The sequence below is a fragment of the Solanum lycopersicum genome, chromosome 4 (assembly GCF_036512215.1).
Source record: "Solanum lycopersicum chromosome 4, SLM_r2.1".
NCBI classification, from domain to species: domain Eukaryota; kingdom Viridiplantae; phylum Streptophyta; class Magnoliopsida; order Solanales; family Solanaceae; genus Solanum; species Solanum lycopersicum.
The window spans coordinates 7639697-7760624 of NC_090803.1; the positions used below are offsets into that span (position 1 = coordinate 7639697).

The 120928-nt window shown below is 33.4% G+C and overlaps 8 protein-coding genes, 1 long non-coding RNA gene and 1 pseudogene across 12 annotated transcripts; 5 read left to right on the top strand and 5 right to left on the bottom strand.

Annotated features, from left to right (window-relative positions):
- Positions 1–23627: 23627 nt before the first annotated feature.
- LOC101262709 (zeatin O-xylosyltransferase) lies at positions 23628–25705 on the bottom strand. Its single transcript, XM_004236544.5, has 2 exons — positions 24879–25705; positions 23628–24535 (listed from the first exon to the last, which is right to left on the bottom strand). Exons 1-2 carry the CDS (start codon positions 25660–25662, stop codon positions 23793–23795), a joined length of 1527 nt encoding a protein of 508 aa, XP_004236592.2. The 5' UTR covers positions 25663–25705; the 3' UTR covers positions 23628–23792.
- A 4988-nt stretch (positions 25706–30693) lies between these two features.
- Positions 30694–31292, bottom strand: LOC138348263 (uncharacterized). The gene is made up of 2 exons (XR_011220574.1): positions 31131–31292; positions 30694–30979 (listed from the first exon to the last, which is right to left on the bottom strand). It is a non-coding gene; the product is annotated as an uncharacterized lncRNA (long non-coding RNA).
- A 1042-nt stretch (positions 31293–32334) lies between these two features.
- On the top strand, positions 32335–33004 carry LOC138347862 (protein MNN4-like). Its single transcript, XM_069296442.1, has 2 exons — positions 32335–32369; positions 32482–33004. Exons 1-2 carry the CDS (start codon positions 32335–32337, stop codon positions 33002–33004), a joined length of 558 nt encoding a protein of 185 aa, XP_069152543.1.
- An 11292-nt stretch (positions 33005–44296) lies between these two features.
- On the bottom strand, positions 44297–54296 carry LOC101262406 (nuclear pore complex protein NUP93A). The gene is made up of 15 exons (XM_004236543.5): positions 54077–54296; positions 53890–53981; positions 52873–52939; positions 52138–52197; positions 50478–50567; positions 49940–50209; positions 49026–49121; positions 48794–48928; positions 48386–48439; positions 48152–48235; positions 47141–47227; positions 46162–47061; positions 45624–45805; positions 45205–45496; positions 44297–44793 (listed from the first exon to the last, which is right to left on the bottom strand). The coding sequence occupies exons 1-15, from the start codon at positions 54176–54178 to the stop codon at positions 44716–44718; spliced, it is 2589 nt and encodes an 862-aa protein (XP_004236591.1). The 5' UTR covers positions 54179–54296; the 3' UTR covers positions 44297–44715.
- A 1988-nt stretch (positions 54297–56284) lies between these two features.
- LOC101247905 (uncharacterized) lies at positions 56285–60979 on the top strand. The gene is made up of 3 exons (XM_010320868.4): positions 56285–56627; positions 58858–59186; positions 60558–60979. The coding sequence occupies exons 1-3, from the start codon at positions 56376–56378 to the stop codon at positions 60664–60666; spliced, it is 690 nt and encodes a 229-aa protein (XP_010319170.1). The 5' UTR covers positions 56285–56375; the 3' UTR covers positions 60667–60979.
- A 5307-nt stretch (positions 60980–66286) lies between these two features.
- Positions 66287–78184, top strand: LOC101262099 (putative calcium-transporting ATPase 11, plasma membrane-type). Its single transcript, XM_010320867.4, has 7 exons — positions 66287–68884; positions 73742–73796; positions 73916–75882; positions 75969–76127; positions 76568–76739; positions 76895–77193; positions 77357–78184. The coding sequence occupies exons 1-7, from the start codon at positions 68708–68710 to the stop codon at positions 77657–77659; spliced, it is 3132 nt and encodes a 1043-aa protein (XP_010319169.1). The 5' UTR covers positions 66287–68707; the 3' UTR covers positions 77660–78184.
- An 874-nt stretch (positions 78185–79058) lies between these two features.
- Positions 79059–82799, bottom strand: LOC101261802 (UDP-URONIC ACID TRANSPORTER 1-like). The gene is made up of 4 exons (XM_004236541.5): positions 82168–82799; positions 81037–81140; positions 80322–80550; positions 79059–79550 (listed from the first exon to the last, which is right to left on the bottom strand). Exons 1-4 carry the CDS (start codon positions 82618–82620, stop codon positions 79404–79406), a joined length of 933 nt encoding a protein of 310 aa, XP_004236589.1. The 5' UTR covers positions 82621–82799; the 3' UTR covers positions 79059–79403.
- A 2164-nt stretch (positions 82800–84963) lies between these two features.
- On the top strand, positions 84964–90032 carry LOC101261506 (uncharacterized). 2 transcript variants are annotated; one of them, XM_010320866.4, is made up of 8 exons: positions 84964–85070; positions 86230–86295; positions 86452–86511; positions 86645–86976; positions 87466–87648; positions 87989–88135; positions 88238–88411; positions 88724–90032. In XM_010320866.4, exons 2-8 carry the CDS (start codon positions 86259–86261, stop codon positions 89609–89611), a joined length of 1821 nt encoding a protein of 606 aa, XP_010319168.1. In that variant the 5' UTR covers positions 84964–85070; positions 86230–86258; the 3' UTR covers positions 89612–90032. The 2 variants fall into 2 exon arrangements, with proteins under 2 accessions (XP_010319168.1, XP_004236588.2); XM_004236540.5 differs by lacking the exon at positions 87989–88135 and having other exon boundaries at positions 84968–85070.
- LOC101261217 (uncharacterized) lies at positions 89669–96719 on the bottom strand. Of its 3 annotated transcripts, XM_010320865.4 has the most exons (6): positions 96470–96719; positions 94239–94281; positions 93975–94066; positions 93771–93882; positions 93125–93165; positions 92750–93033 (listed from the first exon to the last, which is right to left on the bottom strand). In XM_010320865.4, exons 1-4 carry the CDS (start codon positions 96533–96535, stop codon positions 93772–93774), a joined length of 312 nt encoding a protein of 103 aa, XP_010319167.1. In that variant the 5' UTR covers positions 96536–96719; the 3' UTR covers positions 92750–93033; positions 93125–93165; position 93771. The 3 variants fall into 3 exon arrangements, with proteins under 3 accessions (XP_025886416.1, XP_010319167.1, XP_004236587.1); XM_026030631.2 differs by lacking the exons at positions 92750–93033; positions 93125–93165 and adding an exon at positions 89669–90477 and having other exon boundaries at positions 96470–96699; XM_004236539.5 differs by lacking the exon at positions 93125–93165 and having other exon boundaries at positions 96470–96713.
- A 3206-nt stretch (positions 96720–99925) lies between these two features.
- On the top strand, positions 99926–105882 carry LOC101247606 (uncharacterized; annotated as a pseudogene).
- Positions 105883–120928: the final 15046 nt, after the last annotated feature.

The following is a 120928-nucleotide window of genomic DNA, read 5'->3' on the forward strand; positions in this document are numbered from 1 at the left end:
AGAAGCAGGCGACAGGATGGCGCCATGGCAGGCGCAAGACACCACTCTTTTTCCGACTTTTTCAACTTGTAAGCATTAAATAGGATTTCTTATTTGTGTAGGAGTTGATCCCAACTTCCCTTACTATTATAAATAGATCATTAGGCCTCCATTATTAGGGTTTGACTTTTGAATTGGTTTGTAAGAGTAAGAATTCAAGTTTGTAATAGGTTTTGATCTTGTAACTCTTCTTTTTTCCGAAAATCGCATGAACAATTGTCTTTTGTGGTTTTTTCTAATAGCATGAGTAGCTAAACACCCTAGTTTTGGGGTTATAGCTATGAATTGAATGTTGAATACTATTAGTTTATGAATTGATTTTTGGTTGTCAACGCAAGTTACTTCTATATTCTTGTGTTACTATTTTATGCTTGCGCCCATAAGATAAATCTAGTGTCTAATCTTAAAATCGACCCAAGGAGAGGTTAGATCGCTTGATCGACCCATTAAATTGAGGTGATTTGTGTTCAGGAGTGACACCTGGACGAATAACTTGCTTGGTTATGAAATAGGATGAAATATAAGTGTTCGCCAATTAGCTTACTTATCCCCGTTCTACGATGTAGTTAGGTATCTAATTTGGGTAAGCGACGAGAGATGTGTATCTAAACTCATATAATTAACCCTATAAACCAGTAGATTCATGAGATTCAAGATATGATGCAGCCCTGGAATTGTCTTATTCTTGCTTGAAGCATCATCTTAAAGTCGTTCACATTTATTTAGTTTATAATTAGTCGTAGTTAGTCATAAATCATCAACTCTTGAAATAGTTACTTTTATTTTTAGTTACGTTGTAGAATTAAGTATTAAATATAAATTGATCATAAGTCCCTTGGGAATGACAACTCGTTTCTTAAAGAATCTATATTACTTGCGCGACCACATACTCTTGCGTGTATACTAAGGACCAACCAGGTTTTGGTGCCACTGGTAAGGACTTAGAAATTTATTTATCTTCAATCTTCTTAAGTCTACAATTAGAATATTAAGGTATTAATTACTTGATCTTAGCTGGTTTAATGCAGGCATTCAATTTTTAGGTCTAGCTCGGAAAGGAGATCTTGTCGAACCTTACAACGAACCTGAAAGAGTCCTACGCGAGTGCAAGAAAATGGCGAACTAGGCACGACATGGAGAATTAGGGTTAGGTCCTCTGGGAAACCATCATAATGATAATCCGGACAACCCAGATAACCTGAAAAATGAGAATGACCCAAGGAACCCAAATAACGGAGAGAACTTGAATAACCAAGGAGTACCCCCTGATGTACGTATCATCCCAGCGAGACCAATGCGAGATGTTGAAGTCCCACTCTCTGCCAATTGGGCATCAAGTATTAAGAAACCTCCACCAGGGGGTAGATTTCAACTAAAACAGAGTATGGTATAGATCCTCCATTCTAATGGGCAATTCACTGGTCTCCCTCATGAGGAACCTCAAGTCCATCTTAGGAACTTCATGAATATCAATAATACTTACATCCCACTTGATGTCTCACCGGACTATGTGAGACTAACCTTGTTCCCATACTCATTATTAGGAGCTGCAAGTAGTTGGTTAGATTGCGAACCACCAAATTCTATCACCACTTGGGATGACCTGGCAAGGAAATTTCTAGCGATCCAAGAAAACCGCCATGCTGAGGGGTGAGATAATAAATTTTGTTGAAAAGCAAGGCAAGGACATGTACTAAGCAGGGGTGTGCTTCAAACAAATGTTGAATGCTTGCCCATACCACATGCAATCAAATGAGGTACTCGTTCACGCTTTCTTCGATGGTTTAGAATATAATGCCAAAGCTCTTCTTAATAGTGCAGCAGGTAGACAAGCTTTATCTATAACAAGTGAAATATTTTTTGACTTATTTTATGAACTTTATGAAGGGAACCAAGGCTACGAGGGGAAATGTCTAGAGCCAAAACCCAAAAAGTTGCAGGGATGTTAGATGTAGACCAAGTTACTGCCATAAATGCCAAGATAGATGCAATGCGACATAACTTGACCTTACAGTTTAAACAGTTTGCTCTAAATCAGGCACAAGTAACATAGTACAACAGATAGTTAATTCGTGCAAGGTATGTAGTAGTGGATCCCATAAAACTAACCAATGTGAGGCAAACCCGGATTCCCTGAACTATGTGGCAATGCGCAAAGGAGTGGAGATCAACAAAATTATGGCAATAGTTACAACCCTACTTGGAGAAACCATCCCAACTTCTCATGGGGTGGTAATCAAAACCAAAACCAGGCAGAAGGGGGGAACCAATATCGTACTCAAGGGGCTGGCAACAATACCAAAATCCAAACAAAATGTAACTCCTAGCACACCAAAAGGAGGGATGAACATATAAGAGTTATTCCAAAAGCTCATGACTGAAACGGGGACCAAGTTAAGTGCTAGAATAAACATGATGAGAACATCAGAAACATCCAAATGTCCCAATTGAGTTTAGAGAAACAAGTTGCCAAGTGGTTAATTCTTTGAACTTATGTCCCCAAGGTGGGCTGTTCGGTGACACTGAACCTAACCCAAAGCAACTACATGCGGTAAGTAATAGAAGTGGGTTACAATTAGAGGAATTAACTTCAAAGAAGAGAGATGTTGAGATAAGCACCAAAGAAAATAAAGTGTAAGAGTTAGTAAATAGCTTCAATTTGAGGTACTTGCTCCTCAAAAAAAGTTACTACCTCCGTTTCCACAAGGCTCAAAAAGCAGAATGAAAATGAATGCTTCGTAAGTTTCTCTCTCCTTAAAAGAGTTCATATTAATCTAGCTTTGGTTGACATTTTGCAGGGTATCCTGAAGTATGCTAAATACGCGATGGACATTGTGGCTAGTAAGAGGAGGCTAACAGAGTATAAAACCGTAGCACATATGGAGAAGTGCAGCTCAGGGATCCAAAATAGACTGCCCAAAAAGTTAAAAAAAACTAGGTAGTTATACTGTGCAGATTACAATTGGGCAGAGTATTCATGGCCGGGGGTTGTGTGATTTGGGGGCGACTATAAATTTTATACCCTTATTCTTTGTATCTAAATCTTGGGTTGGGTGGTCCAAAAAGAACCATTGTTATTCTCTAAATCACAGATAGATCCATAGCTAGGTTAGTAGGGGTGGTAGAAGATGTGTTACTGCAAGTAGGTTCATTAATTTTTCTGATAGATTTCGTGGTCTTAGACTTTGAACCCAATCCTAAATTTTTATTCATTTTGGGATGTCCTTTTTGGTCATAGGTAGGGCATTGATTGATGTAGCAGTTGGTCAATTAACCATGAGAGAACATGATAAGGTGGAGGCATTTTATATTTACCGCACTCTAAAATTTCCCATTTATATATAAAGAATTGTTTGCTATTACAATTGTTGATCGTATAGTTGAGTCACAGTTAGTGCGGCCCAAAGACCCCTTAGAAAAAGTGATAGTTTGTCATAATAAATATGAAGATACAGAGGCCCAAGAAATATAAACGTGTCTAAATATGGCACTTATGGAGACTCACAAGCAAAGATTAGAGTCGTTAGAGCGTGAGTTAGGGCCACCACCAAAACCCTCAATTGAGGAAGCCCCAAAGATGAAACTGAAAATACTGCCGGCTTATCTCAGGTGTGCATTTTTGGGTACTAATAAAACATTTCTTGTTATACTTTCTGCAGAGTTATCGGAAATACTAGTTGAAGCAGCGTCAAGGATCCTAAAGCGGAGAAAGAAGGCGATTGGATGGCAGATAACGGACATTCGTTGTAACACCCCTTATCCAAAATAGACCAAAATCAGCTTTTCAGAAATCTGCATGTAAAATAGACGGTTACCATTAACGTATTGTAGCCTAACACACAACACGTGATGAACATCCATAGATTGTGACTGAAACTCCCCCAAGACGCAGCCCAGAAAATTTTACTAAGTATCGAACGAAGGACGGACCTACAGTCTGTAGGTCAGACTACGGTCCATAATCTGTATCCGTCGATCAAGACCCCATATACCCACTCTCTGACAAGAACCACGATTGACCAGCATGGTCTGCATATGGACCTATGGACCATAGGTATGATCGTAGGTGGAAATTAGCATATAGTTAGAGGGAAAATGCAGTTGGGTCAACTTCAAATGATCATAACTCTTAGTACAAAACGAATTAGGTGTCCCATGACATATTAAATTATAGATAATTTAATTATCTTTCCATAGCCATCGAGTTTGCTAAAATCATACCTCCAAGTAAAAGGTTATGCCCATTTTAGTAAAGACCTGTCGATCAGACCCAACCTACGGACCCAAACGACGGACCGTCAATTTAACAACGGCCCGTCAATCCAGGTCGTTGTTTGGTCCGACAACAATTAACTCAGGATTCTTTTGTCTTTTTCCACTTCGTTTAAACCTTAAGATACGTCGTTTTGAGCCTAAATCATCATATATTATTCAGTTTAAGCCTAGAAAAATAACTAAAAGGCATAATACATAAATGTGTCCTTTTACTTGACTTCAAATTATATTTATGCCCTTCAACTTTGGATATGCACAAATAGACATTTAAACTTGTATAAAGTTGAACAAATACACACATTTCCCACATATAATCCTACATGTCATTTTTTGTTCTACGTGTATTGTTCCATGTAGGATTCATGTGTTTATTTTTTAAAAGTTGGATAGTTAAAGTGACTGTTTGTGCATTATGAAAGTTGAAGGTCAAAGTTAAAATTTGAAGCCAAATTTAGGGTCCAATATATGTATTATCCCTAACTAAAACTTATCTAGTTCAAATCATAAATCAAAACTTAGAAAGTTAGAAGCAAGACAATAGAGAAAGGTCAAGAATCCTAGTTCAAGAACGCAGCAAAGTTCCAGCAATTCCAGCCATGAAATCTAAATATTTCTCCGTGAATTTCATCACCAGGTATGTGAGATTTCACTAGTAGGTTTCTTTCACCCATTGGCTCCCTAGTTTTCAGTCAGATTCTTGATTCCCATATCATAATTAGACCTAGGGTTTCTAGAACTTCAACATAGATTCATGAATTAATTAGTTTTATGTTCCAAATCAAATTTTCATATTATTATTGAGTTTATCGCATGAATTTCAGAACCCCAACTATTTATTTCTTTAGCTCATGAACTACACATGCTAGGTCAGATATTTCAGTTACTTCATATATGCATGCCTCAGTTATGAAAACATCATTATCAGATTAATTGTTGCATTCTCGGTTTTTATGTTCAGTTTTGAGCTATACAGTATTTACAGAAATACAGTCATAATGTATTAATCACTTTAATCATAGGGAGTAACATAATACCGAGTTGGACAAGGGTTCAACGTACCCAATTAGTCCCAAACTACTAGCCAAGTAGGTTGTAAGTCCCCTCTATGGGCATCAATTTAGTGATCATGCCAGCATGCCTTTATACCTCTGGCAGGGTATATTGCGTCCTCTCGATGGGCGTATACATCGGACTCCACATTTAGCTCATATGATTTTATTGTCGGTCATTAGTAGCTCCCACGGATCAGTCAAACTCTAATGCATTGACCATATTTACAGTTCAGTTATTACTCAGTTTCAACATGTCATAAATTGGTCATTGTATCCAGTTAGCTCAGAATTCAGTATATCATATTCAGATTATATACTTGCTTTTGTGCTTGTTTATTTATGTATTATTTCAGCTTTAGTCTATCCTACTTGCTCAGTACCTTCAACTACTGACGCATACGTTCGCTACATCTTCTCATGATGTAGGTTCAGGTTCTCAGCATCCAGACCGCGCTTAGATCGATTTTTGATCTCCAGTTCAGCAAATTTAGTAGTGAGTCCTCATTCTTCGAGAACAATAGTCATGAGTTCATTTCAGTCTCTTAATCATTTAGATTCAGTTTTTGCTAGACTTATTATGGCTTGTCCCAACATTTCTAGTCAGTTAGAAGCTTATTTAAGATATAGTTAGTTTCAGCTTAATATTGAGTTAATATTTCCTTTGTATTAAACTCATTTAATTCAAATATCTCAGTTATAGAATATGGGTATTCCCCGTCTTTTCAGTTTAAATTTTCATTTAGCTTCCACATTCAGTTTATTATTTTTAGTATGCTCGTGATCTTGCTAGCAGGGTTAGCTTGGGATTACTTGTGCTTCTAGGTTTCGTGTTCGCTTCTCAGGGGTAGCTCGGGGCGTGACATTCGTGGGATTGTTTCTGTTATGTATGCACAGAATCTATATAGAGGAAAGTCACAAACCAAGTGCACAACATCAACCTGACTAAATCCTATGAATAAAGAAGTAGTGCACATGGAGGTTATAAAGTGGTTAGATGTTGGAATTGTGTATCTAATCTCTGATAGTAAGTGGATAAGTCTGGTACAATGTGTTTTCAAGAAGGATGTATGACAATGTTAAGGAACGGAAAGAATGAGTTTATTCCTACTAGAACATTAATCGGGTGGAAATTTGTATGGATTACCGAAAACTAAATTATGCTACCCGGAAGGATCATTACTCGTTCCCTTTATTGATCAGATGCTTGACCGACTAACTGGACAGGAGTAAAAAAAATTTAAATGGATATTTTGGTTACAACCATATATTGATTGCACCTGAGGATCAGAAAAGGACCACATTCACTTGTCCTTATGACGTATATACTCGCAAACGCATGCCATTCAGGCTTTGTAATGCGCTGCTGAATTTTCAAAAGTATATGATGGCCATTTTCATGATATGGTGGAAGAATTGTTAGTGGTATTCATGGATGATTTCTCAGTCTTTTGAGGTATGTCTCTGAAATCTTGATAAAGTACTAGATAGACGTGAAGACACTAACCTAGTTTTATACTAGGAGAACTGTCATTCTTTTTTGTAAGAGACGCGACAGTGTTGGGACACAAGGTGTCTAATTCTGGATTGGAGGTTGATAAGGCTAAGGTAGAAGTTTTTGATAAATTGTCACCTCCCATTTTTGTAAAAGGTGTGCGTAATTTTAATTTCTTGGTCATCCAGGTTTCTATTGACGATTCATCAAGGATTTTTCCAAGATAAAAAGACCTATGTGCAATATTTTGGAGTAGGAGGTGAAGTTTGACTATGATAAGATGTGTTTGATAGTTTTTAAGATGTTGAAAGGGAATTTAATTGATGCTCCCATATTAATTGCTCCTGATTGAGGATTACCATTTGAACTCATGTGTGATGCAAGCGACGTAGCAATGGGTGCAGTGTTGGGACAAAGAAAGAATAAAGTGTTTCACACAATCTATTATGCAAGTAAGACCCTTCATTCTACACAAGCTAATTACACAGTGATTGACAAGGAGATTTTGGCTCTAGTATTCTTCTTCGACAAGTTCAAATCGTTTTTGGTAGGTATGAAAGTGATTGTTTTTTCTGACCATGCAGATTTTAGGTACCTATTCTATAAGAAGGATTCTAAACCAAGGCTTATTCGATGTATATTGTTTTACCAAGAATTTGACCTTGAGATCAAAGATAGGAAAGGTACTGAGAATCAAATAGTCGATCACTTATCTTAGTTGGAGGATTTTTCACATGTGAATGAGGGTGAGCGAATCCGGGAAGAGTTTTCGGATGAAAAATTAATGGTATTAGATATCTCTCAAGTGTCATGGTATGCATGCATTGTGAACTTGATAGTAAGTGATGATTATCCTTCGGGTTCAACCACTCAACAAAAGAAAAAGCTCAATCATTATGCCAAGTTTTATATATGGGGTGAAACATTCTTGTTCAATCAAGGTGCCGACCAAGTAGTGAGAAAGTGCATTCCGAAGGTTGAGGTTCACAAAGTGCTTGAAAGTTGTCATGCTAGACCATATGGAGGTCACCATGGAGGAGAGAGCACCGCTCATAAGGTACTACAATTTGGTTTCTTTTGGGCCCATTGTTTGAAAATTCTATTGCTTTTGTGAAAGGTTGTGATAGATGTCAAAGATTGGGTATTATCTCAAGAAGACATGAGATGAAATTGAGGTGATTTGTGTTCAGAAGTGACGCCCGGACGAACAACATGCTTGGTTACAAAACAAGATGAAATATAAATACTCGCCAATCATCTTACTTATCCCCTCTCAACGATGTAGTTAGGTATCTTATTGGGGTAGACGACGAGAGGTGTGTGTTGAAGAAGAAGGAAGCTCACGTTTGAAACATGTCAAAGGAACAGGTCCAGCACAGCTGACTGACATGTCTGCAACAAGTGTTGATGAAGAAAGAAGCTGAGGATTGGAACATGTCCAACGAAGAATTAGAGTCGCACTAGGATTAGATTACCTATGTTAATTAGGATTGTATTTCAACTAGAATTAAATTATGATAAGAATTTTATTACGACTAGGATTACTATTATAATAATAGTACAATTAATATTTAGATTATTTATAATTGTATTATTATTATTATATTAGTAACAAGCATTGTAGTAGGAGTCTAAGTATAGTTAACTTAGGACTCTACCATTCTCTCCCTATATAAGGAGTATTTACTTAACATTATTATTGATCAACATATCAATATTGATCAATACTATCAATACGTCAATACAATCCTTAATTTCTCTACATGAGATTTCTACATGGATTTCTGTTGAAGAAGAAGGAAGTTGACGATTGAAACATGTCAAAAGTAACAGATCTAATACAGATAATTGGCGTGCTTGCAACAAGTTTATATGAAGAAGGAAGTTGAGGATTGGAACAGGTCCAACGAAGTTGACGAACGAGTTTACAACACTTCTGTAGAATTAGCGTCGCACCAGGATTAGACTACCTATGTTAATTAGGATTATATTTCGTCTATAATTATACTATGATTAGAATTATATTACGACTAGGATTACTATTAGAATTATAGTACAACTAGGACTAAGATACGTTAGTCAGCTGCGTTGGACCAGTTTCTTTGACATTTTTCAATAGTTATCTTCCTTCTTCTTCAACAGTTTGTAGCCCAACTCATATAATTAACCTTTAAACTAGTAACTTAAAAAACGAAATTAGTTCTAACAAACAGTTGCACCAAATGCCAACTACAATTACTAAATATATGCACATAATGAAGAAATAATAGCTCTATATTTTATAGAATTTATCATATTCAGTCAGAAAAGTTTAGGTAATACTTTCAAAGTGACTCTTGACGGGAGAATTCAGGCTATTCAGGAATAATTGCAACAATTCCCCAATCATAATATAGTAGTTCCTCCGGAATCCATAACATCAATAAAAGTCGTGATGTATGAATAGCAACTCCATTACATCCTTAGTTAAAGGAATATATTAAAAAAATTAATATTAGTTGTTGATATCATTTCTTCAGCATCAACAATGACAACACAATTATACACAAAAAAAAAAAACAAATGATTTCGTCAAAGCAAGTTCTAATGAGGCAGTCATTCACTTGGAACCCGTGAATTCACTTTGAAATTCCCTAAACGCATGTTCGAGTCTAGGACATCCAATTATAATAAGCCTATCACCACAACCTCTAAAAGTCAAACCTCAACCATTCATTGACGCTACTCTTTCAAACAATCTTTCTATGGTAGCCTGTGGTTTATATTGCTTGTCGTACTTTCTCACCTCTATGTTAGCATAATCAGCAGCATACAAATCATTATTTACAAATACTAGCAAATGAGGAATTCTTAATATATAGATGACATATCACCCCCTATCTCTAGCTCAACTAGATACATCGAAATTTCAATATAATTTCCTGTTTTCAGATCATATTCGTCTCTATTCATCCAAAACCATCAATAACATACAACTTTATATTCGTCATGGCACTGCTTCCCAATGAATGACGATTATCTCCTATCTTTTGTCTTCCTTGATTAAATGTATTCTATGATGCAACAACGATATTGGAACACTTATCACATCCCTCATCAAGGTGGAAAGTACTGGATATTGTTTTTGGTTGTTCTCCGGACAATTTCGTGTGCTAATATGACTTTGATCGTTCTTTAGGTCTGTCTCAAATATTAAGTAAGTTCGTCAAGATTTATGCTACTTTAAGATGTAGGTTGTATTTTGTTCCAAACATATAGTAACACATTGGACATACATACTGTAAGGGGCCTGGCCCATTTACTGGCATGGTATAGTAGCAGCAAAGGGTTGGCATAACTGACTTTGTCAAGAGCCTAGGTGCGTGTTGAGTCAATCATGTATATTGTGGGCGGAGTGTTATCATAGCTTAGTGGTGCCAAACAATCTTGGTAAGACAGTGTCAAGACATGACATGGGTGTTGCCAAAGCAATAAGCCATGGTATGGCATGGGCGCTGGCCGACATCGGTTGTGGGCAAGGTTAGCATGTGGAAAACACACAGTCTGGTCAAGTACGAAAAAAATGAGATTAGCTTAATTAAAGCATAGATAAATATAAATGAAACGTAACAAGAAAATAGTGAATGATAGAAGTGGATTAAAAGTTAGCACGACCAAGGAAAACGCACGCTAGGCAGGGTAAAGCGTTGGCAAGTGTGCAGGCATAAAAAATGGGCAGATGGATTTGGGTTGACTTTGATCAGGCAATGTCTATACATAGCATTGGATCTAAAATTATGGAGGGAAATGACAGCAAAAGTGGAAAATCCAGTTAGCCTAAATCACATGCCAAGCACATGCGGCGGTTACCTAATTTATGACCATCTTTGTCCAGATTCATTGTAACTCTCATATATCTTTTGAATTCAAAATTTGAGTGTTTCTTATCAGTTGGGGATGTCAACTGAAGTTATTTTATTGGCCTATTAACTTGAAAAATGTATGACATGTGTCACAAAACTATACAATGTAAAACATAAGATTGTCACATGGTCTATAAATGGAAAGCCTTGGTGTTGAACGAATTAGAGAGTGAAAGAGGAAGGATTAAGTCTGGAATTTCACTAAGACGCTTAGAAAAAATTGAGGATTTTAAAAGAGTGTCAAAGGAAGCAATTGACTTGTGATTGTGCCTTAAGTCAAAGTCAAAGTTGGAATAGAATTGTTATCCTAAGAGTGAGTTCCTTCGTATTGTTTTAATTATTAATATAAAGATTGAGTTTGCCCGCATTTCATGTCTTATCATCATCGAAAAAATAATCTAAGGCAAAACAGAAAACGTTATTGAACTTTAGGCAGAATAGGTTGAGTTAAGTGTGGGACTTGACTGGCGCACAATGAGCTAACTTCTTGCATTGAGTTTGGGTGAAGTAATCTACTCGCATGACAATTGTTATTAGAGCATTGCTCAGATTAACATGAGTTTTTAATTACGGCATAGGATAACATTATTGGAAGCACTAATTGACGAGACAAACGATGGGGAGGACTTGATTGATCTGGTCACTCGAATCAAAAAGGTAAATGCAGAATTAACTTTGACAAAAAATATCCTGAACAAAAAAGTTGAAGTGCTAGGACAGAATATGATGCCAAATATGAAATAGCCCAAACATATATGGAAGTCATCTGCAAAGAGAAGGAAGATTTACGTGGTGAAGTTCTTCTTCTTCGTCGAGTGTTGAAAGGGACTATTAACCCCATAAGGATGAAAGTACCTGTATGAAAGATATTCTCACAATCCCATTGAATAAGGTATGCATCTTTATCCATTTTTAAAGAAATTGTTAGAGGTAGAATATGCTACCAAACACGAAATAGCCCAAACATAAATGGAAGGTACATTATAAATATATTCTCAGAGTCCTACTAATTAAGGTATGCATCTTTATTCGTTTTTTAAGATTTGTTTTGTGATTTTATATTTATTTAAATTGTTTAAAATTGTTTTTGGTAGTTGGAATCATGTTTAGGGTTGATAAATTGTAAACCACTCTTCAATGGCATAATCTAAGAGAATACTAGAGGCATCCAACTTAATCAATAATTTTCTAGTGATTTCTATCATTTAATCTACGTATTACTCAAGAAATAGCGGACAATGTAAGATATGTTACTAAAATGAGGGAAGAGAGACGATCGAAATATTTACATGATCCAATCAGTGTACAAAACCTTCTTAAATTCAGAACATAGTTGTAGAATCTTCGAATACTAGTGGGGAGCTTGTAAAGGATGATGAAAAACAAGTGGTTGACAGAGAGATACTTAATTATTTTGCATGTTTATTTGAATTTAAAATCATAAAATCGTGATTTTTCATAATTTTATGTGATACTGGAGCTTGATCTAATTTTATTTGTATTCAAAATACATTAAGAATGTGTATTAAAATTGAATAGGCTTGCAATTGTATATGGATATTGTGCGTTTGTTTGTGTGTTTATTGTGTTCCCAATTTTATTTTATTTTGTAAATATATGGATATTTTGTCCGTTTTGATAAAATACCACATATTTGAAATTATCCGTTTCCATGTATGTACATTGTATTCAATAAATTAGGGATATTTTTATACTTATGATAGTGATGCTATTTCGAATTAAAATTAGTGAATTCTTATTGGATGATTTTGTATTCATTATGGTATATTTGTTGTATTTCTGTTGTGTGATTTTACAAGTTATAGTTTTTTGTATTCATTACGTTCAGTATATGATTTTCTAGTTATGGACATTTTAAGAGTGTTGTTTGTATCCAATTAAGTAAAGATATATATTAACTTATACATTTGTATTCCTTTAAAACAAATAGTTATGATATTTGAGATTGTATTCACTCATTATTATTTAATTGTTTTGTATTCATTATGGGATATTTGTTATAGTTGTGTTATGAGTTTTACAAGTTACTGTTTCACATGTGTTTGTATTCATTATACTCTGTATATCATTTTCTAGTTATGAACATTGCAAGAGTATTCTTTGTATTCAGTCAAGAAAAAATACATATTAACTTTATATGTTTGTATTCGTTTAAATAAACTATGATGATTTTTCATATTATTTTGAATTTAGTATTCTCATTTATTTATTTATTTAAATTTTTATTTTCTTTTTTTTGTACGTAGGAATTGTGATATTTATATGTTTGCTTATGTCGAGTGTTGTCTTATGTACAATGAAATCTTCTAAGCTTGAGTTTTACTTGAAAACAAGCAATAATTTAAGTTGGGGTGTTGATGAGTCCTATATTTTGCTTCATTTAAAGCTTTTTTTATAATGATTTAGTGTCTCAAATGTTTGTTTTGGGCCAAAACTAATGTAAAATCCTTGATCTAGGTATATGGATTGAGGAACAATGTAAGGACACTAATTTACAAAAAGGAATGAAATAAGGTAAAAGAGTGAAGAAAAGGAAGTTTGGTGATCGTCAAGTCCACTTGACGAGTCATTGATGGGTTCCTTGACCGCCTAAAGTTCCAATGTGTCAAGCATGAACGAGAAAATTGAGTCGGTAAGAGAAAGAGCAGTCAGCAGATCGTTGTGTGGTTCCACGATGCAGTGTTAGATCTCCCAGTGTTACATACCTTGAGGATGTTGAAGTCCAAGACAGAAAGACGATGAAATTGACCAAAGCGCGGATCGCCGAGTGGATTGGCGAGCCCAACTTACTATGCCAAGTGGTCCTTCACAGCACATTCTTGGAGACTATAAATATATTTTTGAACATTTAGTTTAATATCGAATTTAATAATTTTTACTATGTAAGACCAAAATTTGACAGCTTTTGAAATGTGAGACAAGTTTTCCTTAGCTTTGAGGAATTACAATTTTTCACTTTTGAGAAATTGACAGTGGGTCTTTGAGATTCTTCAATTTGGACCTTTGTAAAGACGAAATTAAACTTACCCAGTTGATGAAAACTCACTTTGGTAACAATTTTATCCTTTTCTGATGTCTAGGAAAAAATTCAATTCTTAGAGTGTGCTTATGTGATTATGGGCTGATTTAGCTTATGAGTATTGCTAAAAGTGATTTCAATCATTAATTGTAATTGCAAATACAGTTTTACCTTTGTGTTTTTGGATTGGTCGAGAGAAAGGTTCTAAAACCAAGATTCTTGAATGATGGTTCGTGGTTATTGGGCTATCATGGGTTCAGCTCAAGAGAGTGAATTCTAAACCCTTTTCTACACATTCAGCTCGAGAGAGTGAATGGACTAAAGGTGTAGGTCGTTCTTATTTTGCATGCTTGTCGATGTTCGAGAGAAATCGACCTGATTCCGAAAAATTATTCGTGAGAAATTTTACCTTCTCTATGTCTAGCTTATTTACGAATTTACAGCTATTTCCTAACAATTGCAATTACACATTTATCTATATTAGTCTATAGTCAAATCACATCCAAACAACCCGTCTCATTATTGTTATTTCATATTGTTTGTTGATGCTGTAGATGATAATTAAAATCAAAACCCCTTTATTTGACATTCCTGTCACCTTTGATTTAAATTATGTTTGTTTTCGATAATATTTATTCCTATGGTTGATTTGAACATATTTACACTTTGCTCTTGGATCTTACATGTGTACCAATCCCTATAGGATTCAACCCCAACTCATTTATTTGGGTTACATATTGACAAGTGTCTTTGACAACATTATTCAATCATACCGCCTTTGGTAAAGTCAACCAACTGAACACCCAATCGGGCCAATTTATGAACCTCTCTAACAAATTCTTGCATACCTCCTTCAATATGAGCAACACTATCCATTGATAATCGGCTAAGAGCATCCACCACCACATTTTCCTTGTCGGGATGATAGAAAACACTCATGTCGTAATCTTTTAGTAACTCGAGCCACCTCTTTGGCGAGGATTTAGATATTTCTGTTTAAATACATATTGTAAAGTTTAATGGTTGGAAAAGATATCAACATGAACATTGTACATGTAATGCCTCCAAATCCTTAGAGTAAACTAAACACAACCGCCGCTAGTTCTAAGTCATGGATTGGATAGTTCTTTTCATGAATCTTAAATTACCTTAAAGCATAGGCGTTGACTTTTCCATTTTGCATAAGAACCCAACCCAACCCAATTCTTGAAGCATCACAATGAACTACAAATCCATCGGATCCTTCCGATAAAGTCAACACTGAACGAAGGAAAGTCTATCTTTTAATTCTTGGAAACTATTTTCACACACTTCAAACCATACGAACTTAACCTTATTTTGGGTCAATGCTTGGTATCATTTTCCGCTACTTTGCCAGTCGAATTTTGCATCCGAAAAGGGGAGGAAAATTCTAGAGTTGTAATGCTTATGGAGAACTCTAGAACCTCCTAGATATTTTCAAGTTGGCTTTAGAATTTTCTAGAGTATGTAGATAATTCTTGAATGAGACCAAAGTGTAAATATTGTAGGGACTTGCCAAGTAATATTTGCACTTTAGCCCCTAGGATGTAGTATAGATAGATGGGACATTCATTTGTAAGACATCAACCAAGTTGTAAAGTATTCTCCAAGAAATACGAAGCCTTCTTCCAAAACTTCCAAGTCTTTCTAAGTTTCTTTATGTTTCTCTTAACAATGTTAATTTCAAAGGCTTGCTTGAGCATACAAAATCTTGAAAGATTAGTGAGTAAGTTGTCAAGTGTCGCACAGATGTTTAGTGAGACTCAAAGTCCGTGAAACTAGGGATACCTATTCGCTTCCACAATGTCGTACCGCATGACAAATTTGTATACCAGTTGAGTGGGACATTTCTTTTCCTTTTAATTTTTCTCAAGGCATTTGGAAATTTGTGAAGCACGCAATCGATTAAGTGTTGTTTGGATAATGTTTTATAGCATCTAGGACAGTTATTGCACCAGTAGTGACACATGCCCAGCAACAACCTTCAATACGTACAACGAGAAACAATCAAATCAAAGTATCGTAATACATGATATTAATAAAGACATAATTAAATATCATGATTATAAATGCGTAGGAGGACCTCTTTTCCCACCCATGTAAACTCAAACCACAATGGATTATTGTTACTTAAAGAGTTATGTGGCCCATAATTTATCGGTATTTGAATATTCTTTTCAACGCCATCAATTTCGCAACAATCTAAGGTTTGAGTAAAAGGCGATGACCATTTTAGTAACATGATATAGTGTTGTACGGAATAAGATTACAAGGAAATCTAAACGAATTCTTTGACTAATGAAAGATCCAAAACAGTCGAATTTTCATTTCTTAATCCATCATTCTCTTCTCTCTCAAACCCAAGACAAAACTCTAATATTTTGAACAAACAACATCAAGACTCGATTTGTATTTATTTTCCATTAACACTTTTTTTTAAAAATAGTCAATTAACAATATCAATTATTCTAATATATATTTAATTTCGCGCGAAGTCCAATGAATATACTAGTTAATTTTAGTTATAAGAGCAGTACTCCCATGGGTGAAAATTGAGCATCTTAAGTCGAAGGGGAAAAAACTGGTAAAGCACGGATAATTTAACTTAATTTGTATGGAATATGCCATCAAACATACTTCACGTAATTAAAAAAATCATGGATATTTAAAGCTCTAATTCTCGAAATACCAAATATACTTCAATGTATTAAGAGCTTAAAAAATCCGTAATTATCATCATACTTTAAATAAAGAAGGAAAAACTAATTAATTAGTGGTATACCATATTTTAGTAATTCTAAATGTGTCTAAGTAATGCACCCGCCAATCTTACGTTAATTTTGAGATTATCTTTAATGTTTGTCAAAAGCTTTAATTTGCTCCAAATATTCTAAAAGATGACCTCAAGGCTATATTTAAAGGGTACTTAATATATATTTTTCCTTTTATGACAAAAAAAAAATAAAGGAAATTTTTGGACTTTGCACAACAAAATAGGGATAACTAAATCAAATGAATGGCCTAAAAATAGGGGAAATTGTGTAAAATGTAAATCAACCACATAACAAAATGAATCAAAGAATAAAATAACAATTTATATATATATATATATATATATATATATATATACTAGATACAAGTAGCCCGTGCAAGCAGGGGTCCAATATATATTACTTTATTTGTTTTCAGTTTCATATTTTTAATTGTTAATTATTATGATGATATAGTATTTTTTTAATGTAAATATCAAATAATATATGTTCCTTTTTGTTTCAATTTTTATGTGAGCACGTATAAAATTTAGAGAGTTAAAATATTTTAACTTGTTAATTATTGTGATTTATAATACTATTTTTTAGAATTTTCAAATACATAGAATACTTGAAAAGAAAGTAAAACAAATAAATTAAAACAGAGTAGGTATTAAATATGAACAGAAAAAATTGAAGTAGAAGGACAAACCGGAGAACTGTCATCCTAAGTAATCTGATATGTGTTACTCTGTTTGTTTTAATTTATGTGACTATCTTCTCGTTTTAAAATAGTCCAAGTTTTTAGTTATTGTGGTTTATTATATTTTTTATGCATTTAAAATAACGTGTTATTTCATCTGTCTCAATTTATGTGGCACATGTAAAAATTTTAATATGCTTTTAAAATATACTAATTTGTTATTTATTGTAATTTATAAATTATTTTATTTCATAATTTATAAATTAATTTATTTCATAATTTATAAATTAATTTATTTCATAATTTATATATATGACATATTAAAATGAAAACAAGAAAAAAAAAAGACCTACTAAACGTAAATAATGGAAATAATTGAATAGCAACAATACATGGGAAAATGTTTGAGCAACCTGTTTGACCCGAGCTCCTCAAATTGCATAAAAATATCATAAATTATAATAACAAAAAATTAATAAGAAACGAAAAAAGTAATAAAACAGTGCACCAAAATGGATAAATATCCAGTTAAATTTATTGAATTTAGCAAAGTGTGAATGAGAAAAGAAAAGAAAAAATATATTCTTTAGATAAAGCGGAAGCTAGCTCCTGGCCTCTTTGGCAGTAGCTAATCTGAATTCGTAACCCGCCGCACGAATCGTCAGATCTTGGAAAAGTGAGGGACCAATTTGGAGGAAAAATGAAAAGTTATTTGCAGAGTGCAAATGAAAAGTCATTTCTCTCATATCGGCAAAAGAAAAGGAAATTGTTGTCCTTAAATAAGGAAACACTTCCTTTACTTCTTAAAGATCTAAGAAGAAGGTGCCCCCTCGCGCCAACGTCGTCGCTCGCTTGGCCTCGACCTCGGCTTCGGCTTCGGCTTCGGATTTGACACTGGCTAAGAAACCTGCAAAATTTTCTGAAGTCGAATTCGAGATAGCAGCAGAAGATGTTCTTCAATCTCACTACATTGAGTCTCCAGAGGTTCATTAATGAGAATGTTCCTGTTATGTCGGATGATACTCCGCTTGAAGAACAATTTTTGGTAACAGAAGCACGACCACACTCAGATTTTTTGTGTAATAATTATATTCTGAGTGGCCTGCAAGATGATCTGTATAATGTGTACAGCAATGTCAAAACCTCAAAAGAACTCTAGGATGTTTTAGAAAAAAAGTACAAAACAGAGGATGCCGGAATGAAGAAGTTCATTACGGCAAAGTTTCTCAACTATAAGATGATAGACAGTAAGACCGTCGTCACCCAAGTTCAAGAATTGTAGGTCATAATCCATGATCTCCTTGTTGAAGGTATAAATTTATTTAATGCCTATGTTAGAAATATTAAGTTTTTCCTTATTACTCACATAATCTTTAATGTAGGATTGATTGTGAATGATGAATTTCAAGTGATTGTTATTATTGAGAAGTTCCCTCCGTTGTGGAAGGACTTCAAAAACTACTTGAAACATATAAACACTAGGAGATGACTGTTGAAGATCTCATAGTAAGGTCGAGAATCGAAGAGGATAATAATGCTACAAAAAAGAGGTCACGTGGTAACTCAGCAATATATGGAGTAAATATTGTTGAAGAAGATCCCACAAAAAAATTTTAAAAAAAGCATTTGGTCCAAAAAATAATTCTCCTAAGAAGAAATTCAATGGAAGATGCTTCAATTGTGGTAAACGTGGTCATAGGGCTACTGAATGTCGGGGTCCTAAGAAGGACAAGAAAAAGAAGGATCAAGCAAACTTGGCTTAATCCAAAGGAGAAATGACGATCTCTGTGCAAAGCTTTCAGAATGTAATTTGGTTGGAAATCCAAGAGAATGGTGGATAGATTCTGGTGTCTCATGTCATGTTTATGCCAACAAAGAATTATCTCCATCATATACTCCAGCACCTACAGATGAGAAGTTGTTTATGTCAAACTCCGTTGTTGCAAAGGTGGAAGGAACTGGCAAGTTCCTATTAAAGATGACATCAGGAAAGGTGGTGACTTTGAACAAAGTCTCATATGTCCAGAGTTGAGAAAATTTTTTGTTTCAATTCCGATTCTGACTAAGAATGGATTCAAATGTGTATTTGATTCTGATAAAGTAGTAGTAAAAAAGAATGATATGTATGTAGAAAAAGGCTACCTCAGTGATGGCCTTTTCAAACTCAATGTAATTGCTATTGATATGAATAATGATTCTGCTTCTTCTTACTTGCTTGAGTCTAAATATTTATGGCTTGAACGTTTGGGACACGTTAATAATAAAACCATGCGAAAGCTGATTAACTTAAAGGTTTTGCCATATTTGAGTGCAATAAATTAAAATGTCAAATTTGCGTTGAATCTAAGTATGTTAAACATCCTTATAAATTTGTTGCAAGGAATTCAAATCCTTTAGAACTGATTCACACTGATATTTGTGACATGAAGTCAACACCATCACGTGTTGGGAAAAAATATTTCATAACTTTTATTGATGATTGCACTAGATATTGTTATGTCTATTTGCTAAATGGTAAGGATGAAGCAATAGATGCATCGAGGCAATATAAAATTGAAGTTGAGAATCAGTTGGATAAAAATATCAAAATGATCAGAAGTGATAGAGGCGGAGAATATGAATCTCCATTTGCAGAAATATGTTTAGAAAATGGAATAATCCATCAAACTACTACTCCGTACACTCCTTAATCTAATGGGATTGCAAAAAGAAAAAAATTGAACTTTATAAGAAATGATGAATGAATTACTTATAAGTTTAGGTTTACCACAGAACTTGTGGGGAGAAGTTATCCTTACAGCAAATCGAATACTCAATAGAGTGCCTAACTCAAAGACATATGTTATTCCATATGAGAAATGAAAAGTAGAAAACCCAACTTGAAATATTTCAAAGTCTGGGGGTGTCTAGCCAAAGTTCAAGTTCTTATACCTAAAAGAGTAAAAATAGGACCTAAGATTATGGATTGTGTATTCATTGAATATGATACAAACAGTAAGGCATGTCAATTTTTGATTTATAAGTCCGAACATCCGGATATTCATGACAATACGGTAATAGAATCAGATAGTGCTGAATTTTTTGAACATATCTATTCGTATAAAACTAGACTTGAGTCATCTAGTGGGGGGTCTAAAAAACCTCGAGAAGAACCAAAAGAGAATGAAATCAATGAAGAGAGTCCAAGGCGTAGTAAACGTCAAAGGATAACTACTTCATTTGGATCTAATTTTGTAACATTCCTTCTTAAAAGTGAGCCTCATACATTCAAGAAAGCAATGTTGTCTAGTGACTCAACTTATTGGAAGGAGGCTGTCAATAATGAAATTGAATCAATCCTAAACAATCATACATGGGAGTTGGTTGATCTTCCTCCAAGAAACAAACCCTTGGGTTCAAACTGGATCTTTAAAAGGAAGATGAAAGAGGATGAAACTATTGACAAATATAAAGCAAGACTTGTTGTCAAAGGCTTTAGACATAAAGAAGGTTTTGATAATTTTTTGGACACATACTCGCCAGTGACTAGAATTACATCAATTCGGATGTTAATCGCCCTAGCTGCAGTATACGGTCTTTAAATCCATCAAATGGATGTTAAAACTGTCTTCTTATATGGAGAGCTAGAAGAAAAAATTTACATGGAACAGCATGAGGGTTTTGTAGTTTCTAGTAAAGAAAAGAAAGTTTGCAAACTTATTAAGTCACTTTATGGACTAAAACAAGCATAGAAGCAATGGAATACAAAGTTTGATTAAACCATGTTGTCAAATGGATTTAAGATCAATGAATGCGATAAATGTGTTTACATTAAAGATACTCCAAATCAGGAAGTCATTGTATGTCTATATGTGGATGACATGCTGATAATGAGCAAGGACATTGCTAATATAAAAGCTACTAAGTGTATGCTCGTTAGTAAGTTTGATATGAAAGATCTAGGAGTTGCTGATGTGATATTCGGAATTAAAATTCTCAAAACTCCTAACGGTCTAGCATTGTCTCAGACTCATTATATTCAAAAGGTACTTGAAAAATTCAAATATTTGAATTTCAAAAGTGCAAAGACTCCAACTGATGTGAACTTTCATCTTGCAAAGAATAAAGGTGAAAGTCAGTCTCAATTGGACTATGTCAGCGTGTTGGAAAGTTGATTTATGTCATGAATTGTACACGACCAGACATAGCTTGCGCTATCAGTAAAATGAGTCGATACATAAGTAATCCCAATCAAAATCATTGGTTGGCACTGAAGAGAGTTTTGAGATACTTAGATGACACTCAAATCTATGTTTTGCATTACAACAAATATCCAGCAGTTCTTGAAGCATATAGTGATGCAAATTGGATTATTGGGCCAACTGAAGCAAAATCCACAAGTGAAAACGTTCTTACTATTGGTGGAGGAGCAATATCTTGGAAATCATCCAAACAAATATGTATAGCTCGCTCTACAATGGAGACTGAATTCATCGCCTTAGACAAGGTAGGTAAAGAAGTTGAATGGCTTCGAAATTTCTTAGAAGATATTTCGTTTTGGCCCAAACCAATAAACCTTATATGCATACACTGTGATAGACAAGCTGCAATAGAAAGGATTGAAAGCGTTATGTATAACGGCAAGTCACGTCACATAAGAGAAGACATAACTCTGTGAGACAACTACTCTCTAGTGGAATTATCACAATTGACTATGTGATGTCAAAGGACAATGTGTCGGATCCACTTACAAAAGGCCTAAATGGAGAGGGAGTTGAGAAATCATCGACGGAAATGAAACTATGGCCGAGAACAAGTCATCGTGGCGGTAACTCTACCTTGAAGACTGGAGATCCCAGGATCTAGGTTCAAGAAGATAAAACAAAGTCATTGATAACGGTTCAACATTGTCAAAAAATTATTTTATGGTTCATTTTCATGATGAGACAATGTTCAGTAACCAGGATAAGGCATAAGGATTTTTTAATGGTTTCTAAGTTTGATACAGGGTATATAAAATAGTGTATTTACAGGATAACACATTTAGAAATCATCTATGTGAGTGTGAAGTATAAGTCGCTTCAAAGAGAATCTGGTAAGGCCAGTTCTCTAAGCACTTACTATCCGAGATGTGTTCTTGGCTGAAACGAACAAAACAATGAGAACTAAGAATAGTTCAAGGGTTGATTGTGTGACTTATGTTGTCTAGGTATACACCAAAGCTCGATGATTCAAAGATAGCAAATCTATCAATTGACCGAGTATATCCGATATATGTTCACTATGAAATATTTAAAGGGAAACATACTTATCCAGATGTGATTAACCCTTACTAACAAGACACAAGTTTTCCATGCATATGTTTTAATAACAGTCATTCCCCATTCATGTGGGGGATTATTGGGTTTAGCAAAGTGTAAATGGGAAAAGAAAAGAGAGAATATGGAAAAATGAGGGAACCAATTTGGAGGAAAAATGAAAAGTCATTTGCAAAGTGCAAATGAAAAATCATTTCTCCCATATCGGCAAAAGAAAGGGAAATTGTTGTCCTTATATAAGTAAACACTTCGTTTACTTCTTAAAGAGCTAAGAAGAAGGTGCCCCCTCACGCCGTCGTCGCTCGGCCTCGGCTTCAGCTACGGCTTCGAATTCGGTAAATGATGTGATTGATAAATTTTTTGGACAAAATTTGTTTAATCAATTTTTGTTAAACAAATAAATCTTGTTAATCTTATCTATTATAAATTAATTCAGGACATTAGTTAATTAGTTAATTGTCATAATTAATTCACGTATAACGATAACGTTCCGAAAAGCCGTTACTTTCCCAATAAACACATTTTTCAAAAAATTGTTATTTTTCTCAAAAGACGCAATTTTCTATATAAAACGAGTTTGAACATATTTTTCTGAACAGACACGTTTCTTGCTGAAAATGGCTATAAAAGGAAGTCATTTTTTCATTTTTCAAACATTGGAAATTTTTTCCTTCTCTGCATATATTTTCTCTCAAAATCAAAGTGTCTATCGACTGAATCTGTGTGACATTTTACTGTTCTTAAGTTCTCTGAAGTTAAAGAAGTCTGAGATACCGCTATTTCTTTAACAGAATTAATCCGTCTTATCTCGGGAGAAATTGATCCATAACCTCGAATACAGTGAAAAGATTAAATTAATTTCTGTGAACTCAGATTATTTTATTTTCTATCTACTTTATTTTATTTCTATTTCTGTTTTTTACTAACCTTATAAGTAGAGGTTAATAACAAAATTTACGTTAACCACAGGTAAATTAACTGGAAACATTTTTGAAGGTAACTATTTAGGATGGCTAAATAGTCACACGTGGCAGTTAATGAATGAAACAAAAGATATTAACCTGAACTTTAAAAGTTAAATCAGTTGTCTCACATGGAATTTTTTACATCAAGAACCACATATGATGAATTAAGGTTACTCAACAAAACGAACAATGAAATGTTTTCGATTATTCGAGCATTGCAAAACAGATAATTTTTTTTTACTAGTGAAAAGCAAGTCTATCTAGTAATATGAGCAATGAAAGAATCCAACTCCACTTGAGAAGCACCTCCTTTCTCTATGGACTCCCTTACTGCTGCTCCCAATTCTTCTGCTCTTTTCCTTATCTCGTCGCCTTCTTCTGATGCCATTAACTTCCTCACGACATTCTCAATGGCGGATGCAGTGACAATCTCCTCGTGTTTCTTCCAATCCCTAACGACGAGGCCTGTTTTCAAGATTTCTGTCACAAAGAAAGCATTAAGTGGTTGTTCAGAATGCATAGCCCAAGCAGCCATTGGTACCCCCATAGTAACACACTCTATGCAAGAATTCCATCCGCAATGACTCATGAACCCTCCCGTGGAAGAATGACCCAAGATCTCAAGTTGTGGCGCCCATTCTCTCACCACTAAACCAACACCTTCTACTCTTTCTTCAAACCCGTCTGGCAACTCAAATCTTCTAGCTTCCTCACTAAAGATATTACCTCTATCACCATCTCTCAACACCCATACAAACTTCTGTTTGCTTCGCTCTAGTCCCATCGCCAGCTCCATCACTTCTTTATCAGAAAATGTAGTTGATGATCCAAATGATACATAAAGAACTGATCTTGGAGCTTGCTTATCAAGCCAATCTAAACATTTGTTTCTCTTATCTGATACATGATCTACTTTAGCAGCCAGAAATATCGGTCCAATTGCCCATTGCTTCTTGTTTTGTTTACTTGCAAATCTTTCCATCAGATCAATACAAGTACCTATTGGGATTGAAATAATCTTACATCACGCGAAAGCTAATAATTGCAAAATATAACAAAGAAAGTTATTCTCTCCTTAAGCAAAACTTTCACAACTATACATTGTGGATGCTATCGTATTCTTGTGGTAAAGAAAGGATCTTCCATTTACAGAAGTTCAAAACTTCACTACAAGAAACAACATACTCCGCGTAGTCCCATCAATGGGGTCTGGAGAGGGTAGAGAGTACTTATTATCTCTACCTCAAAGAGACTGTTTCTGATAAGACCCTTGGAAAACACAATCCAAGAAAGAAGTAACGCAAGTACAAGAAACAACAGATAGTAACAGAAATCAAAGTACCTTCAAGTATTTTGTTTGAATTGTACAAATCACCAGCCCTGATATCTGTATACTTCAGTTGAAACTCTACCAACTTGTTGATCTCTTCTGGTGCATCAGGTTCAAGTATAGGTAACTTTTGAAGTAAATGTTCATCAAGTGGAATAGGCATTCCATTAGGTAGACATATAAAGCTAGAATACATACAGAAAACAGAAACACAGTTAAATATATAAGACTCAGCATTATGCAGAGAAGCAACATCCTGCACAGTATATGACATTAAAACATCATGAACAACGACAACTCGTCTTGATTTAGACGATATGTCATGAAGTAACGTAGATATAGGTTGTCGAAGAAGGGTACAAGCATTGTAAGATGGCACAAGTTGTGATGGGAATTTGTTGAATGCATTAGGATCAGGTGCAGGGGAGGCAAAATCAGGTGTTGGGATATCATGAAAGTGGATTTTGTCTATGTCTGATTGTTTTAATCCGTTGGCTCGAACACGAGCTTGATGATTATGAGCAGCTGAGCTGATAAAGTGGACAGGAAGATGATATGATGAGGAAAATATGCAGGCTAATTGAAGCTGTTGATTGAGATGGCTTTGTGCTGGAAATGGAACCATGATTATAGATACTTCATTTTCTTGTTTCTTTTTCAACATTTCAAGATTCATGTTATCCATGGAAAAGAAGAAAAAAAAACAAGTTTTTGAGAATTGATGATAAGTTTGTTGTGTTGAAAGGTTTATATAAACATAAAAAATATTTTTATGCAGTTTTTTGTTGTTTGTCATTATGCAAAGATGCACATGGACAATAATTATTGGCAAAATTATTCAGTTGGGAATAGAAATCATATTTGACTCATTTGTTTGTCGTGCACTCCAAGATCATTATTGGTCAAAAACGGTTGATTAAATATTATCTGTCTTTAATTAGTTTGTCCATTTTTTCGTTTTTAATTACTTATCCATTTTAATAAATTAAGAAAGGATATTTTTGAGGTTACATACATAAACAGATATCTAAACTTGTTGATTTTTTCCCCTCGGTACCTTAACTATGTAATTTTCCTATTGAATATTAAACACTCACAATTTGTTTCTTTTAAACACCGCTGGTTGATGTGGAACCAGATTTAATAGAGGATACATATGTTGTTTCAGAACTCAATGATTCAACTGATAATGAAAATATTCGAAAATAATTGTGTTTTACTTGAAATCATTTGAACCCATTAAAAAACAAATGAGACTAACACATAGTTTATCTTCGTTCCTTCAGTCAAATTCATTACAATATAAATACAATTGAAAGTAATTACAATAGAAAAAGTCTATTAAAATCAGTCAACAATGTTTGAAATAAACAAATTATAGGTGGTTCAATGATTTAGAATGTGTTTGGTATGAAGGAAAACATTTTCTGGAAAATATTTTTCAATTTTCTCATGTTTGGTTGGGGCAAAAGTTTTGGAAAATATTTTCCAAATTAACTCATTTTCCTCAAAATTAAGAAAAATGACTTCCCTTCAAAAATTAAGGAAAACATTTTTCAAAGCTCTCCTCCAATTTCAAATTATTATTTTTTTGGAAAAAAACATCAAATTTTAAAAATATATATTTTCAATTTCATAAATTATTTTCTACTCTAGTAAAAATAAAAGATGTTCCTCAAAAACATTTTTCATTCATAAATTAAACACTAAAAATCATTTTCAAAAAATATTTTCTACTCACCAACCAAACATGAGAAAATAAGTTCAAAATCTACTTGTTTTCTAGGAAAACATTTTCCTTCATACCAAACACATCCTTAATGGAAAAATAACGTAATAAAGATATCTGAGAAGGAAAACCCAACAATTTTAGAGATCTATTTATGAGTTTGACTTTTTTTAAATTTATTATATTCTCAATTAATTACTTTAAAAATTCTTAAATTTTTAATTCACCTACTTCATAGCTAATAGAGATAAAATAATAAATTTAATATGTTAATTATTATTTTTAATAAATAGATAAATTTAAAAATGGATAACTAATTAAAAATAGAGGAGTATTTGTTCCCCATTGTTGATAATAGACGTAGGTAGGTCAACTCAGGATTAATGTCTCTTTTTTTATATATATATATATAAATAAAAAAGTAATAATTGAGGTTGCAAAAAAAAAATGATAATTTGAATTTGTTCTACAGAAATTTTTATTTATTGAAATCCACCTAACATTCACACTTTTCGAAATGCTCATCAGCCACTCATTAAAAAAATGAAGAGGCGGCCACTGAGGGCATCTCCGATTCCGTATTCTATTTCGCTCTTTAAATGAAGAATTTTCTTATTTTTTTGGACAACCAACTATAATCAATTCTTTAATTTATTTTTAAAAAAATATTTTTTTAATATTATATTATTGTTTTTTATATTTTGTTTTTATTTTTTGCGAAATAATTATTTTTATATAATTTTTATGTAATATAAATTTTTATTTTTATGATTCTTTTTTAATATAAAATTAAATTTTATTATAAATTTCTAAATAACATACCTTAAAATCAAATATTATATAATATAAACAATTCAAATCATTAACGAAATATGATTATACGAGCATTACATAAATACCCAACTTTTATTAATGAATTATGGTTATACAATCATTAATAAATGCTCTATTAACATACTATAGAGTTCAAAATGAGCATTTTTTTTCATATTTTTTTCGGTCTAGCTAAAAATTGTTCAAATCAAAAATTTTCATCTACCACCATTTTTGTCGTTGCAATTGGAGCCTCTACGACATCATGAATTGGTGCATTAAGGTTACGTTCATCGCCAATTATCATGTTGTGCAATATAATACATGTTGTCATTATATCATGATTTAGGTAACACTTCTTTTTTTCCAAAAACATGGTTATCCTACAATAATTGCAAAACGTAATTGTAAATCTCCGAATGTATTTTCGACATCTTTTCGGCTCGATTATTGTTTCATCGTGTAATATTTTTTCTTTTGAGAACGTGAATTACGAATATTTTAAACAATTGTAGACCATTTAAAATTGTACATTCTTTATAGTGAAAATTAATAACAAAATCAAACTATATTTAATTGACAAATAAATTTAAAAAATGAAATATTATTAATTCGAAACATATGTTGTATATATTAAATAATATATATATTTTAAAATATATATCATATTACATGTAAAAAGAATTACAAATATTAGAAATTTAATTCATAGTCTAATATGAAAAATAATATTTTAATTACAAAATAAAAGAAATAATAATAAAATAATGAAAAAGTGAAATGGAGAGTGATTGAAGAGCCTATTCACTTCTCTATTGTAAAATTAACATTCGGCACACATTTAAGATGATAAATATCAAGGTATAATCATACTCTTTAAAAATCAACTACTTATAGCATATTATTATCAAGTTATAGCATATCAATTAATTATATATTAATGAAAAAAATTAATTCATACTCTTTAAAAATAAACTACTTATAACATATTAATATCAAGTTATAGCATATCAGTTAATAATATATTAATTAAAAAAATTAATTCATACTCTTTAAAAATAAATTACTTATAGCATATTATTATCAAGTTATTACCATATCAATTAATAATAATTTAAGTTTAAAAAATTAATTTATTATTTAAATAATAATTAATATGTTTAAATAATTACTTCTATTTATTCGCTACCTTTTATAAACAAAACTCTTTAAATTTTTACTGATTAATCAATTATCTTTTTAAGCTTTTAATATAAATAATAAACTATTATTAATTAAATATTAATTAAACTTCACATTATATAGTTACCTTTTTTAAAAAAATATCTAAATAATAGGGATTTGATTTTAATTAATTCCCTATTATACGGTTACCCAATAACTATCCACCCTCATCTCAACCAATACACAATCATCTTTCCCCAATACACTCCATCTTTCCCCATCACGCGCGATCAGTTTCCAATACGCAATTATTTTTTGATCTTACCCAAATTCGACCTCAATCATATTTCCCATTATCCCTCTCTCTCTCTCTCTCAGATCAGCTCATCCCAAAACACAAACATCCCTCTCAGATCAGTTCTCCATTAAGTTCATATAGAATGTTTAAGAAAGGTATATATAATGCTATATACATAATTCATCTTTGTGTATGTAGGGACGTCTTTGATCGATTTTTACTCGAAGGGTGGAGATGTAGGGTCAGTGAGGCGAGTTTTTGATGATTTGTTGGTGAAGAGTACGGCTACTTGGACTGCGATTATTGCAGCGTGTGTTAATGTGGGGAAGAGTGAAATTTCATTGCAGCTATTAAGGAATATGTTGGAGACTGATGTTGTACCTGATAATTATGTGGTTTCGAGTATCTTGGGTGCTTGTTCGTCGTTGAGTATATTAAAGGAGGAAAGAAAATTCATTGTTATGTGCTTAGACGGGGAGCAGAGATGGATGTTATGGTGAGTAATGTTCTTATTGATTTCTATATTGTCGCGCCCCATTTTCGCGGAAAACGGGTTTTGTGCACGACCTAACAACTCTTTTAGGATTTTTGAATTTTGGAGTCGCCACCTAACGAATTAAGGCGCGTTAGGGCACCTATCTAACCTAACTATGTCTAACTAATGTCAACGAGCCAGAGAATTAGGGTAAGGGTTCAAATTACCTCGAGGGGAAGGTGTTAGGCATCCCTCGAGGTCCACAAGTGTGGGTCCCGGCCGTATCTCATGCAATCTATGTGGGGGTACAAATAGCAATCAAGGTCGTTTATTAATTTATTTAATCTTACTAAGTGATAACAAATACGAAACAATTAAGACTATTATTCTTATTTATTTAGATATGTAAAGCTAGGTGATGGCAATAAATAAACAATTAAGCTCATTTTACTTATTTGACATACGACACTATGTTATAAACAAAATTGGCAAATATTAAGCAATTAATATGTGCGGAAAAAAAGTTTGAAAATTGATAAGTTTTGAATAGGAATTTTTATTTAAAAAAATGTTTGTTTCTTTATAGGGATGATGTCACGATATTATTGATCGCGCTCCTCCACCATAGAAACAATTTTGATTTGAGGTCGGTCTAAAAATAGTTATGTTTTGAAAAATGATTTAAAAGATTTAGTTCACACGTAGGCACATAAACATTTACATATAAATGCACATAATTCTTTTTGAAATTCATGGGAAGTGGTACTTCCGGGGACGCATCGGGTTTAAAAAATTGGAACTAAACCTCGTAGTTCCTTTGACTTTCCCACTAACGATAGGTTAGGAGATAGTACTTTATAATTTATTTCAAAATAAGCAGAGTCATAATCAATCCAAAATTTAAAGAAAGATTGAATTATGTTGCAAGGTTTTGATATGAAATATTTTTAAACTAAGTAAATTGCTAGATGCATAAAATGATTCTAATAAAAAAAAAAGTTGCATAATGAATGCGGAAATCTTCAAGAGGACAAATAGGATTTCTAATGATATTAACTAATTTTAAGGGGAGGGCACAAATATGCACAAACAAATTTTGTTAAAAAAAAAATTTACAAACCTATAGACATGATTTCTAGGTGTTAAAAAAAACAATGTAACATATATATGCATGATTTTGTAAAATGATATGAACAAATTAAACCTTAGACATGGTTTCTATATGACAAGATGATGCTAAAATTATAACATTATTAAAACACCTAATCGGCCTATTAAGTTACTATGATTTGCTTTTAACATTAACGGAATCTAGTTTATTATTTTTTAGACTTCATTAACAAAAGTGTCAAGCAAATTGAAAATTGATTAGATTATAACACCTATAAACATTAAATCTAGGTGGGTAAAGACAAACCTATAGGCATGATTTCTAAAAAATATAACGAAAAAATAAGCATATAAATCCCCCTCCCCTAGACGACCCCCAAATAAATTTATTATATGATCTTTAGGGTTACAATTGTTACATCAAAAATAGCGAAAAATAAAAATATATAGATATATATATACATTCAAACAAATAAATAAATCCTTCTTCAGTTAATCTTCAACTTGAACTTCAAATATGAAACCTGTCAAAGTAATTAAATAACTACACAAGTAATCACACTTGTTAGTTAAGGTGAGACAATATGCAATCGTTTAATGACGAATTCTACATACAAAACAATAGCTTACACAAATTGTGAATGTAAAGATAGTGTGAATGTTAAGGATACTAACCCGTTAAGCAAAACGAATTGATTCAACCTTTACTCGAACAAAGTAATAAGATAGCAAAGAAGAACCCTTGAATAATTACTGGAATATTAGTGTTTTGTTAAGTAGCAAGAGAACAAATGAGAGAAGGGGAATGATGAGAGAGTTTTGTGATTGAGAGTGAATGAATCCCCATAAATGAATAAAAGGAGCTCTTTATATAGTAGAGGAGGGGGAAACAAATAAGGGAAATAAATATTTAAAGAAATCAATTATAATACAATTTTCCTTATTTTAAAGGATATCCAAATCAGAAAATATGTTATTACCAAATATAAACAAGTAAGAATAAAAATTTAAAATAAAAAATATTTTTCTTTAAATAAAAAAAAAGTTTAAATCAGATTTAATTTATTTTACCAAAATATGAGCAACTAAATATGACAAGGAAATAATAAGGTTGTCATAAACAAACAAGTAAGAATTAATCAATCCAAATATCAATGGGAGGAGGGATTAATTTTCTTTATATAAAAATATTACAAAACAAAATACCTTAATATAAATCATCCATAATTTTACCAAAAATAAGCTAGTACGAATCTATTTTGATTTATTTAAGATAAGCAAGTAAACAATTAAAGAAAGCCAATTTATGCAATGTAAAATGATATAAGGAAAGGCATATTTTCATGCAGATTAGAGATTTATACTTACCATAATGGAAATATGTAATAGTCTCAAGAAAATCAAAATTAGAGCTAATGAACGACATGCATATTAATATAACAAAAATTTGTAGAACCTTAGCATAATTAATTAATTCTGAAATCAAGCAATCAATTATCAAATCAAAATAAACTACGATTGAGATAAATGTACCATTCATTCTAAAATTGATGAGCAACATAATCATTTACCAAGATATACACAAGAATTGATGAGTACTGCTTGATATCCAAGATATTCAACAACTTTAATCGTTCTAAAATTAGTGAAATAAGCAAATTCCGAATTTATTTAAACTGATATGAACATGTATGAGTTATCCAATCATATTAGAAATTAATTCATAATGATTCTCAAGTCAAACATATGAACAAAAATTTATAGAAAAAGGATCATAAAAAGTTGAACGAATTGAAAGTAAGCAAAGAATAATGAATGGAATGTATTACCTTTACTGATCTGCTTTGCATATAATAAAATAGGTTGCTACACGTTACCAATGACTGGTGGCCGGAGTTTCGCTGGCGGAGAAACGTTCGCTTGAGATCCCTTAGAGCTTGCTGCTGTTGTTGGTTGAAATTGCTGCCTGCACTGCCGGTTGCTCGTTGCTGTTGTCCGCCTGCGACTGCTTGGTTGCTGATGGGAGGCGCTGGTCACTTCTGTTTCTTGAGCTGCTGCTGTTTCTCGCGGGCTGGCAGTCCTGCAAAAAGGATAGGAAAAAGGACGATGGAGAAGAGGAGAGAAAGAGGGGGGAGAAGAGAAGAGGGAGCGACGGGAGAGGGGAGAAAGACGAAGAGGAGAGAAAGAGGGAGAAGAGGGACGACGGGAGAGGGGAGAAGGACGAAGAGGAGAGAAAGAGGGAGAAGAGGGACGACGGGATAGGGGAGAAGAAGGGGAGAGGAAGAGAATGGAGAGGGAGAAGAGAGAGGGAGTGGCTGGCGGCTGTTTCGCCGGAAAAAAAAAAGAAACGAGGGGAGAAAGAGATTAAGGGGGAGGTGGCGGCTGCCAGGGAGAGGGAGGGAGAAGAGTGGAAGGCTGGCGACTGCTGGGGGAGAGGAGAGGAGGACGGCTGGTCGAAAAAAGGGAGAGAGAGAGAAAAAGAGTGGGGGGCGGCTGGAGAGAGGAAAAAAAAGGAAGAATGGGAACAAATTTTAGGTTTTGTTATTTGATAGATTAAAAGGAGGATTTGATCTCAACCGTTGATCTAATTTGAAATGAAGGGCGAAGATTAGGTCTAGGAATTATTTGAGATTGATGGATGAGATTAAAGGTTGAAAAATTAAAATCAAATTAATTGGAGGATTGAAATGGCTAAAATTGCAATTAAAATTGGCTAGAATTGAAAGGAAGAGGTGGCTATGATTGTAATAAAATTTAATTGGAGTGGCTAGAATTGAAAGAAATTGGAATAGAATAGGCTAAAATTTAAATAATTCTAAGGAAAGTGTAAAAATTATTTAACTTTGAAACATTTGAAATTCATCAATAATTTTAAAATATTTTAATAATATCTACGATAATTTTATAAAGTAGAACATACTAAAATATATAATTTTCAAGCAAAGACGACTAAAAATTCTAAAATTTAAAATACGAATTTAATCGAATAGTATTCCTAAAAATGGTCAAAGGTCGGTCAAAATTGGGTGTCAACATATATGAAGTGTGGTAAGGTTAAGACTGCAAGGTTAGTTTTTTATCGAATGAAAGTTAAAAATGCTATTTCTTGGACAACAATGATTTCCGGATACATGTTGAATTCTTCTGACTGGGAAGCCATAAGCATGTTTAGAGACTTGAACGGTTTAGGTTGGTGTAACGACCTGTTTAGTCGTTTTGAACAGCGGATTTTATTTTTGGAAAAACAGGTTGAGGCAACAGACCCCACGACGGACCGTCATGGGCACGACGGACCGTCGCAGGGTCTCGTTTCAAAACACTTAGAAAATCTGAAATTGGGTACTGAAAATCGACTCTCTGAACTTCGTGACGGAATGGCAGGACGAACCGTCACAGGTGTGACGGACCGTCACAGACTCTTCAGAGAAATTGAGTCTCTGAACTCTGTGACGGGCAGCAGGACGGACCGTCGCAGGCGCGACGGGCCGTCACAGACTGCGAAATCCCAGTGTGGGTCGGATTTCTTTATACGTTTTAAGGGACGTTTTTGACTATTCCTGCTTTAATTATAAAGTTAGTGGGTTAATGTTAATAAGTCTAATTTCTTGGGGGTTAAAAGAGGTAACCTTAAGTTAATTAGTGGGTTATTATTGCCATCTTTTATTCTTAATTATATACTAATTAGGGTAAAAGAAAGAGGGTTTGAATAAAGAAAATAGAAAGAACAAAGAGGGAGAGAGGATTGATCGAGAGAGGAGAAACGAAGAGGAAAAACACAAGGCTTTGGGAAATTCTTGCTTGATCACTAGTCTTCGGTGGAGGTAGGTTATGGTTTTCATGCTTTCATAGTAAACTCTTAATAGCGAATGATATGTATTGATAGTATTGTAAACCCTACTATATGCTTAATTGTATGCATGCATGAACGTGATTATATAATTGTGATTATATTAAGCATGATGAAGTTATTGAATCCCAAATCTTGATAAAAATCTAATCTCTTTTTAATGATGATGCCTTGGTAAGGGAGAAGAATTGATGAACTAAAGTAATGAGATTGATGATGCCTTGATAAGGGAGAAGGCTTGATGAGTTGATAGCATGAGATTAGGGGATCGGGTGTCACGAACCGACACGTAGAATTAGGGGATCGGGTGTCACGAACCGACACGTAGATTTAGGGGATCGGGTGTCACGAACCGATACGTAGATTTAGGGGATCGAGTGTCACGAACCGACACGTAGATTTAGGGGATCGGTTGTCACGAACCGACACGTAGATTTAGGGGATCGGGTGTCACGAACCGACACGTAGATTTAGGGGATCGGGTGTCACGAACCGACACGTAAAATTAGGGGATCGGGTGTCACGAACCGACACGTAGATTTAGGGGATCGAAGTGTCACGTACCGACACAAGAGGATTAATGAATATGAGGGAGCGGAGTGTCACGTACCGACACAAAGAGAAATAAAGATAATGAATCTTGAAAGATGTTAATATACTCAATCTAATGAACATAATTCCCAAATGAGTACGGTATTGAGGCTTGAGTCCTCATGTGTGAACTTGACGGTAATTGTTAATGATATAGTACTTGCTGTTGCTGCATGTTGAGTATCATAGTTGATTTTATGATATTACTTGGTATATATTGATTTCTATTTTGAGTTGGCCGGTGATATCTACTCAGTACCCGTGTTTTGTACTGACCCCTACTTTTATTGTTTTCTTCTTGTTTATTTGTAGAGTGCAGCAAACGTGCCGTCATCTTCGACTCAACAGTAACTCTAGCCAGTCTTCATTACTCCGGATATCAGGGTGAGCTAATGCTTCTAGCTTGGACTGGATCTTCCTCTTCATGTCTTGATGCCTTGAAGTTCCGGCATGGACTAGCTTTTACTTGTTTTAGCTTTTAGAATACTCTTAGTTTAGAAATTTGATCATAGATGTTCTTGTGGTGATGACTTTCAGATTTTGGGAAATAATAGTTATTGAATTGGTTTTTACAAATGAGTTTAAGTCTTCCGCATTACTTTATGTTGATGTTACAACGAAATGTTAAGGTTTAGATTGGTTGGTTCGCTCACATAGGAGGGTAAGTGTGGGTGCAAGTCACGGCTCGGATTTGGGTCGTGACAAACTTGGTATCATAGCATTAGGTTCGTTGATCTCATCACACAAGAACGAGTCTAGTAGAGTCTTAAGGAACGGTAGGGGGACGCCTTTACTTTTCTTTGAGAGGCTATCAGACTTTAGGAAAATTCAATTCTTTCTTTCCTTCTTTCGTGCTATTACTTGGGTCCAATTGGTATCTAGGTGATACAAATTGGTATCTGACCGTCTTCACTCTATTTCGCGGATGGTTAGAACTAGAGCAACGACTGCGCCAACATCAACATCGGCAAGACAAGAAGCGTCTGAGCCAGCCACTGGGGCTGTAGCACGAGGAAGAGTAGCGGCAAGAGGCTGTGGTAGAGGTCGTGGGAGGACGTCCTCTAGGGGAAGAGGACGAGCACCTAGTCCATCTGATACTAGGGCAGTGACTCCTCCACCGACTGAGGAGGTAATAAGAGAAGGGGAGGATGGGGAAAATGAACAAGTGCAGAATGAGGGATTGCCACCCCATCCTACCCCAGAGATGATAAATCAAGTGCTCGCTTATCTTAGTGGGTTGTCCGATCAGGGTCAGGCACCTCCAGTGTTTTCTGCACCAACACCTCTGGCTTCAGAAGTACAACATGCAGCCACTATGGCTCCTCGTATGGATGCCTCATTGGACATAGGCACGTTTCCACGTCTGACTACTGGGCCTATAATGACAAATGATCAGCATGAACTTTTCAGTAAGTTCTTGAAATTGAAACCTCCAGTCTTCAAGGGTGCTGAATCTGAGGATGCTTACAATTTTCTGGTTGACTGTCATGAGCTACTACACAAGATGGGTATAGTAGAACGGTTTGGTGTTGAGTTCGTGAGTTATCAGTTTCAAGGGAACGCAAAAATGTGGTGGTGGTCACATGTTGAGTGTCAACCAACGGAGGCACCACCTATGACTTGGGCCTCATTCTCTAGCTTGTTTATGGAGAAGTATATCCCCCGGACTTTGAGGGATATGAAAAGGGATGAGTTCTTGAGCCTAGAGCAAGGTAGGATGTCGGTCAATGCATATGAGGCTAAGTTTCGTGCACTATCCAGATATGCCACTCAACTTTGTTTCAGTCCACAAGAGCGGATTCGTCGTTTTGTGAAAGGGTTGAGGTCAGAGTTGCGGATTTCAACCTTAAAGGTAGCGGCTACGGCAAAATCCTTTCAAGAAATGGTTGACTTCGATGTAATTCTAGGTATGACTTGGCTTGCTCCAAATTTTGCAATCTTGGATTGTAATGCTAAAACTGTGACGTTAGCCAAGCCTGGGACAGATCTGTTAGTGTGGGAGGGTGACTACACTTCCAATCCGGTGCGTATCATCTCCTTTCTTCGTGCTAAGAAAATGGTTAGTAAAGGGTGTTTAGCTTTCTTGGCACATCTCAAGGATGACACTACCCAAGTACCCTCGATTGAGTCGGTTTCGGTGGTCCGTGAGTTTCTAGATGTGTTTCCTGCAGACCTTCCTGGCATGCCACCGGATAGAGATATTGACTTCTACATTGATCTTGAACCGGGTACTCGCCCCATTTCTATACCCCCTTATAGAATGGCTCCCGCGGAGTTAAGAGAGTTAAAAGCACAACTTCAAGAGTTGTTGAGCAAAGGCTTCATTAGACCAAGTGCATCTCCTTGGGGTGCTCCGGTTTTGTTTGTAAAGAAGAAGGATGGGAGTTTTCGGATGTGCATAGACTACCGGCAGTTGAACAAGGTAACCATAAAGAACAAGTATCCTCTTCCTCGCATTGATGACTTGTTCGATCAGTTACAAGGTACTTGTGTCTTCTCTAAGATTGACTTTAGATCCGGTTATCATCAATTGAAAATACGGGCAACGGATGTGCCAAAGACTGCTTTTCGAACGAGGTATGGGCATTACGAATTTGTAGTGATGTCTTTTGGTCTTACGAATGCCCCTGCTGCGTTCATGAGCTTGATGAACGGGATTTTTAAGCCATATTTGGATCTCTTTGTGATCGTATTTATTGATGACATACTGATATACTCTAAAAGTAAGGAGGAACATGAGTAGCATTTGAGGATGGTATTGGAAATGTTGAGGGAGAAAAAGCTTTATGCCAAGTTCTCTAAGTGTGAGTTTTGGCTAGATGCAGTGTCCTTCTTGGGGCACGTGGTTTCTAAGGATGGAGTGATGGTGGATCCTTCTAAGATTGAGACAGTGAAGAATTGGGTAAGACCTACTAATGTGTCAGAAATAAGTAGCTTTGTTGGGTTAGCTAGCTACTACCGCCGATTTGTCAAGGGATTCTCTTCTATTGCTTCCCAACTGACGAACTTGACTAAGCAAAATGTTCCATTTGTATGGTCGGATGAGTGTGAGGAAAGCTTTCAGAAGCTCAAGACTTTGTTGACTACCGCACCCATTCTCACCTTGCCAGTGGAAGGTAAGAATTTCATTGTCTATTGTGATGCATCTTATTCGGGTTTGGGTGCAGTGCTAATGCAAGAGAAGAATGTGATTGCTTATGCTTCAAGACAATTAAAAGTGCATGAACGTAACTATCCAACTCATGATTTGGAATTGGCCGCGGTAGTGTTTGCATTAAAGCAATGGAGACACTATTTATATGGGGTTAAGTGTGAGGTCTATACAGATCATCATAGCCTACAGTATGTCTTTACTCAGAAAGATTTGAACTTGAGACAAAGGAGATGGATGGAACTACTGAAGGACTACGACATCACTATTTTGTATCATCCGGGGAAGGCGAATGTTGTAGCGGATGCTTTAAGTAGAAAGGCGGGAAGCATGGGAAGTCTAGCTCACTTGCAAGCCTCTAGACGTCCATTGGCTAGAGAGGTTCAGACTCTGGCTAACGACTTGATGAGGTTAGAAGTAAATGAGAAGGGAGGATTGTTGGCTTGTGTGGAGGCAAGATCCTCTTTTCTTGACAAGATTAAGGGAAAACAGTTTGATGATGAGAAACTAAGCAGAATCCAAGATAAGGTGTTGCGAGGAGAGGCTAAGGAAGCAACAATCGATGAGGAAGGTGTTTTGAGAATCAAGGGAAGGGTATGTGTACCCCGAGTTGACGATTTGATCAACACTATTCTGACAGAGGCTCATAGTTCAAGGTATTCTATACATCCGGGTGCAACCAAGATGTACCGTGACCTAAAGCAACACTTTTGGTGGAGTAGAATGAAGCGTGATATTGTAGATTTTTTTGCCAAATGTCCAAACTGTCAACAAGTAAAGTATGAACATCAAAGGCCCGGAGGAACACTTCAGAGAATGCTCATTCCGGAATGGAAATGGGAGAGAATCACAATGGACTTCGTGGTTGGTCTTCCAAAGACAATGGGTAGGTATGACTCTATTAGGGTGATTGTTGATAGGTTAACTAAGTCTGCTCATTTTATCCCGGTTAAGGTGACTTACAATGCCGAGAAGTTAGCCAAGATCTATATCTCAGAAATCGTTCGATTACATGGGGTTCCACTATCCATCATATCAGATAAAGGTACGCAGTTTACTTCTAAGTTTTGGAAAACATTGCATGCGGAATTGGGTACTAGGTTGGACCTTAGTACTGCGTTCCATCTTCAGACCGATGGTCAGTCTGAGAGAACGATCCAAGTGTTGGAGGATATGTTTCGCGCATGTGTGATAGAGTTTGGTGGCCATTGGGATAGCTTCTTACCCTTAGCAGAGTTTTCATACAATAATAGCTATCACTCAAGCATTGATATGGCTCCATTTGAAGCATTGTATGGTAGGAGATGTAGGTCCCCCATTGGTTGGTTTGATGCATTCGAGGTGAGACCTTGGGGTATTGATCTTTTGAGGGATTCGATAGAGAAAGTGAAATCTATTCAAGAAAAGCTTCTAGCGGCGCAAAGTAGGCAAAAAGAATATGCAGATCGAAAGGTTAGAGACTTAGAGTTCATGGAGGGTGAACAAGTCTTGTTGAAAGTTTCGCCAATGAAAGGGGTGATGCGGTTTGGTAAAAGAGGCAAGCTAAGCCCAAGGTACATTGGTCCCTTTGAAGTACTTAAGCGAGTAGGGGAGGTGGCTTATGAGTTACCCTTGCCTCCAGGGCTGTCCGGAGTACATCCGGTATTCCATGTGTCGATGTTGAAAAGATACCATGGGGATGGAAACTATATTATTCGTTGGGATTCAGTCTTGCTTGATGAAAATTTGACTTATGAGGAGGAGCTTGTTGTCATTCTAGATAGAGAAATTCGCAAGTTGAGATCAAGGGAGATTGCATCCATCAAAGTTCAATGGAAGAATCGACCCGTTGAAGAAGCCACTTGGGAGAAGGAGGCAGACATGAGAGAAAGATACGGACATCTGTTTACAGATTCAGGTACTCCTTTTCGCCCTTGTTTTCCTTCTTGTGATCGTTCGGGGATGAACGATGGGTAAATTGGTATCTATTGTAACAACCTGTTTACACGTTTTGAACAGCGGATTTTATTTTTGGAAAAACAGGCTGAGGCGACGGACCCCACGACGGACCGTCATGGGCACGACGGACCGTCGCAGGGTCTCGTTTCAAAACACTTAGAAAATCTGAAATTGGGTACTGAAAATCGACTCTCTAAACTTCGTGATGGAATGGCAGGACGAACCGTCACAGGTGTGACGGACCGTCACAGACTCTTCAGAGAAATTGAGTCTCTGAACTCTGTGACGGGCAGCAGGACGGACCGTCGCAGGCACGACGGGCCGTCACAGACTGCGAAATCCCAGTGTGGGTCGGATTTCTTTATACGTTTTAAGGGACGTTTTTGACTATTCCTGCTTTAATTATAAAGTTAGTGGGTTAATGTTAATAAGTCTAATTTCTTGGGGGTTAAAAGAGGTAACCTTAAGTTAATTAGTGGGTTATTATTGCCATCTTTTATTCTTAATTATATACTAATTAGGGTAAAAGAAAGAGGGTTTGAATAAAGAAAATAGAAAGAACAAAGAGGGAGAGAGGATTGATCGAGAGAGGAGAAACGAAGAGGAAAAACACAAGGCTTTGGGAAATTCTTGCTTCATCACTAGTCTTCGGTGGAGGTAGGTTATGGTTTTCATGCTTTCATAGTAAACTCTTAATAGCGAATGATATGTATTGATAGTATTGTAAACCCTACTATATGCTTAATTGTATGCATGCATGAACGTGATTATATAATTGTGATTATATTAAGCATGATGAAGTTATTGAATCCCAAATCTTGATAAAAACCTAATCTCTTTTTAATGATGATGCCTTGGTAAGGGAGAAGGCTTGATGAACTAAAGTAATGAGATTGATGATACCTTGATAAGGGAGAAGGCTTGATGAGTTGATAGCATGAGATTAGGGGATCGGGTGTCACGAACCGACACGTATAATTAGGGAATCGGGTGTCACGAACCGACAAGTAGATTTAGAGGATCGGGTGTCACGAACCGACATGTAGATTTAGGGGATCGAGTGTCACGAACCGATACGTAGATTTAGGAGATCGGGTGTCACGAACCGACACGTAGATTTAGGGGATCGGGTGTCACAAACCGACACGTAGATTTAGGAGATCGGGTGTCACGAACCGACACGTAAAATTAGGGGATCGGGTGTCACGAATCGACAAGTAGATTTAGGGGATCGAAGTGTCACGTACCGACACAAGAGGATTAATGAATATGAGGGAGCGGAGTGTCACGTACCGACACAAAGAGAAATAAAGATAATGAATCTTGAAAGATGTTAATATACTCAATCTAATGAACATAATTCCCAAATGAGTACGGTATTGAGGCTTGAGTCCTCATGTGTGAACTTGACGGTAATTGTTAATGATATAGTACTTGCTGTTGCTGCATGTTGAGTATCATAGTTGATTTTATGATATTACTTGGTATATATTGATTTCTATTTTGAGTTGGCCGGTGATATCTACTCAGTACCCGTGTTTTGTACTGACCCCTACTTTTATTGTTTTCTTCTTGTTTATTTGTGGAGTGCAGCAAACGTGCCGTCATCTTCGACTCAACAGTAACTCTAGCCAGTCTTCATTACTCCGGATATCAGGGTGAGCTAATGCTTCTAGCTTGGACTGGATCTTCCTCTTCATGTCTTGATGCCTTGAAGTTCCGGCATGGACTAGCTTTTACTTGTTTTAGCTTTTAGAATACTCTTAGTTTAGAAATTTGATCATAGATGTTCTTGTGGTGATGACTTTCAGATTTTGGGAAATAATAGTTATTGAATTGGTTTTTACAAATGAGTTTAAGTCTTCCGCATTACTTTATGTTGATGTTACATTGAAATGTTAAGGTTTAGATTGGTTGGTTCGCTCACATAGGAGGGTAAGTGTGGGTGCCAGTCACGGCTCGGATTTGGGTCGTGACAGTTGGTGAAACTGCAAAGTAAAGGTTCCTTTTTTTTAGGATTAGTCAATCCTTTCTGGTGAAGCTGCAGATTCCTCCTCAACTCCTACAAATTCATCGTCACTATTGTACACAAACTTGGTGCGTTTGCTAGCAAATTTTTGTCCTACATTAACACTCATACAGCTTATTGCTTCACATAGTTCATAAATTTCTTCTTCTTCTTCGTCTTCTTGGTGTGTGAAACCAACAGATGACTCTGACTTGTCACAAAAATTCAGCAGTAGAGATCTTATAACAATCATGTCTGCATGTTGTATAAATATATTTAACTATATATGTCATAATATATTAAATGTTGCATTTAATGGTTATATGCTTAAATGAATATTTGCACTTTATTAAATGTGTATGATTTTTGTATAAATTTCAATTGCAATATGCAAAAATAAATGAATATTGTATGAAAAATGTATAAATATTGTATAAATTATGAATGTCATATTAAACTTTGATATATGTAACAGAAACAAATGGTATATCTATGAACATTGTATGAATACTATATAAACATTTTATATATGACAATAAAGTTCAATGTAGATATATAATGTTTTAACATTGTATGAATTATGAATCCCATATTGAACTTGGATATATGTAACAGAAACAAATAATACATATATGAACATTGTATGAATACTATCGGAACATTTTATGAATGGCAGTATAGTTCAATGTATATTTATAATGTATAAACATTGTATTAATTATGAATGTCATATTGAACTTTGACTTATGTAACAAAAACAAATGATATATATATGATAATTTTTTACGAAATCAAACTTTATAAATGTCAATGATAACAACTGCACTCAATAAAAAAAACGTGTTTCTAACATTCAAAACAATACAATAACAAATGTAACATTACGAAATCATTGTTTTTGCACAGGATAATTTGAACATGTCTTTCTATTGTGTCCAACTTGACGTCATCTACTGCAAGTCATTTTTGTCCTTTTGAATTTCACGTCAGCAAATCCCTTCCATCTTTCAAGTTTTGATCTACCCGCTGTACAAAATTAATACAAAACATATATTCTAATTTCATTAAAAACATATACAGTAATTTTTAAAAAAAATGGACTTTCATACACAAATGATACACGGTTCGTATAATCTTCATACATTATTTTTAAAAAATTCAGACTTCAACGTTACACAGATTTATAATCCGTTCATACACTTCATACACAGTTAACATATCATTCACTGTCCTATACAATACTGCAATTAAACAACACAATACATTTTCAATACAAAAGCATATATTATAATTTAAATAGAAACATAAATTGTATGCCAAAATTTATCAGGTTATCAAAAAAGTTGAAGTGAAATATGCAGTTATGAAAATGTTGTTGAATTTTTAGAAAAAAATAACTTATACGTTGAAAGCAATCTGAAAATAATAGTGAAACTTTGAAATGAATAATAATTGTAACGTTGATCCAAATTTGATTGAAAATGCAAATCTGAAAATATTATGTGTTATTATCTGGTTGACAACATTTTTTAAGGAATTAATTCAAAAAAAAATTATTTTAACTAACTAGAGATATTTAAGGCAATGATAATAATTTGAAAATGTTTGATATCTCTAAAAACGTGATAATCATATATTTAACTTTAATTAAATTCCCTAAAAGTGCAACTATTCATGTTCACAAACGTGTCTACATGCATTAAATGTAGCAATTATTAAAGAAACAAAAGTTTCATGATTTGTGTTGTCGGTGTGTTAATTATTAACATTAATTATTCATTATTATCTTTGTTCCCTTAATTTTTAATTAATTATTTTTTTTAATAAATTATAATTAACAATATAATTATTAATAAAATGCTATAAAGTGAGATACTAAATGCTACACAATGAAATTAAAAATTTAATGTCATAACTTGATAATATTACTATATAAAATGTTATATACAAAATTTACACTTTTCTATTTTACTCTCTAAATATAGACAATAGAAAGTAAAATAGAGTTGGATTAGAAATAGTCTAAAAGAGAGGTTAATAGGATGATTCTCTCAATTTTAGATATTTTATAGTATATAGCTAAAATTAAATTTTTTAAACAATCCAAATTATCTTTACTACGGTTCGGTTAATTTTTTACTTAAAAAATATCTAGTCAAAATATATTATTATTAAAATATTTCTTTCATAAATATATTTTTCCTGCGTAGGAACTAAATTATTTTAATATTTGATAAATGTAATAAAATATTTTTAAATATTAAATTTAACATATAAAATATATTTACACGCACAAGATTATTCGGTTCAGTTCATGAACTTTTTGAATTTTTTTTCATAAATCAAAAAAGATCATCCCAATAGTTCAGGACGATTATACACGATTTTACTAAAATAATGACATAAATCGATTCGATTGGGACGATTTTACACACGCTAGTTAATATCTGCCCCACAGGCCACAACTCTGATCTAGTAGTACGAGTGAAACACATAATACGGAGACACTTCACATTAAGTACTCGAAAATAATGCACTGGCAATACTTTTGCATCTCTACTGTCTACAAGATTACCATTGTGGACATCAACAAGTAAAACCTCTCAAGGATTTGTTTACCGGATGTAACGACGTGGATGCCCGGACTTAGCCTGTTCAATGATCTTTGTACAATGTTGAACATCTAAAATAAACAACAGCAGAGACCGACACTGATTCTTCAACTTCATAAACTGCGAGCAACCTTGTCATACAGATCGCGAGGCCAATTCTGATTCAAATTGCTTGCCAGGAAGTTTGCAATCTGCAGAACCATATTCACATCGGTTATCACAAGATGTAATTGTTAACTAAAACAAGTTTTGACTTAATATATGATGAGAATCATTGTCCAATATATGTTCAGAAATAAATGTTGTACCAGGCTGCTGTTTTTATCTGATTTAGAAGCAAAAGCAGATCTGTGAACACTTGGTTCATCATAGGTGCCATATGTAATTGAAAAACCAATAGTAAAGTTATTATTCAAAGAGTTGTTTTCTCCTTTGTCCGATTGGGTCTTTCATCATAGCGAAAAACTGAACTTAGCAATACATTTTGTGAAGGACAAGCACACATCATAACTGGAAAGTGGGCATAACACCAAAGGGAAATAGGAGCAAAGCCACAAACAATGAAAGAGAATGAACATGAATATGTATGCTGTAAAATTTACCTTGGCTCTTAAAGCACGAAGTGACCCATCAGTATCTTTAACGTTGTCCAGACAATGAAGAGCAACTTTTAGGAGGTCAGGTACACAAGCTTGGACATGATGAGACAAATTTTGAAAGATATCCGTTGTGAAATCAGGCGTCCTTGGATCCAAAGGAAGGAATGGGAGCTTCGCTACTTCTTTTATAGCATCCAAGTGATTTCCAAGTCTTGCAAGCTTATGAATGGATAGCACAGCCTCCAGCTGTCTTAGAACAATTTGCTGTGCCAACACATTTTCTCTCTCTTGGGGACTGCAAAATTGGATAAGATTAGGCTTCCATTCCAGAACAGCACATAGGCATTCAAAAACATCATTATAAGAAACTATTTATAGCGACAACAGAAAATGTTTGACTACTGGATAAATCTGCAAATTACCTGATCTCAGGGTAATATTTGAACATCTCCAGGATCTCATTTCCTGAAAGAATAAGCCCAGAAGTCTGGCTTTCCCCATCCAACCTTCCACGTGCCAAGGCACATATTGCATCAGAAAGGCACTTGTTTATCGTATCCAATGCAGCTGAAAATGCCCCCACTCTCTTCTGAATCTCGATGGACTGAAATTATAAGGCGCACAAAATTCATAAATTGATAACATGTACATTAATGAAATTTATTACTTGACCAACAAAAAGAAAGATTCACTGCTACAACTTATTCAAGAATCCTTAAAGGAGAATTTTCTTTGTCAACTGATGGACCAACTCAAAAGTACATGACAAGACATTATTCGCTAAGCACAACAATTGCCCAAAAAAATGACTTCAAATCTAACCCAAAATAGATCTCATGCTACAGAGATAATTTACTGTCATTGAATGAGAAATGATTATTATGTCTTATGTTGAACTACACAAGTTAGAACAATAAGTTCACTCATGTCACTATGTAAAAGGAAGAAAGAAAAGATTACCTTGTCATAGAGCCCCGCATCCTGATACTGCCGAGCAGCTTCAAGCAGAAATTGTTGTCTTGTCTTTTCATCAGTCAAAAACCTTCCAAGTTGACCTTCTTCCCCAGTACCCCTGGGACCAAGTAAAATATCAATACCACCATCCCGCGACAATAGCTCTGTAAGAAGTTGTTTCAACATTGAAGTCCTTTGCCTTTGCTGATCAATATTACCACGTCCACTCCACGACAACTGCCCACCACCCACTGCTGCTGCAGCTTGCACATAGTACTCCAGTGACATTAACAGATCACCATGACGCAGGTAAAATGATCCATACTGCCTAATTATACTAGAGGCTTCAGCAAAAGCATCCATGACCCCAAATTTTTGACCTACCCATGTACCTTCAGAGAGGACCCCATAGTCCGCTAAGACAATAGCCATATGAACAGCATCTACATTATACCCCTCGTCTCCCATGTCCTTGGACAAATATAGGACGGCTGGAAGAAGTTGAATGCTTAAAAGTAAAACATACGGATAAACCAAAGGATCCTTTCCATTCTTAGTATAGTGTGATGACTCAAACTTGTTTAGGTAAGCTTGCAAATCATCCAAAGTGTAAGGTGCCAACCCCTCACTAAGGACAGCAGAAGACCTGGCAGGGGACTCACGTACAGCAGATAATTGGAACCACAAGAAATCCTCTATAGTAGAGAAAAGCGTAGGGAATTCTCGAAGAAATCTGTCAATTTGCCTGCGAGAACCAGAAATTATGGTGTAGAGTAGCAACTTTTTCTTATCATACGTGGGTCGACCTCCTCGATCACCCAACCTAAACATCTTCTCACACTCTTCTGAAGCAACCGCTGCCATCTCTGCTGATACCATGCCTCCAGTGGAAATCCACTCTGTAAGCTGCCAAAAAAAAAAGGAATGTTGAAATGAAAAGAGAGTGGACAACGTACAGAAAATATCCAATCCACAGAACACATACCAGAGGTGCAAACTGGTGGGACATGCGAGATTGTTGGGAAATCTCTCTTGCTTCATTGAAGTAGCCAGTTCTCATGCAAAAGTATATCTATTTTAAGATATAATAATCAAAATCAGTTTGAGCTACACATTTTCTTGGCAAAGTTACAGGTGCAGTAAGAAGCTCAAGTAGTTGCAGAAACAGGATAAACACAGGAAGTATGCACATTTACAAATTAGAATAATTCACGACCAAAAGCAATAACTTCTACTCGTATTTCTTTTATTCTACTACTAGTTGCTGATAGAGGCCCTCTATCAGGTACCCCGAGGAATTAGTCGAGGTGCGAGGAAGCTGACCCGGACACCACAGTTATTTAAAAAAACTACTACTTAGTTGTTAGATTGATAGTATATGATGGAAATCTAAGCAAAAATAGCACAACATTACTGCATAGAGAGACTGTAATCTGTAAAATTTGGGTGCTAGTCAAAGCAAGAAGTATAAACAAATAATGAATTTAAGAGAGGCATAAGCATAAACCAGCAAAAATGGTTGTTAAAAACAATAGTAAGAGAAAAGTAAAGAACCCTTGTTAATTCAAGAAATTGTTTAAGAGAAATCCAAATCTCAAACTACACTAGAATCTTGAAGGATCACAAGACCACCAACTGACCACAACAAAACAAGAAAGTGAAACTTCTTATCGCACAAAATATAGCCCAATATATGCTTGTAAAAAGAACAGATCTGGTCAATTTCTTTCCAAAACACAAGGAGGTGATCTAGTGTGATATACTTTGCTGGATATATTCACTACCTTACGGTTTTACACGAGGAATGGCAATTCCTAAAATACAAGACTAACAAGACTGGAGTCATAACTTGCTCATCTGATTGAATGGATTGATCTAAAACCATGACTGAAACATTACCTATCAAAACTAAACGGAAACATCAAATAGTAGTTCATACCAAAATGCAAAAACCTGCATATTAATTGTTTGTGTAATCAGAGTAAAGCATTCAAACCTGCTGCCAGGTGGTATCAACGGGAGGCTGTCTACGGGCATCAGCCGCATCAAAATCAAGAACCCCGTAGTCCCTTAGACGGATCTGAGATAAGGAACAACAATCAGGAAAATCCAGTCATGGAAACTGAGAGTAAAAAGCAAAAATGCTATAATCATGGAAAATGGTACATGCTGCATCCTAAAATGAAGATTGCAGATTAATAATGACATTTAATAAAGATGCCAAACTAACCCTGAGAAAGGCACGGATTCTCTGCAAATTACCAACAGCACCACCAAGTGCAGCCTATAATAGTCAGCAAGACCATCAGTTATCAGTAATGTCAATTTAAATCAAATTGGTGACGAGGCGAAGAACCCCCCCCCCCCCACTCCTGCATTCACCCTCACTGCAGCCCAAGAAAAAAGAAGGCGGAATTTTTCCTTTTCTTTACTGACAAATAAGAAAAAGACAGAATATGAAAAGGGCCAAAAAAAACTTCATAAATGTTGAAACCAAGAAGAAATCCTTAACTCAATTTAAAGACCCAAATTAACAGTACACTGAACAGATCAAGAGTTTGAACTGAAAAATAGAACGTGTGCCGAAGTAAATCATAGAAATGATTATCAACTGACAACATCAACACTAATTCATTACCTGAGCAGGATGGGCTTGAATTGTCTCCATGATGTACTTCTCATGACCCCATTCTAGGTGACGTCTAGCTCCAATTACTAAAGACATTTTCTTTGAAACATTACGTTGAACAGCTGAATCTTCACCCATCAGAGACTGTTACAAATTTGTTAAATTGATAACTAGTTACAGATTAGAAAATGTTAACACCACAAGATTCAAAGATATACAAAGGTCAAGTTTGACACCATACCGACAATAGATGCCAGATCTTCTGAATGCCAACTGACTTCCCACCAGATGCATTAAGACCCAAACTCTCAAGAGCACACTTAAAAGCTGTAGCAGGCTGACAATAATCACAGCCAATTGATCAAAATTCTAACATAGTATGAAAAATTTTCAACGTAATTAACAAGACCATCCAATCGATAAAATCAGCATAGTGAAACAACCAATGGACATCAAAGAGGAAGCTACCAAATAAGAGGTTAAAGTGATAATATGCATAAATTCTTAATTTCACCCATCAAGTAGTACACTTTCACTAGTTAGGGATTGATTGGTTGTCCAACAGCAATACAGAAGTTACTCCCTCTGTCAAAAAAAGGAATGACGGGGTTTTATGCACGACGGTTGAAACATCAAATTGCCTATGCAAGTTCAAACATCAATTTCTTATTTTTTTTAAAAATAAGATATAACATATAAATACCACAAAACAATATCTTGTATATTTGAAATACTTTGAGATGTTTGAAAAAAAGGTTTGACTCTTCAAATAATAATAGCATCATATGAAGCAGGACAGGTAATAGTATCACATTACAGTCCTCACATCACAGTATTTCACTTTTTTTACTAATACATATTGTTTGTCCAAGAAAACACAACATAAGTGATTCATGTATATTTTCCCCTCTGGCCTTTGATTAGATGACTAGATAGAATTCCTAGAATCTATGTACTTTGAAAGCATTCCCTTTTGAGTCCCCCCACGTCACAAGATTCATGTTCTTTTATAGGTGTAAAAACTGGCATTTTAGTCCTCATAACTTTGTTGAAGCAATAACCGATATAATCACCAAAACTAAACAGAGAATCTCACTGGCTTCAAAGGAAGGAGGAATCAAATCAAGTCGTGAAGAACCAACATGCAGAACTTACTTTAAAGGGTAAACCACGCTCTCTTGCACTAGTGAGATTCTTGACAACTTCTCCATATGCAGCAGCTTTTTTCTCAACGATGGGCCTATTAGTTAATGCTAAAGGCTCCATGCTAGAAGGACCAGATGAAATCTGAGGGCTATATGTCAAAGATGCTATTTGTCCCTGACGACCACGTAGAGGGCTTGATTCACTGATATTTGTCCTAGGTAAGGTTGAAATTCGGCTTAGGCTCTGGAGGAAGTCTCTCTTTTCTTTCTTCCAGTCGTTCTGTAACAAAAAGAGTTCCACAGTGCAACAACACTTGAAATAAGCATGGTAAAGAGCACAAAATCATATAGGATAACTTGTCAAAATCAAGATAAAAAGAAATATAATATAAGTAATTGACGGCCAATAGGTATAACAAAGGTATCACAGTGCTTGAATTTTTCAAGCCAAACTTAGACAGCCGATGACCTATTTTGATAAAGCATCGAATGATATTAGCAACTTAACCACAAAGCTCATCATACGAAAAGCAGCTGGGCAAACTAACCTCTAAAACTTTCATCATGTAATCATTGAAATTTTTTAGGTTATCCTTCTGAGCTTCTTGAACCGCAGAGACCATTGCCATTTCATGGATCTGGTTTCCAGCATTCCAACATTAAAAAGAACAATAATTATTAATATTTACACTATGAAGTAAGATACAGTAATGCATGAAATATATGATACAGTTGGATATTACAGAAGAGTCAAAATTGGGCAATCAAATTGACAATAAAAAAAGAAGATCAAACTGCAGAAAAGGAAGTGAAGAATCCAGAGACAATGATGCATTTCAAGCAAAACAGAACATATCACACAGAATATGCTGAAAATTTTTCCTTCACTCATTGCTGGCAGAGGAACGAAAAAGCAGTAGGTAGAGGATATCCACATTTGAAAGAATTTAAATTGGAGGAAGAAAACAACTGCTACAGTATGCATTCAAACATCTAAAAGATCTTGTAAAACACACACAAGTAATATGTGATTTTTACAAGTGCCTTATAATTCATAAAATCCACAATTAAGAAAAGCATAACCATGTGAAGAATCTCCTTTGATTGCCGGACCTCCTGATTGTGAGACGAGTGTTGTAATTTTTTTTGATAAATCAAATTTTTACATATTCCAAGGTAGTGCTGGAAAAAGTGTCATATGAATAAGTTACTCAACCATCAACTTCCAACAAGTTGCCCCAAACATCTACCCAAACTGGTCTGTTCTCCTTACACCAAAAGAAACTATGAAATAGAAATGATGTCATCCTCAAACAACAATGGCATCTCTATTGAACATTAACTCTTCGTTCACCTTAATGTACGCATGTCGAACTAGCATGAAATGGGTAAAGGCACTTTGTGCAGCTTCATCGAAATACTCTTTTAATTAGCATAATATAGCATGAACTCACATCAGAGACTTAAACACACCAATATCACAATATGCCCTTGAAAGAGAATAAGTAAAATGCATTGAAACAAGGAAAGACAAAACAGAACATCTGTCAAACATTCATCCTTTGAGTATCCTAGATCCTTCAATTTGGCTATAACTCTTCACCATTTAAAGTTGTGTTGGGTAAAAGAAAGAGATTGAAAAAAAACACATGGCTTGGGATATGCAGGTGCTTTGAAGAGTTGGAGAAAGAGAGTGCATTGAAGAGTGACAACGCTGACTACCAACAAGAGCATATTGGTTCGCTTAACAACCCAATTGCTTTTTTCTGCTTGTTGTGTTGGTGGCAAATGATCCTCATATCCTAAGAAAATAGTCTTCCCTTCGGGAGACACCCGATAAAATTCAAAAACGAAATTGAAAGCATAAAGTGGTCCAATGACCGATAAAACCTAGATCCTACTGCAGCTGATGCTTCTTCGTATCGAACACCACTTACTTATTCATTATGCTTTAAAATTGTCACTACACATTACCTTGCAGGTCAAGTCACCCTACATGAATCTGCTCATCTTAGTTCTTACTATTTTATTAATATTACAATAACCAATCTCCAAGAAGAGGGACAAATTGAGTTGACGCATCATTAATTTCATCTACATTAAGTGAATGAGCTCAACCCAAACGACGTAACATGATAACAATTAATGCATGACGATAGTAGTACTAACAAAAGGAATGTCATCTGCACATTAAAAGATTAAAAATACCTGTTGCAAATACTCTTCAACAGTTGTTGCCTCCGCAGGAAAAACGTCTTCAAATGTCGTCTGGTGAGGAAGGAATATAGGAATGTGAAGAAAATTAACAAAAGGTAGAATCAGATAAAAACTGTCGGGAAGATTTTTCCAGCCCAATTCCTCACCAAACAAATTTAGAACATCGATAGAATAAAAAATGATCCTTTAGATTCTTATTCAAGATAAAGGAGAAACACTTTTTTCTAATTCTTTACATTTAGAACTGCTAATAATAATTCCAGTTTGTTTTCCATTACTATGAGTTGACTCATTTAATGATGGACACATGCAGCAAAAGGTTTGTAGTCATGCAGAATATTAGCCTCCTTCTCATGGCTTTTTTTTAAAAGCAAAAACCTAAGCTGCAGGGACTCTTCAACTTTGATGCCACACACGTGTCGGATTCGCCAAAAGTAGCCATTGACATTTTTGAAGAGTCCTGAGCAACATAGGCAAAAACAGCATCTGACAAATATTGGGCACAACTTAAAGTAACAATATATGTAAGACCAAATACTCGCTTTGATGTTGTTGGATTAACATCCACATTAACAAAACATCTACCAAACCTTTGACTTTTCATCCATTACCTGAAAACCATTCATATGTAATCATTCATTCTATGTGTACAAATTCTAAACGTGGAGCACTATCGAAAATAAATAATTGACTTGGCAAAGCTCTAAATGGGAAGGAAAACTGTACCTTTAACTCAAAAGACTTGAGATCACGAGCAAGCTGCTCTGCATTGATACCCTCACGAGCTAGTAGCCTTTCAAAGCAAAGGAAACAAACAATCAGACTCTACAGAACTACATTTCTGTTACTTCTTAGTCTCCATATTGCAACCACTAACCCCTGATCTATGGAAGATGCATGTAAATGGATTACAAATAAATATAAAACTTCAAAAGTGTTTTGAAAGCACAGGTGAGAGTATGAAACAAACCTATGTCTGAAAATTGAAAGAAGGGAAATTGGGAGATAAAGAGGAAGAGAAAGAATGTTTTAATCAATATCTGAAACTAATAACCTATTTGACCAAGCTTCGGGGATGTCAAAAGTACTTAATTTTTGAAAGAAAAAAAAAGTGTTTATGTTAGATAGTTGAGGTGTTTGGACCTTGGTCCAAGATTATAGGAAAAATAAGTGCCTTCTGAAAGTGGCAAGAGCTGTTTCTTAGAAGTTAAAAAGTAACTTCTACCCAGAAACACTTACTGAAGCACTAGCCAAGCACAGAGCCACAAATGAATGCTCTAATATTAGCAATAGTGCTTTTCAAATTGATTAGTCAAACACAAGCTTTTACTTACTTATCCAAAAAGCACCTAGGACGAAAGCATTTTTCAGAATAAGTAGGTTTTAGATGATAGGCCAAACATGAATTGACTTTTTCGCAAGAAGTTACAACAACAACATACGCTATGTAATCGCACAAGTGAGGTCTAAGGAGGTTAGACTAGTAGAGTGTATGCACACCTTACTACTATCTATGAGATAGAGAAGTTATTTCTGATAGACCCTCGGCTTAAATAAAGCATGCCGAACAGTTTTTAAAAGGGGGATTTTGCAAGAAGTTGATATACAAAAGTAGCACAACTTGAAACTTCACTGTACCAAAACCCCAAATGAATATAGCTAAAATTCATAATCAAATATCACTTAAAGCAAAATAACATAGTGTTTTAAAAACTACTAGTACTGAATACAAAGAAAATGTACCTAGTTGCTGCAATAGATTGAGTCGGAGCTTCAGTTCTTAAAGTTTTAGCCTTCAATTTCTTTGTTAATGCTTCCAATTGATCCAAATTCCTCTAAAATTTCCAAATCAAACATAAGCATTCCAAACTAGAGTAAATTGACGACAATCGAACATACATTACCAAAAAAAAATGATTTTTAACGGAACCTGAAGCGGAGGAAACTGAGCTGAAGGAGCAGCCTGTTCTAGAAGCTTCGAAGAAGAATGAAGAAGCTCACTCCATCCACTCATGTCTACGTCGTTCGCCATTGTTGCACTGAACTTTGAGGACTTTGTGCTTTGCTGAATAAGAAAAGAAAAGAAAAGCCCTAATTTGAGCGGTAAAGTTTCTATAATTTATTCTCTAGAAGCGGGTACACTGCAAGGTACTATAGGGGATGATTTACAAGAATGGTCATTATATGGGATGGTCTTGAGTGTACCTTTCAATTTTGAGATTTTTAAATTTGATTGTAAATTCTATATATTATCTTTTTAACTGTTTTTCATTATCAATTATTGTGAAATATATTATTTTTTGTGTAATTTATAAATAAATAAATAAATTTCAAAAAAGTTAAAAATTTCAATGTACAAATTTCCAGTTAAATGTAAACTATTTGGCTCTCAAAATATCACATAAATTGAGATTAAGGATAGTGTGATGTAGGGATGTTCATGTCTTCATGGTAATGGTTAAAAAATCAAATTGAACCGTAATCTAAATCAAATTAATTAAAAAATCGATATTTGATTTAGTTAAGTTAGGCTTGGTTTTTAAATTTTGAAACAAATACTATTTGTTTGTTTGGTTTTGATTTTACTGTAAAATAACCAAACCAATAAATTGGAAATATAAATTTTATAATTATTTATAAAGTATTTATAAATAATATAATATAATATTTTAATAAATTTCAAGTAATTAAGTCTTTAACTTTACAATTTTCTCAAACCTAACACCTAAAATTTAGCCCAATTACAATTCTAAGTTCAAATCCATCACAATTTATTACCTAACATACCTTTCATAAAATAGTCACACGCTTTCTCTTAATTTAATAATTTTGTTCGTATAATGATAACTCTATATTGCTTAATTGAACCAACAATAGTTTTTTTTTGTGGATTGCTCATGTACTAGATGTTTTTTTTAATCAAGATATGTATTTTCTCAAAAATTTATTACTTTCAAATCAAAAAAATCAGAAAACCGAACCAAACCGTCAATAACAAAACCGATTGTTATTTTTTTTCATTTGGTTTGGTTTGATTTTAGAAATTTACAAAAATCGACTAGATTGGTTTGATTTTAACCAATAACTGATCCAAATCGAACCACAAACAACCCTAGTGTGAAGTATAAACGTTTTCTTTTTAATGGAAAAGTTATGTCAAGAGACTCTTCGGTCAACTTAACTATTACCAAAAAAATGGCCACTTTATTCTTTGACCTTCGGCGGTGGCGGCGGCGGCGGCGGCTTCTACTTTTTCTTCGTTGTTGTCGTCCTTTTTCTTCTCCTTTTTTAAAAAGTTGTTCGGTTGCAAACGTGAATTATTCCAAGTAAATTATATATAAAAATGATTTGAAATATCGAGTGTATTTCAACACTTGAATTTTGAAGCATGCTTCATTTCAGTATTCGCTATCATTGTTGTCCATAGTGAAGAGACTGTTTAGATTTGATTTTGAATTGATCGAAATCAAATAGTCATGTACTTCATGTATAGTTAAATTTTATCCAGTTTTTTGAGTATATAATAATATATAGTCAGTTTATAGCTCATATATCTCTAAGTTATATTGTATTATTAGTGTATATTTTTTATGACTTTTGATTAATTTTTATATAAATAAAGCATGAGTACATTTATTGTAAATTAATTACGTTGTTGTATATATTTGAAATTTTTTAATTTTAATATGGCTTTAGCTTGGCAATTTTGGATGTACGTAGGTACAAGGTAGACTCTTAAACTTGTATAAAGTTGAACAAACAAATTTACCGTATACACATTGTATATGTATGTGTATACTTGTTCGACTTAATACATACTCAAGTATCTGTTTCTGTACACCCAAAGCCAAATGACATAAATGTCGATTGAAAATCTTTAAAACATTATAGATACATCTTATTCTTCCCAACCCAAATAAAAAAAAGAATTGTCGAAACGTCAATTGAAAATAACCTCTACTTCATTAAGATTTATCTCTAAAATTCACTTATGAAATTTATGTTATTGTTATATTATTATTGATTGTAATCAGTATCAGTTAGTGTTTTTTTTCGATCTATTAAAAAATCAAATATAATCTGACTCTATCAAAAATTTTCTAGTTCACCCCAATATTCCCCAATTGTCCGATAGAATACAAAATTGTATGTGCAAGCTCGCATACATTGTTGGTCTCAACCTATATTCTTGTTGAGGTTTTACTTATTTCTAAATCATCTAGCTTTCGATGAGTCAAACTTTAAAAGTAGCTAAATTTGCAAAAAGTGCCTATACCTTAAATCGATTCCTCAAACTGGTTATTTTTGCAATTTTCAGTTTCTTCAAATCCCTTGAACTTTGGAGCTCTTCTACATTCCTGTGGGCGATCAGGAAAGTTCCAGCAGTGTTACAGCAAGCTCGTAAAGCTATTGCAAATTTGGATTTGCTCAAAGTTTTGCAATCTGAAATTAACCATGAAGCTTCAGTTAAGCAGTTTCAGGTAAAATTCTTTTTTGCTCAAAAATCCCATTTTTTTTCTTTGTATTTTGGCTCCATTTGATGGAGATTATCTTTACATTGTTTCTTTGAAACCTAATTTTATGTTTTTGTGAAGCTTATGCAAAAAGGGTTAGTAGGTATTTTTTATTTGATCTTGTCTTCTTTGAATTTTAGTACATTTTCTATGTCAGGCGTTTGAGTGGAGATTCCAATTTTTTTTTTGCTTTTTTTGGAATCTATGGAGTTGGAGTTGAAAATGAAATTGTATTTGGTTATACTTTCTGCAGTAAATAAGAAAATATTTGAAATAATGTTCATGTGAAGTACAAAAACAGTTATTCACTGTTCATATGTGTATGTTATTGTAAATAATACTACTTCTTTATTAACTGTTCTTTGCTAATCATATGAAATTTCAGCTAGCTCTTTTTGTTTTCCTTTATCTTTTTTCATTTTCAGTTAATTTCCATGTCCAGATTTGACCAAAATGTACGTGTTTTGTGGTTTGTTCTGCTTTAGAGTAGTCTTGTGAAGAACTAAGCATGTTTACTAGCCGAATACATGATTTCTACAGTTGTTTTTGAATTCCAGGAAAAAAAAAGACTAGATGGAGAGTTCTCGTATGTGATATGCCCATGCTTTAGATCTCTCAACTTAGTTCCATCTTAAATTGTTTACCTGAATTCTGATTGTTTTGACCCCAGCCAGTTTGAAATTGAGGTAGTTGTTGATGTTGTTGAATTCAACTGTTTAGACAATGTGAACCTTCCTGGCACTAGCTACAGATTATTATGTTGTATCATAGTGTAATAGCTTCAGTCTTTGTTAATCAAGAATAACTGCCAAAATTGTTGGGTAAGAGAAGAGGACCACTCCCTATGGTCCCCGAAGGAAAAATGTATCAGCATCTCATTGACAAGTATCTAGAACCCGTCTTCAACTATCACATGTCCAGAAAGTTGACCGTTCCTTTTCCCGGGTTGTTTAGTTTGATTTGTCTCCTAATGAAGGCTTTTTTAAATTCGTAAGTTGGCCAGAAAGCACCTAGTGATTTAGTCTCTGTTGGGACTTGAACCTGAGACATTCTCAACCCACTTCATTGCCACACCCTTGGGTGCCATCAAGATATTCTAATTATGATGAATCCTCTGAGATTGTATTATTTAACGAAATAAAGGGTTCATATATTCAATAGTTGATCGGTTGAAACTGATATTTTTATGTGATCAGTTTACCCAAATGGTAATGTTTTATCTTATCCTTTTTCATACTCTTAGGGGTTTAGAGTTATTAAAACAATAATGTATGCATTAGCCTTGTGGATTACTAGTACCTTGTTTGATATACACTCTACTATGCATTGATGTGTGTATTGCTAATACCATGGATTTCTAGGTATTAGCAATGCAATGCTTTTAATACATGAATTAAACTCAATTAAAGACTCAATTGCCCCTTAATACCTTTTTATATTTTTTCCACCATAATAGTGAAGGGAATCTTTTTAAATAATTTTATAATGCAATGCATTCTATTTTTAATGCACCAAACGAAACAATGTATAAAAATAATCTATGTATAATAATGCAAGTATAACTAATACATGCATTTCTAATACACTCTATTTTGCATTATATTAATACACTCTACCAAACGACCCCTAGCGTTAGTTTGATGCAGCAGTTTAACATACTCTTTATCATAATTAATGAAGTAACTCATTCAAATATCCCTTTGTTAGACGGGTAAAAACAACTTGTTAGTAATAAGTAGGCATCAAGATGCTATCAAGTTAAAGCAAGTGTAACGGAGAGAAAAACAATAGCTATCTGAAGGGCAGTAAACCACTAGAAAGCCGAAGCCAATATCATAGAGATGGCTCACTTAAGTATTCCTCAAAGTCATCTGGAGTATGACAGAGGTGTTCCTTTCATCAAATATAAAAAGTTTATAAAAGAAAAAAAAAAACAGGTATGAATTCAATTTGGGGCAGAAATGTTTGTGTTCATGATGGTTGCACTCCACCAGACGTCTCATACAAAATTTGATTAATTTGTTTCTATGTTGTCTTTTTTCACTTTCAAAGACAAATTAGTTCTGTCTATTGAAGTCGAAATCTTGAAATCATTTAATTGTAATCTCATCCACCTTGATGTGAGTAACTAACTGCAATTAATAGTTTGAAATCTGAGCACTTCTTAAGTTTTGTTTTCTTTTTCTGATTTTAACAGAATGATGAAAGTAGTAGCTTTGGCAATTTTGTTGTAGACTGGTATTCACCACAATTTCAAGACGTAGTTCTACGCAGGAGATGCGAGTCAGAGGAGGAAGTTGTTGTTTCTGCTTTTTTGGGTGCCGAGGGCTTTAATGAAAATGCCAAATTTCCCAGGGACGCTTTCATGAAAGTAGGTGTGAAGAAGCCTGGCTTGAGATTCTTGCTACAGTTTGATTGTGTGGTAACTGCTCAAGTTGGTGATGGTTGTGATGTTGAAATTCAAAACATGAACTACATTCCATCACTATACCTTGATTCTTCAGCCCAAAAAGGTCCCTGTATCAGGTACTTTCACCTTCGGTAGAAGCACTTTAGAACAACTTTCGCTTTTGGGGAGTGAGAGCTCAGCATTTGGACTCATAGGCGAAGGAGTTTCAGTCTCAATGCATTGATTAGTTGTCTGGTTTTGGTACATGGAAAAATAATTCCGCATAATGATATTATTTTATGTGAGATAACGACAAAAATAACAACATGCCCTAGTGTAATCCCACAAATGGGGACTTGGGAGGGTGGTGTGTATGCAGACGTACCCCTACCTTTAAATAAGAATACATAAATCACCAATGTAAGAGTGTCTAGAAATAAGACTACCATTAAAATAGTCTATTTCTACATAACAATTCATGTGTTATTCTTTAAATGAACTGGGTGTTGTTTGTAGGAAACCATATTGTTTTATAGGTTCTTTACTTCTTTGAATACTTCTTGTATACAAGCATTTTTGTGTACAACCTCTTTAATAAAATTGTTACTTACTTTATATATATATAAAAGAAGTATTATTCCTTACCATGTAACAAACATTGTTTTATCGTTCCCAATATAACAATTATATATTATTATTCTCCGCACAGCTATCACCACATTATAATCCTTGCATATCTCGTAAGGACTTAAGGTCGTTCGATACTTCTAAATTTTAAGAACTTCTAGATTTGTCACTATCAACTTTGGATACAGGATCGCTGAAATAGCAAGTTTTTCTATCAAATGCTTTGCCAACCTGTTTTATTCTAAGCTCACATAAGTATGTAAAAAATCGCTAGAGCATTCTTGCATTTGTCAACTTTCTCATATATGGTATTCAATCGTCTAATCCTGTCAGCTAGGGAAACAGGATATTCATTTCTTAGTTTATTTATATATACTGTTGCTGCCTTCTATTCCAGCTTCGAGTTGGATTATGAATTTGTGCCTTTAGTTTGAGCTGTTTGCATCCTTTTATTGGTCCACCTTCAGTATCCCAAGTCATGAAAGGTCAGCCCTCTGAGTTCTTTATAAAAAGCTTAAAATCGCATTCTCAGGAGGTGGAAAAAAAGCTGCTAAACTTCACGGCTATAAGCTTTGTATAGTATCAACTTGCTCGAGTCGAAGAAGCTAGTTTAATCCCCCTATTTTTACATTCTTGCAAACACAGTGCTTTCCTTTTGCTCTTATTGCCTTATTTTTAGCAATTTTTTCATCTGTTTCTCCGGATGGTTTTGATGTTTGTGCGTACATATTGTTTCTTAAATTAAACGATTCTTCTTGGTTTATTTTATTACAATCTCAAGGGTCGCCAGTCGCATTTTCTTCAAGAAAGACCATTTCGGTTTCTTGCATCAGATCTCTCTTCAAATATGTATGAATTATGAGTTTCTTTTGTTTTTTCAGTTCATCAGATGAGAGACTTCGAGATGAGCTCCACAAATATCTAGAAGCAAGAGGAGTCAGGAGCAAGGTCAATACGTCGAGTGGTTGCACAAATTGCAAGGTCTTGTAATACCAAGTGAATGACACGGACAACGCCCTATGCAGGATAGTAGTTGACTTGATTCGAGTTCATGACATTAAGACACTGATTGCTGGAGGGGGAGAAACATCTGTTGGTTTACTTGCAATATTTGTTGGTTTCTGTATGTTCTATTTATACGTAAACCCCTTCTCGTTTTACTGAAATAGAGATCTGATTTAAACAGTCAGGTGCAACTTGCATTATAGAATTATATCAAAAAAATGGTTCAAGAATTGTAAGTCGAGTGAACACTGATTATTTTGTTCAAAGAGTAATTAGGGGAGCACTTGATATTTTGAAATTACTTCTTTTACAAATTTTATCATCTAGTGATGTTACTTAATAGTACGCCTCAATCCTAAATAAGTTGGGTAGGCTACGTGGATTCTTAGCTTCTCATTTTAAGTTTTTATATATCATTATAACACTAAATGTGGATTCTTAGCTTCTCATTTTAAGTTTATATATATCATTATAACACTAAATAAAAATAAAGTTGTTAATTTCATTTTACATGTGTGTTTTGCAATTACTTAGATATTTTCTAGTTAGAATTGCTCATTTTGGAAATTAATTTTTAGCTGATAATTATAGTCAAATTTCTCTATGATAGTCACATGCTATAACAAACATAATTTATAACTGAACTTTTATGTTATATTATTACTATATGATTTTTATAACAACGCTTTGCTATAGCCATCAGAAAATATCAGAACAAACAACTTTGATGAAATAAAATTTGATTGTAGTTTCAAAACAATTCGTATCAAGTGTAGTTACTCGTACATTGTTTATAGACATAATACATAAACACGACTTTTTACTTGGCGTCAGTTGATAATTATGATCTTTAATTTTAGATGTGCACAACTATGCACTTAAACTTGTATAAAATGAACAAATTGATATACTCGTCCTACATGGCACCCGAAATAGAAAATTTTTGTCCTTCGTGGCGTCGTACGTGTATCATGCCAAGTAGGACACGCGTGTCTACTTGTTCAATTTTATACACATTTAAGTGTTTACTTGTACACATCCATAGTTAAGAGTCATAAATTGTCAACTAACGTCAAGTTAAAGGTCATATTTATGTATTATGCCTTATTTGTATATTGTGTATGAGAAGCTATAATTATGATAGAAATGCATTCAGTCATCAAAAAAGAGGATTTGATTGAGTATCGAGGAGTCAAGGAATTTAGGCCAAAATACCAAATGAAAGTAAATCGATTTTTTTTCATTCCTGAAGAGGTGCATCTAGGTGTGTTATGCGTGAGGAACACTTTTCTTTATTTTTTTTTTCCATAGCATGACCACATTCACATTTCACAATTCCATGTGTATCGTAAGTATTAAAGTTTTATATTTCTAAAAGTCTCAATTTTAAGTCTTTGAATATGGAAAAATGTACCTAAATAGATTAAAGTCATGTTTACATAAGGTGTCCATTACAAAATTTAAGTCTTGTTGACCTGATTTTTCTTTCTTCCTCCTCTTTTTTTCTTTTTTTTTAAATAAAAAATGTTATTGGTCAATTATAAAAGACACTATTGATGTGTCTTTTTCTTATGGACATAATCATGTTGGTTAATTCCATAAAATTTCCATGAAAGAATAAGGAAAAAAATGTTTTTTTTGGTCAAAAGTCAATGACGTAAGAGCATGAGATTACAAAACATATTTCTGATTCACCAATAGTCGAGAAGAAACTGATGAGGACATTAAACTGGTTTTTTTTTTTTTTTAGCTATCGCTTATGGAAAAAGAGATAGAGTGATAATTAAAGTTGTCTTAAATTTTTAAAAGATACGTCTTAATTATGCAAGCGTCTTATTATCACATAAATAATTCTGAAGTGATATTATTACATAATTTTTTTGTTTATATGGCATAGAGAATGTATATACTCAAAAAAGCAGATATACTAAAATAACGAATATAATTTTATTTTTACAAAAATTTTACTAAGAAATATATTTTCTTGTTTTTCTTATTATTCTAACTTTTTTTTACTTATTATTTTATCTTTTTCTTTCTTCCTTCGTCTGCTTCAAAAATACATTGTCATCTCTATTGAAACTTCTCACTTTCAATGTCACTTTTTACCACAACTTCACATCCCTTTTTTACTACTATTAGAATGATTTTTCAATTTAAAAATTATATTTTAAATATTTTATTAACATTTCTAATAATTTGATAAATCCATTAGACTTTAAGATGATTAGTAGGTATCATGTATTTTGTCTTGATCTAAATTTCAATCAAGCTTTTACAATTTTCGCAGAATTCATTGTTTATTTCAAAATCATCATTTCTAATTTTGAAGTTATATGAAAATGAGATAAAGTAATTGATAATAGCTTCAAATTTTTGATTTTTCTTAGAAAAAAATAATTAGTTGTGTTATCAATAAGTCAATAAAGTCTAGAAAATAACATGATTTTTTTAAAAAATCTCTAAAAGAAATGAATTTGACGGAAGAAGAAGAAGAAGAAAAAAAAAAGAAGAAAATAAATAAAACAAAGGAGGAACTTAACTTGACGTGGGGTTAGGGCGAGGTGAGAGTGAGAGGTGAAGAATAATAAAGAAATTGAGGAAGGGGTAACTTGAAAGTAGGGTGGAAGATGAAATAAAATTTAAAATGAAATTAAAATTAATGTAATAAAATTAAAATAAGTCAATATTAAGAGAGAAAGAAATAAAGAAAAACTTAAAATTATTACAAATCTACTGTATTGTGTGGATTGCCATTAGATTATCCAAGAATTATTTAAATTATGTATTAGTGCTTCCAATGTGACAAGAACATTTAGGAATAACTATGTATCTACTAATTTTTGATAACCTTGCAATCATATATCAACACTATAAATAGAGATATCACCCACAATTTGAAAGACATACTTGAATAAAAAGAAACGTTCGCTCCTTCATCTACTCATCATGTCTTCTTCTCTTTATGATATATTGTTATGACCTTGAATTTATTACAAAAATAAAAAATATATTATATTTTAAATTAAATAAGTATATGTCACGTAATGATTGATGTTGATAACACCTGTCTTTTAAAATATGAAATTGATTAAAAAAAATGATGCAATAATATAAATCAAAATTATTTAAGCGGATAATAAAACGAATGTATAATTAATATGTCATTTTAAAAATTTGAACTAACTTCATTCCTATCTTTTATGGATAATCTACTGATCTTATTAATTTATATTCATGTTAAATAAGTTTACTAATAGAAAAACAACATAATTTTTTTTAAAAAAATATTATCAACATTCAAAGAAGTAAACAAATGAGTAAATCACTATAAAGATTAAAGACAAGTGGCGTTCTTTTTATTTATTTATTTTATATTCATAACATAGTATTTTAATTTCCCTTTATTATTTATAACAAACATATCTAGTAAAAGGTTTCAATAAATCAGTGTCCCATTGACAAGATGTATTCGATCGTGGTTTGGGATTAACACGCTTTTTATGAATAAATTTTTCATTTTCAAGTTTTATAGAGAGGCTTTATTTTTTTAGTTAACATACATAAATTTAATCATTATAATATACTCAGTGTAATTCTACAAATAAGATCTGGATAATTAAAATATACAAAGACATTATGAAATAAGAATGTAAATAATGTAAATTTTTTATGAAAAGTATATAATCTCTATAAAGTTTAAATAATAAAAGTTGACCTCAAAACATAAAAGTTTATTCAGTAAGTTAATAGTGTTGCGTTGAATTTAGTAAGTTGATATAATGATACTAAATTAGTGTTGATTAGTTTTAATGCATGAAATTTGAAGAAGAAGCTAAATTTTTATCCTTTTATAAACACACAACAATAGATTTTGCATATTACCGAAAGTTTGAGTGTTTGAGAGACTTTAGAATATTTAACAATGAGAGAATAAATTAATAAAAATGAGAATTAAAAATGTAAATATAAAAATATTTATTCATAATAATCTTCATATTATAATCGAGACAACAAAATAGACAATTACATTATAAAAAAAGAAAAAATACTACAATTAATTAAACATTATTCCATATTTCTCAATTATTAGTTTATTACAATGATCTATATATTGAATGAGATTAAAAACTATTATATTTTCTACCCAAAAAATACATAAAATCTCTTTAATAATGTATATACATCTTTACGAGGAGATGGAGGGCCAAAAAAGTTAAAAGAGTCGCAAACAATTGTTTTAGGGAAATTTACAAAAATATACTATAAAATAAAAATATTTATTAATTATATTAATAATATTTTTTTCACTTGATCACTTTTAATACATTTATAGTATACTTTTAATTTATATTATAAAGCACAATTTATTATTTACATATAATACAAGTTTTATTGATGGATAATATATTTTGTCAAGTATTTTAATACACTTATAATAAAACGTATCAACTTCTTATCAAACAAGCATAAAATATTTTTTAAAACAATTATATTACATATTGCATACTTAATTCATTTTTAATATATATTACAAATTTAACATGATATTCTTATAAATGATAATAAATAAAAACTATAATTAAAATTATTAATTATTTATTAAAAGACACCTGTCTAGATAATTTTTTTCATTATTTTAGTAATTTTATGATCAGACGACTATGCTCAATATTCCAATTAATTCAAATTCATATCAAATATATCTTTAAAAGGGGATAACTCTCGTTGTCAAGAAGTTTCTCATTACCAAACTTCACTGTATCGTATTGGTCTAATAAATTTAGTTATTATCACCGAATATGTCCACTAAATGGAAAAATACGCCATCACCAAACTATTTTTTTTTTTAATAATTATTCAGTCTCGATCATCTCAATATACTATCGAATAATTAGATATTTTAAATTTTTGAGTTTACCGAAATTATCAAACAGGACATAAGCTTCATATACTAATATACAAGTCTGTTTTACTAATTATATTTTTTGGTAGAACAGAAGGTTTGCCAAACCACCATTTAAATAAATTGAGTTTATTCTTTTTTCTTTTTCTTATATATAATAGGAATAATAAATAGATGATCAACATATATTTAAATTTATTCTTGCATTTGCTTCAAATTTATTCTTAAAAAAAAATAATATTTTTATAAGTCACTGTCTATTTAAAACATCTTTCTCTATGCCACAAAGATAGAATAAGATTTACGTATATTTAATGTTTAAATTAAAAAAATTATTGAAAGAGGTTCACACACAAAATTCGTTTTAAGTGATCGTACATCTACTACATATATATAAAAATATATTTTTAACTTTCAAAAATATATAATGTAATTTTATAACAAAAGGTTTAATATCCTAATTCGCTCTTATAATATCTTAATTATCCCAAAATTCCACATATAATATTATACTTTACTCGTTGTTATTCTGGTTGTTGTAAAATTAAATATAGTGAAAAACAAGTAATTTATCAATCAATTGACCTATGTTGAGCCACCAAATTTGTTGTTTGTTATATGTACATTCCAACATTGAAGTTGACTATTAGGTTGTATTTGGTCATCATGTTGAATTCTTTTTAGGGGGGGGGGGGGGGGGGTTAACATAAAAATAAAGGATATATTTGGTAAGAAAGGAGAATATTTTTTTTAATTTCTTAGATTGGTCGTAGATTTCGAGAAATATGTTTTTTCTTTTTTTTTAAAAAATGACTTTAATAATGAAAGGAAAATAAATTTACAGTAATTCCTACCATGCACCCTTAAAATCTAGTGGAGTCAAAATTTTAACTTTAAAATTATAAAATTCGTAATAAGGTATTAGCAGTTGAATTTTGAATTTAATCTTTGTTTATATTAAAAAAAGTAATCTAATACATATACATAATTTAAATAAAAATTATTAGGCTTGTAGTACTCATATAAGATTGAATAAAAATTATTGGGGTCGTCGTATAATTACTTTTAAATTTGAATTTGGCCACTACATGATTCATTTTTATAGACGACACCCTTAATAAAATTATTTTTTAAAATTTTAAAATTATAAATTTTATACCTCTAATTAAAAAATAAAAAGATCTACATTATCTATTTATTTTTCATCTTATAAAGTCAATAAACACTAAAGTAATGCGCATTAACCAATTAAATATTCTCCAAACAAAGGGAAAAAAAAAGATAATATGAGAACTTTTCAAAAAAGTATCATAAGATCTCTTACCTTTTTAATAAACATCCAAAAGTATCAGATTCTTAAATCTCAATTTATTTATTTTACTATTTTCTATTTTAATTTTAATATAAATATAAATAAATTTGACATAGTCTAAGAGATTCTTCATGCTCCTTCTACTCCTACTTTCCGATAAAGTTGGGTTGGGCATAAATATCGGAAAATTAAAATATCAAATTAAATCAAATTTTTTTAATATTTTGATTTCGGTTTGTCGGTATTCGATATATATTTTTATATTTTTTAGTATTTCGGTTTGATTTTCGATATGCAATTTTGTGTTATTCGGTATTTTGATTTATCGAAGTATATTATATTACAATAATATATATTTATATTATATTAATTATTAATGTTAAATAATAAATACTATAATTTAAAATAAAAAATTAAAAAGTAAAAGACACTTTTTGATGTAACTATTTTTAGCCCATTAAGCTGAAAAATCAAATAAATTTTTTTATGAATTTTTAAATTTTAAAAAACCCAACTAAGCAGACCCATAAAAAAAACCAAAATAACAGAATCGAATCGAAATTATATAAACCGAATCGAAATAATAAAAACCAAATCAAATCAAATTATTTCAGTTCGATGTTCGGTACATGTTGTACAAGAACCGAAAATTGAAAAAAAAATAAAATCAAACCAAATTACCGAATGCACACCCCTACAATAAAGAAAAACAGTTATAAGGTATATATACATGGTCAATATTAATATTTATTTTATATTAATAATTTATTTTTTAGTTGTTATAGACTTATATATAGTAGATAATTTGCCATATTTTATATATAAAAAAAAATTAAAATATTCTTTCGTTGATATAATAATGTAATAAAGAGTTAACGAAAACAAAAAAAAATTAATTTTTTTTTATATCATCTGAAGTTTATAAATACTTGATGTTGAAATCACTATTTAAATTTATAGTATATAAAACCTTACAAGTCTATCTACTTCGATGTTACTTGAGAAGTGAATTTATATATAATGCTCGTTAATTATTTTTTCAATCATATATTTAATTAGAAATAGTCATTAATATCAATTTTTTACCCTCACAAGTCAAACTACAAAATAAAATATCATAGAATTCCCCATTTAATTCCTAAACTATCCCATAATGAATAATTCCTAAATTTTCCTCTTATAAAATTGTTACTAATTACAATACACATGTTAAAAATATAAATGATAAAATTATTATTATTTATAAATAAATAAAGGCGCCATTTTTGAGCGTAGTCTTAACTTTTCCCCTTTTATAGAAAAAGTCAAAAAATAGAGAGGTCAAACTAACAATTTAAACGCACAAAGGACCAATAGCACAAGTACTAAATTAACGCGTCTTCTAAAAAATATTTTTCGTAAACACAATAAAATATATTAAATATTTTTTTATTTTAAAGTTTGATTACCTTAAATTTATATAAAAAAAATTATATTTTAAAAATTAAAATACTATTTGAGATTTAAAAGTAAATTGATAATTATTTCGTTGATAAAACTCTATTTTATTATTATATTTTTATTTTGAAGTTAAACTAATTTAAATTTAAAAAATACTCCAACTCGCTAGCCCATATTTTTTATCAATCACATTACTTATCACTCCGCTACAAATCTTTAGTTATATAAATAACCAAAAATAAAGAATTTAGTTTAATAATAAAACCCAAAAAAATATTTTCCTGTATTTCATAATTTCTCTCTCTGTTTACTGTGTATATATTTATATATCTATTTGATCTACAAATCTGCAGCGTAAAGGTTGATTAATGGCGAATATATTGGAGCCAGATGAATTCGATTTGCCAGGTAAAAACCCATCTGTAGAAGCTCAGAGAAGGTGGAGAGATGCGGTTTCGTTCGTTAGGAATCGACGGCGACGGTTCCGGTATGGTTCGAATCTGGAGAAACGGAAAGAGGCAAAAGAGCTCATGGAAAAAACTAGAGTATGTTATTGATTTTATATGCTAATGTTTCTTCTTGTTCGTTGTTTTTGTTTCCATAAAAATACTCCGGAAAATTAAAATGAATCGGAAAATCTATGTGTTTTCGTGAAAATATTGCTATAAATTTCGATTTTGAAATCTGGGGAAACAATGTTTAAGACCTCTGATATTTTTTCTATCAGAAAAAAAACTAAGCCGGGAAATGAGTTCCGATCATCGATAACCGGAGAAATCAGTTTCTATTTACGCTTTAACTTCTGGTACATTATGTTGATATAGTGGTACGGAAATAATATTAGGTCATGCTTTATCAGTTTGGTACAATATGCTACAGTACTTGTACATTTCATCGGAAAATATGGAGATATATTTTTTTCCCGATAAATTAGCCGAAAATGATTTCATTTTCATTTTCTGTGTCTTGAAACTTTCTTAGCTTGGGAAGTTAATCCTACGTATACTCTCGTAAAGCAAAACTTGACAAGTAAAATTAAATATTTTAGCAAAAGAAATTATTTTGTCCATTCAATAATTTTATGAAATAAATAATTATGCCCTTAGTTCTTAATATAGTTACACCCCTATTACATTTTTCAATACATAATATTTATTATATTTAAAAAGTAATATAATAAAATTATTATTTTATTTTATGAAGTGTGTAAAATTAATAATGAATAACTTTTATTTGTCAAAAAGTTGGCTTTTTTCTAAAATATGAATAAGTTTGAGTGGGAATATATATGGGAAAGAACTAAAGATCATATGATATCCACCATTAGTTTGTGCTTTACCACTTTCCTATTTGATATTCTTATTATATTACTTATTTCTTTTTCCTCCAATGACATTTTCTTGTTTGACTTTTTAGATGTGATAAAAGATATAAAATAAAATTCTTGGCTCTCTTTCTTTGTTGATTCTTTGCTGGACCATTTCCCACTTGCACATTTGCTGTTAATATGGAGGACCATGTTTTGTTTTGTTTTCATATAAATATAGACAAATATTAGATCTTTCATGTGGTTAAATTTATGCTTAGCATATGGATATAAATTTATAGAAAACATTATTTAATTCCTTATCTGTCTTTTACCAGATCTCCACCGTCCACATGGTGTCTTATATTTTTTTTAGTTCGTTTAAAAATAATAACTTTTTAGATGACGTGTATAAGATTTTAAAATTTATTTTTTCATTTTTTAACATTAGATGTCCTATTGAAAAGAGCCAAATAGTACTCTGTTCTCGTTTTTCGAAAGTCAAATAATTTAAATTTGATAAAAAATTTACGAGTAGAATCTTCAAATTTTTTGAAATTTATTTATTTATTTATAAATTACGTAAAAAAAGTAATTATTATAGCTGGCAACAATTGACAAATTATATGAAAAATTTATGATGAAAAATAAATTTATTTAAATCTTAAAATTTAAAAAATACTACATAAATTAATATGGGAGGAGTTTTATTTATGACATCCTGAAAATTACATTTATTAGGAAGTTACAAACAGTTGCCATAGAACGTTAAAAACCATAATGCACTAGTTTATTATAGTTACTTTCTAAGTTATTCTGCTTTTCAAAAATATATTGTATTTGAATTAAATCCTCCAAAAATACGTTAGCTTTAAAGAATTCAAATATGTAGGCATTTTTTAATAGTTCTGTAGATATATAAATGATGATACAACCATTAAAAACCACTAGGTCGGCAAGTCAAACATAATATTTATTTTCTATTGACAAACTATTAACTGCTTTATTTATTATTAGGAACGTTATAAACATTTTCCTGTTTAACATCTTTTGCATTGAGTATTTAGAGGAGACTGAGGCCCTATCTAGTAGACTAGAGCCAAAATATGCGATCCAAAATTTATGATATTATAATATTTATGCCTACCTGTGTTGGCCACTGTTGAGGATAGCTTGTTGGCAGTTTATGGGGACCATTTAGAAAATCTAAAGAATCACATTAGTTCAGTGATAAGATAAGTAAAGTTATTTTTTTTTTTTTAATATTTCTTTGCTGGCTCCTTTTTGGTTTTGTTTTAAGTATATGTCAGTTGCCACTTGCTAGAAGAATATGTTTTTGTGGAGAAGACTTTGTTTCATATTTACCTTGACTTTTTGCCTTCAGGGGTTCATGTTCTCTTTTTCCATTAAAGTGTGTGCTTTGATATTCCTTTAAAGTTGTTAAATTAGCTTGACAAATGCTCATTTCAGTTAGAACAGCATTTAGCAACCAGAAGCGTCTGGCTTGAGCAAATCTTGTTGGGTATAATTTTAGTTGGGGCTCTAATGCGCGCTGACACCGGGTGGGAAAACAAAAAGAAAGGAATTTAGCAAGCTTCCAAAGTGGTTAGCATTTAGGGAGTGCCACCTCCGAATGAGCTCTGCAGCACATGATCTGAATTTAGTTGGCGATCCAATGTACGCTCTATATCCGGGAAACCAAAAAAAAAAGAATTTAGCAAGCATCCAAAGTGGTCAGCATTTAAATCTCCATTCTGCATGTAGGAATGGTCCTAGGCTAATGTTAATTTGTGTTTCTAATACATTACAAAATTGAGATCTTTTAGGTGCCTTCATGATCATAGCACCAGTACAAAGTGGTCAGCAAATGAGTACAAAAGATATCTGTTTTTATGTGCACAAGCACATGCTTACTAATCACCTATGATGCTTAGACTCTTCAAAAATGCAAATAGGTGTGTGTTGGATTCACCAAAAGTAGTGTATGTTTGGAGAATCCGAGATGATGCAACATCAAAAGTGAAGAGTCTGCGCAACTAAGCTAATTTCTATACTACAACTATATTCCATAGGATTTAAAGAGCCTTTGGGTGAGGGATGGGTCAGTATAATGTATTTTATGTTGTGCCAAAAGAGGCAAAAGTCTAGCTACTGAATACTCATCAAGGAAATTTCCTTGATACTTCCATTTGACATTGACATTTCTTCTAAGATCATAGGAAGCACTGTGTGGCAATGCAAAATGCCCTTTCCATATTACCAAACATCAATTTGCATGGAGAAAAAAAAAGCAGTCCATGTCTCATCTCTGGTAGACCTTTGTTTTTATGTGCATAGACACATACTTAAACTATATTATAATAAGCTTTCTCAAGGACTTAAAGAATCTTTGAATGAGGGTTGGGTTATCAATAGTGAGATTTAAGAATTCAAAAAACAGTACGGGGTACCTGGTTGTTGATGTAATTCCAAACTCCATAATGGTGAAAGTATAATAAACACGTCGTCAGCAGGAAATTTCCATGAAACTTCCTTGTGACTGACATCTCTTCTAGCACACTTGGATAGTACTGAAGTACAGAAATAGACAGGTGATAACAACAAATAAATATCTTTTTGGTATTTGTCATCAAATACTAATCTGGCCTGGCCCCATATGCAGTTTTTTGTCTGTCCCACCTAGAACTATGTTGTTTGTGTTGCCTTATCTTTGGTTTCCACATGGAACATCAGTTCCCATTCCACTTCTCTTATTTATCTTATAAAAATTCTATCTTCTTGTATAAATAAATAATCTTGTTGCCTGTGACTTTAATTTGTACTCTTTGAAGTGTGCAATATTCCTTTGTCTGGACTATTTTACTTCACCATCTAATCACTTGATACCAAGGGAAGTCTTTGGCTTTATCTTCATTAATCGGTCAATGTAACAAAGCTTTTCAAGAACGTAAAGTAAGAGGAAAGTGAAAACCTTTTACAGGAAAAACCTTAAAAGAATGCTATAATCATGAAAACAAAATCTTTTGTTAGAGTTAAATCTAAAATATAAGCAGCCAATCCTGGTGTGGACGTCGTCGAAACTAGAAGTAGGTTATCATATCATGGACGGTCATGTTTAAAAAATACACAGTAGCTAACATGTAAACGTCTTAAGCTTTAAGGAAAATGCTCAATGAAGTACATGTTATATCTGTAAACTTTTATGCTTTTTTGTAAAAATATACAAAATCTTTGCATACAAAGCTACTACACTTTCTGCAACGAGATGAATCGAAAAACAGGGCATGCATCTTTACAAACAAGGGAAATCAAATAATTATGCTCTTCATGGTAATGTTTAATCAACATAACACAGCTAAAAAAATATCTTTACTTTGAAAGAATTGAAAGAGAGAAGGAAAAAGATTTGTTCAAACTAGGTGGTGTTTCCCTGTACTGCTGACTTTTTCCCATATGAGTTGCTCATTTTTTTAAAAAAAAATATAAGTTGCTGTTCAACTACTTCCGTAGCTGATCAGATATTGTGTAGTTAAAAACCGATGTCCTATGTATCAACTGCTTCCAACATAAGCAGCAATTTGAAACTAAGATAATATTTCTCTTTCTCAAGTTTTCATGTGTAAAAATAGTGGCTTCTAGCAGCCATGTAAAGCATGAAACATTGAGGTATGTTAACTTTCCAAATTTGTCTCCAAGGCCAGTTAGAGGTCTGTGGTCATGTTCCTTAATTATTTTTTTGTTACCGGTATGCAGTGTTTTAGCTCAATCTCAAATATCTTGAATTTAAAAAGGGAGTTAGTTGAACGATCATTTGATTAATTCTAGAAAGTTAGAACCCGAATCATTTGCTTCTCAAATACTGTATTTGAGTCCCCTAACCAGAGTCGTCTTGTGACACTAAGATTATTTAGTCTTCTGCTTCTTTATTTGCTTTTGGTTATGTTGTCTCATCATGGAACTAGTATATAACCAGAAAACATCGGTTTGATTATGAATTTTGTTAACCATAGTATGGAGGACTGTGTTGCCGACTATTATAACTTCTATAATCTTGTTTACTGATTCAAGCTACACTTTTACCACATGCAATTTCCAGGAAAAAATTCGAGTTGGTTTCATGGCTTATATGGCAGCACTCAAGTTTATTGATGGTATAATTTGCTCAGACCTTGAGTTTTCCGTTTAACTTATTACAACATACTCGTCTGCCAACTTCTTTCTTCTTTTTCTCATTTAAATATATATATATATATATTTTATTTTTTTACAGCTGGTGATCACGGTAGGTCATCCGACCAGGTTAATAATGTTATAGGAGCTGAACTAGCAAAAGACTTGCCAGAAGAAGCTCGAGAAGCTGGTTTTGGAATCAACCCAGATAAACTTGCATCTATAGTTGGTTCGTATGATATAAAAACCTTAAAGAAACTTGGAGGTGTTGAAGGGCTTGCAGGTAAGTTGAGAGTCTCATCAAATGAAGGAGTCAAATCGAGTGATGTATCTGTCAGACAAAATATATATGGATCAAACAAATTTACTGAGAAACCGTTTAAAAGTTTTTGGACATTTGTGTGGGAGGCTCTGCATGATTTAACTCTCATCATATTGATAGTTTGTGCTGTTGTTTCTATTGGTGTGGGACTTGCTACTGAAGGGTGGCCGAAAGGAACATATGATGGTTTAGGAATTCTACTTAGTATAGTATTGGTAGTCATGGTTACTGCAATTAGTGACTATAGACAGTCGTTGCAGTTCAGAGATTTGGACAAAGAGAAGAAAAAAATATCTATCCATGTCACGAGAGATGGATCAAGGCAGAAGGTTTCCATTTATGACTTGGTAGTCGGTGATGTAGTTCACTTATCTATTGGAGATCTGGTTCCAGGTGATGGAATATTCATATCAGGATACAGCTTGCTAATTGATCAATCGAGCTTGTCTGGTGAGAGTGTACCAGTAAGCATATCTGAGAAAAGACCTTTTCTTCTATCGGGAACCAAAGTACAAGACGGTTCAGCTAAGATGCTAGTGACCACTGTTGGTATGAGAACTGAATGGGGTAAGCTGATGGAAACTCTTAGCGAGGGAGGAGAAGATGAAACTCCTCTGCAAGTCAAACTGAATGGTGTTGCCACTATTATTGGAAAGATAGGACTCGGATTTGCTGTGGTGACATTTCTTGTATTAATAGTAAGATTTCTGGTGAATAAAGCTACCCACCATGAAATCACAGAATGGTACTCCAGTGATGCATTAACTCTTCTAAATTACTTTGCCACTGCTGTTACTATAATCGTTGTTGCAGTTCCAGAAGGATTACCTCTGGCTGTCACATTAAGCCTTGCATTTGCGATGAAAAAGTTGATGGATAATAAAGCATTGGTGAGACATCTTTCTGCTTGTGAGACAATGGGTTCAGCTACTTGCATCTGCACCGATAAGACAGGAACACTAACAACAAACCATATGGTAGTAGATAAAATATGGATTTGCGAAAAGGCTAAAAAGGTAGAAATTGGCGGATCCGCAGATGCAATAACAGATTTATCAGAAAGTGCTCAGGACTTACTATTGCAGGCAATATTTCATAATACAGCAGCTGAGGTGGTTAAAGACAAGTATGGAAAGAAATCTGTTCTGGGTTCACCTACAGAATCTGCAATATTAGATTATGGATTACTTCTTGGTGATATTGATGATAAAAAAAAGGATTGTAAATTGCTGAAGGTTGAACCTTTCAATTCAGCAAAGAAAAGAATGTCAGTGCTTGTTTCTCTTCCTGATAGCAACACCCGTGCATTCTGCAAGGGTGCATCTGAGATAGTCTTAAAAATGTGTGACAGGTTTATTGATTGTAATGGTGAAATTGCTGATATGTCGGAAGAACAGGCTACAAATATCACGAATGTCATCAATGAGTTTGCTAGTGAAGCCTTGCGTACACTTTGCTTGGCTTTCAAGGACGTTGGAGATGGTTATAATATTCCTGATAGTGGCTATACATTGGTTGCAGTAGTTGGAATCAAAGATCCAGTTCGTCCTGGTGTTAAAGAGGCAGTTAAATCTTGTTTAGCTGCGGGAATTACTGTAAGGATGGTCACAGGGGACAATATCCACACGGCCAAAGCCATTGCTAAGGAATGTGGTATACTAACTGATGATGGTTTGGCCATTGAAGGCCCAGAATTCCGCAACAAAAGTCCTGATGAAATGAGGCAAATAATTCCTAGAATTCAGGTATGCATTTGATTGTTTTGTATCATCCATCTAGAGCCTTGTGACTCCAATACATTTTGCTGAAAATGTTTATATATTGAATGCAGGTTATGGCTCGATCATCCCCTACTGACAAGCACGTGCTGGTAAAGAATTTGAGAGGCATGTTTAAAGAAGTTGTTGCAGTTACTGGTGATGGCACAAATGATGCTCCTGCCTTGCATGAGTCAGATATTGGACTTGCTATGGGTATAGCAGGAACAGAGGTTTGTAAATTTGCTCCTGCTGTGAGTTGATATGACCTCATATACCATTTTATTCTTGCAAGCTCCAATCGGCAGTTTTTTTCTTCAGTTCTGATATATGGTCAAAAATTTCTTACTAATTGCAGTCTTCGTTATAGCTTATATCAAATATTTGTGATGCATCATCGATGCCTGAAGTTGCCCGCGTGAACATTTCTTTTCATCTTTCTTTTCAATTACTCAAACATTTAATATATCATTCAGAAGACATTGACTTCCAACACATAAGTAAACCTCATTTTCCTGTTTTGATGAGTTTAATAGCATTTGCTAACTGTGTCCCTACATATTTTTGCATCTTCGTTTCTCTTTAAAAAGTTTTACATGTTTGTAGCAATAATATCCATTCAGCTCCAGCATGAGCTAATCTTCACTTTTTTTTTGTCAAAACGACATTGCAGGTTGCGAAAGAAAGTGCTGATATTGTAGTGCTAGATGACAACTTTAGCACAATTGTGAATGTGGCTAAATGGGGCCGTTCTGTATATATAAACATTCAAAAATTCGTGCAATTCCAGTTGACTGTCAATGTTGTGGCTTTGATGATCAATTTTATTTCTGCATGCGCCTCAGGTGTTTATTGCTTTGATTGAGTTCATTCATTTTCTGCTACTGATCTCTTTAATCAACGAATCAACACTCACAGAAAGTGAGAGAGAGTTCATTAGTCGTGATAGCAATAGGAGTATTAGACTCTGACGATACTTATCTTCTGTAACAACTTTCAGGATCTGCTCCTCTTACTGCCGTTCAGCTTCTTTGGGTCAACCTTATCATGGATACTTTAGGTGCACTCGCACTGGCCACTGAACCACCTCATGACGGACTAATGAGTAGGCCTCCTGTTGGAAGGGATGTAAGTTTCATTACAAAGACAATGTGGAGAAATATAATTGGGCACAGTATCTACCAGTTGGCTGTACTGTTAGCCTTCAACTTCGCGGGGAAGCAGATTTTGGGACTTGAAGGTTCAGATTCTACAATGGTTCTGAATACTTTCATTTTCAACACGTTTGTGTTTTGTCAGGTATGCCTTTTAAATTCAGTTTATTATCTTGGCAGCTTTTGTTTTGTGCATCACACTATGTACTTATCGACTCTCACAGAGTCGAAGTCCTTTTTGATTCATTCTTTGTACTCTGTACTATCACTAACCAGTTGGTGCTTTTGTCGGTGGTGGTTCCATGCAGGTTTTCAATGAAATAAACAGCCGTGACATGGAGAAGATAAACATTTTCCGTGGCATTTTTGGCAGCTGGATTTTCATAGGTGTCATGGTTGCTACAGTTGTTTTCCAAGTTATCATCGTTGAGTTCTTAGGCACTTTTGCCAGTACTACACCACTTAGCTGGCAACTATGGCTGCTCAGTGTCTCAATTGGCGCTGTAAGCTTGATCGTTGCTGTCATTTTGAAGTTGATCCCAGTCGAAAAGGAAACTCCTAAGCACCATGATGGTTATGATCTGCTCCCAGGTGGTCCAGAACTTGCGTAAGAGTGAGGTAATCAAATGCAATAGAGAATGTCTTGCTTGGAAAAAAGTTCATTTTCGATTACTACGAAGACTTTTTGAGGTAAGAAGGAATTAAAACAAATGGAGAGAAAATACAAAATGCAGACTAAAAAACAGCTAATTTCACCATCTAACCACCAAGTTGCACTTGAAATTTCTTTGTCGATTCTCGTCTCTCTTTCTGAACAGGTGTTTGATGGAAAAGCTCTTCTTTCTTTTTGGTTTGTGAAGAGAATATTCCTGATAAGACCAGATTTTGAAACTTTAGCTTTCGTTACTGAATGCTCTGCAAGTGTTTACAAGATGGAACAACTGATATCTGAGGAATGTCCAAACCTCATAATAACCTTTGGCTTACTGAGAGACTCGTGTTGGTTGATCTTTCGATGTCATAGATTTACTGTTATATTTTTACAAACTTCTACTCTATTTGAACTTTTGTTTGCCTTGTTCATTGTTCATCTCCAAACTTTCTCTAATACATTATTACTTTGTCATTCCACTTAATCTTCTTTTTCTTTCTTTTGGTTCAACTATCTGATTTTTTCCGTTCTTGAGGCTTGAATAACTTGAGATTCAATATGGTTGGAATGCATTTCCCTTCGTTTACCTATAGATGTTCGTTTTTGTTGAACTTCATATTGCATGAAACTTAGTTTTTCAATATTTGGTACTATTGAAAAAAATTAATGTGGAATCATGCTGAATAGGCTCTTCTACAAAGGGTGTTTTACACTCCTTGTTGAAATGTTATTCATTATAATAACTCGAATCCGAAATCTCTGGATGACTGAGATATCTCAATTGTCATCAAGTCCTTGTAGAGTTCAAGACATGTTTATATATGTTGAAATTGCGTGTTATCTTCACATCTCACGTATTTGTTTTCCCACCAAAAACCATTCCCAATTCCCAATTCTTTTTTTTTTGTTTTTACCACCTAGTGTTTGGAGCTTGCATATTGGAGCCTCAACTTGATTGGGATTGCGCTCTGCAGGCCCATTCGGAGGTGGCGCTCTCAACACGATTTTCTCCGTAGTCAGGACTTGAAAATGAGACCTCTGGTTAAGAATAGAGCAGTTCCACCAATGCATTACAATCGTAGATAACAAAATTGTTCTGATAACACCTTCATAGGTTCGTGCTATACCACATGCAAAATCTTGATATTTGAGTGGAGAAAGATAGAGATAGGGGCCCATTCTCCGCCGAGTTTCAGACTGTGTTTCGAGATTTTCTCAAAAAAACTTAGTTTTAGTTCACATGTCAAGACATCATCATCAAAGTTTACTTCAAAGCACAAATGCAAGCCTAGAAATCTCGTCATAGATAGAATTTTTTTGAGTAAATGGAAATATAACATAGCACAAACGCAACAGGATGGCGAATAAGACATTAAATTACTTTTAATATATCAACATCAGAGTCAGATACAGATGCATACATCCTATCGTCTTGATGTAAAGAATACAAGTAATGAACAGGAACATTTCCCGGGCTGAACAGCTAGAACTGAATAATTTTTCTATATATTCATCGTCTAAAACAACGATTTTTAGCAGCTGCCCCTTTTTTTCTATTTCCTCTCTGTATGTCTATGCGCTACAACCTACAATGTAGCAGTGAAATCCGTTTTATCTTCGGTCTACAGTATATGTCTCTTAACTTAAAGAAAACAAAAGTATGGGGCTTCGTTGGAGAAGAAACAAAGGCCGAATCTCACAGCTCATTTGTGTCTTCTTTTGGCTTCTCCGTAAGCAACAACCCCCATCACAGTCAATGTATAGCCCGCAATTCCAGTAAAAGTTACAGGGTTTCGGAAAAGAAGTATCGATATAACAACAGCCACAGCACCTTTAGCGTTTCCTAGGACCTACAGAAGTAGACAGAGTATGAAGATGTTTAGAATGAGTCAAAAACAATAGATATCGCGATATAATGTGAAATTGCATGAGTAATTTCTGAGAAACAACTAGCTTCTTGTGTTAGAACTATTTCAAAAAATATTAAAACTCCTGTTTTATTATATACGTAACAATATAAAAAAAATATCATCCCTTATATATGAATGTTAGTAATAAAGTTCATCAATTAATTGTTGTCAGTCATACACATTTGTCATCTATGTTGGCTCGGACTCTTCAAAATTACGGACAGGCGTGTGCTGGATCCTCCAAAAGTAGTGTATTTTTGGAAGATCTGACACGGGCGCGACAATATTTTTGCAGATTCTGAGCAACATAGGTTTGTCATATACATTTATCATGCTACCATGTTCTCTTTCAAATTTTAAGCACAAAATAAACTTCAGTATGTGTCTGTTTAGCATTGAAAAACATTGTATCATTTTTATATTTTATTTTCCATAACCGTGGTATATTGGCCAACTTGCATGCACCTCGATAAAATCCATGGGATACATGTCACATTCCATTAGCAGGAGGTACTAGGTAACTCTATCCATCAAGGCTAGGACATATACAAAGATATCACCTAGTGCTTTTTTTGTTTCCATTGGGATTGGAACCGAGAATTCATGGTTCTCAATTCACCTCATTGACCACTAAGCCACACCCTAAAGTGCGAAAAATACATCGTATCATTTATGGGACGAACGAGGAGGAGAAGAAGTAGAGAGAAAAACCTGGAGTGTCAATGCACTGGTATGCTTTGTCACCAAAAAGTTCAACAAATTGGCTCCATATGCCATTGCAGAATTGACCAAAATAAGTAGGCCAAGGTATCTATGTTCCGTTGCAAGTGTTGCAGTGACAGCCATCACATTGGGCTCCATTATGATTGCCGCGGGCATTAAAACTAGAACAGCAATTGGTGACATGTAAAGCAGCAGGTTCATGGAGTTCAATTTTTCCCTGATAAGAGAAGGCAGGTTAGAAAGAGCTGTTAAAAAGTATCAGTAAAACAAATGAATGAGAAATAACTTTTGAAATCCCGAGGGCCAGTAGTGCATCGTTTGAAATTGGTGGATAATAAGTTCGGTCTTCTACCCTATTCCACTTAAATGTCAGGCTTATTTCTAAGACAGGGCTCTAACCTGTGACGTGCGCCTTACTTAATGAACATATACACACTACACACTACACACTGCACTCTAACCACAAGACCTATGTCCTAGAGGCTCTTCAATACCATGTCACAATTGAAAAAGCAAACCAACCCCAATCGGATTATTCAAATGCTGGATTATATTATCAACCAACCCAAGTCGGAAACACAAAAGAACAGGCAGTGCTGAAACAAGCAAATGACATATACGAAAAGAAAAAATAACGCTACTCCTGTCATTCTATTCCAAAGAGAAGAATTGAAATATATGTTCAAAAAACCAAAATACTTACCCTTCAGAGGAAAGAAGAACACCTTGAAGAACAGACTTAAACGCACGTGCAGCAGTTGCACCTATACACATAATGAATCCATAAAGGTGGAAATTAGGTTCCCCCTGCCATCAATCGACTACTCGTCAGTACATCATAAATAAAATCTGAACATGTACTTAAGTTGCTTATAAGGAGGTATATTAAGTACTTTCCAGATTTTAAACTCATAAAAGCAGTTGAAATTTTTTCCTTTTTCCACCATAGGTAAACTTAAAAGATCAAATTTTGTGCAACCGTTACAGTGATACGATATTTTACTTCTCCTCTAGTGGGCATATATTTGGACCACTAGCTGTTAAAACTATATTGCAGCTTCAGGAAGCTAACCTTTTTTTTTTTCAACTAAAGTTCCAGCGAAATGAATACATGACACATCTTTAGCTTATTAATGGCATGACTCTTAGATAGAAAGGTTTGGAGGTCGAGGATAAGGGTAGCCGACTAGCAGGTAGCTGTCTGTTGTAGTACTTTCCCGAGGGAGAGGCAGGGAGCTAACTTCCTTTTCTTAACTTCTAATTATTCCAAATGTTAAACAACTGTAGATATCTCAAGATACTAAAAATCACAGAAAATAAGATATAGATTTCTTTCTTCAGAAAAATTAAATCACAAGTCACAATTAGATCAAACAAAAGAAAGCACGTCCATGTCGGGTCCTTCAAAAGTAATGCATTTTTGGAGGATCCAACACAAGCGCAACAACATTTTTGGGAGAGTCCGAGCAACATAGCCCGACAAAACAAACAAAAAAATTGAGAATTGATCCAAAACTAAAGATTGATTCTTTTTGAAGTAAAAGATTGGAATTTTCTATCATCTATAATTAAAGGTTTTATGAGAAAAAAAAGTCATGTTAAATACACAACACAAATCCGAATTAGTCAGAGCTCCCAAAAGCTAAACCACAACAACAATAGCATGCCTAATAAAATCACACATGTGGGGTCTGGGGAGGGTAGAGTGTGCCCACACCTCCTGGCACAGGTAACACATATAAAAGGAGAAAAACACACACAAAAGTAATGAATTACATCACAAATTAACCCAAACACAAAGATTAACAATTGAATGAAAAGTAGTAAAACATACCCCGCTTGCAATGACAACACCAGCAACAACAGGAACAAGACAACCATAGGTAAGCCAAGCTTCCCTCTTCATGGTGATGATATAAGCAAACAATGCAGTGAAAAAGGGGGTGGTAGCACCCACAGCTTGATTGAATGAAACAGGTAAATACCTTAAAGAAATATTACCACCAACAACAGACCCACAAAACACAAGGCTAAGTGTAGAAATTCTCAAAAATTGAGATCTTGATTTAATCCTCTGAAAAGGTACAATCTTTAAGAAAACAATTGAAACATAGCTAAGAACAGCACAAGCAGACATATGACACATAGTAAGGAAGATTGGGAAAGAGAAACCATAATTTGAAAGTAATAATTTGTTGAGAAGAAGGACACCAATGTTTGAAGAATACCAGAAAATGATGAGTGAGGTAATAAAAAGAGCTTGTTTTTCTGATTGTGGTGTGGACATGGTGGAAATGGGTTGTTTTTAGATTTTGGATTAAGGAAGAGAGAAAGGGCTCATTCATGCATTCATGGAAACTTTGTTTCTTGATTCAACTGTGTGTAAAAGGGATGGCTTTGGTTTGATTTGTGTTTTTTTTTGTGTGTTTGGGAACTTTTGTAGGGAGGTGTGTAGTTTTAGTGTTCTTTCTCTCCCATTAGATCAATAAGGTTCCTTTTTGGTACGAATGATAAAAAATAATAATTTTGAAATTCGTTTTAAAATCAATTTATTTTATGTTTGATTGAAATGAAATTAAAATATAATTTATTTTGTTATTTTTATTTTATAATAAAAATGTGATTAAAAAAAATTGAGATAATTTTATTTCCTAGCTAAACGAATTCTTCAGACGTGTTGGTTATAATAATAAACATTTTGCGAGTTAGTAATGAGCATTTGGAATTTTGAATATTTATTTTGTTTTTGAACATGATCAGTCTCTTATTTAATTTAATCTTGATTGTACGTTAAACATTCTTTATAAATATTTTTATAAAACTATATTAAATATATCGTTATTATGATATCAAATCAATAAATATACTTTATAGTTCCTTTGTTATCCTTTTATATATGTGTAGTATGATTTTTCAGACGCTTTTCTAATTCTATTTTGGTTGAGAATAGTATTTGGCTAACTTGTATATATTTCGACATAGGAGAAGAGTCTAATATAAATTTAAATTATAAATTCGATAAAATTTAATATTTTTTAGCACGATTTTTGTATGTGTTAAAACTCATTTGTGCACATTATGCAAAAAAAAAAAAAAGGTTGTAATCAAAATTAATAACTCATAAGCTAAAATATGTAGCATCATCTCTATTTCGATTATTCTATCGAGCTATTATTTTTTCCATCAATACAAATATAGTATTATATGGTATATTTTACATATAAATTATCACATTTAAATCTTGTTTTATGAAAAACATGTCACCATAGTTTAATTTGTTACTTATTTTATATTTACATAGCTAACGTTTGACCATAGATTATAAATTAAATTTAAATTATTTCAAATATTTATTTTGATAAAAAAATTCAATTAGATTTTAAGAACTTAATCTTCAAATATTCTTAGCTTTCCAAATTTGATATATTCACTCACAAAATTATAAACAAAAAAAAAGTTTTAATTAAAATTTCAAAACTTCAAATTTCAATCTTTTAACTCTAAAATTCATAATCTAAGTAAAAGCTCATAAAGTGAGACACCACATTTTGACATATAACATGTGCATGGGAAAGCTTACTATTGCTTTGCATGGAAGTGTTTCCGAAGAATATTAAAAGAATATTAAGAAGGTATTTGGATTGATTTAAAGATTGGTTAAATCTATTTTTGAAATTGGTTTTTGTCTTATGAAGTGTTTGATAAATATAAAAATAATTTAAGATAAGTTAAAAATGATTAAAATTAAGTTAAGAAGTGTTTGACAAGATTTAAAATAAATTTTAAATGATTTAAAATAAGCTAAAAAATCAAGTAGATCTCCTCTTACTTTTTATTGTTTTTTACTTAAAAGCTATCTTTTAAAAAGTCAATTCAAATAAGTCCTTACTCTTATCGATGAAATTGTGTTTAGTTATATATTTTTAAAAATATATGGAACAATCTTCAGGTTTGAATGCACTTATACTTAAATACAACTTCAAAAACGAGTTAATGGAACAAGTTACAATATATTTTTTCAAATTTCAAATATATTTCAAGTTGAATTAGCCAAACGGGTCCTTCAAAAATAATCTTGTTAGCTACTAGAGAAATAGGTCTTACGTCTTACAATGCTTAATTCTTAGGTTTACTCGAACTCTAATACAAATCTATAATTTAAAAAATTTGAAGTACGAGTCGTCTTCTTTCATTCCACCTCGAAGAGTAACTAAAATCAATTTAATCACGCTTTCATATTCCAATTGAACACTAACCATTTTGATTATTTTCAACTGATAAGATTATTCTCTGTATCAAACACAAATAAAAATGATCTTATTAGCTACTCAAGAAATAGGTCTTACAATGCCTAATTCGTGAGTCTACTCAAACTCTGATACTGATATCGAACACGATATTATTTTTTTTAACTATAAAGAGCAAGATTAATAGGTCAGCATATGTGGGGTCCACAATCTATTTAAGGAATCAAGATAGTAGGCCCCACAATTCCCTTAAATCTTCCACGTCACATATAGGCAATAATTTCTCATTATAATTTACCCTTCAATTGCCATTTAATTACAACCATACCCTTCCCTTGCTCACTCTACACTACATATATATATACTAAGCTTAGTTCTCATCTCTGCAAAAAAAAAAAAAAAATCCATTCTTAGCTCACTTTTTCTACAATTTTTTAGGGTTTCAAAACCCCTTTTTGCTCTTTTCATTGTTGGGTTCAGAAATTTTCAGGTATTTCACTTTGTTAGCATTAATTTTCAAGATATTTTTGTTACATTGTCGTGCATATTTGAGTTGGAAGTGTCAAGTTTATGTGTTTTTTTGTTGTTTCTAGAGTTTTTCTGTTAATGAAATGGTGGAATATACTTGGGTTTTGATTTTAGTGCTGTATATTTTTTTTGAAAAATGAGTGAATGTTGAAGAGCGAGAAGAGTAGTTTTTTCTTGTTGTTCTTTTTGTATGTAGTGGACTAAACTGCATTTTTACTAGTGTGTTTCATGATATAAGGATGGGGTTTTCATAAACATTTTGGGTGGTGAGTTAGTGATGGGTCGAGGGTCTTTCTGCCGCATTTTCTTTTTTCTTTTTGGGTAAGATTTGCTGCACTTGAGTTTGAGTTGATGTCTTTCGGAAACAATCTCTCTACTTCAATGAGATATGAATAAGGTCTCCGGAACTCCACTTATGGCTCACTAGTGGGATATTACAATGGGTATGTCGTTGCTGGTGGTGAGTTGGGGTGGGGAAAGCCGGAAAGGAGGGTACTAGTAGAGTGGGTTCGGGGATGATACATTGGCAAAACTGTCTTTTCTGCTGTATATGCTTTTTGATAACTACTTCGACTTGTTGCACTTGAGTTTGGGTTGAGGGTCTTTTAGAAACAACTCTCTACCTCGATGAAGTAGGTGTTAGGTCTACGTAGAATCTACCCGCCCCCGACACCACTTATAGGTCACTTGTGGGATTACACGGGACTTATAGGTCACTTGTGGGATTACACGGGGTATTTTGTTGTTGGTGAGTTCGGGTGTGGGGGTGGAGATGGGGAAAGGAGGGTGCTAGAAGACTGGGATAAGGGGTGAAGAAGACGTAGAACCACCAGGATTTCTACTCATTTTCTTCCAATAAAGTGAACCTATTAATCAAATCTTTCCAAGACCATGAAGCACTATATGTATAAGTTAGTGGGGCTTCAAGCTGCAATACCATTTTCCAGTTTTTAAAGGGCATTCTTGCATTTGGAATTGTTGATCATAGGCAGCTTTTACTGAATTTGGCAACTTTATCATCAATAGCTTGCAGCGTATCTGCCTGTGTAGCTTTGCGGGTGATATATTCTCTTAAAAATTAGGGATGTAACTGCAATCCTTCTTTTTTGTATCTGATACAGGGTGATCTTTCTTAAAGATTCTTAAAGAGATGGATTTGTTCATCTGGGGTCCACCTTACTTTCAAGGTTTGCCTACTTATTGAGTAGTGTTATTTCTCGATAAGTGGCTTGGCTACTTAGTTTAACCTGATTAGTTTTCGCGGTTGTTTGGTAGAAGGAGTGTTGAAGAGGACGGAATATCACCTTTAGTTCAATGCACTGACTTATTTAATTTTTCTTCAGATGAAAATAGTTTTCCAACAAACAGCTTGGCTCAAAACTTCTATTTCAGTCAAAGGCTTGGTAACTTTATTAATTAACTATCTTATTTTTATATATTCTTAAAAACTCTATTAGATACTTTACATTTAAGGACCTAGTTTTCTATCAAATGTGCATCTGACTGGCTTCGTTTTTTATATGGATTTGCTTCCAGACATTATAGAAGAAGATGCCTTAAATGAGAAATGTTGTGTGCAAGTGCTAGAGATACTCATTGCAAAAGCTGATACAGAAATTGCCAAAATTGAAGATGATATAGTGATGCTACAAAGCCAACTAGCCCGTATTGATGAAAAATGGTTGGACATGTGCATTGCTACTTTAAATAAAAAGATTGATCGCCTTGGTAGTTTGATAACTGCCTTGAAAATTAAAAATGTCCAAGCTTCTGGTGTTCACTTAAAAACAAATAAAAGACCTTCAGAGAGAACCCATGAGATATTAGAGACACCGCCAAGAAATTTCTCGTCTCCAGTAGACAAGCAGGTTTGGTCCCAGAACATTTACCTGTTCTTAACTACTGTTGCCTTTGATGGCTGTGATTGTTCTTTCCGATGCAAGATTGCTTATACTTGATGTTCTCAAGTTAATGCTAGACATTAGTACTTATTGGATAACACATGTGCATTGCTGCCTTTTATGAATAGAAGGAAGTATTCTTTTTGGTTAAAGCTGTACATATTCAGCATCATCTTAGTGCTGCCTTTTGTGAATACGACCTTCATTTTACTGACCCTCTCCAAAAAAAAAATTGAGGAATAACACGTGCTTTGCTGTTTCACAGAAAACTTTTGGAATTTAATGTGATTCTTAAAATTGAAAGAATAAATAGGCAACGAATGGGCTGTTAAATGAAGATAATTGTTGAATTATCTTTACATTTATGTAGCTAATCATTGAACCTACAAATTAAGTAGTTGGTTGAGACTTGAGACTACTCATGAATTTCCATGACTTTTACCTTATAATCAACAGACTGCAAACTCTACTCTTGGAAGTTCAAAGCTAGCTGCATCTGTTCTTATAGAAGTTGAAGCAACGGACAACCACAATTTAAAAGATTTTGAGACTGTTGAAACGAATGGTGAATCTACTGTCCAGGCCAATGTTATGATCCAGACATTATCTGTGGTTCAAGAAAGAAATCTACAAGTAAAAGTAAGTGCTTATAATCTAGTAGTTCCACTAAAGAGCTGCAAATTGCAAGAGAATTTGAACCACGGAAGCCTGCTATTGAGGGTGCGCCGTAAATGTGCAGGATTTTGAGCCATTTAGGGTATATTGCATAAGTTTATCAGATAAATATCTCTATGATTGCTTCTCATATGTTTGTGAGTCTATAATTAAATAGTATTTGAAGACCGTTCATCGGCACTCTTAAGGGCCTTTTATTTCTTTTCGTAATGAATGCTAGCATTTCAGCTCCCTCGCTGCGTCAATTTTCCATCTAAACTTGTCCAATTGACTACATTTTCATTCTTTCTCAAACAATGACCAGGATGAAAATGTAATCACCAAAGGCTCCTGTACAAAGGCTTTTGGTCATGCTAGTGACAAGTCCACTTTGAAGGATTTGAACGAGTCTGATATTCCTGGAAAGCTTATTAATGCTAGCAAACGAGAAAAACCTTCACAACTCAACAATGTACTTATAGATTTGCTTACTGAGCATTCATTCATACAAGGTTACATACCAATCTAGATATTTCAACTAACTGGTTATCTTATCTAATTCTTACACGAGCAGTTTGCATGTGCTGTTTTTAAGAGTGCAAACACAAAGTCTCTAAGAGACAAAGCTGAATTTTATGGAGAATCAAAGAGGAAGATCGATGAAGTGATGCAACAAAGTTCTAATGACAGCATAATCATGAAGTCATCTCTAGGAGTCAAGCAAACAAGCATTGGAGAAGGACCTAAGGTTTGGAAATATCTTCCATTTGCTTTAGTGTGCTATCACAATATTGAACAGCCTAGGAAGCTAAAGTTTGGAAGTAATTTTCATAATGCTGTAAAGTAGACTAATGTCTCAGAGTTAAGCTTATACCGAGAAGAGGAAAAGCCACGGGTAATGTATAACTTAGAGATGTAGATAAGGGTACAGTGTGCAACTTCAGTGTTTATACTTGTGGAGTTCGTTACTGTCTGTGTATCTATTCATTTATACATGAAAAACTTTCTGGTTGTTATTTGAGACTTCTCCGTCTAAAAGGGGGACAATATCGTTTGACAGACTGCTGGAGCAATTATGGTGACCCGTCTAAGTGCTGTAAAACAAGAACCTAAAGAATCCGGAGATGAACAGGCACAGAATGGAACAAAGGCTGGTCAGACTAGAGAAAAACACACCTCAAGTCAGTTGGTAACTCAAAAGCAGACTGGCGCAAAACAAATTCCTGGAATAAAGAGAGGTCTGCTCATGTTAAATCCTATAAAGAAAGACAGAAACAAGCAACTGGAAAAATTCAAAGGTGAACTGCAAGTGAAGCAATCCCCCAAAAGTCAAGTACTCACCATACACAAATCTAAATCAATATTTTCCCCAAAGCTAGAAGGTCAGAGGCCGAAGCTCAAATGTAACGTACCTACAGAAATGCCCAAAGAGCCCTGTCTTGCCGAGGAATTAGGGTTCAAGTCACCTTCTGGTCTAAAACTCAAGAGGCAGTTAAAGACTGGAAGTACTAAGGAGAATGGAGGTGATGAATTCAAAGACAAAACAACCAAGGAGAGTCTGTCACCACTTGGTGGAGCCAAAGAAACTGGTGATCTTCCAGAGATCAGTTCAACTTCTTTGATCCACTTGAAGAAGAGAAGGATAACAAGTTCCACAGGACCCATACTCCAAGAGAACGAGAATTTGAGAGATTTTCAGAATAGGTTGGTAAAATCATACGACAGATCAAATCAAAACCGTCAAGTCATTAAAGTTGAGAATGACAAACTTCTTGATTCCCCAACATTCACTGCTCCAATTCCGGACATAACAGATCTCAAGTATATGACAATGAATCAACTCAGGGCCGTGGCAAAGCACCATAATGTGCATGGGGTATACAAATTTCGCAAATCTGAGCTGCAGGAACACCTTCGCAAGCTGCTAACTAAAGGTCGGTCAACGTAAAAGCAATCTCTATAGCCACTTTTTGTTCACTGCGTTCTCAAGTGAGGCATAACAAAATTGTTTACAAGTTCTTATGAGATGAAGATACCAATCTCTATAACCACTTTTTGTCTGCTACATACTCAAGTTAGGCATAACAGCAATGTTTACAAGTTCTTACAAAAGGAGCTCTATAGGAAAAGGGTGATACTAGCAAATCATGTTCATATGACCAACTGTACAGAGTAGTTGAAGTTTTGCTTATAAAGAACAGATACACGAGAAAAAGTACAGCAAAATGCTGATTCTAGGAATCGTCTTGTAGCTGGATACTTCCTGGAAGGCTTTACTAATTTTGTTGATAATACCTTTCTTTATGTACTGAGTTGATCAATGCTCTGGTAAGGACCTCTTTTATAAAGGTAAGTTTCATTTTTGCTTAGTTTCCTAATTGAGCCTGGGAATTGCAGCTGCTTTTCTCTTTAAATTTACTGTCTATAGAACTTGGCAACTATATATAGTTCTGGAGTAATGCACCCAAGAGTGTGGAACTTAGTAGTCAATGAAGTAGGTTGAGAATCATGAAATTTTAAGTTGAGATCTCAGCGGAGCCAAAAACACTTGGTTATTTCTTCCTTATTTGTACAAGCCTTGACAGAGTTATTTGTTACCTATGTTGGTCGAGATAGCAGGTACCTTGTGAAATTATTCGAGATGCAATCAAATTGGTCTGGACACCATGATTATCAAATATATATATCTGTGTCCACTTCTGCAGAAACTTTGTTGCATCGACGAATCATTATACTGTGTAGTTTGTTTCTTCTGATCTGACTGAAACTCTCGTGCTTGGATGCTGGAGCACTTGAGTTGCGTGGCCTTACGGTCTATAGTGAGAAAAATTACGAGATTTCAAGTTTAAATTCCAACAAGTAGACAAAATTACATGATTTCATATTAGGTACCTCGGTGGACAAAGTTACTTTCTATATAACGGAAGTAGCTAGCAATTGCCTTTGAAATAATTGAGGTGCACACATATTTATTATTAATACTAGTTTCAGGACACGTGCGTTGCACGTGTATCCCATGTTTTTTTTATATTCATTATAACAATTAGAATTCTACATGTACATGCATGTAACGAATAACAAAATGCGACAATTACAAATAAAATTATAAAATTGTGACAAAAAATAAAACAAGGAATCTTATTTTAATGTATAAATTTATCAAAAAACTTTAATTTTAGAACTTTAGATAGTAATTAGCCAATTTGCATTATATATAGTCACAAAAAATTAACTTTAGCCTAAATAAAAATACAATTAAAACAATCATAAATTGATGGAAAATCAAACTAAAGAAGTTTCATAGAGAGAAAACACATATACAAAATAAACAAAGAAAAAAACACCCAATAACATACACATTCTTTTGAAGGCTCTAGTCATAACAATATGTATATGGAAAAAGAAATACAAATCTCTATATATTCTTTCAAATTTTTGTAGACACTTCTCCCATAAACAATTATAATTCAAGAGACTTCTTCATTTAGTTAAAGTATGAATCAAATAAAACAATAATGATATAAGCGGCACTATTTAAACTATAGAATGATAAAAATAACCTTAATTAGGATACTCATGAAACAAATAAAGATGTATATGGAATAAAAATAGGATAATTAGATGGTTAAGTTATGAAGATGAATATATTATTCCTTATCACAATGAAAAGAAAGAACAATAACTGCAATTATTATTCAAAATAATAGTAGTAATTAAAGTTGCACCAAGTAATTTGTGTAAAGTATTATCTATGAAACATTGCAAATTTTTAGTGGACATTGATTATGGTCTTTATGTATTGATTTAACTCAATGATCTCATTATAAAATAGTTTATATTTTAGTAAAGAAAAATATTCAAAAAATTGGAACAATTTTAGTCGTTAAAAGGGTAGAAATGCCTAATATTTATTTATGAATATTGTCTTTCAACTTTGACTTTAACCAATTTTTTTAATATTTAGTGTGGCATATAGAATGATTACTATTTATAAATAAATATTTTAATTTAACACATGATAAAAAGATAATCCAATTTTATACTCTGTTGTTTAAATTTTTTTTTACCATTCAACCAAAAACAAGCTCCATAGAAAAAAAAATGGACAAACAATGAGAACTTATCACACAGTGTAATATAACACCAAAAGATTGAAGAGAAGACACCATATCAAAAAGAAAATTTATGCATTAGGATTGTGTCATATATAGCCAAAAAGAACATACACAATGGAATTATTTTATACAATGACAGGAAATCAAAGAAATATAAAAAATATTATGAACAATATATATCAAAATTGTAGTCCACCTTACTTTTTTTTTCCTATTAATATACCGATATATTATTTAAATGTAACAAAAAATTATTTAATATAGAAGAAAGAATAATATAATTAACAAAACTAAAACGGAAAGCAACAAGGAAAAAATTGTTAGCTAATTTGTGACTTACTCTTTCAATAATACGTTCATCTAAATGTCAAAATAGCACTTCCAAATGTATTAGAACCATATTGTGCCATCATATAGTTTCATGCAATAGAGCATACCAAGAAAATTTTCAAACAAAAGGTTGGAATATGTATTCTTGTACTTTTGAATGCTCTTGATTTGTGTTGTTATTTTCTTTCTCCATGTCTTAAATATCTATACATTTTAATAATATGTGGAAGATGAAAATAATTGAAGTTAATTAGAAAGACTGAAGTAATATATGAAAGTTCAAAAGAGTCATCTTTTCATTTACCATATTCATTGTAACTAATATAAGTTAAGTAGTGTCTTCAAAATTTAAAGCTGAAAAAACCTTTCAACTTCAGTAATTAAGTGATGCAGGAATAAATAGAAGTACTAAAAAGACTTTAGAAAATCTCATAGTTTGTTTTACTAATTGAAAGTCATTAATTGGATAAATTAAAACTTTCTCCCTAACTTTAAATACTTAAGAAAATTAAATAGAATAATATGATATATACATATCATTGTGTAATTAAAATATTTATATTTAATTAAACAATAAATTAAATTTTAATTTAGTAAAAGGGCAAAATAGTAATTCAACTTTTCACTATAGAGCTTCACACTTGTAATAATATATGATGATATGATTTGTCCAAAGCTTTGGTAGACAAAGTAATCTGATACATGTGCTGATAGAAAGTATCAATTACATCGTGAAATTAGTTGAGATGCACGCAACAATGATTATGATTTTTTAAAATGTTTTTTTTAGAAACGAGTACAATTTAAACTCTTTTTCTTAAAACTCATGCGTAAGAATCAACAGTTAAAATAACTCCTTTGGTAACATGCAACTAAGTATTTGAAGTAAAAGAGCTATCTATCATCCTGCTTCAGAAAAAATTACCTGCAATAAAGGAAAAAATCATGTGATCACATAAATGTGCAAACTATCTTTAACAATAATAATATAATCAGTATAATTCTAAACGTATTACCCCAGCCTTGTGAAGGAGGGGAGGATGTTTCAATAGACACCCTGCTCAAAAATAAATAGGTAAAACAAATACAATGGCTAAGAAGTCATGTTGAAAACAATGAATAGAATAGTAGCAACGACAAAATAGTATGAAAACTAAAAAAACAGGTTATACTGAAAACAAGCTAATATGTTTGCCTCTAGTAGAATTTGAGATCGAGTTTAACCCACTTCATTGACCGTTAGGCCATATATCTTGGGTACTTCTCATGTACCTAACCTTGGTGGGTAAAGCTACGCGGGTGAAATAATCGAAATAGTCACATTAATAATTACAAATATGGCTTGTTTTCTTGGCTTGTTGCAAGAAGAGAAGGGAAAAGATTGTCCAAATCATGTGACCATTTCATCGAAAAAACTTAAAACTCTAAGAAAAGAGTACACTTCTCTTTACTTGAAATTAGTGTTTATCATGCCTCCTCATGCGAGTCTAATTCTATTTCATTGATCAAGCACAAGATTTTTTCTTTTTGTTCATAGAAGGCGGTGAGACCTAAACTCATCTCATCTAAAAGCTTACACTCTTAATAAGAGTACGTTTTGTTTACTAATTAAATATCAACAAAGATTATGCAAGAAAAGTAGAGCAATATGAAATGTTTTACCTCACTTCGATGCCAACTTGCTAAGAACCTCCTCTAGCGATCGAACTAGATGTTTGATACGATATTTGAGCTTTGCATTCTCTGAAGTTAGTTGTTCGACCTGTTTGTGTCCCTGAAATCAAACAAAAATTCGGTCTTTAGTTACCTTCAACGCCATAATCTGGAAAGGCGAAAAGGATTAAGAAATCAAATCCAAATGTCAACCTTTTCTTGTTCTGCTTCGAGCTCAGCAGTGACATCTTTCAGCTTTGACTGGAGTCCAGCAACTGTTCTCTCCAATTCCTCGTTTTTAAGATCTGAAGAGCCACCAACATGCACATAAGCATGAAAATGCAGCAGGCTTCTCGAGTTTACATAGATGAGAAAACTTATGAACCAGAAGTGTTGTCAATAGGACATATGATCTATGTTGTTCGTGCATTTTCGAAGGATCAAGCAACATAGGATATGATTGAAGGCATCACTAACCTGTCTTACTAGCGACTGAAATTTCAAGTCTTGCCAATCGTTCCTTCAGTAAAAAGAAACTGTCTTTAGTATCCACTGATGATGGTAAAAGTAGAAAAGTTGGAATAAGACAAAATGACAAAAAGTTTTGCACACACACCACAATTATGGATGTCAACGGACAACAACATACCCAATATAATCCCACATGTGGGGCTGGAGGTAGAGTGTACGCAGACCTTACCCCTACCTTGGCAGGAAGAGAGGTTGTTTCGATAGATCCTCAGCTCAAGGAAAGGAAAAACACAACATTTATGAAGAGATAAGCAGTAACAACAAGAAGAACAATTATGTATGTAAATACATTTAATCTAATGGCATTTTTTGTTGGTACCAGCCATATATATTGCAAAAACCTTATTAGGATAGAATCTCATGGTTTCCAATAGGCTTGGGCCACATAAGGTATGCAAATGATAGAGTTGGATTCTCAAAAGAGGAAGTAAGACAAGAGGATATGAAATTTTAGATAATAGCAACGCGAGGGTACACATTGCACACTGTATGTACACATGTTCGTGAACTATTGGAGGAACATAATCAGACTCTGCTCTAAACTCTTCGGGCAAAATCATAGGAATAACTGCATTAACGGTTTGTTTTGGCAGTTCCAACTTTCAAATCCATTTTTTCATTAGCTGATAAACATGATCCATGAAACTGCATCGAAGGTGCACAAATCTGATATGCGAGGAACACCAAAATATGTTGTTCAGACACTCCAAAAGCAATTCGTTTTTTGAAAGATCCGTCATGAGTTCACCAAATACTTCAACGCATAACCAACAGAATATTCTTAAAAGCAATTAGCCAAAAGAAAGTAGCATCCATACTAAGTTCATCTTTACAATCTGAAATTGCAATATTAATGCATACAACTAAATGAAAAACTTTAATGGGCTCAGAATAAACAAAGTTGAAAGAAAAATACAAACCCCACATTTCATTAGATCCTATAGAAGGGGAAAAAGCACAAAACTTGAAGCAAAAAGAACATTGAACAAGAAAATTGAACAAAACAATTAGCCAAATGAAATTACTCGGACTCCCCAAAAATGTTGCAGCAGCAGGGCTAGATCCTTCGAAAATGCACTACTTTTGGATCTTTGGAGAATCCAACAAGCACCCGAAGTCATTTACGAAGAGTCCGAGCAACATAGACAAAACCAGCATCATACAACGTTTATATGTACAGACTAACAGTCCAATAATATTGTCTGCAACTAAAGAAAAGACTTGTATGGGCTCAGAATTTATCAAAATTGAAAGAAAACAAAACCCCAAAACTATAGAAGGGAAAGCATGAAACTTTACACTACTGTACCAAACAGGGAAAAAAATGAAATTCAATACTAAAGTTTAACAGCACAAGTTGAAATCAAGATCAAAATAAGGCATAATATATAGATAAAAACCTTAAATTGAGGCAACTAAACATGTCTAACTTTGAAAATGCACGTCTAGACAACTCAACTAGTCAACCGGCTCTGATAGGCACATAAATGAAAAAAATGCTATAATTCATTGGATTGAAAGAAAATGCTGTTAAAGAATGACAAAAGTCGCACAGCCATGGTTAATGAGATGGGTGGACTCCTTAATAACGCTTAGGCAATCCTCCTCCCTTTGAGCTAGCTTTTGGGGTGTGAGTTAGGCCTAAGACCTAATTTCACATGGTATCAGAGCAGGACCCATATCACCCGATGTTGGGACCCCCAAAATCAAAATTGTCCATGCATCAGATGTTAATCACTGAGCGTGAGGATGTGTGTTAAAGAATGACAAAAGTTTCACATGAGGATGGACATGAGGATGATGGACATGAGGATGGGTATTAAAGAATGAGATGGTGGACTCCTTAATAAGGCAGACCTAATTTCACAAATGCAAAACCCATAAATCAATAAACCTGTAAAAGGAAAAGCATAGAACTTCCACAGTAATTGAAGAAAAAGAACACACATTCAAACTGAACCTTATGAGCACAGGTTAAAATTCAAATTACAATGAAATTCAGTAAAGCACAGATTTATACATACTCAGAAGTCAAAATCTACCAAAATTGAAAGAAACATGCAAACCCCACAAATCATTAAATCCTATAGATGGTTAAAAAAAGCACAAAACTTGGAGAGAAAAAAAGAACATTAAACAAAAAAACGTGAAAAAGAATTGATGTATAAAAAAAGTACCTCAGCCTCTGAAGCTCTCTGGTAAAAGGGTTTCAAGGATTCTTCAAGATTGTTTGAATCCCCCATTTTTTCGGTAAAATTAAACGCCGTAGCAAAGACGCAGTGACTTTGAAAATCAGCGTTTTCACAAACGTATTTAGCCAATTGAAAATATTGCGGCTTTACAAAATGGAATATCGTTTCACTTTTTTTTTTCTTGTGCAAGTTGAAAACTTTTTGTTTTTTAAGTGGCGTCTTCTCTTCCTCGTATAACTACAAGGAAAAATTAAAAAGACCTTTTATTTTATAATTATTAATTTTAAATATATTTTTAATTTATTATTATTTTTGTTAATTTTTAGTAATATTAATTCAAAAATTTTTTAAAACATATTTATTTCTTCTTTATATCATTTTTGAACTAACTAAAAAATTTATTCGCTCTTCTCTATTTTCTTTCTCATCGTCAAAACCAAAAATAAGGGTTCTTCTTCCCTATTTTTCTGCACAAATTCTAATGAAGAAGGTAAAGAATAATTTCCTAGAAGAAGTCCGCGACTAGTTAAGGATGTTGATACTTCGAATTCGAAAGTTTATAAAAGAAGTCGAAAGAAGCGTCAAGTTTCGTCTCCTACTTCACGGATAAAGGTAATGGCGGTCCAAGTTTTAGTTTGGGAATGTCAGAATTATCAGGTGAGCGGAACAAAGAGGAGAAGAACAATGACATGCAGAACAATGACGAGCAGAACAAAGAAGCAGAACAAAGGTAAAAAAATGAGTTAAAGAGGTTAAATCAGTGAAGAAATAAAAAAAATGTGTGTTGATTTGGCATCTTCGTCAAAGAAACTCGTCGACAGTGATGACGATTTGATGATTTACCTCCTCAATTTCAGTCAAAAAAATTGAAAAAATAAAGTTGGACCGGAGAAGAAAAAGTCAGTGAAGGATGGAAAAACTCGAAATCGATTACCCAAAAGTGTGGTTCTACCAAAGAGTAGATATCCGGTATGTTCTAGTAGTATTTGAATCTATGTTTATGTATTTTTCTTAGTTATTTGTTGTTTAAAAATGATTGTATGTTGATTACTGCCTTGTTTTTGAGATGTAATATGTGGAGTTCATCTTTAGTATGGCAGGAAATGAATAGAGCAGGTAGGATTCTAAGTTCTGACCTTAAGTAGATTGGGATTTGAGCGTTCTAATTGAGAGATAAAATAAGATCGTATGTACAGAAAAAACAGCAAAACCCCTAGGGAATGTGCATCAGAGTACTTGGTTTTGCTCTGCAAAATGCTAGAACGCTCTCAGGGGATGTGTATTGTTATCGCTTACTTTTGTTCTCCCATAATTTCATAGGTTGTATAAGGTTTGTAGCCTGTGATATCTATCTATCTATTTTTCTTATGAAGAAATCAACATCTGTGTTCTTCCCTAGTAAAAAATATCAATAGGTCTATTGTAATCGTAATTTCATAGGTGGAATGAAACATCAATTCAAAATATCATTTTTTGATAGATATTCAAGGTAACAATCCTATGTAGCCTTCATATGATTATATAAAAGCTTCTTTTATTTTACTCATCTTATTTTTCATTTTTTGTGGTGGGTGAGTGAGTTTTCTTTCTCTTTCATGGGAGAACAAATTGTACTCCAATAGTATACATGATATATACAAATAATCCAAGCTACATGAGAACATATTTATCCACAAACAACATCCAAGCCTTGACACATTGTAGTATCATGTGAAAACTTTTAACTCCCTCACACGCTTTTTATTTTTCTCACCTCATATGCTTTTCTCCACTTGTTCTTCTTCCTGAATTTCTCTCCAAGTAGACTAACGATTCGTGGCATTACCTACTTACGTATCTTATCCCGTGCTTCACAATCAAATTTTGAACTAGCAATGTAACGTGTAATAATAGGTGGTTCCCCCTTCTCTAGATTAAGAATTAGCTATGTAATGTGTACTATGACTTTTAAAAAAGAGAGATAAATAGATACCCGAGAGCACAAGTACTATAATATAGGTGCTGAGGTTTACCCATATACTGATAATAAAAAAGGAGTAGATTTTCCTTTTTTCTCACACTAAATACTTTGAAGTACATTGGTACTCTTTCTCAAACATATAATGATTTCATATAAGTTTGTTTTGAAGTGCGTCGATTTTTTTTTGGAGAACTTTTCTGTGAAGCATAATATGCATGGCCCCTATGTTTGTTAGTTTCTGTTTTGATGTAATGTGAATTTGTACAATCTTAATACTGCAAGTTAGTCTTGATTTTCTGTGATAGTGGGACATCATTACTGTACTGTACAATTTTGTGATAGTTTCAATTACGTTAATACTACATGATAACCCTTTAACTAGATCATTGTTTAGGCTGCTTGTATTAAAGTTGATAAGTTGTAATCGGATTTTGAACCAGAAGTATTCATTTTTGTAATTCAACTTTAATTCATCTTTTATTCAACTGATTATTACCTTGCTTTTGACACATAGTATGTGAAATTCATCTTTAATTCATCTTTAGTATGTAGTAACACATTTTTAATTCACGTTTAATGCATACGCAGAATCATAAATTCTGGAAACACCCTGATGTTGTGTATATTCCGAATAGGTGATAATGTTACATTAATCATAGTGTCATTGAAGAAATCAAACTATCTTTATCTGATAAACAACTTGAGTTGTTTAGGAATACATGTTTTAGGTACTTTCTTGACCTCCCAAAATTGAGCACACAACAACAACTTATTCACTGTCTTGTAAATAGAGAGTTAAAACACACACCGGATGATGTGTTTGCTATTGAAATAAATAACGAAATGTTATTTTTTGGTCTTAGAGAATTTGGTATAGTTACGGGCTTAAATTGTATTAGTGGTGACACTTTTATCAATGTTTTCGATTCTAGATGTAGTTTGATGAGTAGTTATTTTTCGAAGAAAAACACGATTCCAAAGAGTCATCTATGTGCATTGTTTTTAGCTAAAAAATTCATAGATGATGACTCGGCTGTTTCATTGGTCATTCTGTACTTCATTAATGATTTTTTGTTTTCATATGAGGACAACGAATATCAAATTAGCAATAGAGATTTTTACCTTGTGGAAAGTGGAAAATTCAATTCATATCTATGGGGTTTAGATGTCTACAAAAAGTTGTCTGATTCTGTGAGACATGAGCTTAAGTCAAAGCATAAATACTATCGAATTGGTGGCTTGCCTCTTGCTCTTCAAATTTGGATATTTGAGTGTTGTTCAAAGGTTGATGAAGATATAGTTATTCGTGTTGCTGATTCTATTCCAAGAATCTTGAATTGGAAGACAATTGCAGAAAGTCTATGATTAAAATATATTGAGAAATGTCTCTTCAGGCCTACAAAAAATAAGGTATTTTTACAAAGTTAATATACTTTATTACATTGTTTATTTCAACTCAAGTTACTATATCTAATTTATTTTTTGTATTTAATTTTTGAGACAAAACATCCTTTTTTATATGCAATCGGAGGAGATGATGAATCTGATTTGATCGATTCATTCACTAAGTGGCTTTATATGGGTACAAAAAAGAGGTAATTTAATTTTGATGTTTTTTGGATAATATTCCTAATTTATAATATATGCAAGCTTAATTCAACTTGTGGAACATTCTGTACCTCTTCTTTAGTTTCGTATTTGCCTCTTTTTTAGTTGTTGTCGTCTCGGTTTTGAGTATTTTTTAATTTTTGTTCTGTTTTGATAGGGGAAAGAAACCTTATACAAATGCTCTTCATGTTATCAATCCAACATTTGAATTGGATATCTGTACGGTAGATGAAAGACTCTGGTTTTACAAATTGACACTTCTGGACAACAATATATAAATTTTAGTTGGACGTTAATATTTCTTTGATTCTTTTTGTTTCTCAATCTTGAGTTTGCTTTTGTCTCTTCATAAGAGTACTTCAAGGATATTCTGTGATACTTTCACAATTGAAATTATAAAAACTGATGAAAATCTTGTTGCAGACTACCTATCGAGAAAAAGGAACTCAAACTGAACCAGATACAATAGAAGAAGTACTCAAAGCCATTACTACACTTTCTACGAAGGTGGACAGTATGGAAAAAGAGTTACAAAATCTAAAAGCTAATAGTCAGCAGCATGACTATAAATATGCGGAGCTACGCCAACATGCAGAGTTACATCGATCGGAAGACGCAAAAATTCCAGAACTAGAAGGAGATGTTGGGAAACTCCTTAAAACCCATAACATTAACATTGCTAATGTTGCAGGTACAAGTACAACAGCTATGGAAAAAACTACATCAAAAAATACAAACCTAAACAGCTTATTTACAAAACCATTTATTCCAAAGGCACAGATAGTAGAAACCCTAACACCACAAACATCTACATATGCAGCCAGCCTACACAAGGAAAAGAAAATATATAACCATATATCCCAAACTTACATTGAAAACCTTTACAAAATTCAGACTTTTTTAAATCTCAAACCCAAATCTACCACAACTACAAAAAAAACCAAGGATTATTTAACCCAAAAATTACAAGGCTATAACAAGTTAATTGCACAACCTAAAACCAACCCAAACTTAGTTAAAACCTGTTACAACTATGGATTACTTAATACTGTATGTATATGATGGAACAGAGATAAGTGGAATCCTGGAGATCCACAAAGCCTTTTTAATATACAAAAGAATTACAAAAGGAAATTTATTTTTTATAAAATTTTATACGACACCAGCTGAGATACTTTATGACGAGATAAAACCAATGATCCAGATAGTAAAAATTGGATTAACACGAGAAATGATAATACCTGAAGACATAAGGCAACAACCAGAGATACCAAAAGTTGAGATACCCAGTTTTTATGCAAATAAAAGAATAATTGGTTTATCAACTATCATACAAGAATTGACTAACAACTATCTACAAGGAAATGCTATATGGAGCTACTATTCAAGAGATCATTTAATGATATATGCCAATTCACGAGAGATAAGACAAACAGATATGGAGGAAGTCCAGAAATGGATTTTATCCTTATTAAAACCAGAAGCTACTCCAACAACTAGAGCGATAATACAAGGATTCATCTCCGAAGAACTAATGACAAGATATTGCAAGCTAATTGGTCACAAATATCCAGACCATATATGTTCCAAGTGCAACCAAGGTGATGACATAATTCCAGACGTACAACTGGAGTAAGCTGAGAAGAAGAAGATAAGGAAAAATAGACATAAAAATATATGTACAAAATTAGTCATAGTCATTGTCGGTCATTTGGCCAAAGTTTATTTTGTCTTCTTGTAAAAAGTCGTAAAGTAAATAGTGTCAATAGTGTCAGTAGGTCCTAATCATAAATAGTAAGAGTCAAGTTACTGTGTAAATAGTAAAGTTCAAGTAACTGTGTAAATAGTAAAGGCCAATTGTCTTTTAGTAAAGATGAAAGGTCATTATGTATGTGTATAAATAGAGGGTTTCCCCTCATAAATAAAATCATCAATCTTCCAATCAATCCTCCACCATCCTCTTCTCTCTACAATATTTTCTTTTTTCCGCTTCCATCCAAAAATTGGACTATGGAGAAATCTGGAGCTACAAATCTACAAAATCAGGTATACACTCTTAAATTTATGAGTAGCTAAATAAATTTATTCCTGAAAATCTCTTGTTGATTATAATTGTTTATCATGACTTAATAATGCTCTAATAAGCATCTTTAGAAGGTTTTCTACAGAAATATCCTTCGAATAAGTATGCCCAGACTATGCCATCCTAAGATTGAAACCGGTAGGCAAGAAGGCCGTTTAGGGGAGTAAACAAAGTTGAGGCGCTGTTAGGGTAACTAATCAAAGAAGAAAGCTGTAGTAGTGACTAGACGAGATGATTATTAAATCATTATTATTTCATAATAAATAAGTATAATCCATTAAGAGGTTGAAAGGAATAAAAATTTTAGCAAAGATGAATAAAATGAGTATCTATTTAATAGATGATGATGATAACTATAAGATATTACTACTCTATATATTAAAAGATTTGAGTACTGATATAAAAAGAGAAATTTATGACAAATTGGTAACATATGAGATAATAGAAATAACAACCCAAGGTTGGACTGAGTTAACCATACAAAGTATACAGGATGAACTTTATTATGATATGTATGATTTATATGATGATATAGATATAAACTAATGATAAATTACGAATATTTACAATATTGGGTAAAAACCATAGAAGATATAGATCTACATGAAAAATTACTAATAGAAAATCTATTCGATTATTTGAGAACTAGAGAAGTCGAACATCTAGAATATATTACAAACAATGTTAATGAAATACAACGATTAGATCTACTTAAAAGAGAATATTATAGAAAGACATTTTATGAAGGATAATATAATACCAAGCAAAGAAACTAAAATAACAAAAAACAATATAGGTAAAAAAATAAGAAAGACATGGAAAAAATTAAGACACTTATATATAGAATACGAACTATCACAACTAGTCAAAACAAATAACAATAAAAAAGATCATTTGATAAATATAATTTCGAAAACAGAATACAAATATGTTCGCTATTTGAAAAAACAGTATGAACAAAGAAATTCATAAACAACAATTAATAGAAAAAATAATGGAAAAAATAACTGAAAAAGAACAAGAATTACAACATAGAAAAAGAAGGTTATAAGAAAATATATTAGCAGAAGTATGTAATAAATCAATACTAGCACAAAGAAAAGATATATCTATGTTAAAATTAGAATTAGATTGTCTTGAATATGAGTTACAACATAATATGATACATAAATTATAATGAATAAAGAAGAATTTGCAGTAGACGAAAAAACATATGAAAATCAAGACGGAATGATAATAAAAATAATATTTTCAAATCTAGGAAGAAGATATAAAAAAAATAGGAAATAATCTATACTTAATGTTAGAAAAAGAAACAGCAAAATTAGAAGATAGTTTAACAGCTATGATAAGAATAACAAAAGAAAATGAAGAAATAGACAAATCAAAAGAAATTGAAAGAATAAAAATACAAGCAAAACAAGAAGTACAACATTTAGAAGAAATAAAAAATAAAAGGATAAGTGAATGAGAAAAGGAATTAGCTAGGTTAAAATCATTATATGAAAATAAGCAAAAACAAAAGGAAAAAGATAAAGAGCTTGAATTAACTAATGAAATAAAAGAAATGGAACAAAAATTAAATGAAGATATTGAGATAAATGAAGTAAATGAAATAGATGAAAATGAAAATGACCAAAAATCAGAAATAAGTGACATAAGTGAGACATATACAGAAATCTTAGAACAGACAAATAAAATAAAAAAATTGAAAATAAACACAGGAGATATGAATAGACCCAGTACGTCAAGAGTCAAAACCCCAGATACTAGTCCCAGAAATAGTCCTAGAGCTAGTCCTAGATGGACACCACCAACTTACTATACAGAAAGTTATCAACAATCAGATAGAAATAATGCAATATGGAACAGTAGATTGAATAAAAATTGGATACCAAAACCAATAAGTGAACAATATAATTTCTTAGATTTAGATTGTGTCACAGACATAAATAAAGCAATATTACTATGGACAGGAAATATATCTAAACAGTTAATAGATAACAAAATAGAAACAACAAAGACACCAAGATACATAGAAAGAACATTCGTAGGAACAACAAAATTATGGATAGAAAATCTAACCTCAGAAAGTTTAGAAGTACTTAGGAATGATAAGAAAATGGATGGATCCCCATCAGCAACAAATATAGATATACTAGACAAATATGAATCAGCAATAAGAAATGAATTTGGAGGTATGACCACGGATATAAGAGAACAAAATAGGGAAAAAATAATAAATAGACAACTTATGACAAAATTAGCTATATGTAAAATGTGTTATATAGAAGAATATACTTGTGCATTCAAAGAATATTATTACAAAGCTAAATACAATTTAGACGAAGCAAAAGAAATAAGAAAACAATATTTTACAAAATTACCAGAACCATTTAGTACAAAAATAATAAAAGATTGGAATAATGAAGGAATGGTAGATACTTTAGGAGCTAGAATAAAATTTCTATCTCAATGGTTTACACAATTATGTGAGAACGAAAAAGAAAAATTAAAAATGGAAAAAGTACTAAATAAAAATTTATCATGTTGTAAAAATAAAATGGCACCACAGTTTGGGTGTACAAATAAAAAACAAAAATCCAGAAGATATAAAAATTATAGAAAAAATAAAACTAAGTATAAATATAAACAACCAAGACGAAGGTATTATCTAAAAAGCTATAAAATGAAAAGACCATATAGACCTAAAAGAAAAATATCCCAATGTACATGTTATAATTGCGGAAAGATAGGACACATAGCTAGAGACTGTAAATTACCTAAAAATCCAAATAGAAAACAAATTGCAGAGATAGTTATAGATGATGACGAATATATGCAAATAGAATACATAGACTATGAATTAAGTGAAAACGATAGTATAAATGAAGTATCAGATATAGAAACTGAAAATGGAGAAGAAAATTTAGATAATGAAATAGAAGAAGAAGAAATATAATGTCTGAAAACGAAATAATATCTAAAGAGAATTATGAAGATGAAGAATCATCACACCAAAAAATTATATTTGATAATACACTTTTTGAACAAATAAAAGGAAAAGAATTAGATTTAAGTGTTGAAAAAATACTTGACATACCTATACTAAAAAACTGGTTTAAAAGGCAGAAAGAAGAATACTATGTAGTTAGTCAAAAAGAACACATCATAGACGGTAAATATACAAGCGGAAAAGCATATATAACTATAATAAGCAAACAAATAATAAATAAAGAAATACAAAACATAAAAAATAAAGAAGCTATAAAATATGTACATTTAGGAGGAACAGAAATACTAATAAAAGCTTGTTTCAGAGAAGGAATAGATACACCCATTGAAATATATTTAGCAGATGATAGAATAAAACATCCTATAGAAAAAAGTGTAATAAGTGCAGTTAAAGGAAATTTAATATACCAAAAATTTAAATTTATAATAAGTGCTAATTATACATTAGCATTAACAGATACAAATATAGATAAATCATTAGTATTATATTGGAAAATGTCAGGAATAGAGTTAGCACCAGGAAGTAAGGTATTCACAGCAAGATGTAAAAATCTATATATATTAACAACAAAACATAAAATAACAGCAAGAAATAAAATAGATAAAATAAAAATAGAAAATCCTTTTGAAAAAATAATTACGGTAATAGATAATAATGACAATAGTTATAAAGAAATAGATACAGAAGAAGAATTGGAGATAGTAAAAGAAAGATTGAGTACCTCAAGTACACCAAATACAAACACATTAAATATGAAAACTAGAGCTTCCTCATCAAGAATGAGTTCATCTAAAAGAAAATATGAAATATCACAAGATTTAGAAGAAATGACAATATATCATTATTTTATAACAGGAATAATGGACCAGAGAAAATATAAAATCTTGATAAACACAGGACAAGAAGAAAATCATATAACAAGAGAACTAGTATTAGAAGAAGAAATTATGAAAACAGGACACATATGCCCTGGATTACCTAGTGAAATAATAAATACAAATGAAGAAACAATAGAAAAAGAAATAGTTATAGGAGGAATTCCATTAAAAATACAATTTAAGATATATGAAGGAAATCATAATATCACATTAGGAATAAAATGGTTAGAAAAGGTTAAACCATACAGCATAGAAAATGAACAATTAACAATAACTTGTCAAAATAAGAAAATGATTATAAAAAGAACCAAATGATTAATGAAAATATTTGTACTTGCAAAAATTATTGTAGAAAGATATCACAACAGATATTATACACCTGTGATAGATACAGGAGCAGAAGCGAATATATGTAAATATAATTGCTTACCAGAAGATAAATGGGAAAAATTAAAAACACCTATGGTAGTAACAGGATTTAATAATGAAGGAAGTATGATCAAATTTAAAGCAAAAAATATAAAAATACAAATATGGGATAAAATACTAACAATAGAAGAAATGTATAATTTCGAATTTACCACGAAAGATATGTTATTAGGAATGCCATTTTTAGATAGATTTTACCCACATATAATAACAAAAACACACTGGTGGCTTACTACGCCATGTGGCCATAAAATAGGAGCAAAAAGAGTAAAAAATAAACAACGAAAATCTATAGAATGGATTAAAGGTAGTGAAAAAATAAACCAGGAGATGGAAAATATAAGTGAAAAATAAATATCACAACTAGAAATCATTATATTTGCAATAGACAAAGTTAAAATAATCAATGAACAACTAGAACAATTATATAATGAAGACCCATTACAAGGATGGGAAAAACATAAAATGAAAGTAAAAATTGAACTAATAGATGAAAATAGTATAATAACACAAAAACCGTTAAAATATAACTTTGATGATTTACAAGAATTTAAAATACATATAAATGAATTACTAGAAAAAAATTATATACAAGAAAGTAATAGTAAACATACAAGCCCAACATTTATAGTGATAAAACACAGTGAACAAAAAAGAGGCAAAAGTAGAATGGTTATTGACTACAGAAATTTAAATGCCAAAACTAAAGCATATAACTATCCAATACCTAATAAAATACTTAAAATAAGACAGATACAAGGATACAACTATTTTAGCAAATTTGACTGTAAATCAGGATTTTACCATCTAAAACTAGAAGAAGAATCTAAACAATTAACAACATTCACAGTACCGCAAGGATTCTATGAATGGAATGTATTACCATTTGGATATAAAAATGCACTAGGTAGATATCAACATTTTATGGATAACTGTTTTAACCAGCTAGAAAATTGTGTTATATATATAGATGATATATTATTATATTCTAAAACACAAGATGAACATATAAGATTATTAGAAAAATTTATACATATAATCAAACACTCAGGTATAAGTTTAAGTAAAAGTAAAGCAGAAATTATGAAACCACAGATAGAATTTCTAGGAATACAAATAGACAAAAATTGAATAAAAATACAGACTCACATAGTACAAAAAATAATTATTATTGATGAAAATATAGATACAAAAAATAAATTACAATCATTCTTAGGATTAGTAAATCAAGTAAGGGAATATATACCAAAATTAGCAGAACATTTAAAACCATTATACAAAAAACTCAAAAAAGATGTTGAATATCATTTTGACAACAAAGATAAAGAACATACCATAGATATTTTAGGTGAAGATGAAAAACTTGAACGTATCGATATAGCCTGAGATCTCATTTCCAAGCCGGAAACTTCATCGGAAAATCGATAAAACGCTCGATACTGATGAATAACCTATGTTGTCAAAATGATATTCAACATCTTTTTTGAGTTTTTTTGTATAATGGTTTTAAATGTTCTGCTAATTTTGGTATATATTCCCTTACTTGATTTACTAATCCTAAGAATGATTGTAATTTCTTTTTTGTATCTATATTTTCATCAATAGTAATTATTTTTTGTACTATGTGAGTCTCCATTTTTATTCCATTTTTATCTATTTGTATTCCTAGAAATTCTATCTGTGGTTTCATAATTTCTGCTTTACTTTTACTTAAACTTATACCTGAGTGTTTGATTATATGTATAAATTTTTCTAATAATCTTATATGTTCATCTTGTGTTTTAGAATATAATAATATATCATCTATATATATAACACAATTTTCTAGCTGGTTAAAACAGTTATCCATAAAATGTTGATATCTACCTGGTGCATTTTTATATCCAAATGGTAATACATTCCATTCATAGAATCCTTGCGGTATTGTGAATGCTGTTAATTGTTTAGATTCTTCTTCTAGTTTTAGATGGTAAAATCCTGATTTACAGTCAAATTTGCTAAAATAGTTGTATCCTTGTATCTGTCTTATTTTAAGTATTTTATTAGGTATTGGATAGTTATATGCTTTAGTTTTGGCATTTAAATTTCTGTAGTCAATAACCATTCTACTTTTGCCTCTTTTTTGTTCACTGTGTTTTATCACTATAAATGCTGGGCTTGTATGTTTACTATTACTTTCTTGTATATAATTTTTTTCTAGTAATTCATTTATATGTATTTTAAATTCTTGTAAATCATCAAAGTTATATTTTAACGGTTTTTGTGTTATTATACTATTTTCATCTATTAGTTCAATTTTTACTTTCGTTTTATGTTTTTCCCATCCTTGTAATGGGTCTTCATTATATAATTGTTCTAGTTGTTCATTGATTATTTTAACTTTGTCTATTGCAAATATAATGATTTCTAGTTGTGATATTTGTTTTTCACTTATATTTTCCATCTCCTGGTTTATTTTTTCACTACCTTTAATCCATTCTATAGATTTTCGTTGTTTATTTTTTACTCTTTTTGCTCCTATTTTATGGTCACATGGCGTAGTAAGCCACCATTGTGTTTTTGTTATTATATGTGGGTAAAATCTATCTAAAAATGGCATTCCTAATAACATATCTTTCGTGGTAAATTCGAAATTATACATTTCTTCTATTGTTAGTATTTTATCCCATATTTGTATTTTTATATTTTTTGCTTTAAATTTGATCATACTTCCTTCATTATTAAATCCTGTTACTACCATAGGTGTTTTTAATTTTTCCTATTTATCTTCTGGTAAGCAATTATATTTACATATATTCGCTTCTGCTCCTGTATCTATCACAGGTGTATAATATCTGTTGTGATATCTTTCTACAATAATTTTTGCAAGTACAAATATTTTCATTAATCATTTGGTTCTTTTTATAATCATTTTCTTATTTTGACAAGTTATTGTTAATTGTTCATTTTCTATGCTGTATGGTTTAACCTTTTCTAACCATTTTATTCCTAATGTGATATTATGATTTCCTTCATACATCTTAAATTGTATTTTTAATGGAATTCCTCCTATAACTATTTCTTTTTCTGTTGTTTCTTCATTTGTATTTATTATTTCACTAGGTAATCCAGGGCATATGTGTCCTGTTTTCATAATTTCTTCTTCTAATACTAGTTCTCTTGTTATATGATTTTCTTCTTGTCCTGTGTTTATCAAGATTTTATATTTTCTCTGGTCCATTATTCCTGTTATAAAATAATGATATATTGTCATTTCTTCTAAATCTTGTGATATTTCATATTTTCTTTTAGATGAACTCATTCTTGATGAGGAAGCTCTAGTTTTCATATTTAATGTGTTTGTATTTGGTGTACTTGAGGTACTCAATCTTTCTTTTACTATCTCCAATTCTTCTTCTGTATCTATTTCTTTATAACTATTGTCATTATTATCTATTACCGTAATTATTTTTTCAAAAGGATTTTCTATTTTTATTTTATCTATTTTATTTCTTGCTGTTATTTTATGTTTTGTTGTTAATATATATAGATTTTTACATCTTGCTGTGAATACCTTACTTCCTGGTGCTAACTCTATTCCTGACATTTTCCAATATAATACTAATGATTTATCTATATTTGTATCTGTTAATGCTAATGTATAATTAGCACTTATTATAAATTTAAATTTTTGGTATATTAAATTTCCTTTAACTACACTTATTACACTTTTTTCTATAAGATGTTTTATTCTATCATCTGCTAAATATATTTCAATGGGTGTATCTATTCCTTCTCCGAAACAAGCTTTTATTAGTATTTCTGTTCCTCCTAGATGTACTTATTTTATAGCTTCTTTATTTTTTATGTTTTGTATTTCTTTATTTATTATTTGTTTGCTTATTATAGGTATATATGCTTTTCCGCTCGTATATTTACCGTCTATGATGTGTTCTTTTTGACTAACTATATAATATTCTTCTTTCTGCCTTTTAAACCAGTTTCTTAGTATAGGTATGTCAAGTATTTTTTTATAACAACTTGTTTAGTCGTTTTGAGCAGCAGATTTTATTTCTGGAAAAACAGGCTGAGACAACGGAACCCACGACGGACCGTCGAGGGGGTCTCGTTCCAAAACACTTAGAATTCTGAAATTTGGGTACTGAAATCGACTCTCTGAACTTCGTGACGAAGTGGCAGGACGGACCATCACAGGCACGACGGACCGTCACAGGCCCTTCAGTAAATTCGAGTCTGTGAACTTTGTTACGGAAGCAGCAGGACGGACCGTCGCAGGCACGACGGCCCGTCACAGGCTGCGTAATCCCAGACTGGGTCGGATTTCTGTTAAGTAATTTAAGGGGCGTTTTGGACTATTCCAGCTTTAATTATAAAGTTAGTGGGTTAATGTTAATAAGTCTAATTACTTGGGGGTTAAAAGAGGTAACCTTGAGTAAATTAGTGGGTTATTATTGTTATCTTTTATTCTTAATCATATGCTAATTAGGGTAAAAGAAAGAGGGTTTGAATAAAGAAAATAGAAATAACAAAGAGAGAGAGAGGATCGAACGAGAAGAGGAAAACACAAAGCTTTGGGGAATTTGCTTGCTTGATCACTAATCTTCGGTGGAGGTAGGTTATGGTTTTTATATGCTATTCGTAGTAAACTCTTAATAGCGAATTATATGTATTGGGTAGTGTTGTAAACCCTTCTATATGCTTAATTGTATGCTTGCATGAATGTGATTATATAATTGTGATAAAATAAGCATGATGAAGCTATTGAATCCTAAATCTTGAAAAAAAAACCCTAATCTACTTTGTTAATGATGATGCCTTGGTATAAAAGAAGGCTTGATGAACGAAAGTAGTGAGATTAGGGGATCGGGTACCACGTTCCGATACCAGGATAGAATATGGATCGGGTGTCACGTTCCGACACCAGGATAGAATGAGGATCGGAGTGTCACGTTCCGACACCAGGATAGTATATGGATCGGGTGCCACGTTCCGGTACCAGGATAGTATATGAGGATCGGAGTGTCACGTTCTGACACCAGGATAGTATATGGATCGGGTGCCACGTTCCGGTACCAGAATAGAATATGGATCGGGTGTCACGTTTCTACACCAGGATAGAATGAGGATCAGAGTGTCACGTTCCGACACCAGGATAGTATATGAGGAGCGGAGTGTCACGTACCGACACGAGAGGAATAAAGATAATGAATCTTGAAAGATGTTAATATACTCAATCTAATGAACCTAATTCCCAAATGAGTATGATGAGGAGGCGTGAGTCCTCATTGATGTGCTTGGTGTTGTAACCAAGGGTTATGGTAATTGTAAATGCTGCATGCTAAGGATATTAGTTGATTTTATGATGTTATCTGATATATACTGTTTTCAATTTTGAGTTGGCTGATGATACCTACTCAGTACTTGTGTTTGTACTGACCCCTACTTGTATTTGTTTTCTTTGTAAATTGTGGAGTGCAGCAAACGTACCGTCGTCTTCAACTCAACCGCAACTCTAGCCAGTCTTCATTACTCCGGATATCAGGGTGAGCTAATGCTTCTAGCTTGGACTGGATCCTCCTCTTCATGTCTTGATGCCTTGAAGTTCCGGCATGGACTAGCTGTTTATGTATTTTAGCTTCTTAGATACTCTTAGATTTAGTAATTTGAAGTAGATGTTCTTGTGATGATGACTTCCAGATTTTGGGGATAATAATAGTTGTTGAGTTTTTAGAAGTTATTTAATTGATTTTCATTAATGAGTTTAAGTCTTCCGCATTATTTTCTATTATTATTGGTAAACGATTGGGGTTAGATTGGTTGGTTCGCTCACATAGGAGGGTAAGCGTGGGTGCCAGTCGCGGCCCGATTTGGGTCGTGACAAACTTGGTATCAGAGCATTAGGTTCGTTGGTCTCATCACACAAGAACGAGTCTAGTAGAGTCTTAAGGAACGGTAGGGGGACGCCTTTACTTTTCTTTGAGAGGCTATAAGACTTTAGGAAAATTCCATTCTTTCTTTCTTTCTTTCGTGCTATTACTTGGATCCAATTGGTATCTAGGTGATACAAATTGGTATATGACCATCTTCACTCTATTTCGCAGATGGTTAGAACTAGAGCAACAACCGCGCCAACACCAGCACCGGCGGGACAGGGTGCGTCTGAACCAGCCACTAGGGCTGTAGCTCGAGGAAGAGTAGCGGCGAGAGGCCGTGGAAGAGGTCGTGGGAGGACGTCCTCTAGAGGAAGAGGACAAGCACCTAGCCCATCTGATACTAGGGCGGTGACTCCTCCACCGACTGAGGAAATGTTAAGAGAGGGTGAGGAAGAGGAGAATGAACAAGTACAGAATGAGGGGTTGCCACCCCAACCTACCCCAGAGATGATCAATCAGGTTCTTGCTTATCTTAGTGGGTTATCTGATCAAGGTCAAACACCTCCAGTGTTTTCTGCACCAGTACCTCAGGTTCCGGAAGTACAACAGGCAACTACTATGGCTCCCCGCATGGATGCCTCATTGGAAATTGACACATTTCCTCGTCTGACTACAGGGCCGATAATGACAAATGATCAGCATGAACTTTTCAGTAAGTTCTTGAAATTGAAACCTCCAGTCTTCAAGGGTGCTGAATCTGAGGATGCCTACGATTTTCTGGTTGAATGTCATGAGCTACTACACAAGATGGGTATAGTAGAACGGTTTGGTGTTGATTTTGTGACTTATCAGTTTCAAGCGAATGCCAAAATGTGGTGGCGGTCACATGTTGAGTGTCAACCAACAGAGGCACCACCTATGACTTGGGCATCATTCTCTAGCTTGTTTATGGAGAAGTATATCCCCCGGACTTTGAGGGATAGGAAAAGAGATGAATTTTTGAGCCTAGAGCAAGGTAGGATGTCGGTTACTGCATATGAGGCTAAGTTTCGTGCATTATCTCGGTATGCCACCCAACTATGTTTCAGTCCACAAGAGCGGATTCGCCGTTTTGTGAAGGGGTTGAGATCATAGTTGCGGATTTCAGCCTTACAGGTAGCGGCTACAGCGAAATCTTTTCAAGAAGTGGTAGACTTCGTGATAGAGGTAGAGGTAGAGGGAGTGAAGCCAGATGACTTCACCATGGCAACTAATCAAAAAGGTTTCGAAAGGGAGTTGAGTTTAATAGTTCTTACTCTAGAGGACAGGGTTCAGGAGGTTACTCAGTCCGACCAATTCAGTCTTCACTACAGACTGTAGTTGGGGGTCCACCTCAGACCGGTCAACACTTCTCTGAGAGACCTATGCTTGAATCCAGAGAGTGTTATGGATGTGGGGAGACTGGACACATTAAGAGGTATTGTCCAAACAGAGTTACAGACCTCCAAATGTTAGAGGTAGAGGTGGTTATGGAAGAGGCCGTCATTCTGGAGGACGCGGTGGTCGAGGTAATGGTGGTCACTAAAACGGTCGGGGTGATGGGCAAACTCCACTACATCACAACATGGTAGGGGCAACGGACAGACAGGTGAGAGGGCCCATTGTTATGCTTTCCCTGAGAGATCTGAAGCGGAGACATCTGATGCTGTCATCACAGGTAATCTTTCGGTTTGTGATTTCATGGCTTCTGTATTGTTTGATCCTGGATCCACGTTTTCTTATATATCTTCTTCATTTGCTACTGGTCTTAATTTACCTTGTGAATTACTTGACATGTCTATTCGTGTTTCTACTCCGGTGGGTGAGTCTGTAATAGTTGAAAGGATATATAGGTCTTGTTTGCTGAATTTTGTGGGGAACAATACTTATGTAGACTTGGTTATCTTAGACATGGTTGATTTTAATGTAATTCTGGGTATGACTTGGCTTTCTCCGAATTTTGCGATCTTGGATTGTAATGCTAAAACAGTGACGTTAGCCAAGCCTGATCGGTTAGTGTGGGAGGGCGACTACACTTCCAATCCGGTTCGTATCATCTCCTTTTTTCGTGCTAAGAAAATGGTTAGTAAGGGTTGTTTAGCGTTCTTGGCACATCTCAGGGATGATACTACCCAAGTACCTCCAATTGAGTCGGTTTCGATAGTTCGCGAGTTTTTAGATGTGTTTCCTGCCGACCTTCTTGGTATGCCACCGGATAGAGATATTGACTTCTGCATTGATCTTGAACCGGGTACTCGCCCCATTTCTATACCCCCTTATAGAATGGCTCCCGCAGAGTTAAGAGAGTTAAAGGCCCAACTTCAAGAGTTGTTGAGCAAAGGCTTCATTAGACCAAGTGCATCTCCTTGGGGTGCTCCGGTGTTATTTGTGAAGAAGAAGGATGGGAGTTTTCGGATGTGCATAGACTACCGGCAGTTGAACAAGGTAACTATTAAGAACAATATCCCATTCCTCGCATTGATGACTTGTTCGATCAGTTACAAGGTGCTTGTGTCTTCTCTAAGATTGACTTGAGATCCAGTTATCATCAATTGAAAATACGGGCAGCGGATGTGCCAAAGACTGCTTTTCGGACCAGGTATGGGCATTATGAATTTGTAGTGATGTCTTTTGGTCTTACGGATGCCCCTGCTGCTTTTAATGAGCTTGATGAACAGGATTTTTAAGCCATATCTGGATCTCTTTGTGATCGTATTTATTGATGATATATTGGTATACTCAAAGAGCAAGAAGGAACATGAGGAGCACTTGAGAATTGTATTGGAAATGTTGAGGGAGAAAAAGCTTTATGCCAAATTCTCCAAGTGTGAGTTTTGGCTAGATGCAGTGTCCTTCTTGGGGCATGTGGTTTCTAAGGATGGGATGATGGTGGATCCTTCTAAGATTGAGACAGTGAAGTGTTGGGTAAGACCTACTAATGTGTCAGAAATAAGGAGCTTTGTTGGTTTAGCTAGCTATTACCGTCGATTTGTCAAGGGATTCTCTTCCATTGCTTCCCAATTGACGAACTTGACTAAGCAGAATGTTCCTTTTGTATAGTCGGATGAATGTGAAGAAAGCTTTTAGAAGCTCAAGACTTTGTTGACTACCGCACCAATCCTTACCTTGCCAGTGGAAGGTAAGAATTTCATTGTCTATTGTGATGCATCCTATTCGGGTTTGGGTGCAGTACTAATGCAAGAGAAGAATGTAATTGCTTATGCTTCAAGGCAATTAAAGGTGCACGAATGAAATTATCCGACCCATGATTTGGAATTGGCTGCGGTAGTGTTTGCTTTAAAGCAATGGAGACACTATCTATATGGGGTTAAGTGTGAAGTATACACGGATCATCGTAGCCTACAGTATGTCTTTACTCAAAAAGATTTGAACTTGAGACAGAGGAGATGGATGGAACTACTGAAGGACTACGACATCACTATCTTGTATCATCCGGGAAAGGCTAATGTTGTGGCAGACGCCTTAAGTAGAAAGGCAGGGAGCATGGGAAGTCTAGCTCACTTGCAAGTTTCTAGACGTCCATTGACTAGAGAAGTTCAGACTCTGGTTAACGACTTGATGAGGTTAGAAGTAAATAAGAAGGGAGGATTGTTGGCTTGTGTGGAGGCAAGATCTTCTTTTCTTGACAAGATCAAAGGAAAACAGTTTGATGATGAGAAACTAAGCCGAATTCGGGATATGGTGTTGCAAGGAGAGGATAAAGAAGCAATAATGGATGAGGAAGGTGTTTTGAGAATTAAGGGAAGGGTATGTGTGCCCCGTGTTGATGATTTGATCCACACTATTCTTACAGAGGTTCATAGCTCCGGATATTCTATACATCCTGGTGCAACCAAGATGTATCGTGACCTAAAGCAACACTTTTGGTGAAGTAGGATGAAGCGCGACATTGTGGATTTTGTTGCCAAATGTCCAAATTCTCAGCAAGTAAAGTACGATTACCAGAGGCCCGGAGGAACACTTCAGAGAATGCCATTCCTGAATGGAAGTGGGAGAGAATTGCAATGGACTTCGTGGTTGGTCTTCCAAAGACATTGGGGAAGTTTGACTCTCTTTGGGTAATCGTTGATAGGTTAACTAAGTCTGCTCACTTCATTCCAGTCAAGGTGACCTACAATGCAGAGAAGTTAGCCAAAATCTATATCTCAGAAATCGTTCGATTGCATGGAGTTCCACTCTCCATCATATCAGATAGAGGTACGCAGTTTACTTCTAAGTTTTGGAGAACATTGCATGCTGAATTAGGTACTAGGTTGGACCTTAGTACTGCATTTCACCCTCAGACCGATGGTCAGTCTGAGCGAACAATTCAAGTGTTGGAGGATATGCTTCGTGCATGTGTGATAGAATTTGGAGGACATTGAGATAACTTCTTACCCTTAGCAGAGTTCTCAAACAACAATAGCTATCACTTAAGTATTGATATGGCTCCTTTCGAAGCATTGTATGAGAGGAGATGTAGGTCTCCCATTGGTTGGTTTGATGCATTTGAGGTTAGACCTTGGGGTACTGACCTTCTGAGAGAATCGTTAGATAAAGTGAAATCTATTCAAGAAAAGCTGTTAGCGGCGCAAAGTAGGCAAAAGGAATATGCAGATCGAAAGGTTAGAGACTTGGAGTTTATGGAGGGTGAGCAAGTCTTGCTGAAGGTTTCGCCCATGAAAAGGGTGATGCGGTTTGGTAAAAGAGGTAAGCTAAGCCCAAGGTATATTGGACCATTTGAAGTACTTAAGCGAGTAGGGGAGGTGGCTTATGAATTAGCCTTGCCCCCAGGACTGTCTGGAGTGCATCCGATATTTCATGTGTCTATGTTGAAAAGATACCATGGGGATAGAAACTACATCATTCGTTGGGATTCAGTTCTGCTTGATGAAAATTTGTCTTATGAGGAAGATCCTGTTGCCATTTTGGGTAGAGAAGTTCGCAAGCTGAGGTCAAGCGAGATTGCATCCATCAAAGTTCAATGGAAGAATCGACCTGTCGAAAAAGCCACTTGGGAGAAAGAGGCTGATATGCGAGAAAGATACCCACACCTCTTTACAGATTCAGGTACTCCTTCTCGCCCTTGTTTTCCTTCTTGTGATCGTTCGGGGATGAACGATGGGTAAATTGGTATCTATTGTAACGACCTGTTTAGTCGATTTGAGCAGCAAATTTTATTTCTGGAAAAACAGGCTGAGACGACGGAACCCACGACTGACCGTCATGGGCACGACGGACTGTCGAGGGGGTCTCGGTCCAAAACACTTAGAATTCTGAAATTTGGGTACTGAAATCGACTCTCTGAACTTCGTGATGAAGTGGCAGGACGAACCGTCACAGGCACGACGGGCCGTCACAGGCCCTTCAGTAAATTCGAGTCTCTGAACTCTGTGACGGAAGCAGCAGGACGGACCGTCGCAGGCACGAAGGCCCGTCACAGGTTGCGTAATCCCAGACTGGGTCAGATTTCTTTTAAGTAATTTAAGGGGCGTTTTGGACTATTCCGGCTTTAATTATAAAGTTAGTGGGTTAATGTTAGTAAGTCTAATTACTTGGGGGTTAAAAGAGGTAACTTTGAGTAAATTAGTGGGTTATTATTGCCATCTTTTATTCTTAATTATATGCTAATTAGGGTAAAATAAAGAGGATTTGAATAAAGAAAATAGAAAGAACAAAGAGAGAGAGAGGATCGAACGAGAAGAGGAAAACACAAATCTTTGGGGAATTTGCTTGCTTGATCACTAATCTTCGGTGGAGGTAAGTTATGGTTTTTATATGCTATTCGTAGTAAACTCTTAATAGCGAATGATATGTATTGGGTAGTGTTGTAAACCCTTCTATATGCTTAATTGTATGCTTGCATGAATGTGATTATATAATTGTGATAAAATAAGCATGATGAAGCTATTGAATCCTAAATCTTGAAAAAGAAACCCTAATCTACTTTGTTAATGATGATGCCTTGCTATAAAAGAAGGCTTGATGAACGAAAGTAGTGAGATTAGGGGATCGGGTACCACGTTCCGGTACCAGGATAGAATATGGATCGGGTGTCACGTTCCGACACCAGGATAGAATGAGGATCGGAGTGTCACGTTCCGACACCAGGATAGTATATGGATCGGGTGCCACGTTCCGGTACCAGGATAGTATATGAGGATCGGAGTGTCACGTTCCGACACCAGGATAGTATATGGATCGGGTGCCACGTTCTGGTACCAGGATAGTATATGAGGATCGGAGTGTCACATTCCGACACCAGGATAGTATATGGATCAGGTGCCACGTTCCAGTACCAGGATAGAATATGGATCGGGTGTCACGTTCCTACACTAGGATAGAATGAGGATCGGAGTGTCATGTTCGGACACCAGGATAGTATATGAGGAGCGGAGTGTCACGTACCGACACGAGAGAAATAAAGATAATGAATCTTGAAAGATGTTAATATACTCAATCTAATGAACCTAATTCCCAAATGAGTATGATGAGGAGGCGTGAGTCCTCATTGATGTGCTTGGTGTTGTAACCAAGGGTTATGATAACTGTAAATGCTGCATGCTAAGGATATTAGTTGATTTTATGATATTGCTTAATACATACTGTTTTCTATTTTGAGTTGGCCGATGATATCTACTCAGTACTTGTGTTTGTACTGACCCCTACTTGTATTTGTTTTCTTTGTAAATTGTGGAGTGCAGCAAACGTACCGTCGTCTTCAACTCAACCGCAACTCTAGCCAGTCTTCATTACTCCGGATATCAGGGTGAGCTATTGCTTCTAGCTTGGACTGGATCTTCCTCTTAATGTCTTGATGCCTTGAAGTTCCGGCATGGACTAGCTGTTTATGTATTTTAGCTTCTTAGATACTCTTAGATTTAGTAATTTGAAGTAGATGTTCTTGTGATGATGACTTCCAGATTTTGGGGATAATAATAGTTGTTGAGTTTTTAGAAGTTATTTAATTGATTTTCATTAATGATTTTAAGTCTTCCGCATTATTTTTTGTTATTATTGGTAAACGATTGGGGTTAGATTGGTTGGTTCACTCACATAGGAGGGTAAGCGTGGGTGCTAGTCGCGGCCCGATTTGGGTCGTGACATTTTTCAACACTTAAATATAATTCTTTTCCTTTTATTTGTTCAAAAAGTGTATTATCAAATATAATTTTTTGGTATGATGATTCTTCATCTTCATAATTCTCTTTAGATATTATTTCATTTTCAGAATTCTTCTTCCAAGTCAAGTGACTCCGATCACCAACGCTACAGGTGTGGGAGCGATCCTCTAAATTTTCTTCTCCATTTTCAGTTTCTATATTTGATACTTCATATATACTATCGTTTTCACTTAATTCATAGTCTATGTATTCTATTTGCATATATTCGTCATCATCTATAACTATTTCTGCAATTTGTTTTCTTTTTGGATTTTTAGGTAATTTACAGTTTCTAGCTACGTGTTCTATCTTTCCGCAATTATAACATGTACATTGGGATATTTTTCTTTTAGGTCTATATGGTCTTTTCATTTTATAGTTTTTTACATAATACCTTCGTCTTGGTTGTTTATATTTATACTTAGTTTTATTTTTTCTATAATTGTTATATCTTCTGGATTTTTGTTTTTTATTTGTACACCCAAACTGTGGTACCATTTTATTATTACAACATGATAAATTTTTATTGAGTACTTTTTTCATTTTTAATTTTTCTTTTTGGTTCTCACATAATTGTGTAAACCATTGAGATAGAAATTTTATTCTAGCTCCTAAAGTATCTACCAATCCTTCATTATTCCAATCTTTTATTATTTTTGTACTAAATGGTTCTGGTAATTTTGTAAAATATTATTTTCTTATTTCTTTTGCTTCGTCTAAATTGTATTTAGCTTTGTAATAATATTCTTTGAATGCACAAGTATATTCTTCTATATAACACATTTTACATATAGCTAATTTTGTCATAAGTTGTCTATTTATTATTTTTTTCCTATTTTGTTCTCTTATATCTGTGGTCATACCTCCAAATTCATTTCTTATTGATGATTCATATTTGTCTAGTATATCTATATTTGTTGCTGATGGGGATCCATTCATTTTCTTATCATTCCTAAGTACTTCTAAACTTTCTGAGGGTAGATTTTCTATCCATAATTTTGTTGTTCCTACGAATGTTCTTTCTATGTATCTTGGTGTCTTTGTTGTTTCTATTTTTTTATCTATTAACTGTTTAGATATATTTCTTGTCCATAATAATATTGCTTTATTTATGTATGTGACACAATCTAAATCTAAGAAATTATATTGTTCACTTATTGGTTTTGGTATCCAATTTTTATTCAATCTACTGTTCCATATTGCATTATTTATCAAATGATCTTTTTTATTGTTATCTGTTTTGACTAGTTGTGATAGTTCGTATTCTATATATAAGTGTCTTAATTTTTTCCATGTCTTTCTTATTTTTTTACCTATATTGTTTTTTGTTATTTTAGTTTCTTTGCTTGGTATTATATTATCCTTCATAAAATGTCTTTCTGTAATATTCTCTTTTAAGTAGATCTAATCGTTGTA

Excerpts from the sequence above, each read along its gene's own strand:
- LOC101262709 (XM_004236544.5), bottom strand. The coding sequence starts at position 25,662 with ATGACAAACAACAAAAAACTGCATAAAAATATTTTTTATGTTTATATA. Across the intron at positions 24,536-24,878 it reads TTCAAACAAAATACTTGAAG|GTACTTGTATTGATCTGATG; the intron begins GTACTTTGATTT and ends CAATCCCAATAG.
- LOC138347862 (XM_069296442.1), top strand. The coding sequence starts at position 32,335 with ATGACTGGTGGCCGGAGTTTCGCTGGCGGAGAAAC. Across the intron at positions 32,370-32,481 it reads AGTTTCGCTGGCGGAGAAAC|GCGCTGGTCACTTCTGTTTC; the intron begins GTTCGCTTGAGA and ends TGCTGATGGGAG.
- LOC101262406 (XM_004236543.5), bottom strand. The coding sequence starts at position 54,178 with ATGGCGAACGACGTAGACATGAGTGGATGGAGTGAGCTTCTTCATTCT. Across the intron at positions 50,568-52,137 it reads TTGAAGAGTATTTGCAACAG|ATCCATGAAATGGCAATGGT; the intron begins GTATTTTTAATC and ends GCTGGAAACCAG. Across the intron at positions 45,806-46,161 it reads ATGCGGGGCTCTATGACAAG|TCCATCGAGATTCAGAAGAG; the intron begins GTAATCTTTTCT and ends TTATAATTTCAG.
- LOC101247905 (XM_010320868.4), top strand. The coding sequence starts at position 56,376 with ATGAGTCAAACTTTAAAAGTAGCTAAATTTGCAAAAAGTGCCTATACC. Across the intron at positions 56,628-58,857 it reads CTTCAGTTAAGCAGTTTCAG|AATGATGAAAGTAGTAGCTT; the intron begins GTAAAATTCTTT and ends TGATTTTAACAG. Across the intron at positions 59,187-60,557 it reads CAAAAAGGTCCCTGTATCAG|TTCATCAGATGAGAGACTTC; the intron begins GTACTTTCACCT and ends TTGTTTTTTCAG.
- LOC101262099 (XM_010320867.4), top strand. The coding sequence starts at position 68,708 with ATGGCGAATATATTGGAGCCAGATGAATTCGATTTGCCAGGTAAAAAC. Across the intron at positions 76,128-76,567 it reads TGGGTATAGCAGGAACAGAG|GTTGCGAAAGAAAGTGCTGA; the intron begins GTTTGTAAATTT and ends ACGACATTGCAG. Across the intron at positions 77,194-77,356 it reads ACACGTTTGTGTTTTGTCAG|GTTTTCAATGAAATAAACAG; the intron begins GTATGCCTTTTA and ends GGTTCCATGCAG.
- LOC101261802 (XM_004236541.5), bottom strand. The coding sequence starts at position 82,620 with ATGTCCACACCACAATCAGAAAAACAAGCTCTTTTTATTACCTCACTC. Across the intron at positions 81,141-82,167 it reads GTGTTGTCATTGCAAGCGGG|GGGGAACCTAATTTCCACCT; the intron begins GTATGTTTTACT and ends GATTGATGGCAG. Across the intron at positions 80,551-81,036 it reads GTTCTTCTTTCCTCTGAAGG|GGAAAAATTGAACTCCATGA; the intron begins GTAAGTATTTTG and ends TTCTCTTATCAG.
- LOC101261506 (XM_010320866.4), top strand. The coding sequence starts at position 86,259 with ATGGATTTGTTCATCTGGGGTCCACCTTACTTTCAAG. Across the intron at positions 86,977-87,465 it reads CGTCTCCAGTAGACAAGCAG|ACTGCAAACTCTACTCTTGG; the intron begins GTTTGGTCCCAG and ends TATAATCAACAG. Across the intron at positions 88,136-88,237 it reads AACCTTCACAACTCAACAAT|TTTGCATGTGCTGTTTTTAA; the intron begins GTACTTATAGAT and ends TTACACGAGCAG.
- LOC101261217 (XM_026030631.2), bottom strand. The coding sequence starts at position 96,535 with ATGGGGGATTCAAACAATCTTGAAGAATCCTTGAAACCCTTTTACCAG. Across the intron at positions 94,282-96,469 it reads AGAGAGCTTCAGAGGCTGAG|GAACGATTGGCAAGACTTGA; the intron begins GTACTTTTTTTA and ends TTTTTACTGAAG. Across the intron at positions 93,883-93,974 it reads TCGAAGCAGAACAAGAAAAG|GGACACAAACAGGTCGAACA; the intron begins GTTGACATTTGG and ends GTTTGATTTCAG.